The sequence below is a fragment of the Eschrichtius robustus genome, chromosome 4, assembly GCF_028021215.1.
Source record: "Eschrichtius robustus isolate mEscRob2 chromosome 4, mEscRob2.pri, whole genome shotgun sequence".
Lineage (NCBI taxonomy): Eukaryota > Metazoa > Chordata > Mammalia > Artiodactyla > Eschrichtiidae > Eschrichtius > Eschrichtius robustus.
The window spans coordinates 53168168-53292857 of NC_090827.1; the positions used below are offsets into that span (position 1 = coordinate 53168168).

The window sequence follows — 124690 nt, forward strand, 5'->3', positions numbered from 1 at the left end:
GTAATGACCTATTCACTTGTTGCATGAGACAAGTGAAGGTTTTAAGGTTTTAAGAACTGAGGTGTTCGCCAAATGTCAGGCAGTTAATAAAGCTCTGCATTGAAACAGCATCTCTCTCAGGCCTCTGCGGACTATTGGGCAGGATGTTTATTTCCCAAGGGCAACTAGCTGAGGGCTGAGTGGGGACTGGATTTAGTCTGTGCTCTGTTTCCTTTGCCAAGCTGTGAGTCCTGTTTAGGGCTATACCCCACCTCAGAAGAAAGGGCGTCCCTCTAATTTTCATAAAAGTATCATTTGGCTAATAGTAGCTCTGATCTATAATTAAATTTTCTTCCAAATTATTTCAAATTTAAATGTTTCCTAGAAAAAATTTTATTAGGAAGAAATTTTTAATTTTTATTAAAAAAAATTAGTACCTTATAACTTTTAGGTTCCTAACAATTCTTCTCACATCTTTTTCAAATGATGTTTTGTGAATGCTTAAGCAATCCAGGACATTCCCAGATTTGATGTCTTTTGCTTTAACTCCTTGAGAAATGGAGGCCCAGCTGCAGATCCAGTCCAGGGTCTCAGGGTCCAAGCCAGCTAGGAATGAGAAGGGCTGGCCCAGGACAACAGGGTGGGAGCAAAAGAAGACTTAAGTTCGCCACCACATAAGGCAGCTTTCAGTCTGACAGAAGGGACCTAGTCCAAGGAGAGCAGAACTTAATCCTAAGGAAAAGATCTTGAGTAGAAGACAAACAGGACAGAGAGAGCAGTTCAGAGACAGAGCCTGGAAAGGCTCCCTGAGACAGTGGAATTTATCCTTGTATAGGGTGCCTCCTTGTGCCTTGGATGAGTCAGGAAAAGTACGAAAGACTTCATGGACCTGTAGAGTCAATGCAAAAATGCCACTGGAAGCCAAGAGGATTCGGTGAGAGCATACACCAATGCCCTGGACTAAGTGGGACAAGACACTGCAACCAGAGCCCAGTAAGGGCCCACTGAGCAAAAGGGAAACTCACTGTGGACCAGTCACCGCTCCACTCAATGCTATGTGGATGCATATACATTTCCCCTCCCAGACACTGTCTTGGCTAGGGGAAGAGGGAAAGAGGAAAATGCTTGAAAGACAACACTTACCCAAAAGAGATTGGATTAACCCAAAAGTTGTCTCCGGTAACCTTTAATTGGAAAGTTGATGTTTGGTGATCTACCCTCATTCCACCACCCCATCTCTCCGTCAGAGGAAATGGAACTTTCAGAAAAAGAGAGAATAGTTACAGAAAAGAAGAATGCCACATTTTTTCAACCTTTGAGTGCAATTTAACCCCACTACACTGGTCCTTCTAATTCCAGAGGACATGATGTGCCCAATACCCAGGAGTCACAAAGTCGAAATATAAATTGTCAGTGTGAGTCTTTGGATGCCCTTGAGACTGGTTTTTGAAAAGATTATTCAGAGGTTACTTTTATTTTTAAAATTAATATTTAATTTACTAAAGTTGCCATCTAAAAACTTAGTTTACCTTAAGATTTTAAGTACAACTTACAATTCTTATTGTTCTTTTACAAATATAGCAAAGTTTAAAAACCACTTTGAAAGGCCTTAAATATTATTTGGTGCCATTTACAAATGTTATTAAATAAACTCCCTAAAATCTTTTAAATTACATTTATAAATTTAGTATATTTTTTCTTCATAAATATATAATCATTTGATTTAATATCAAAACTTCCCTGGGAATCTACATAATGCATACAAATCTAATAAATCCAACTTATAAAAGTTGTGATTTTTAATTTAAGAGATTTAGTAAGAACCTGACTTAAAATCAAAAATGTTAAATCAATTACTCCCTTTGACATTTTAAAATGAAATCATAAGACTGATCTCTTGTTCTAACAAGACAAATTATCTTAAACATTACAACTACTTAAAACACTAAGTTCTACATTAACACAAAAATATTAATACTATAGGTGTCAACCTCTTAAACATTTCTATTTTTAAATCTAAATCTTCCCAGAGTTGAAAGATGATTTGTACTGTATTAATTTGCTCAGGCTGCTTTAACAAAATACCACACACTGTGTGGCTTAAACAACAAAAATTTATTTTCTCACAGTTCTAGAGGCTAGAAGTCCAAGATCAAGGTGTCTGCAGGTTTGGTGTCTTCTGAGGCCTCCTTCCTGGGCTTGCAGACTGCCACCTTCTCTCTGTGTCTTCACGTGCTCTTTCCCCTGTAAGTGTGCATCCCTGGTGTTTCCTGTTTGCCCAAATTTCCTCTTATAAGGACACTAGTCATACTGGATTAGAGTCTGCCCAAATGGTCTCACTTCAACTTAATCACCTCTTTAAAGACCCTTTCTCCAATTAGTCCCATTCTGAGGTGCTGGGGGTTAGGACTTCAACATCTGAATTTGGTGGTAGGGGGTACAATACAGCCCATAACATCCACCAAAAACAATTGTGCCAACCCAAGCAATTTGGGGAGGGGGTGTCTTTTCAAGACAGTGCCTTGCCAGGATGAAGACAGGAATGAGGTGCCTGTAGCCCTTGCAGTGCAAATGGTTTACATCCCTGACTAGATCTATCTTTATCTCCCTCTGGAGGACTGCACCCCACCCAGACTGCTTGGTCAGCGTTTGTATTTCTTCCACTCTTAAGATTAATATACAGTTGACCTTTGAACAACACGGGGGTTAGAGGTGCCACGAAGTTGAAAATCTAAGTATAATTTATAGCTGGCTCTCCCTATCCCCGGTTCCTCTGTATATGCAGTTCCACATCCGTGATTCAACCAATCTCGGATTGTGTAGTGCTGTAGTATTTTCTATTGAAAATTATCTGTGTGTAAGTGGACCTTCACAATTCAAACCTGTGTTGTTCAAGGGTCAACTATAGTATCTCCTATTTAGCTCCAAAGACTGAACTAGGTAAGAATCTTGCAGTCTTTCCATAGTCTTCTTTTCTGGTATGATCACAAAACTCTTTCAGATATTAAAAGTATTTCCTTCAAACTTTTTATTGTACTAGTTTTCAAACATCCAGAAAATTTGAAACAACAATACAATAAAAACCATATAACCTCCACTTTTTGCCATATTTGTTTTTTTCTCTCTCTCCCTCTTTCTGTCTCTGTGTGTGTGTTTGGCTGCGCTTTTTGAAAATGAATGATAGAAATAATAGCACTTCACCTTCAAATATACACACTTCCTAGAAATGAAGACAGTCTCCTACATAAACACAATATTATTATCATACTTAAGAAAATTATTAATAATTCCACAATCTAACCTAATATACTGTTCATATTTGAATTTCACCAGTCCCAAGAATGTCTTTTTTTTTTGTATTAAAAATTTTTTTAATTACACTTTTCATGTTAGGAGATAAAAAAAATTTCTAATAAAAGTTCCCATCTTTTTTTAGGCATACATAATTACAATATAAATGTGACACAATTCACACCATTATTTCAACCCTATACTCACCTGGATCTAAGTATATACCCAGCTATTTTTTTTTTGTATGTCTCTTACATGCCAAGAATGTCTTTTATAACTGCTTTTTTTCAAACCAGCATCCTTTCTTGCATTTGCATTTGGTTATTATGTCTCCGTAGTTCCTCCACTTCCTCCCTCCCCCCATATAGATTCCCTAAAGAGTTCAGGTGAGTGATCTTATAGAATGTCTCAGATTCTGGGGTTTTCTGATTTTTTTCCTCATGGTCCCTTAACTTGTTTCTCTACCCCTGCATTTCCTATAAACTTCAAACTAGAGGTTAGGTCTTAAGGCTTAATTTAATTTGATCCAGGTTAAACATTTTGGGAGGAAATACTCTGTCAGTGAAGCCGTGTGCTTCGTACTGCACCTCAGCCGGAGGCTTAAGGTCAAAATGGCCCATTACTAATGATGCTAAGTTTGGTCAGCTGGTTAAGGTGGTGAGTGTCCTGTCTTTCTGTGGTAACAGTAATTTCCCCCTTTGCAATCAGTAAACAATTTGTGGGGTGATTCTTTGGCACCATGGGGATATTCCCTAAGAGACTTTCACCTAATTCATTGACGGCCATGGCCTAAATCTCTTATTACAGTGGAGTACAGAACAGTTTTTCAATTCTATAATTCTTTCTACATTATTAACTGGCATTCTTACCACCCACTTCTTTTTCTCTTTTTACTTTTTCTCTTTTCTCACCATCCTTTTTCTTTTTTTCTTTTTTTTTCTCTCTTTTTTTTTAAGTGGCACTATAGATTCATGGGTTGTTACTTGTTCAATGTGTTATAATTCATTTATTCACTATTTTCACTTTTTCACTATTCACTATTTTTGCTTAAATTGTCCAAAATTTGGCCAACAGAAATCCCTTCAAGCTGACTTTTGTGTCGTTTTGAAGTTTTCATCATTTGTTTTTAAGTTTCTTACTTTCCAGTGCACAAAGTGTTCCAGGTTCACTTTGTTCTTTCTTTGTCTCAGACATGGAATCAGCCATTTCTCAAAGCAAGCCTGCTTCTTTTTACTGAGGAGTGTTTCTTAGAAACCAAGATCTGGGTGCTAGCTAAACATATTGTTGCTGGAGTGTCATTGTTTCTAGACTCTTTCAGTGGAGAGAGGTAGGGAATATATTTTTTAATTAGTAAGTAGGTAGTGATATTTTCAATTCAAATTTAAATGTAAAGAATTTTTTTCTTTTTTTTAAAAATTTATTTTGGTTGCGTTGGGCCATTCGTTGCTCCGTGCAGGCTTTCTCTAGTTGCGGCGAGCAGGGGTTACTCTTCGTTGTGGCGCACGGGCCTCTCACTGTGGTGGCTTTTCTTGTTGCGGAGCACGGGCTCTAGGTGTGCTGGATTCAGTAGTTGTGGCACATGGGCTCAGTAGTTGTGGCTCGCGGGCTCTAGAGCACAGGCTCAGTAGTTGTGGCTCATGGGCTTAGTTGTTCCACGGCATGCGGGATCTTCCCGGACCAGGGCTCGAACCTGTGTCCCCTGCATTGGCAGGTGGATTTCTAACCACTGTGCCACCAGGGAAGTCCCCTTAACTGATTTTATTTCATGTTTATATTTGTTTTCTCTTACACTGAAAATCATGATCCTAAAAACATTAATGTATTTACTTTATTTTGTATATATGGATTAGGGTAACTATTTCCCCAGGGATATACAGTAGAAGGCTAAGGTAGGCAAAGTACACAGGAAAGGTCAGATCTTCCAGGAATGACTTTACATGGTGGTCTGCAATATGAAAACATTTTTATACTGAAGCAACTATAGATGTATTAGTGGAGTAAAATAGGAAATCCACACTTTTTTTTTTTAATCAGTCATCAATTTTATACACATCAGTGTATACATGTCAATCCCAATCGCCCAATTCAGCACGCCACTATCCCCACCCCACCGCGGTTTTCCCCCCTTGGTGTCCATACGTTTGTTCTCTACCTCTGTGTTTCAACTTCTGCCCTGCAAACCGGTTCATCTGTACCATTTTTCTAGGTTCCCCATACATGCGTTAATTTTTTTAAATATTTTTTTTAATATTTTAATATTTTCTAAATCAAGCATGCAACTGCAAAGAAATCTTGAACTTAGGGAGTTCAAAATAGGCTGCTATGGCTTATTTCCTTTAACCTCCTAGAGGTGCCTTTCTACTTCTCTGTCCTTAATGGTACACCAGTGGAAAAGTCTGAGAAGTACAGGCTTTAGAGCACATATCTGTATTTTGTCCATGAAGTACTGGTGGGAACCTTTCTTCTTCCCTTCTAGAGTGTCTGAAGGAATCACTCGTGCCCTCATGTAAGCTATTGCAGTTCTACTGACCACCACGCCCCAATTTTGAGGGGGGAGTTTGTCAAGCTATTCCAGGTTCATGTCAAATGCACTGGAGTAGACTTCCTTGGTTCATAGTTATTATTATTTGCAGAATTTCTTGGTCTTTTTTAATGTGATTGTTCAATGTGTGACTTAAGTACCATTTATCTGTTGACTTCTACAAAGCTGGTGCCCTTCAATAATGTCTGGAAAATGCCAGTCCTATTGTCCTTGTTATGCCAGGAATGGCACCTCACAGTAATATGAGCCCTCCCCATCCTGGCAACCCAGCAGACCACAGCTCCAGGGAGAGGACACATTACAGCCAGGTGCTGTCACTGGGACCCTCTGCTCCTTTAGGCAGGGAGCTTGATTGGGTTCCAAGATGAAGATGGATTTCCCTCACTTGCAATATCCTAACTGGTGCTGAGTTACCCAATAGACAAAGTATGCATTCTGACTACTACTAAAGCAGAGGCATCCAAAAAATAGTTTTGGTAAGATAATTAGATATTTCCCCCAAAGCATCAAATTTGTCACTGTAGGGAAAATCAAAACTTTGTTTTGACCACCTAATACTTATTTTATGATTTGATATAGTTTTGTTTTTTTAATAAATTTATTTATTGATTTATGTATTTTTGGCTGTGTTGGGTCTTTGTTTCTGTGCAAGGGCTTTCTCCAGTTGCGGCAAGCGGGGGCCACTCTTCATCGCGGTGCGCGGGCCTTTCACCGTCGTGGTCTCTCTTGTTGCGGAGCACAGGCTCCAGACGCGCAGGCTCAGTAGTTGTGGCTCACGGGCTTAATTGCTCCGCGGCATGTGGGATCTTCCCAGACCAGGGCTCGAACCCATGTGCCCTGCATTGGCAGGCAGATTCTCAACCACTGCGCCACCAGGGAAGCCCGATTTGGTATAGTTTTTAAATTTTTATTACATAGAAGGGGAATAAAGGAGAAATCATCTCTTCAATGCTCAAGGTCTCTGCTGGTCTTAATAGGTTTCTTGCCGTTCATGCCCTAGAACACACCAAGCATCCTTCCCTTGCTGGCCACAGCTCAGGTTAACTCTGGTGTGATCACTCTCTTGTGTTCTCTGGAACTATTAGAAAAATCACAAATTTGGGGGCATATCTACATTTCCCTTCAATGTAATCCTTCGTTGGAAATATATTTGTGGTCTATTACCTTTGATGCTACAGTGGTTAGGTACTCCTAACTCTGAGAACTAAGATCACAGTTCTCCTTAGTTCCTACCCATGGGAAAGGGAGTATGGGTAGTGGTTGAGAGCACAACTTAGGGCAAGGTTCTAAACTGGAATCTAGGGATTTGGATGAGGAAAAAAACACATGTTTATTTTCACTAACCTTAAAATAAAATTTAGCATTTCCCTCAACTATGAATCTAGACACCGTAATTCCCTGGAGGTCCAATGGTTAGGACTTTGCACTTTCACTGACGATGGCCCAGGTTTAGTCCCTGGTCAGGGATCCTGCAAGCTGTGCAGCGTGGCCAAAAAAAAAAAAAGAAAAGAAAATGAATGTAGGCAACAAAGCCCAGTAGTTTTAAAAGAACCCATGGCATTTCTACCAGGAGAAATCACAGACATTTTCATATCCAATTCAGTTGTTTGAAATATCTTGAAATATTACATCACTCATCACTACTTCAAAATTACTGAGGTTTTTGGCTTCCAATAGATCACCTGTGGTTGCAGTCTTCTTGTGCGTAGCTGCTCTTAAGCAACTATGAGCCTAGAAGTTCCATATTCTACATTGGTTGTCCAGAGATATCCATTGCTTTTCTGCTATTTCATATCGACAAAATTCTTTGTCTGTTTCTTTGAAAAGAGAAAGCTGAGAACATCTGGAAACATTTAGGACTCTTTCAAAACTTATTTCTATCATAATGGCATCAAAGTTGATCATGAATTTATGATCGTTTTCTTTTAAGTTATATTGAAGGTGTTGATCTATTGATCTTGGACAAAATACTTATTTCAAATAGAGTTGTACTTTGGGGCTTCCCTGGTGGTCCAGCGGTTAAGACTCCGTGCTTCCAGTGCAGGGGACACAGGTTGGATCCCTGGTCGGGGAAGATCCCGCATGTTGTGTGGTGTGGCTCAAAAAACAACAACAACAACAAAATAGAGCTGTACTTTAAAAGTTGGGTAATTCTGGTGTTTCTTGCAAGAAGCCTCCAGTGTTTTGCTTTGTTAAATGAGATATGGGAGCTGTCATTTCATTTGCAACAATATATTTTTGTGGAACAGTCTTCTTAATCCTTGTAATTATTAAAACAAAATGTCAAAATGGACTGAATGTCTATTATGACATGCCTATTGCCTTGTTGTTTTAAAATGTGTGTTTTATTATTATTCAGGTATTGCAAGGCCAATGGATCAGGAGAAGACTGCCATTGACAAGATAGTTGGTTATTGTATTCATCTTCTCAGCTGCTATAACAAAACACCACAGACTGGGTGGTTTAAGCAACAGAAAATTTATTTCTCACAGTCCTGGAGGGCTGAAAGTCCATGATCAAGGTGACAGCAGGGTTAGTGTCTGATGAGAGTTCTCCCCTTGAGGTGTAGACAGTCACCTTCTTACTGTGTGCACACAAGGAGAGAGAGAGAGAGAGAGAGAGAAAGAGTTCTCTGGTGCCTCTTCTTATAAGGATACTAATCCTATCCGATCGGGGCCCCACTCTTACGACCTCATTGTTTTGTTTTGTTTTTTAATTTTTTGGCCACACCACGCGGCGTGTGGGATCTTAGTTCCCCAACCAGGGATCGAACCCACATCCCCTGCATTGGAAGCGTGGAGTCTTAACCACTGGACCACCAGGGAAGTCCCTTATGACCTCATTTAACCTTACTTACTTCCTTAAGAGGCCTCATCTTCAAATACAGACACACTGGGGGTTAGGGTTTCAACATACGAATTCGGGGGGACATAAACATTCGGTCCATAACAGTTATGCTCACAGAAGAGGGATGTCACACCATGGGGGTGGGGGCTAGGGTCAAAGGGAAGCGCTGGAGTCGATCAGGAGGCAGAGTGATTGAGGGGAAAACATGGACAAGAGCCTTTTGTGGTTTCCATGGGAAGGAACAGGTGAGGCAGGATGAACAGGCTTAGGATTGGCTAGTATGAGTAAGGCTGTGAGGCATAGGGGCCATCCCCAGTTGTCTGGTACCTGGCCCTGGGGTGATTAGAGCAAGGGGGACAGTGGCCCAAAGTATGGAGCCAGACAGAGGATATGGGCTCTGGGCAGATTGGTTTGCATATGAAAGGCATGTCACATACCATCTCTAGGAACTAGGTAGCCCTGGGAGAGGCAGCCTCTCCAGGATCAGCAAAGCCTCAAGATGTCAAAGCGTCAAATACAGAAACCAGACAATGTGGTTATTACTTTAATTTGCCTAAATTTTAAACATACTTTCTCGCTGCTAAGTACCACACATATTACCCAAATTTTGTTTTATCTTAATGTGTTGATGTGTTAGTTATTTATTGCTCATAACCCAAAACTAGTGACTGAAAACAACAAACACTTAGTATTTCACAGTGTCCCTGGCCAGGAATTCTGGTGCGGCTTAGCCAGAAGGTTCTGGGTCAGAGATCAGCCTAGGCTTCAGTGCTGTTGAGGCTGGATGGGGAAGGATCTGCTTCTGAGCTCACACGTGGTTATGGGCAGGCCTCAGTTCCTTGCCACATGGGTCTCTTCACAGAGTTACCACAGGACAGGGCAGCTGGCTCCCTTCGGTGTAAGTCACCCAAGAGAGAGGGCAAGGAAGCCCCCAAGAAGCCAGTCTTTTTATAACCTAATCTCAGAAGTGACGTCCCATAATTTCTGCCATATTCTATTCATTAGAAGTGGGTCACTAGGTCCACCCCAAATCCAAGGGGAGGGGGCATGAATACCAAAGGCAGGATCATTAGGGGTCGCCCTCAAGGCTACCTACCATAATTGATAACTATATTTCAACCCAATTGCTTTTCTTTGTAATTCAATGCACTTTCTTTCCTGCATTTAAATCATTAATGCTAAGAAATGATTAATGCTAAGACCCATCCTAAGAAAGGGTCCAAAGGCTTCTCCAGCTATACATAGCATATATAAGTTGAGACCCTGCTCTAGTGCCAGACAGATAAGGGTTCAAACCCTGCCTTATCTACCAGCCATTCGGACCTTCAGCAATCGCTTCAACTTTGCAAGCACTGGTTGCTCCAACAATAAGATAAAGATAATAATAGTATGTATCATAGATGTGTTGTAGAGATTAAATAAGATCGTGCATATAAAACATCAACATTCTGCTTGAGTATCTTAAGCACCCAATAAATGATAGCTAGTATCAGTATAGAAAAGAATGTATCTGAATCTCACACATTTGCATAGTTTTCTATTTCACATCATTACAAAGCCCAAGGTCCTGTTTACTGATGGTTGTGTCCCACTCTTTCCCCCTGTTGTATACCTTAAATATCTTAAGGAACATATGTGATGAAGCCCAAAGTCTGTACCTCCTCCTGCACCAAAAAGGCCCATGTAAAATACTAAGTATTATTGTACCCAGAAGTATGAATACAAATGACATCAGCATAGGAAGCAGATGCTGGGCCAAAATTGTCCATTGGGAGGGGATGCATAACTCAGAAGCTTCTCACTGACAGAATCTCAAGCCTGATGATTTGCATTTTCAATCAGTAGAACATCGGCTATGCAGGACACGGGTAAATAGTGGAAGGAGAATTGAGGGAAGATCAGTCTTTCCAACTAGCTGTTCCTCCCTGCCATTGCGGTTCAGAAAGGAAGAGGCAGGGAAGGGATCGCAGCTACCCCGTTACCATGTAATCTGTTTGTGAAATTCTTTTAACAGAGGGAAATGGAAACCTGAGAGAGTCAGGAATGGCTTGCCCTCTACACTTGTTCGTTCCTGGGAATACGAAAACCAGGAAGATGGGATTTGAAAGAGGCAGGCCCAGCACTCTTACACATTCTGACCCGGGACCTGGATGCAGGTAAAAATTGCTGGACCGCACTAAAGAAACCTCTGTCCCAGCCAGTGTTCCTCACCTGGTGTGGCCCTGACTCACCAGCACGCACGCAGATCAAGTTACAAAGAAGGGGCATCTGTCACCACAGAGAAGTAAGCACATTAGGTGTTAGTTTTGATTTCCCAGCAATCATGAGAGGAAACCGAAAATACCTTGTTCCTCTCTACTCCCCACCCCTCCCCTGCAACCTCACTCTCATTTCCCGGGTACAGTTTTTCAAAACCATACCAGAGAATTTGATTTGAAGTATACTGATTAGCACTGGAATTAAAATTAAGCCACTCAGGCCAAGGGTACATGGGATCTCTCTGTATTATTCCTTAAAAATTGATGTGAATCGACAATTATCTCAAAATAAAAAGTGTAATTTAAAAAATGGAGCTACTCAGAATGCACCGTGACGGGAAGTAAGAAAGAAGAACCTCCGCACCTCCAAAAAAAAAAAAAAAAACCATTCTGAAAAATCACCTTTTTGTTATTTTGTTAGACGAACTTCCTCAGTCAAGCTACACCCGTATAGATGCTATTCTGTGCCAAGTGGAAGGTCATGCAACAGAAAATGACACCTGTGCCTCTCTTCTCCTTTCCCCTTACCAAACTGACAAGTTCCTCAGCGCGACTGTAAAGAATATCTCCGGTGGTATAAACAAGAACTGCTAAGAGTATTTGTCCCAGAGAGGAAGACAGGAGAGGGGCCCAGGAGAGAAAGGAAGATAAGCCTGTCAAGATAGATCCTTTCAGACTTCTGGAATTTTATATCGTGTGTACATAGTACCTAGTCCAAAGATATTATCCCCCAATCTCACACAAGCTTCGAAGGTCCAGCACAACATGAGCTGCTCTGTGAGCCTCTCGCATCCTACCAGCTTGAACTCACCATTCCCTCCTGTGCGTTTCATAGCACGATGGCTCTCAAACCTGGCTGCCAAATTAAAAACATTTGCACACCTTTTATTTCATTTTGTCTCCAGAACAACCCGGTGAGCTGGGCATCGTTGCCCCACTGCCCAGAAGAGGAAAGAAGAGTCAAAGTGCTGCAAGTTACCAACGACCCATTTGAGCTTTTGGGTTCTATAGTTCTTTGTTCTTCCTTGTGTTTGACGGTCTCCTCTGAGATCAAAACTGCATTTTGTATTCACCACCCAAATCCTAGCACAGCACCTTATACACAGGTGGTGTTCAACCACAATTTATCAGCATAGGGAAAATGAGTAGTCCAGCAGGGCTGCAGGAAGTGTCTCTTAGTCATCCAGAGCTCCACAGGTGTGCTCACGTAAGAGGTTCCCCAGATTATGAGTAAGAGTTGACCTTCCTGTGTCTCTTACTGCTTGTTTACGCTTATCAAATCACCACAGTTGCATGTTCAAAATGGGAATTCCTGGGCCCCAGATTTACTGAACAAGGATTTCTGGGGATGACACTCAGGGCTATCTATTTTTTTCAAATATATATTTCTGTGTGTGTGTGTGTTGAAATACACATAACACAAAATCCACCATCATAACCATTTTTAAGTGTGCAGTTCAGAGACACTAAATATATTCACATTGTTGTGCAGCCATCACCACCATCCATCTCTAGAGATTTTTCATCTTCCTAAACTGAAATTCTGTACCGTTAAACAATAACTCCCCATTCCCCTCTCCCCCAGCACCTAGCAACCTTCATTCTACTTTCTGTCTTTATGGAGTTGACTACATTAGATACCTCATAAAAGTAGAATCTCGCAGTATTTGTCTTTTTGTGGCTGGTTTATTTCACTTAGCATAATATCTTCAAGGTTCATCCACACTGTACCATATAGCAGGATTTCCTTCTTTTTTAAGACTGAGTAATATTTCATTTTACATACATGCCATATTTTCTTTATGCATTCACCCATCAGAGGAGATCGAGGTTGCTTCTACTTCTTGGCTATTGTAAATAGTCTACAATGAACATGGATGTGTAAATATCTCTTTGAGATCCTGTTTTCAGTTTTTTTGATATATACCCAGAAGTGGAATTGCTGAGTCATATAATAATTCTATTTTTAATTTTTTGAGGAATCTGCATACTGTTTTTCATAGTGGCTGCACCATTTTAGATTCCCATCAACAATGTGCAAGGGTTTCAATTTCTCCACATCTTTGCCAGCACTTGTTACGTTCTTTTTCTTTTCTTTTCTTCTTTTTAATTTTTAATTTATTTTTTGGTCTTTGTTGCTGCACGCGGGCTCTCTCTAGTTGCAGCAAGCGGGGGCTACTCTTCATTGTGGCGCGCAGGCTTCTCATTGTGGTGACTTCTCTTGTTGCGGAGCACGGGCTCTAGGCACGTGGGTTCGGTAGTTGCAGCACACAGGCTCAATGGTTGCAGTATGAGGGCCCTAGAGCACCAGGGCTTCAGTAGTTGTGGCGCGCGGGCTCAGTTGTTGTGGTGTGCAGGCTCAGTAATTGTGGCTCGTGGGCTCTAGAGTGCAGGCTCAGTAGTTGTGGCACATGGGCTTAGTTGCTCCATGGTATGTGGGATCTTCCTGGACCAGGGATTGAACCCATGTCCCCTGAATTGGCAGGCAGATTCTTAACCACTGTGCCACCAGGGAAGTCCCTTTTTCTTTTTTTTTTTTTTTTTTTTTTTTTTTTTTTTAGTAGCAACTATTCACTACTAAATGTGTGAGGTGATATCTCATTGTGGTTTATATTTGCATTTCCAGGATGATTAGTGATCTTGAGTATCTGTTCATATGCTTGTTGGCTATCTGTAAATCTTCTTTGGAAAAATGTCTGTTCAAGTCCTTTGCCCATTTTCAAATTGAGTATTTTGTTTTTTTGTTGTTGAGTTGTAGGAGTTCTTTATATATTCTGAATAGTACTCCCTTGTTAGATATTTATGATTTGCAAATATTTTCTCCCAATTCTGTACGTTGCCTTTTTACTCTGTTGATTGTTTCCTTTGCTGAACTGAAATTTTAAAGTTTGATGTATTTGCATTGTCTATTTTTACTTTTGTTGCCTGTGCTTTTGGCATCATATCAAGAAATCATTCCCAAATACGATATCATAATGTATGACATGTTTTCTTCTAGAATATTTATAGTTTCAGGTCTTACATTTAGGTCTTTAATCCATTTTGTGTATAGTGTAAGGTAAGGGTCCAACTTCATTCTTTTCCATGTGGATAGCCAGTTTTCTCAGCACAATTTGTTGAAGAGACTCTCCTGTCCCCATTGTAGTGTTGAAGATAGTTTGATCATATATATGAGGGTTTATTTCTAGGCTCTCTCTTCTTTTCCATTGGTCTATATGTCTGCCTTTATGCCAGTACTATATGATTTTGATTACTGTAGCTTTGTAATATGCTTTGAAATCAGAAAATATAAGGCCTACAACTTTGTTTTTCTTTCTCAAGATTGTTTTGACTATTCAGGGTGCTTTGAGATTCCATATGAATTTTAGAATGGATTTTTCTATTTCTGCAAAAAATGCCATTGGAATTTTGATGAGGACTGCATTAAGTCTGTGGGGTGCTTTGGGTAGTATTAAATTTTAACAATGTTAAGTCTTCCAGTCTTAGAACATGGGATATCTTTTTATTTACTTATGTCTTTTTAAGTATCTTTCAGCAGTGTTTTGTAGTTTACAGTGCATAAGTCTTTTGACTCCTTGGTTAAGTTTATTTCCAAGTATTTTATTATTTTTGATGCTATTTAAGTGGGATTCTATTTTTAATTTCATTTTCAGATTGTTCGTTCTTAGTGTATAGAAATGAAACTGATATTTTTGTATTAATTTTGTATCCTGCAAATTTCTTTATTAGACTTAACAGTTTTTTGGTGAAGTCTTTAGAGTTTTCTGCATATAAGATAATGTCATCTGTGAATAGAAGTATTTTATTTCTTCCTTTCCAATTTGAATGTCTTTTATTTCTTTATCTTGCTTAATTGTCTGACTAGGACATCCAGTGCTATGTTAAATAGAAGTGGTTAGAGTAGGCATTTTTGCCTTGTTCCTGATTTTAGTGGGAAAACTTTCAGTTTTTCACCATTGGGTATGATGTTAGCTATGGGCTTTCCACACATGGCCTTTATTATGTTCAGGTAATTTCCTTCTAATCCTGATTTCTTGAGTGAATGAAAGGGTATTGAGTTTAGTCAAATGCATTTTCTGTATCAGTTGAGGTGATCTTAAGAGTTTTTCCTTCATTCTGTTAATATAGTGTATTGCATTGACTGATTTTTGTATGTTGAACTACCCTTGCATTCCAGAGATAAATCCCACTTGGACAAGGTGTATAATCCTTTTAATGTGTTTGCTAGTATTTTGTTGAGGATTTTTACCTCAGTATTCATCAGGGATATTGGTCTGTAATTTTTTTCTTTTAGTGTCTTTGTCTGATTTTGGTATCAGGGTAATGCTGAACTCATAAAATGAATTTGGAAGTGTTCCTTTCTCTTTCTTTTTGGGAAGAATTTGAAAAGAATTGGTGTTAATTCTTCTTTAAATGTTTGGTTGAATTCTCCAGTGAAGCCATTTAGTCTGGGCTTTTCTTTGTTGGGAGGTTTTTGATTCCTAATTCAATCTTCTTACTAATTATAGGTCTGTTTTGGTTTTTTGTTTCTTCATGATTCAGTATTGCCAGGTTGTATGTTTCTAGAAATTTATCTGTTTCTTTTAGGTTATCCAATTTGTTAGCATATAATTGTTGAAAATAGTCTCTTATGATCCATTTTATTTCTGTGGCACCAGTTGTAATGTCTCCTCTTTCATTTCTGATTTTTGTTTGTTGAGTCTTCTCTTTTTTCTCTTAGTCTAACAACGGTTTGACAATTTTATGGATCTTAAAAAAAAAAAAACAACTCAATTTTGTTGATTTTTTTCTATTGTTTTTTTCTTTTCTCTATTTCATTTATTTTTGCTCTAATCTTTAATAATCCTTCCTTCTGATAACTTCGGGTTTCATTTGTTCTTCTTTTTCTGGTTCCTCGAGGTGTGAATTTAGGTTGTTGATTTGAGATCTTTCTTCATTTTTAAAATATAGGCATTTCCCTCTTAGTTGTGTTTTGCTACATCCCATAAGTTTTGGTATGTTATGCTTTTGTTTTCATTTGTCTCAAGATATTTCCTAATTTCCCTTGCGATTTACTCTTACCATTGGTTCAAGGGCTAACCTCCCAGTTTTATGAGAAGAAAGTTTCTGTCTAAATGAGGCTATAGATCAGGAGCAAAGCAGGGCAGGGCTCTCCTCATGCATGGCATGGACTTGGAAGGCTCAGGCACTATGATGCCTACAGTCTGGAGAAGGGTCATCAGAATCAGCTGTGGAGACCATGGAGCTTGTTAAGCATCTTGATCATTATGTCTACCTGAGATTTTGTGTGTATTTTTGGTTCTGTCCAGACAGATCTTTGGTTTGTGGTGCAGTGACTATCCCCAGAGCCCAGCACAGCTGTGTCTGTACCTAATCTTGTTCACATGCTCAGAGAGAATCAACCACAGGCAGAGAGATGGTCTGGAAAGAGGCCCATCAAACAACACACATTCTTCAGAGGTTTCCAGTGTTGAGTGGTAAATTGTCCATCTGGTCTCTTTATCACTTCCTCTACCTACCTCTTCCTTGGAGGTAGGTCCACTGCTCTCCTTTCTTCTCTTCTCTCTCTTCTCTCATTCAAAGGGAGAAAGAGAGTGAATAATATACTATGTACTTTAAATGCATTGTCTCATTGAACTCTTACTAAGTATTACTATGCCCATTTTATAGCTGAGAGAACTGAACCTCACAAAATTTAAGTAATTTGCTCAATCAGTGTTGAATAAGTAGACAGTTAGTAAGAGGAAAAGACTGGACCTCAAAATAGGTCTTTCTGGATCTAACACCCAGACCCTTCCCATAGTAGCTACCTCTCTTATTTATTCAACAGATACCTAGTATGTGCTTCCCTGTACTAGGAGCTCAGAAAGCTACAAAGAAAAACAAGATATGGTTCCTGGCATCCAAGAAAACCACTCCTAGTAGGGGAGATAGATACCAAACCTGTAATTACAACAGGTTAAAAAAAAAACAAACTGCTACAGATATGTAAATACTATGGGAGCACAAAGAAGCAGGGATTCTAGGGTATAAGTAGAGAGACATCTCACATTTAGGGAAGGATTTCACCAGGAAAAAAGGAGGAGGAAGAAGTTTGGGGAATTTTTTATTTAATAAAATGCCAGACAGTAAATATTTTAGGGTCTGCAGGCCAGATAGTCTCTGTTGCAGCTACTCAACTCTGCCACTGTAGCACAAAGCAGACACAGTCAAAATGAAAATGAATGAACATGGCTGTGTTCAGAAAAACTTAATTTACAAAAACAAGAAGGCAGCTGGATTTTGCCTAGGTACCAGACTTTGCAGAGCCCTGCAAATCAGTGATTAAAACAGGGAAGTGATCAAATCTTTGTTCTAGAAAGAACTCTCTGGGCAATGTAAAAGAAAGAGTTTATGTTCTCACTATCCTTTTCCTTGGAGTAGCTCGGGGAAATTTGCAGCATGGTAGACCTATGGGCTTTGGATTTTGTGAGATGAGGAAAGTAGGAGGTCTGGGTATTTTCACACAACTCTCTCATTCCCTTCTCACTTGCCCTCCCAGTTCCATTTCCTCCAATATATTTTTCCCTGTTCCCCTTTTGAAGGGGTGTAGAGTTGCCAGATTTAGCAAATAAAAATACAGGACACAGTTAACTTTGAACTTTAGATAAACAATAAATAATTATTTTAGTATAAGTATGTTTCATGAAATATTTGGGACATACTTGTACTAAAAAATGTATTCATTGTTTATCTGAAATTCAGACTTAACTAGGGACCCTGTATTTTATCCGGCAATGTTACTGGGACCCCTTCAGTCTGAGTTCCTAAAAAAGTTAAGGAAATATAAGAGGATAGGGATCAGGGTAACCTCATGTCTAGATTGGGTTGTGGCTGATGGGCATGTGGGCAGCAGGTGGGTGTGGGTGGGACAGTAGAGTGAGGCCTAGCAAAGTGAGTATCAAGGTAGATTGCAGCGAAATCCAGAGGCTGAAGGAAGGGGGATGCTGGTGAGAGGTTGTTGAGAGGCCTGTGAAATGTAGACTGGGCTAGGAAGTGAAGCAAGGGTAGGAGTGGTGAGTTTTATAATCCCTTCCATTTGAATAGAGCTTTACAACTTCACAAATGTTGTCTCCATTGACTCTTATAGGAAGCTTTCAGGGAGAGGGAATGAGTCATTGATCTCACTTAAAAACGAGGAAACAAAAGACTCAATATAGTTCAGGTAATTTCCCTTGGATAACCCAAGTTAATGGCCCTGCTGAGACTCAAATAAGGCCTTTGACAACACTTCACTTCCTCTGCTTTCTGAATGTTTGCTCTACAGTCAAAGAAGTTAATAACAGTAGTAAGAAGATGCCACACCAGCATCAGCAGCTAACATTTATTGAGCACTTACCTTGTGCCAGGTTCTAAGTGTTTTGTATATTTAATCACTTATTTCTCACAGTATCCTGATGAGGTAGGTATTACTATTATCACTATATAACTGGCACAGAGAGATTGAGCAACTAGTTCAAGATGATACAGAATAGAGTTCAGATACAGTCATTCCAGTTCAAGAGCCCAAGTAACTGATAAAGACCCAGTTCTCTTTAACCAACTTTAGTCAGGCTCCTCTGAGCCCTCTTCTCCACCAGGCCTCAACCTTGTCCCCATCCTATCCTTGCTGAGTCCAGTTGTAACAAGAAGCTTGCTAAGTCAATTTAGAGAGAATTCCCCACCCTTGATATCTGATCCCCCTTGCTGTCTGATCAAATTCCTCATCGCCCTGGTGCCAGTGAATTTGAGGTTCTTGATGCCTCATCACAGAAAGAATTCAGTGAGAGACAAAGTGATAGGGAAGAAGTGGATTTATTTAGAGAGAAACACAGTCCACAGACAGAGTGTGGGCCATCTCAGAAGGTGAGAGAGCCCCGAAATATGGCATGGTTAGTTTTAATGGGCTGGGTAATTTTATAGGCTAATGAGTGGGAGGATTATTCCAACTATATCTGGGATGGGGTGAAGATTTCCAGGAAATGGGCCACCACCCACTTTCTGACTTTTTATGGTCATCCTCAGAACTGTCATGGTGCTGGTGGGTGTGTCACTTAGCATGCTAATGTATTACAATGAGCATATAATGAGGCTCAATATCTACTAGAAGTTGAATCTTCCGCCATCTTGGACCCAGTTGGTTCTAACCAGTCTTTGTCATGTCCTATGGCCATGTCATTCTTTTAAAGGTTGTGCCCTGTCCCCTTCCCTCCTGCTTCACTCCCACAGATATCTCATCACCCTGGTCTGTCTTCAGCAAGAATCCTGTTAAGTCAGTTTAGCAAGAATCCCCCTACCTGTAATGTCTTCTCTTAGTATTTTTCCATTTACCTGCTGACCTCCTCAGACTGCTTGTTGGCTATAAATCCCCAGCTGTGTTTTCCGTATTAGAGTTGAGCCCCATCTCTCTTCCCTATTGTAATAGTCTTGACACCTATCACAATTGTCCTGAATAAAGTCCTCCTTACCATTTTAACAAGTGTCAGAATAAATTTTTCTTTAACATCCCTAACCATGGGGGGTATGGTGCCTTCTTAGGTCAGAGGGCTTAAGGTATGAGGAAACAGACGTGAGGAAGGAAAGCAGGAGTTGGCACAAAATGAGATAAGCTGGATGACAGAACATCTCTTTCCTCTCAGACTCCTCTGCCCTTTCACGCCTTTGTACCAACTGTTACTGAAATGGCTCCACCACTATTCCCCACACCTCCTCACCCTAAACTCGTATGCACCCTCTATCACCCTATTTAGACATCACCAGGTAGAGGTGACCTCCACTTGCCTAGGTAGTGTTTAGAACTCCTTTCGGTGAGCAGCAGACCTCTCTCTTAATGCTTGTATTAGAGGACTGCATTGCCACCATTTATAAGTCTGTCTTCCCTAACAGAATGGATAGACTTCTATGTGCAGGTGATGCCACCTTCATCCCTAAATTCAAGACTTTTGAAACAATGCCTGACTCTCAGTGGCTAACATAATGGATGCTTACTGTGAATTCCAAAAGACAGTTCCTGATCTGCAGGAAGGCTTCCATGTGATCATTTAAAAACCCAGGCTCCTTTCATCTTGTGGCCCCATCTTCCACTAGGACCTTGAAGTTCTCTGCATTCAGCTGGAAGATGAGGGAAGGGGATGAAGGTTTGCATGTGGAAGCTGGAAGTAGTACCCTTCCCTTCTGCCCACATTCCACTGGCTACAACCCAGTCACATGGCCACAACCTAACTGCAAGGGAGGCTGGGAAATTTAGTCTCACTGTGTGGCCTGGAAAAGGAAATGGGCCACAGCCAAACTGCCTGGGTTTGAATTATGGTTCTATCACTTACTAGTTGTGTGACCACAGACAAGTTGCTCAATTTTTTACAGCCACAGTTTCCTCTGTATAAATGAGACTAATACCTATCTCATGGGGTTGATATAGGGAATAAATGAGTCAATATATGTAAAGTACTTAGAGCAGTGCTCAGCATCTAGTAAATGCCATGCAAAGGTTAACTATTAACAGCATTAATATCCTCTAATCAAAATGCTCTATACCTTCCCCTCTGACCCAGAGTAAAAGCTGAACTCTTTACAGAAGAATGGCTGCGAAACCCTTAAACAATCTGTGCCCAACTAGCTGCTACTTCCCTCACTACTCAAACCACCCTGACCTCTTGCTCTTCTTCGAAAGAGCCAGGCAAGCCCACACATCAGGGCCTTTAACTTCCAGTGTCTCTGCCCAGAAGACTCTTCTCCAGGGGTTTGCATGGCTCACTCCAAAACTCCTTCAGATGTCTGCTCAAATGTACCTGCCCTGAAAAACTGCAAGCAGTCCCACTCCAATACTTCATATTCCCCTTTCCTACTTTATTGTTTTTTATATCTTCCACTGCCATCTAACATGTCATGTATTTAACTTAGTTTTCATACGTATCTTTCTTCCCTTAAGCCTTAAGCCTTAAGCTCTACGAGGGCAGGATTTTTTTCCTGTTTTTTCCACTTCTGTATCCCCAGCACCTACAATAGTGAGTGGCATCAAGTGGGTATTCAGTAACTGTTTATTCAACATATTAATAAGTTAGCAAATGAATGAATGGTGATTCTCCACTGACACTCTAACATCTCTGGTCTTATTAAATGTTTCTCACAATTGTGATGACTATGATTTCTGTACCATCAGATATACCACTAAAGGAGTTCAGAACAAGACTCCCCAAAATGTGCCACTTTGGCATGTGGATTATTTCGAGCTGAAGACAATCAAGACCCAGCAGACTCAAGAAGAACTTTTACCTCTCCCTTAACTGCTTAAAAGAATTTAGTTAGGGAACCTGCCCAGAAACAGAGCTCTTACCAGAGATAACTTTTATCTGAATGACCCAACTGCATGACAGAACAAATATCTAATGACCAAACATCTGCCTTTCTTATCATTCTATAAATCACCGCCTCCCCTTTGAAGCCCCAGGCCCCATCCCATTCCTTAGCTCAGGATGACATATAAGCCACAATTACCTGTGGCTTATATGTGGTCTCATTGTTTTTGTGCGGCTCCTGCACAAACATAACTAGATTTGTTTTCCTCCTGTTAATCTATCTTATGTCAATCTAATTAACGGGCCGGCCAAAAGAACCTAGAAGGGTAGAGGAAAATACCTCCTCCCTTACACAAATAACCCATTAATTATGTGCAACATGCAAGCTCTCTGTTTGAGGTAGATATAGAGCAACATATGAGACAAGGGAGTCCCTTATCTCCAAGGAGCTGTGGTTTGACCAGGAACTGAATTACCTGAAATTGGGACAGTCCCAGAACGTCCAGAAAGCAAGATTCTTGTAGTCTTGGACTATAATCTGTAGAAGAGTGGCAAGAATAACGTTTTTGGTGCATCTTTATAACCCAGGGGCCAGTGCAGTGACCCACTCAGCATGTTGTCTAGCATATTCTGAGCCTGGCAACATCCAATGACAGTGGTTCATACAGTATGTTAAAACGAACCTTAATTAGTTACAACCAGAATGCAAGTAACTGAAGAAACATGCTCTCCACCCCCACCCCCCGCACCACCCCTTTTTTTTTTAACGGTAGTGAATTCCTTCCAGCGTTACTGTCTTTTGCAATTGTGTCTGGAAATCACTTTCTTGTCAAGTGTTTCTATGATTGTGTCAATTTGCGGGAAGAGAGCAGTGCAGAAATCAGTTTTTCAAGATTTGCATCAAGTCAAACAGCACTTTTTTCCCCATTAAGGTGAGATGTTCTTCCCTTGCTTAAAGTAGCTCTAACAGAATAGGTGCTAATTCCTCACCCAGGGGCTAAATTTAATTTTTGCTCCAAAATGAGTGTTTTTAAACCAACATTTCACAGAGTGTGTATTGCACAGGATGTAAAAACACTGAAACCGGTTTCACTGGTCTGGGTGGGGTTGGACTTTCTACCCACAGTTCAGTTGCACCCACCTGTGCAATAACTGAATCCTCCCACAAAACAAAACAAACTTGAATTTGTCTGGCTTCAGCCAACAGCAATCAAGGGCAGGGTCCTGAAGCTTTGTTTTCCGGAAAGAAAATACTTGTCTGTGACTCCCCTCCCCACCATGATTCTCCCACCCCCTAACCCGCCCCAGCCTGGGTGAGGTTCCTGGGTTTACTCTCCCAAAGCACCCCTTTGCAATGCTTAGCCTTTGTGATTGTCTGTAATTATCTGTCTTCTCATGGTACAACATCAGCTGGGGAAGGGACTGGCTCACTTGGGTCACATTCACTACAGTATCCTGAATGCCTGGCACAGTAAGTGCTCAATAACTATGTGTATTAAAGACCAACTGACTGACAACCTTCTAGCTGTGATTCACATATGGGGAAGTCAAAAAAGCACCGCATTTAATCAGAGCACCTGAGTCCCATCTTGACTCTACCTTTTCTAGCTTTGTGACTCTGGGAAAGTCACCCAGGCTTTCTGAGCTTCCGTTTCTTCGTCTACAAAATGAGAATGATAATAATTATATCCTCCTCTGGGGCATTTCCAAGGAGCAAATGTGATTATGGACTTGTAAGTGCTTAGTAGACATTCAAAGCATATCAGCCAAATTCAGCTAAGTGGTGAACATTTCAGTGTTGATGCTATAAAAGATGGTAGAAAATGGGTAACTTAAAAATTGCACATATGGCCATCTATGTCTTTGCCATCCGAAGTCAGTTTATTTGAGATAAAAAGGACATTCATCACATATGGGAACTTGTGGAAGTGGCAGCAAACAAACACACGTTTATTATCTGCCTTCTCTTGTTCTGACTACTTGACTGCAAGCTCCTTGAAGCCAGGGAGTTCACTGAGTGCCAAGTCCTAGGTCAGGGTCAGGCCTAACTGTATTCAACACATGTTTACTGAATGAATGACTACCTGATCTAAATGATCTCTACACTTCCTCCAGCTGTTGAAGCCACCTGTTCCTTCAGGCACAAGGCGTGTGACTAATGCCCGGGAAGTAAATTTCTTTACCTATATCCAAACTCTGTCCAGCTTTTAGTGTTTATGAATCCACCCCTGAATTTTGTTTCCTCTTCACATAGAATTATACCTAATCACAAATCCTCTGGATTAGCCAAATGACACACTAATTTCTATGGATACCTACAGATTCTGATTTCCCAGGGATGTCATAAGGACACCCATCCAGGCAGAACTTCTAGGAAACTGGCCCAATAAGAAAAGTTACCATCAGAGTGGTTGCCTGGGGCTTGGGAGGAGGGGGAAGTGGTGAGTTGTTGTTTAGTGGGTATAGAGTTTCAGTTTTACAAGATGAAAACTTCTGGAGATTGGTGGCACAGAAAGTGAATATATTTCATAATACTGAACTGTGCATATAAAAATAAGTGAGTCAGTAAGTGTAATGCTATGTGTATTTTTACCACAATATTTAAAACTGTAATCACTGGAAGTCTCCACCATACACTCAAGAAAGAGGGTAAGACCCTCAAGAGACAAAGATATTGCAATCTATTTTATAACAGATTGTATATAAAGCTTAGGTGTTCTTATCACCACTGGAATTCTTACAGATATTGATACATAGAAGCACTGATCTATAGGGTCAAATGGGAATAAAATATTGAATATCATCCAAATATTTCATATCCCCAGACTGAAAACTGAGTTTAGAAAAGTGTGTCCACACTATAAAATAGTGTATAAAAGTTATTAAATGCACAAAAAACATGGACCCAAATTAACTCTGACATTTTAGAGTTTTTTCCCCAGCTTTATTGAGATATAATTGACATATAAAATTGTGTGAGGAACTTCCCTGGTGGTCCAGTGGGTAAGACTCCACACTCCCAATGCAGGGGGCCCAGGTTCCATCCCTGGTCGGGGAACTAGATCCCAAGTGCCGCAGCTAAAGAGTCCACATGCCGCAACGAAGATCCTGCCTGCCACAACTAAGACCTGGTGCAGCCAAAATAAATAAATAAATATTAAAAAACAAAACAAAACAACATTTTGTGAGTTTAAGGTGTACAACCTGTTGATTTGATACACTGACATATTGAAAAAGATTACCACCTGTAGCTAACACTTCCATCATCATACGATTACCGTTTCTTTTTTGTGGTGAAAACATTTAAGATCTAGTCTCTTAGCAACTTTCAAGTATATAATACGGTATTATTAGCAGCCCTTGGGTTTTGAACAAAAGTTTAGTAACTAGAAACTTCTCTAGCAACAACTACAGACCAGTGGGGTAGAATACACACACCTGGTTTTTGGCTGTTAATGTTATACAGCTCCATTCAAGTTACTCTGCGGAATTTGCATGCCTTTTGTCTTCTTGTTTCACAGGGCAAGGTTACTAAATGCCTAACAGAAATAGGAAGGGTTTCAACATTTACATTTCCCTTCTTTAGAAATTTTCTTTAGAAAATTATCTTTAGAGATAACTTTCATCCAACGGCTTTGCCGCTTGTCATATTTAAACAATTTTTTCAATGACAGCAACATTCTAATCATAGCAAAGTACAGTTAATCCGGGGCTTTCTTGCATTCCTCACTCAGTTTTGTTTCTTAAAGCATTCAGCATCGTTGCCTCTGCCTCTTTACAAAAAAGTTCTCTACTGCTTTGTCTCCCACTGTGGTTTTCTGTTTTTTCCTCCTCCTTCTCTAACTCTATCCTTCCTGCTGCCTTTTCTCACTTGGTTTTCTCCTCTGTTCACTCAGTGAATATTTCTGGAGGGACTGCAATGTGCCAGGCACTGTGCTCCCAACAGGGAGCAAAATGGATGTGGAGCCCGCTTTCTTGCGGTGCCCCTGAGAGCAGAGAGACAGATGTGGATCGAATCATCACAGTAAAAAATGTGGACTTGCAAATCCTGCCGCCTGTGGAACAAAAACCACATTCACAGAAAGATAGACAAGATGAAAAGGCAGAGGACTGTGTACCAGATGAAGGAACAAGATAAAGCCCCAGAAAAACAACTAAATGAAGTGGAGATAGGCAACCTTCCAGAAAAAGAATTCAGAATAATGATAGTGAAGATGATCCAGCACCTCGGAAAAAGAATGGAGGCAAAGATCGAGAAGATGCAAGAAATGTTTAACAAAGACCTAGAAGAATTAAAGAACAAACAAACAGAGATGAACAATAAAATAACTGAAATGAAAACTACACTAGAAGGAATCAATAGTAGAAAAACTAAGGCAGAAGAACGGATAAGTGACCTGGAAGACAGAATGGTGGAATACACTGCTGCAGAACATAATAAAGAAAAAAGAATGAAAAGAAATGAAGACAGCCTAAGAGACCTCTGGGACAACACTAAACACAACAACATTCGCATTATAGGGGTCCCAGAAGGAGAAGAGAGAGAGAAAGTACCCGAGAAACTATTTGAAGAGATTATAGTGAAAAACTTCCCTAACATGGGAAAGAAATAGCCACCCAAGTCCGGGAAGCACAGAGAGTCCCATACAGGAGAAACCCAAGGAGAAACACACCAAGACACATAGCAATCAAATTGGCAAAAATTAAAGACAAAGAAAAATTATTGAAAGCAGCAAGGGAAAAACGACAAATAAAATACAGGGGAAATCCCATAAGGTTAACAGCTGATTTCTCAGCAGAAACTCTACAAGCCAGAAGGGAGTGGCAAGACATACTTAAAGTGATGAAAGGGAAGAACCTACAACCAAGATTTCTCTACCCAGCAAGGATCTCATTCAGATTCGATGGAGAAATCAAAAGCTTTACAGACAAGCAAAAGCTAAGAGAATTCAGCACCACCAAACCAGCTCTGCAACAAATGCTAAAGGAACTTCTCTAAGTGGGAACCACAAGAGAAGAAAAGGACCTACAAAAACAAACCCAAAACAATTAAGAAAATGGTCATAGGAACATACATATTGATAATTACCTTAAACGTGAATGGATTAAATGCTCCAATCAAAAGACACAGTCTTGCTGAATGGATACAAAAACAAGACCCATATATATACTGTCTACAAGAGACCCACTTCAGACCTAGGGACACATAAAGACTGAAAGTGAGGGGATGGAAAAAGATAGTCCATGCAAATCAGAAGAAAGCTGGAGTAGCAACACTCATATCAGATAAAATAGACTTTAAAATAAAGAATGTAACAAGAGACAAGGAAGGACACTATGATCAAGGGATCAATCCAAGAAGAAGATATAACAATTATAAACATATACACACCCAACATAGGAGCACCTCAATACATAAGGCAACTGCTAACAGCTATAAAAGAGGAAATCGACAGTAACACAATAATAGTGGGGGACTTTAACACCTCACTTACACCAATGGAAAGATCATCCAAAATGAAAATAAATAAGGAAACAGAAGCTTTAAATGACACAATAGACCAGATAGATTTAACTGATATTTATAGGACAGTCCATCCAAAACAGCAGATTACACTTTCTTCTCCAGTGCGCACAGAACATTCTCCAGGATAGATCACATCTTGGGTCACAAATCAAGCCTCAGTAAATTTAAGAAAATTGAAACCATATCAAGCATCTTTTCTGACCACAACGCTATGAGATTAGAAATGAATTACAGGGAAAAAAACGTAAAAAACACAAACACATGGAGGCTAAACAATACGTTACTAAACAACCAAGAGATCACTGAAGAAATCAAAGAGGACATCAAAAAATACCTAGAGACAAATGACAATGAAAACACGATGATCCAAAACCTATGGGATGCAGCAAAAGCAGTTCTAAGAGGGAAGTTTATAGCTATACAAGCCTACCTCAAGAAACAAGAAAAATCTCAAGTAAACAATCTAACCTTACACTTAAAGGAACTAGAGAAAGAACAACAAACAAAACCGAAAGTTAGCAGAAGAAAAGACATCGTAAAGATCAGAGCAGAAATAAATGAAATAGAAACAAAGAAAAGAATAGCAAAGATCAATAAAACTAAAAGCTGGTTCTTTGAGAAGATAAACAAAATGGATAAACCATTAGCCAGACTTATCAGGAAAAAGAGGGAGAGGACTCAAATCAATAAAATTAGAAATGAAACAGGAGAAGTTACAACGGACACCGCAGAAATACAAAGCAGCATAAGAGACTACTATAAGCAACTCTATGCCAATAAAATGGACAACCTGGAAGAAATGGACAAATTCTTAGAAAGGTATAACCTTTCAAGACTGAACCAGGAAGAAATAGAAAATATGAACAGACCAATCACAAGTAATGAAATTGAAACTGTGATTAAAAATCTTCCAACAAACAAAAGTCCAGGACCAGATGGCTTCACAGGTGAATTTTATCAAACATTTAGAGAAGAGCTAACACCCATCCTTCTCAAACTCTTCCAAAAAATTGCAGAGGAAGGAACACTCCCAAACTCATTCTATGAGGCCACCATCACCCTGATACCAAAACCAGACAAAGATACTACAAAAAAAGAAAACTACAGACCAATGTCACTGATGAATACAGATGCAAATATCCTCAACAAAATACTAGCAAACAGAATCCAACAACACATTAAAAGGATCATACACCATGATCAAGTGGGATTTATCCCAGGGATGCAAGTATTCTTCATTATACGCAAATCAATCAATGTGATACACCATATTAACAAACCGAAGAATAAAAACCATATGATCATCTCAATAGATGCAAAAAAAGCTTTTGACAAAATTCAGCACTGATTTATGATAAAAACTCTCCAGAAAGTGGGCAAAGAGGGAAACTACCTCAACATAATAAAGGCAATATACGACAAACCCACAGCAAACGTCATTCTCAATGGTGAAAAACTGAAACCATTTCCTCTAAGATCAGGAACGAGACAAGGATGTCCACTCTCACCACTGTTATTCAACATAGTTTTGGAAGTCCTAGCATGGCAATCAGAGAAGAAAAAGAAATAAAAGGAATACAAATTGGAAAAGAAGAAGTAAAACTGTCCCTGTTTGCAGATGACATGATACTATACATAGAGAATCCTAAAGATGCCACCAGAAAACTACTAGAGCTAATCAATGAATCTGGTAAAGTTGCAGGATACAAAATTAGTGCACAGAAATCTCTTGCATTGCTATACACTAATGATGAAAAATCTGAAAGAGAAATTAAGGAAACACTCCCATTTACCATTGCAACAAAAAGAATAAAATACCTAGGAATAAACCTACCTAGGGAGACAAAAGACTTTTATGCAGAAAACTAGAAGACACTGATGAAAGAAATTAAAGATGATACCAACAGATGGAGAGATATACCATGTTCTTGGATTGGAAGAATCAATACTGTGAAAATGACTATACTACCCAAAGCAATCTACAGATTCAATGCAATCCCTATCAAATTACCAATGGCATTTTTTACAGAACTAGAACAAATCATCTTAAAATTTGTATGGAGACACAAAAGACCCCGATTAGCCAAAGCAGTCTTGAGGGGAAAAAATGGAGCTGGAGGATCAGACTCACTGACTTCAGACTATACTACAAAGCTACAGTAATCAAGGCAATATGGTACTGGTACAAAAACAGAAACATAGATCAATGGAACAAGATAGAAAACCCAGAGGTAAACCCACGCACCTATGGTCAACTAATCTATGACAAAGGAGGCAAGGATATACAATGGAGAAAAGACAGTCTCTTCAATAAGTGGTGCTGGGAAAACTGGACAGCTACATGTAAAAGAATGAAATTAGAACACTCCCTAACACCATTCACAAAAATAAACTCAAAATGGATTAGAGACCTAAATTTAAGACCAGACAGTATAAAACTCTTAGAGGAAAACATACGAAGAACACTCTTTGACATAAATCACAGCAAGATCTTTTTTAATCCACCTCCTAGAGTAATGGAAATAAAAACAAATGGGACCTAATGAAACTTCAAAGCTTTTGCACAGCAAAGGAAACCATAAACAAGACAAAAAGCCAACCCTCAGAATGGGAGAAAATATTTGCAAACGAATCAACAGACAAAGGACTATTCTCCAAAATATAAAAACAGCTCATGCAGCGCAATATTAAAAAAACAAACAACCCAATCCAAAAATGGGCAGAAGACCTAAATAGACACTTCTCCAAAGAAGACATACAGATGGCCAAGAAGCACATGAAAAGCTGCTCAACATCACTAATTATTAGAGAAATGCAAATCAAAACTACAATGAGGTATCACCTCACACCAGTTAGAATGGACATCATCAGAAAATCTACAAAGAAGAAAAGTTGCAGAGGGTGTGGAGAAAAGGGAACCCTCTGGCACTGTTGGTGGGAATGTAAATGGATACAGCCTCTATGGAGAACAGTATGGAGGTTCCTTAAAAAACTAAACATAGAATTACCATATGATCCAGCAATCCCACTACTGGGCATATACCCAGAGAAAACCGTAATTCAAAAAGACACATGAACCCCAATATTCACTGCAGCGCTATTTACAATAGCCAGGTCATGGAAGCAACCTAAATGTCCATCGACAGACGAATGGGTAAAGAAGATGTGGTACATAAATACAATGGAATATTACTCAGCCATAAAAAGGAATGAAATTGGGCCATTTGTAGAGAGGTGGATGGATCTAGAGACTGTCATACAGAGTGAAGTAAGTCAGAAATAGAAAAACAAATATCGTATATTAACACATATATGTGGAACCTAGAAAAATGGTACAGATGAACCGGTTTCCAGGGCAGAAATTGAGGCACAGATGTAGAGAACAAACGTATGGACACCAAGGGGGGAAAGCGGTGAAGGGGTGGGTGTGGTGGGATGAATTGGGAGATTGGGATTGACATGTATACACTGATGTGTATAAAATTGATGACTAATAAGAACCTGCTGTATAAAAAAATAAATAAAATTAAATCAAAAAATTTTTAAAGAAAAAAAATGTGGACTTGCAATGACAGGGGCAATGGGCCATGGGGAGATTAGGCAAGGCCACTGGGGTTGAGATCTGAAGGATGGGTAGGCGTCTGTGGACCAGGTGAAGAGGTGAGGCCATAACCCCACTGTTCAGTCTCAGGCAGCTCCATCATCACCAACATCCTTGATTTGCATGGTGCTCGCCAGTTTTCAGCCACTACCACACACCACACATACATCACGCTGATGCTCTGTGGAGGGGAGGGCAGGCATTAGTAGCTCTTAATGTAATTGAGGACACAAGGTTCAGAGCCGTTAAACGGTGTACCCAGAATTGCGTGGTCAGTAAGTAGCACCACTGGACTGACCCCAGGTCTCCAACCCTAAGTCCTGGGAATACCGTTTTCTTTTCCTTGATGACTCACTCGCATGACTGCAACAGAAAGTTCTCAGACCCACTTCTCTGGTTATACCTTCTCTTCAGATGCATGTTTCACATTAGCAGCTGGATATGTCTATGTGAGCATCCCAATAGTATCACTTAAATGAAATATTGAAAACTATTAGTCTTCTACAAAAACCAGTTTTGCTTTTAAAGTTTCTTACATTTGTTCTAATAATATTGTTGTGTCAGAATCTTGGATTCATTCTCTTTTTCTTTGCCTTGGCTTTTGGTAAGTCATCCAATCCACTGAGGGTCCCTTCACAAAGACTTGTACATCTATTTCTCCAATGTCGTCTCCATTTCCATTCCCTTTATTTTTGTCACTGTTTCTTCAGACCTATCAGGCAGCAAATGTCTGTTGTGACTACTGTGCGTAAGACACTGTCTTGCCTTCAAGGAGTTTACAATCCAAAGAGAAGATAAGACACACCTACAAACATCCAGAGATCAGAATATCACAAACATCCAAAGTGCTATATCATTATATAAATACTTAAAAAGTACTTCACGGGACTTCCCTGGCGGTCCAGCTGTTGACTCCGTGATTCTACTGCAGGAGGTGAAGTTTCGATCCCTGGTTGGGGAGCTAAGATCCCACGTGCCTCGAGGTGTGGCCAAAAAGTTTAAAAAAAAAAAAAAGTACTTCACATGTGTCAAGAACTTTTCGAGCCACAGGGATAAAAGGAATAAGACATGCTTTCTGTGCTTGAGAGGACTTACAACTGAGGAGGGAGGGAAGGACCAGCGTGTAAGCTCCATGAGGGCAGGGATTTTTGTCTACTTTGGTTCACTGCCATATCCCTAGCCTTTAGAATGTTGCTGGGCACATAGCAGGGCCTTAGGAAATATTCGGTGAAGGAATGAATGGGTGAGCTCATCTGTAACAGCCCTCTGGCTTCACTTTGCTCTTTTTCAAAGGTCCCCACTTAGAATACAAGCGTGAATTGAGGCCAGACTGGCTACTAGTTTACAAGAGCGATACATACACTCAAAATTTTCCCACCCCTCCCACAGTGACCAACTGTTCTTAACCCCACCATGTGATCCTTGATTCTTTTTTCTTTGGGGATGAGTTATTGCCCAGGGAGCTCTTTAAATCCTCATGATAATAGGTTCTCTGTGGGTTCACCCCATCAATCCACCTGAGTAAATGTTCACTGAACCCAGCTGGCTACAATCCCAAAATACCACTCCTCATCCACACCCCCATCACCTTCAGGTCACCTGAACTCTTTACCTCAAGATAAACCTTATTAATATTTTGATGCATCTCATTATATATTCATACATCTAGTATAATTTTACATAAAAGGGATCATTTCACACATTATTTTTATTGTGGATACTTCTTCTTTCTCGTCTCTCCTTTTGTCCCTTCATAGCAGCATCTTGCCCTCCATCTCCACCCCAAGTAAGTCATGTTAACAACTTCGTGTGTCTCTCCATACCTTTCTCTTACACAATTCTCTACAGATTTACATATTCATACATGGATATGGCTTTTTGTCACGACTTTACAAAACTGAAACCATATCTACTTTCTGCATCTGGCTTTTCCCACTCAAGAGTACAAGGCAAAAATCCCAGCAAGTCATCTGTTAAACTTCTACTTCATTCTTCTGAAAGGCCACATTATGTTCCATAGTGCAGATTTGTCACAGTTTATTTATTCATTCTCCTTTGGTGGACATTAATTTTGTTTCTAGCTCTTAGCCACTATGAGCAATGCTATAAAAACATCTTGGCATGTTTGTTATAGGATAGAGTCCTGGGAGGGGAATTGTTGAGTCAACAGATACGTGTATTTTATTTTTCAGAGAAGTTTTATTCAGGTAACAAAAAAATATATCATTTATTATGTGAAAGACACAGTTTTAAGCATTTCATGAATATTATCTCATTTATTAATGCTATGTTGTCTTCCAAAAAGGCTCTAACACTTCCCATTTCCACCAATAGGAAACATTTCTTATATTCCACTAGCAAGTAACAGTATGACTCCTTTTCACTTTTGCCAATCTAATGAGTGTCAGGTAATATCTTACTGTTACTTTAGTTTGCATTTCCCTGGAACTAGTGGATTTAAGCATTTTTGTGGGTCTTTGGAGTTGCTCTTCTGCATTTTGCCAATTCATATCAGTTGCAAGTTTTCTGTTGGGTTGTTGATCATTTTTCTTATCAATTCGTAAGGGCTCTTTGTATATTAAAACAAATCAATTCCTTTTCTATTGTATGCATTATTAATATTTTCAGATCTATTGTTGGCCTTGTGGACTTTGCTTATGATAGGTTTTGCTTTAAATTTTTTACAGATTTCATGCAATCAAATACGGTTAACTTTATAGCTTCTGGGCTTCTTTTGTCCATGTAGTTGTCTAGATTTTTAAGATTATATCTAAGCCTTTAATTCATCTGCAGCTTATTTTCTTATATGGCATAAGGTGGAGTCCATTTTTATTTTCTTCCAGAAAGAAGTCAGTTGTTTATTAAATGGCCCATTTGATAAACCTCTTTCCCCGGAATTAAACTACCTCTTTCCCCCAAATTAGACTACCACCTTTTCCCTATATGAATGCCTCATTGGAATCTGAGTCTATGTCCACACTGTACTGATTTGATTACGGTAGCTTTAGGTTCTGATTATCTGGTACTGTTTTCCTTTTTCATAGTTTCCTTAACCTAATATTGGACATTTATTTTCCCCAGTGAACTATATGATCATTTTAACCAATGCCAAGAAAAAAAAAAAAGCAACCTTGTTTTTATCCTAATGAAAGCTGCATGAAATCAATTTTTAAAGAATTGACTTTTTCATGATGTAAGATTTCTCATCTAAAAACATGGAAGACATTTCCAGCTATTCAGCTCTTTTTTGTGTTTTAACAAGACAGTAAGTTTTTTTCTCTATATTTTCTGTTACTTTCTTATTAGAATTATTCCTAAGTAATTTATAGTTTTTATCACTATTATATATGGAAAAATATGTTCCCATTTTTATTTTTTGCTGGCTCTTATTAGAGCAGAAAAAAACCCTTTTGATTCCTGTATATTTATCTAGCGTCTGTCCACCTTATCACATTCTCTTAAGATAATATTTGCTATTGGTTTGGGGTAAATAGTCTTTTACCTATTTAAATAATTTTCTCCTATACCTATCTACTTAAAATTTTTATTCAGATTGAATGGTTGCTGAATTTTAGCAAGTGTTGTTGGAATATCTACTGATGTGTTCTTTTTTAGTTTATCTGTGTAATAGATTATGGTGATGGATTTGGATATTGAACCACTCATGCGGTTGTGAAATAAAACTTGCTTATTTACTGTTTTTTTATTTTTTGATGTAATGAAGTCTTCTATAATCTAATATTTTATTTATAATTGTCCTCTGTAAATCATCAGTGAGATTAATCTATAATTATAATTGTAATTAATAATTGTAAGTAATCTATACTTTTTTCTTTCTTAAGTTTTGGTATTAAAATTATATTGGCTTCAAAACATGAATTTAAAAGATTTTTCTATGGCTTGGAGTAGCTAAACCTCCATTTCTAACCAGCTCCCAGGTGATGCTAATATTACCAGCCTGTGGACACACTTTGAGTAGCAAGGGTCTAAATTACTTAGCACTGGAATTATCAGACTTTAGAGGTAAATTAAAACTCAGCTGTGAGGCCATCTGGTCCTAGAGTCTTCTCATTGTTGACCTCCAAGCACCTTATCGTTGGTCCATTCATGTTTTCCCTCTCTTCTGGAGGTCTGTTTTAATAGTTTGTATTTTGCCAGAAAATCATACATTTCCTGTAGGCTTTTGTAGTCATTGCTGTAGAGTTGCCTAGAGTGAGTCTCTCAAATTTTTAAATTTCTCAGGTGCCTGTGGTTATGACTCTTTTCTCTTTCCTAACCTCTTCTATATTTTTCTCTTTTTTTCCTCTCTTCAACCTTGCACATTGTTTGTCTGTTTTATATAAATATATAGTTTATTAATCTATTCAATAAACTTTCAGAGTTATTTCCAGTAGATTTTGACTAATTTATCCTTCTTACTATTTTATTCTTTCTATTATTTTTATATAACATTAATTTCAACTTTTACCTTTATTGATTTCAATTTCCTGATTTCTTTTTCTAAATTTTTGAGATGAATATTTAGTTCCTTTACTTTTTTGGTTTTACTTTTAAATTGTGAAGGCATTTTAGAGCTCTAAATGCTCCTCTTAGTACTGTTCTCAGGGTCCTATAAATCTCAAAAGAAGTGGATTCTTTTTCATTGGTTTCCAGAGAGTTATGAGTTCCCTTTTATTTCCACTTTGATCCAAGAGTTAGCAGGGAGTTTTTCCCTTAATTTCTAACTATTTACAGTTTTTAGGTCACCTTTTATCATGTATCTATAACTTTTCATTTTTATGAAAAAAATATTTTCTTTATTTGTAGGATGGAAGAAGTCCTTATATGTACTATATCAAGTTATTTTATTATGTTATTTGGCTCATCTGAATAATGTTTTGACTAGTAACATTGTATTATTTTGTTGGTCTGAATGAGTTTTTTCCAGTTTTTTTTTTTTTCCACACAGCATGTGGAACTTCCCCAACCAGGGATAGAACCCACACCCCCTACAGTGGAAGCACGGAGTCTTAACTACTGGACCACCAGGGAAGTCCTTTCCAGTTTTATGCAGATAAAATCAACAAACAGCACTGTATAAGTTTAAGGTATACAGCATAATGAATTTTTTTTAAACTATTAATTCTGGCTAATTGTGAGAGGTATTTTGAAATCTCTCATTATAATTGCGTATTTATCAAGTTTTCCTTGCCTACATGTATTTAGCTTCTAAGTCCTTTGATGTCTACTTTATGACTGCTACATCTTCTTTATTGTTTGTCTTTTATCACTATATAAGAATGTTCTTCATACTCTAAATGCTTTTAGCCTCTGCAGTTCCATCGTATCTGATATTAATGTTACCGCTCCTGTTTTCATTCGTTTTTCACTTGTCTAGTATTTCTCTGCCGATCATTTTATTTTCACGCTTTTATTAGCACCTTGTTTCAAGTATGAATCAATACGTCCACTGAGCCACATCTTCACACTGATGTATTTCTATACTTCAAACTTTAGCATTCTAACACTGAGTTCATCATTTCCCCCCTAAAACTCTTTCTTCGTCTTTATTTTCTATCTCAATTGTGATAGAAAGCTCTTGTTCTGTTGTTTGTTCTGAACAGAGTATCCAGATATCCTTTTGCTGGACCATCCCTCCCTCGCTTCCAGCCCAGGAGCTCTGGGTGGCGTTTCCTCATGCCTACTTCAGGATGGGCATGTTACTACAGCCTTGACAATTAAACATCACCTTCTCCTAGCCTTAGGTACCCAAACAGAACTAATGCACTGCAACCGGAATCAAAAAGAGGGCGGCTGTCTTTCAGAAGAGGCACCTGAGAGCGCAGACTTGGAAACCAGACCACCTGGGCTCAGATCCTGGCTCTGTCTCTTATTTTAACTTTGAGCTAGTACTTAATCTGCCCCAGTTTTCTTACCTACCTCATTCTTGTGAAAATTGCAAGTGTCAATATATGTAAAAAGTTAGAGCAGTTGCCTATTATGTAAGAAAATATGGGTGTTCGGTTAGAATGGGCATCTTCAGAAAATCTATGAACAACAAATGCTGGAGAGGGTGCGGAGAAAAGGGAACCCTCTTGCCCTGTTGGTGGGAATGTAAATTGATACAGCCACAATGGAGAACAGTATGGAGGTTCCTTTAAAAACTAAAAATAGAACTACCATACGACCCAGCAATCCCACTACTGGGCATATACCCAGAGAAAACCATAATTCCAAAAGACACATGCACCTCAATGTTCACTGAAACACTGTTTACAATAGCCAGGTCACAGAAGCAACCTAAACGCCCGTCGACAGACGAATGGATAAAGAAGTTGTGGTACATATATACAATGGAATATTACTCAGCCATAAAAAGGAATGAAATTGGATCTTTTGTAGAGACATGGATGGATCTAGAGACTGTAATACAGAGTGAAGTAAGTCAGAAAGAGAAAAACAAATATCATATATTAACGCATATATGTGGAATCTAGAAAAATGCTACAGATGAACTGGTTTGCAGGGCAGAAATTGAGACACAGATGCAGAGAACAAACGTATGGACACCGAGGGGGGCAAGCCGCGGGGGTGGTGGGGGTGGTGGTGTGATGAATTGGGAGATTGCGATTGACATGTATACACTGATGTGTATAAAATGGACAACTAATAAAAAAAAAGTGAGAGTAAAAGGTTTTGCTAAAAATTTAAAAAAAAAAGAAAATGTGGGTGTTAACTACTGTTATTCTTTACCTATTTATTATACAGCATCTGGGAGGACAAGCCTGGAGCTGTTGGCAGCCCCTGTGCCACTATAGGGCACACAAAGTCTGAGAAGGAATGAAGTCGGCATGAAGCAGAGCAGAGCCAAGATCACTGGGCCTGATCACAGGATTGGGCCTGGGTCCCAAAGCTGGTTGTACCCAGGATTTTTCAGACGTGAGGCAATAAATCCTTTTTTTGCCTAATATTCTGTGACTGGAGTCAGAAAGAGTCAAATGATACAATGGTCAAGCAGTATGCCAAGCTAGAAACTTGAGACCCATTTCAATTTTTCCCTCTCACTGTCTACATTCCATATAGCAAGTCTGCAGATTCTATCCAATACTTCCTCAACTTCTTTTCATTATGATTCTTTTTTCCCGCATCCTTAACTCAAGGGAGGAAAAAAACAAAAAAAAAGAGCAGTATTTGCTGAGTACCTATCACGTACTTACAGACTGCTAGGACATGTTCACTTTATTTTTTAATAAATTTATTTATTTATTATTTATTTATTATTATTTTTGGCTGCACTGGGTCTTTGTTGCTGCGGGCGGGCTTTCTCTAGTTGCGGCGAGCGGGGGCTACTCTTCACTGCGGAGCACGGGCTTCTCTTTGCGGTGGCTTCTCTTGTTGCGGAGCATGGGCTCTAGGCGCATGGGCTTCGGTAATTGTGGCTCGTGGGCTCTAGAGCACAGGCTCAGTAGTTGTGGTGCACGGGCTTAGTTGCTCCGTGACATGTGGGATCTTCCCAGACCAGGGCTCGAACCCGTGTCCCCTGCATTGGCAGGTAGATTCTTAACCACTGCGCCACCAGGGAAGCCCCATGTTCACTTTTTAATCCTGACAGTAACTCTATGAGGAATTCGAAGCACAGAGATGGTGACTAACTAGTCCAAGGTCACACAGTGAGCCAGGGGTGGTGATTCCAACTCCAGAGGCCACACTTGGCACCACTATGCCATACTATCTTGATAAACATTTACTCAATGACTACCCCCAGGAGCAATATCTACAGAACTCCACCCCAGGCACTGCCCACATGACACAGGCCAGTGGCTACTTAGTCCTTTTTGAAAGCGGCAATGACCCTCTCTAAAGCAGTCTAATCAATATCAGGAGTCACACACACCCAACCTGATCACTTTTCTCAGGGAATTGGTCATCAACCACTAAATCTACCCATTCTCAGCCCCAAACTTTGTGGAGCCTGTTTGCAAAGAAAAGAGCAACACCAGCTAGGTTGTGGCCATGCCGCATCTTTCAATCATAAAAAGACAAACAAGGGGCTTCCCTGGCAGTCCAGTGTTTAAGACTTTGCCTTCCAGAGGGAGGAACACTCCCAAACTCATTCTACGAGGCCACCATCACCCTGATACCAAAACCAGACAAAGATGTCACAAAGAAAGAAAACTACAGGCCAATATCACTGATGAACATAGATGCAAAAATCCTCAACAAAATACTAGCAAACAGAATCCAACAGCACATTAAAAGGATCATACACCATGATCAAGTGGGGTTTATCCCAGGAATGCAAGGATTCTTCAATATACGCAAATCAATCAACGTGATACACCATATTAACAAACTGAAGGAGAAAAACCATATGATCATCTCAATAGATGCAGAGAAAGCTTTCGACAAAATTCAACATCCATTTATGATAAAAGCCCTGCAGAGAGTAGGCATAGAGGGAACTTTCCTCAACATAATAAAGGCCATATATGACAAACCCACAGCCAACATTGTCCTCAATGGTGAAAAACTGAAACCATTCCCACGAAGATCAGGAACAAGACAAGGTTGCCCACTCTCACCACTATTATTCAACATAGTTTTGGAAGTGTTAGCCACAGCAATCAGAGAAGACAAAGAAATAAAAGGAATCCAAATCGGAAAAGAAGAAGTAAAGCTGTCACTATTTGCAGATGACATGATACTATACATAGAGAATCCTAAAGACGCTACCAGAAAACTCCTAGAGCTAATCAATGAATTTGGTAAAGTAGCAGGATACAAAATTAATGCACAGAAATCTCTTGAGTTCCTATACACTAATGACGAAAAATCTGAAAGTGAAATTAAGAAAACACTCCCGTTTACCATTGCAACAAAAAGAATAAAATATCTAGGAATAAACCTACCTAAGGAGACAAAAGACCTGTATGCAGAAAATTATAAGACACTGATGAAAGAAATTAAAGATGATACAAATAGATGGAGAGATATACCATGTTCCTGGATTGGAAGAATCAACATTGTGAAAATGACTCTACTACCCAAAGCAATCTACAGATTCAATGCAATCCCTATCAAACTACCACTGGCATTTTTCACAGAACTAGAACAAAAAATTTCACAATTTGTATGGAAACACCAAAGACCCCGAATAGCCAAAGCAATCTTGAGAACGAAAAATGGAGCTGGGGGAATCAGGCTCCCTGACTTCAGACTATATTACAAAGCTACAGTAATCAAGACAGTTTGGTACTGGCACAAAAACAGAAATATAGATCAATGGAACAGGATAGAAAGCCCAGAGATAAACCCACGCACATATGGTCACCTTATCTTTGATAAAGGAGGCAAGCATATACAGTGGAGAAAAGACAGCCTCTTCAATAAGTGGTGCTGGGAAAATTGGACAGATATATGTAAAAGTATGAAATTAGAACACTCCCTGACACCATGCACAAAAATAAACTCAAAATGGATTAAAGACCTAAGTGTAAGGCCAGACACTATCAAACTCTTAGAGGAAAACATAGGCAAAACACTCTATGACATACATCACAGCAAGATTCTTTTTGACCCAGCTCCCAGAGAAATGGAAATAAGAACACAAATAAACAAATGGGACCTAATGAAACTTAAAAGCTTTTGCACAGCAAAGGAAACCATAAACAAGACCAAAAGACAACCCTCAGAATGGGAGAAAATATTTGCAAATGAAGCAACTGACAGAGGATTAATCTCCAAGATCTACAAGCAGCTCATGCAGCTCAATAACAAAAAAACGAACAACCCAATCCAAAAATGGGCAGAAGACCTAAATAGACATTTCTCCAAAGAAGATATACAGATTGCCAACAGACACATGAAAGAATACTCAACATCATTAATCATTAGAGAAATGCAAATCAAAACTACAATGAGATATCATCTCGCACCGATCAGAATGGCCATCATCAAAAAATCTAGAAACAATAAATGCTGGAGAGGGTGTGGAGGAAAGGGAACACTCTTGCACTGTTGGTGGGAATGTAAATTGATACAGCCACTATGGAGAACGGTATGGAGGTTCCTTAAAAAACTACAAATAGAACTACCACACGACCCAGCAATCCCACTACTGGGCATATACCCTGAGAAAACCATAGGTCAAAAAGAGTCATGTACCAAAATGTTCATTGCAGCTCTATTTACAATAGGCAGGACATGGAAGCAACCTAAATGTCCATCAATAGATGAATGGATAAAGAAGATGTGGCACATATATACAATGGAATATTACTCAGCCATAAAAAGAAATGAAATGGAGGTATTTGTAATGAGGTGGATGGAGTTAGAGTCTGTCATACAGAGTGAAGTAAGTCAGAAAGAGAAAAACAAATACTGTATGCTAACACATATATACGGAATCTAAGGAAAAAAAACAAAAAAAAAGGCCATGAAGAACCTAGTGGCAAGACGGGAATAAAGACACAGACCTACTAGAGAATGGACTTGAGGATATGGGGAGGGGGTGGGGTGAGATGTGACAGGGTGAGAGAGTGTCATGGACATATATACACTACCAAATGTAAAATAGATAGCTAGTGGGAAGCAGCCGCATAGCACAGGGAGATCAGCTCGGTGGTTTGTGACCACCTAGAGGGGTGGGATTGGGAGGGTGGGAGGGAGGGAGATGCAAGAGGGAAGAGATATGGGAACATATTGTATGTGCATAACTGATTCACTTTGTTATAAAGCAGAAGCTAACACACCATTGTAAGGCAATTATACTTCAATAAAGATGTTTTAAAAAAAAAAAAAAGACTTTGCCTTCCAATGCAGGGGGTGCAGGTCTGATCCCTGGTCAGGGAGCTAAGATCCCACGTGCCTCGTGGCCAAAAAACCAAAACATAAAACAGAAGCAATATTGTAACAAATTCAGTAAAGACTTTGAAAAAAAAAAAAGACAAACAAATGGCCTGGTGATTTTCTCAGCTGGAATTCACACACACACACACACACACACACACACACACACACACACACACACACACACGCCAGTTCATCAGTCTCCTTAAAAATATAGTTCTTGGGCTTCCCTGGTGGCGCAGTGGTTGAGAATCTGCCTGCCAATGCAGGACACACGGGTTCGAGCCCTGGTCTGGGAAGATCCGCGGAGCAACTAGGCCCGTGAGCCACAACTACTGAGCCTGCGCGTCTGGAGCCTGTGCTCCGCAACAAGAGAGGCCGCGATAGTGAGAGGCCCGCGCACCGCGATGAAGAGTGGCCCCCCGCTTGCCGCAGCTAGAGAAAGCCCTCGCGTAGAAACGAAGACCCAACACAGCCATAAATAAATAAATAAATAAATAAATAAATAAATAAATAAATAAATAAATAAATAAATAAATAAATAAATAAATAAATAAATAAATAAATAAAATATATATAGTTCTTCATGGAGTCTTTCCTGAATAATCCTATAAAACTCTTTCTGCCACCATTCCTCACATAGTCCGTTAGAATGCTTATTGCTTCTCCTACAGATGTCTCCTTTCAGTTCCTCAAATCTGCTGAGCTCACACTGGGACTCTTGCCCTCGACCGGGACACTCCTCCCACCTGTCTCCACAGAGCCAGCACCTGCTCTTCCTTGGACGTCTGCTTCAGGGAGGCCTCTCCTGCCCACCCTGCCTAAGGTAGGTCCTGCGTTCCCACCACCGCCTTATTCAGAACCTCAGCCCCTTGACGACTCTCTTCCCAATCCTTAGAACAACATGCAACTATTTTATTCACTTGTGTGTTGACATGGGGTTTGTTTGTGTTTGCATGTGTTTTCCTCATCTTTCTCCTTTATTAGAATGAAACCGAACAGGCATCTTGAGAGCAGGAAACCTGTTTGTTGCTGTTGTATCCCTAGTATCTCACATAGGCCTGATGTATAGCAAGTACTCTGTCTCTCTCTCTCTCTCTATATATATATATATGTTTGTTGAGTGAATGAATAAAAGAACCAGAGACTAGAACATAGGACCTGGGGGGGTCTGATTTCACTCCAATCACAGATCACCTGGTGGGCCCCTTTTAAAACACTTGATTGGTATAAATGGGCAGAATGGGTAAAGTCCCCAAACCCTGGATCCTTCTCCTTTTGATAGAATTCCACTGATCCCCGAATGATTCTTTTCCTATTCTTATGTAGCTGGCTTAGACCACAACTCTACAAAGACATTTTAATGTGATACCACTGGTCCCTGACTTTCTCTCATGCCTGTGTCTGGCTTGGCCTCAGCTTTAAAGTCATGTTAATGACAGAGGCCACCACCTGTCCTTCAAAGGGCTCACAGCGTCCAGCTGGGGAATGAGGCAGGTGAGATCCCCTACTGTGGAGGAGAGGGGTACCCAGCAGGCTTTGGAAGAACCTAAAAATCAGAGCCTCTTCCTGAGGAAGAGCAGGGGCGACAGGGAAGGGGACACACGACTCTACTGCATATCCTCCGTGTATCTGGGTTCTCCCGTATTACCTCGTTTAATCCTCACCATGGTCCTGTGATATGGATGTTTTCACCACCATTTTATAGTTGAGAGTTGTAGTGGGAAAATATGGGCTTTTATGTCAGATTAGCCTGCGTTCACATTTCCCCCCTTCCCAAATTAGCTGCTGTAGGGCCCTGGGGCAAGCTACTTAACTTCTCTGGGCTCAGTTTCCTTATTTTTATTATGAGGCTAGTAACAACTACAGGTGCTGTGACTATCTAATGATGAAGATAGATGACACATTCGTTGAAGTGATTTTGTGCTCAGCACATACTAGAGACTCAATATATCACAACCTTTTTTATTAAGAGATTTGCCCAAGAGTCACACAATAAGTGGCCTGGAACTTGATGACCTCTTGCTTTGTAAGATCCTAAGGATATTTTCTCTACAGGCCATATGGTTTGTCTCATTTCCCAGGTCAGGAGCTCTCCCAGGACAGGGATAGTATCACCTCTTTTTTGGTTTAGTGGCCTATATATGCAGTGGTTATAACTCACACTCCAGTCTCCTGCAATAAGATAGCATGGATTATGCTGGTAATTGGGTTTTCTACTCAGTGGTTTGTGTGAATATTGATAGACTAGGCAAATGGTCCTCTGAAATAAGTGAGCACCCAGGTATCCCTGCCCCCCTTATCCTCCACCTCGAAGAACAGCTCCCTCTGTACACACATCTAACCAGGGAGAGCATAAAACAGTTTCAGTGATGTGACTCATTCATGTTTTATGCACAAACATCGTGAAAGAAAATAAAATTTATCAGAGTCACACCAAGAAGGATGAAGGACATCTTAACCTCTGCTAAACTAACAAATTTTTAGTCAGCAACCTGGAAACAGTTGAGGTTTTTATATACAGTATTGTGTATGTATGTACCTATCTTCTGATTCATGAAGTGATTCATTCCCCCTCCCATCCCTATGCCCAATCCCTAAGAACTGCCCATTCCTGTTATGATTTTCTGTTAAAGCCACGTTTTTGCTTTCCATCCCTGCTCAGGCCCTCTGCATCCTTCCCTCTCTACGAAATTGTCCCTGCAGTGGTCTCCCTGACCACTGACAGTCTTACATTCTAGAATCCAGGCTCCACACTGGCACCAGATAGGCGGCTCCAAAATGCCACTGACCATGTCCCACTCTGCCCCACTAACCTTCAATATCTTCCCTTGTCTCCCCCGCTGCCATACAGCGCTTTAGCTTAGAACACAAGTCTCAACAACCTGACGAGAAGAAACGTCAAGGGGCTTCCCTGGTGGCGCAGTGGTTAAGAATCCACCTGCCAATGCAGGGGACACGGGTTCGAGCCCTGGTCCGGGAAGATGCCGCGGAGCAACTAAGCCTGTGCACCACAACTACTGAGCCTGCGCTCTAGAGCCCGCGGGCAGTAACTACTGAAGCCCGCGTGCCTAGAGCTCGTGCTCCGCAACAAGAGAAGCCACCACAACGAGAAGCCCTCACACCGCTCGCCGCAACTAGAGAAAACCCGTGCACAGCAACGAAGACCTAGTGCAGCCAAAAATAAATAATTTTTTTTAAATTAAGAAATGCTTTAAAAAAAAAAAAAAAGAAGGAAGGTCAATTATGTCTTTGGCATTTTTTGAGTCTTAAGACCAGCTGCCCAATGCTTACTTTTAAACGTGTTTCAAGACCCTTAAGTGCCTTAGGAAGTAGATGAATCATAGAAATCCTAAATAAATAAACAAGCCTTGGACCCTCATAAAATGTGTTGTTGCCCAATCATAAATAAATCTTGCCCTCTAAGGGGACAGTGTTGTCAGGCAAATGTCACATAAAATAAACGGAAAAAGGTAAAAATGGAGTGTCTGCTTTCTGAAACAGAGAAACAGTGACCCGCACCAGGCAGTAAAGACAGGCAGGTCATGGTTTCTTTCCTCCAATCCCACCTCCTAACTTTACACACCCGAACCACACCCCTTGCTGATTACAGCCCTATCTGCAGCAACAAAACAATGTTCCCAGATGCTTCTCCGGGCTGGTCTGAGCTGCAGTCCTCTCAAGTTAACTTGCGTGTGGTAAGTATTGTTGCAATAACTTCAGTGCTGCAAACCTCTTGTCTTTCTCTTTCGTCCTCCTTCAAAAGAAAAAAAAAATTATTCTAAAAGTAACAAATTCTGGAGCCAGTAAAATCTTACCACGGGTAACTAACACAAGGCAGAATTGAATAATAGTTATTAATCATTTGCTTCGGTGAATTTTTGTTAAAACCCACATGTCTGCAACATGTAATTGTCTTTTAAATTAAATTTGACAGTGGTGATTCATAAGAGCCTGTGTATATCATGACAGTTTCTTTAAAATGAAGGTACATTTTTTAAGAGAAAAAAATGTTCTTAGACATGAAAGAAGAAATTATCATATCATCATTAAGGCTGGTGTGTTTAAGCAGAATATTCTAAAATTCCTTCTAGAAACTTGTTTAGTTTGTAGCTGGTTTCAAGATTTGCTGTTGGAATTACTTTTGCTAGTGTGGGGCAGGGGGACACGACGTCTGCTTCAGTCATTTTGAGGTTTATTATTATTTTATTGTCCGAAGTTAATTCTAAATGTCTCTGTTTTTATATAACAAAAACAATTTTTTGAGATCATCACAATCTGGCCACTTGTCGCCTGTCCTGATTTGTATCATTGTTATTATGGGCAGTATTACCAAGGCAGATCTCAGTATTTTCACTGTTAAGGGAATGATTAGCTTTTCTCATTTGTATGATTTAAAGAAAGGAGAACAAAGAAGGTTTTTTTCTCCCTCTTACTTCCAGGTCTCTAAGGCAAACACATTTCTTAAAGATGGTGGATAAAAGGCATGTGCAGTTTGGGAGGTGGTATTTCTGACATCTAGATAGATGTATAGTCTAGAGATTTTGAAATTGTGTGTATGGGACATAACAGTTTCTGTATTCATACATTTGTTCATTCATTTATTTTTTTTAAACACTCATTATTGAACCTTTACTCTGCTCCAGGCACTGTGTTAGGATAAAAAGATGAGTGGCTAGGACCCATTGTGCTCAGACTCCAGTAGAGGTGAGGGACCCGAAAACAACTGACCTTAAAATATAACCAGGACCAGACAGGCATCTTGAGAGGCCTTAAACACACTGAAAATGTGTGGTGTGCTACATGCACACCCCTCCATATGTAAAGAAGTCTGATGTAATTGTGATGATTTCCCTCAAAGTTTTCACTATTTCATTTCATTTTATTGCCCCAACTTTATTGGTGCCTTAAGGATGTGCTTAGTTTACCTCTTGCAAAGCAATCAACCCTAAGAACAACCCCAATGCACTTGAATGCATTAGCAAAATGCAGAGGAATCCAGAAGGACTGAGCAAGCACCATTGGTTAGCCATCAGTTTTATTGAGAAATTAGCACTTAACACTACTTTCAAACTCATTTGGGTGTTATGGGGATGGGCAGGGGAGAGGGGGGATGAAAACAGAGATAAATGTATGTGCTTTTAATGGCTGCCCCTCTTAGCGCATAGATCATGCTCTGGAAAAATACATCTAGAGGCTTTGGGGAGAAAAAAATGTTTTATAATTGTTTGTATAGGCTGCTGCTTTTTTCCTGAATTAAATTTGTCAGAGTTTAAGCGTTTCATGGCCACCAGGTAATTGTATTTTCACTGAAGTTTTGAGATCCGTTTATACTGACTAGAGCACTCACAAATGGTTTTGTTATCTTCTTAGAAAGTATTGGATGGGACTGGCTCAAGTTACGGATTACAGACACCACCCAAATTCACCATTCTGTAACTTCTGACCTTTGATTTTATGGCTAAGGACCAGCACTATCTTAACCCTCTTTACTTCCATCACCAGTACAAGTTGTTGGCATTGGGTGGAATGGGGGGGTCTTCCACCCCATCCCTCGCAAATAGTACAAAATCTAAAATTATTTAACAAAGTTGACTGTTTACCAAAAAAGTTTTCTAAAAAAATCAACTAAGTCCCTTCAAGATGTTTGTGCTGAAGTGGATGCAGCTATTAGCTGTCTTTTACCAGGTAAGTGATCTTCAACCCCATGATTCAAAGAACAGATGATTCCAATTCAAAACTGAGTTACAGCAAGATTTAAAATACAGTCCTGTACATCATAGGTCTTCTAGTTCTTTTAGCCAAGATATTAAATCTGAGACAATTGCAGGATTGCTATACTGCTATGACCAGATACTAGATATGCCAGGCATGGGTAGAGCCAAGCTCTCTGCAAGTCCAGGAGCTGGTGATACCCTCTTCTCTTTTTGGGATTCCCCCCTGCTGAGCTCCTATTGGAGACAAAGGGTTCTAAGAAAGATGTGAAGAGAGAAACAGAATAAAGGCAAGATATGAGTCTGGGGAGATAAATAATTGCCTAAGTGAGGAATATGATTTTAGTTGAGAGTTTTCATAGTTGCATATGAATTGAGACTTCAAAGGTAACTCCAAGATTCATTCACTCAACCAATAATATTTCAACCTTTAATTCTGCAAACAGAAATAAACTGTGGGATGAGCTGGAAGAACTCAAATTAAACTCTTTCTTGGAAAGTCTCTTTCTGCTCCTTTACACCAACTCAAGAGTCATGGTAGAGGTCTTAACTAATTAGATAATAATTCTGAGCTAGAGCACAATGATTGGATCCCACTTCTGAAAGAGATAAATGCTTGCTCCCCAGTTATAACAGAAAGGGAAGCAGCCTTCTCTTCACTGTAGGATAAATGGTTTCATTGCCACATTTGGTATGTTCATTAAAATGTGTTCCTGCACACAAAAAATTTTTTGTTAGATTAAATGGAAGGATATAATCACAGATGTCAATAGTGGTTAACTTTGTATGGTGGATTTAATAGAAATTTTTTTCTTTTGACACTTTTGTGATTTTTAGAAATGTCTTCATTGATCATATTAGTTGAGCTAAGTTTTTAAAATTATACACGTTTGGGGTGAAAATTAAGTGGGAGGGGAAATTTGAAATTAGAGGGGAAATGTGTGTTTTATTTTTGTGTAAAAGACTTAAACTCCATGGGCTTCCCTGGTGGTACAGTGGTTAGGAGTCCCCCTGCCAACGTAGGGGACACGGGTTCGAGCCCTGGTCTGGGAAGATCCCACATGCCGCGGAGTGGCTGAGCCCATGTGCTGCAACTACTGAAGCCCGCGAGCCTAGAGCCCGAGCTCCGCAACATGAGAAGCCACTGCAATGAGAAGTCCATGCGCCACAACAAAGAGTGGCCCCCACTTGCCACAACTAGAGAAAGCCCGCACGCAGCAACAAAGACCCAACGCAGGCAAAAATAAATAATAAATAAATAAATAAATTTATTAAAAAGAAGAAAAAAGGCTTAAGCTCCACTACTTCAATACTCAAATCATCATTTTGGATAGACTTCCTTTAATAATTATAATAATTTAATTCTCAACCCTCCCTGAACCTTGGAATCACCTGGGAAGCATTAAAAATATCAGTTCCAAGGCCAGACCAATGGGCCAGAATCAGGATGGAGCCAAGTGGTTGGTATTTTTAACAGGTCAACTCATTACATAATCTAAGGTTCCATATTATAATTTTTCTGTCTTCATAGCATTGACCAGGAAGTTACATTACTTAGAATTAGACTCCACGGGCATTTTACTGCTTTCTTCTATTGTCAGAATGGGTGGGTTTTGGTAACATCTGATATAAAAGTTTTCCAGCTCTAGGGAGTAGAACTTGGGACTTTGATCAGTCATACAGTCAGATATGATTCACTGGTGCGTGCACAAGATGTACTGCTTAACAGAACACCATCAGCTTGTTTTAAATGGGCATTTAAATACCGGGTTACCCTGTGTCAGCCAAGTCTCCTTTCTAAGCGTCCCCACTGGTCACTTGCTAAAGCAGTTTTAGAATGGGTTTCTGAGAAAAACACAGACTTTTCTGCAGCCATGCCTTTGGCTTATCTCCGTGTTGAATTAGGATGGCCATTAGCTCACCTCCATGCTACACTAGGATGGCCTTTTATTCAGGTACATGTCCTGGTTGCATCTTTTAATTTTTATAACAATGCATTTGCCTTATACAGCTTTCCTTCTGTGTACCTGTTGCTATGTATAATAAGCAACCCTAGTTGGGAATCTGAACTCAGGTTCTTGCCAGAGGCTCTAATTAAGCCTCACTTCTGCCCAAATCTTATCAAGCCCCAGCTGGTGAAAATACTATTCACGGAAGTTTATAAAAGAATATACATCCATGTGTTTCACTGAACAATCTAAAAAATCTGATTTTTAATCTTGAATCATCCCAGATTATCAGAGGGGTAAATACTTAGATGGGATCATTTTAGCTTCTCGGTGATTGCTTTCAGTCATTCTACCCTAGCATTGTGCTGTAACCCTATATTAGGGTATAGGTTTGGGAAAGTCATTGTTCTGTTTATTTTAGAGATACTGATAAAGGCTTTAGCCACTGCATGTCACAAATAATCTCCTTTTTGAGGAGCTTGATGAGAAATTTCTCTAGGTCTCAATCTGTTTTCATTTTATGGACATGATCAATCTCCTAAATGTTTATGCTCCCTCTTTGCTTTGCCTGGTAGTGATCTCAGAGGGACAGCAGTCAGCCCTCCCTCCAGAAGAGAGATCTTAGTCCCCTGCGAGGAATTGAACCTGGGTAGCCTGGACGGAAACCAGGAATCCTAACCGCTAGACCACCAGGGGCTAGAGGCTAGAAGCAAGGTGGCCCTAGCTCTTTCCCCTGTTTGAAAGCAAGAATGTTTCAAGGAGGCAAAAACTGTAAAAAACAGGTACAAAGTTTATTATTAGAGACACAGCGTAACATGTGGCAGAGCACACAGAGAAACAGTTTACTTATTTAAGTCAGAAGCAAGGCAGAAATACATACCCAGAGAGAAAGGGTATGGGTATCCTCTCTAACGAGGAGGAGCGCAGTAAGTCAGAAGCTACAGAAATACACACCCAGGGAGCAGTGCAGGCGTCCTGAACGAGGAGCGTAGTGAAGAGGTGATTTAACTCCCTTCTATAAGACAGTCCTTCCCGGTCTTTGTTTACATTTGGCCAATTATCTTGCTTCTTTGTTCACACCTGACTGGTCCTAGGATGCTCCCCAACATGTGTGTGCAAATTTTTGCTAAGATGGATCCCACTGCAGAGGCCTGTGGGTGCATGTCCACACTTTTTATCGGGTGGTGCCACCTACCTTTTTGACCCCCAAGGAGCCTTCCTGCGCATGTGCAGAAAGGGAAGTTTTCCTGACCTCAGGAGTGGTCATCTTATCTCTTTGCTTCAGCAGAGCTCAGCTTCTGCCACTAGCTTTGTCCTTAGAGTGTCTGGGAGAGAACAAAGCTTCAATTTTACTCCACGTGACAGACACCAGCTGTCCAGCCCAGGGGCCCATCTATCTCCTACCTCAGTAGGAATCTCAGAGTCTAATTTGCAGCCCATGTTGAACACTGTACAGGAAACTGAGAGCAAGCACCAAATTTACTCCAGGTTTTATTTTCCCTGATTTCTTCATTTTTGTATCTTGTTATGTATGTAAGCTTGTAAACTGCTCAAATCTTTTTAAAAAACAGGACAAGAGTATGAATCAGAATTTCTCAGCCTTGATACTATTGGGCCAAATAGTTCCTTGTTGGTGGGAATGGGGGACAGGGGGGAGGAGGAGGGAGGGGAGGCGTCCTTGGCCTCTACCTACTACGTGCCAATAGCAGTTGTCCCCCCACCCCGAGTTGTGACAACCAAAATGTCACCAGGCATTACCAAATGCCCCCTGTGGGCAAAATCACCCCTGATTGAAACTCACTGGTTTAAATGAATAAATAATCTGATATTGAACATGTAGGGGAGGAAACGTTTTCCTCCACCCTCTTAGGATCCCTGGCTGGGTCTGAAAATTAAAGTAAGACAGTTTGACAGAAGAAATGCATACAAATTTTATTAAATTTTTACATATGTACATGGGGACTTTCGTAAGAGAATTAAAGACCCAAAGAAGTGACCAGAGGGGAAACTTTCATACTTTTAGACAAAGAAACAGTAAACTTGTGAAGAATTGACAAGACAAGGGGGTTTGCTCTAGGGGTACTAAATGGTGAAAAAGTAACAAGGTTTGTTTACTCTTTTTTTTTTTTTTAAAGATTTATTTATTATTTATTTATTTATCTTCGGCTGTGTCGGGTCTTAGTTTCGGCAAGCGGGAACTTCATTGAGGCACGCGGGATCTTTCGTTGTGGTATGTGGGCTTCTCTCTAGTTGTGGCGTGCAGGTTCCAGGGCGTGTGGGCTCCGTAGTTGTGGCGCGCAGGCTTAGTTGCCCCACGGCATGTGGGATCCTAGTTCCCTAACCAGGGATGGAACCCGCGTCCCCTACATTGTAAGGCAGATTCTTTACCACTGGACCACCAGGGAAGTCCCAAGGTTTGTTTATTCTTGACCCTAAATTCCATCTCTGGTGATAAGGTGTCTGCCTCCCTTCTGGTACAGGGAGGTTACCTTTCACATGAGACACTTATCTCCTGCTTTCAGGGAAGACAGGTGAAGGGAGAGACCTTCCTGCTTTTGCCATTTTCTCAAACTCCTTCAGCTTAAGATATTCAATATGCCAAGATGCCACATTTTAGGGTAGCTGGTCCTGAACCCCATCAAGCACTTAGTAGTTTCTAGGCTATGTGGAGGCCACTGTCTTTGGGAAAAACCAAGATCACTGAAGCCCAGTGACCACCCTCAGAAAAGCCAAAAAAAAAGGGAAAGAAAACTTAAGTTCTCAGAATGCACATAATTACAGATATCTCATATCCGAAGTTACTATAACTCCCTGTAGCTTTCGTAATGACTGTGGAAAGGAGGAAGCGAAGAGAAGTTACTATAACTTCCTGTAGCTTTCTCAATGACTGTGGGAAGGAGGAAGTGAAGATACTATCATTGTCATTTACAGAAAAGGCACGGAGATAGCCAAGTATTGATGCTATGGTTAGAGCCCAGTATCCTGACCCAAGTCCAGTGGGCTCTTCACCACACCACCAAAGGGTTAAGCAAGTTCAAAGAAGGGAGAGAGGCAAAGCCAACTTGGAGGATTTGGAATGGCTTCATGGAGGAGGTGGCATTTGAGATGAGATGTTGACAGGTCGATGGGGAAAGTGGAGGCAAGAATTCACAGCCGGAACAGCACAGATGGAAAGTTTGCAGAGCAGTGAGGAATCTGACTGGATATGGGAAGGACATGGTCAGGGAAGGACTGGGAAAACAGGGTCGGTCAAGTTGTGAAGAGCTTCTGAGGGCAGGCTTACAGGGTGCGGGTGTGCAAAGGCAGTCTTTCCCTAGAACCGTGTGTGCCCGACACCCCTTAACAAATTATAAGATCAAAGTAGAGAAGAAGCTTAATGAATTAGGTCCCCAGAGAGATTAGTGATGGTAGAATGACAGTGGGAGCACATGTATCATGTGCTCCTTATCCCCTACCCTCTCCCCAAATTGCACACTTTGGTGAGCCAAGTCCCCTTCACTTTCTTGATGAAAGGAGGGTTACTGGACTCTCCTGGTGTCCGAAAAGTTCCCAGTCTTGCACTGTCAAAAATACAAGAGGGCTCCTCATTTAAGCATTATCAGGCATGAGCACCATTTTAACCATGAGGGAAAATGGTTTTGAGTGGCATTTTTTTAAATAAAAGTAATTTAGTTTCCATTAGAAAATGCCATACCTTCAATTATGCATAATCTTTTAAAATTTCCTTATAACTGAGAGTTTTCATTGTTTTGATTAAAATTTCAGAAATGACATAATCGGTGGTACATTACACAGAATCCTATTGGCATACAGACAATACCGAATTCTGTATGAGATCCAGATAATTGGCTCCAGGTGCAGACTCAGACCCAGGGACTAAAAAGGCAGGCCTGCTGTGGAGTGTCTGGGTGCTGGAGAAGATCAAGAAAGGGGATTCCTTGATACGTGCAGGATCTGAATGTTTCTGGGGGACAAGGCTGCAGGGGGATGGAAGCCAGATACAGATGAGTGACTAATCTTCTTTCTTTACTCGCAGTCTATAGAAAAGAAGGGACCATCTCCTTAGCTGTGGCCTACATGGGGGCTTTCCTAGGTTGGGCAGGAAGCCCTCCTCCCACCCCCCAGTGGGTGACCAGAGGCTTTTTGTTTATAGAAATGATTTAGTTTAAATTAGGAAATGCCATACCTTCAACTCTACGAAATCATCTTTTAATTTCCTGATAACTGAAAGTTTGTATTGTTTTGGCTAAAATTTCAGAAATAACATTGTAGGGGAAGAAAAATAATTTTCCCTCTACCCTTTTATGTCCTCGGCCCCTGTAACAAAAGATAAAGAAGAGAAAAGCAGAAGTTTATTAACACGTGCATCTCATATACATGGGAGATATCCAGGGAAAACTGTTAACTCTCAGAGGTGTCTTAGAATTCAGGCTTAGGGACTTCCCTGGTGGTCCAGTGGGTAGGACTCCAAGCTCCCAATGCAGGGGGCCCAGGTTAGATCCCTGGCTGGGGAACTAGATCCCATATGCCGCAACGAAGACCAGGTGCAGCCTAAATAAATAAATAAATAAATAAGAATTCAGGCTTAAATACCATCTTCAGCTAAAGGCAAAAGAGAGAAGGTGGGGATAAGCCATTTATGGGGAGGTGGCTGGGTAAACAAGGGTAAGGTTTGTTATGCAGAAAATAACTCCATTGAAGGGTTTCTTGTAATTTAGAGTCATCCTTCTTTTCTTGGTAGGAGAGGGAGACACCCTTACAAATGGATGTTTCCTTTATAAGTATAAATTAGCCACCTTAAAGGGTGACTTCTACTCTGTTTTCCAGTCTTCTCCTGTGTCTGCTGTTTCTTAAAATAATCAGCTCAAAATAACCGTTATCCTAACGAGGCATATTTGCGGATGGCATTTTCTGGTTTACAACATAACTGGTCTAGTGTGACGCAGAGGCTGCAGAATTCTGCTTGAGACACACAGGAGCTGGAGGGATGGAGTGGGTCGTTCCCTGCTCCAGATGCAGACTCAGACCTGGGAGTAGAAGACAGGCCTGCTGCGGCATGTAGATGCTGCAGAAGCTCAAAATGATCAAAAGCAGGCCTTTCTCAGTTGACTTTATTTTACTTTCTTGTCCCAGAAGTGGATTGCATATAACCCATGGAATTATCTGGTAGGAAGCTGAAAGCCAGAAGGAGGTGGACAGAGGAGAAAGGAGGGGATGGAAATCGAGGGAATGAAGAGCCCTGGGAAGCCCAAGTGAGTGATAGGCAGTGGTCTCTCCCGATGCCATCAGGATAGCTCAGACTGGCTGAGAGAAATAGAGCCCAAGCAGGACCCGGGCTAGTCAATGAAACTCCTTCCACAAGACAGAAGACTTGGTAGAATGGAAGAGCTCTGACTTTGGCTTTAGCTCGTCTGGCTTTGAACCAGCCTGAGTTGCTTAACTTCTCCTGGTATCAGATATCAAAATAGAAGGCAAGATTGTTATAAGGCTAGAATCCAACAGCCTTAAGATTGCCAAACATGGAAACTGGCAATAGCAACTGCTCAAGAAATTTCAGTTTTCCTTCCTCTATCCATGAATGAACAATTGTGTTTTCCCAAAGGAAATGCTCTTAAAAGAATTTAGATAGAAATCAAATAAATCACTGCCGCCATTAGTGTGCTTTGGAACCCTATGGGGAAGGGGGTGGAGAGAAGGGCAACCTTGGAAAGCCCGCTGTTTTTGCTTCCTCCCCCTCTTCCCATTCCTGGAAACGCAGGGAGCAGTAACTGCCCCACGTTGGTATTACCATATACCAAAATCATTCCCCCAACGCTCCAGATAAAATACAGGATGCCCAGTTAAATTTGAATTTCAAATAAAGAATGAATAATTTTTCAGTATATCTCAAATAATGCTTGGGACATAATTATTCAAATTTAACTGAATATCCTGTGTTTTTTCCCTAAATGCAGCAACTCTATTTAATCATTTAACCATAATTTCTGTTTTTCTCAATTTTAAACCTAGGTGCCTGCTTCCCAGATTCTTTAGCAATCTATGAGTAAAAAAGATAGTGGAATTAGCAGGTATTGGCTAGGATGTGGAGCAACTGGAACTCTCATACATTACTGATGGGAGTGTAAATTGGTACCACCACTCTGGAATACTGTTTGGCACTATCTATGAACCCTAGGACCCAGCAATTCCACTCCTAGATATAGACACAACAGAGATACATACATAGTTCACCTAAAGTTATGTACAAGAACGTACATAATGTATGTACTGTACTATTGATAATAGTCCAGACTGGAGATAATACAATGGTAGCACAGATAAATAAATTGTGGTATATCTATACAATGGAATATTATACAGCAACGAGAATGAATGAACACATTCATTCTTGCGGCACACAACATGGTTGAATCTCACAATCATAATTTTGAGCAAAAGACGCCAGGAATAGAAGAATAAATAGTGTATATAATTCAATAAATATGTCTCAAACACAGGCAAAATGATTCTCTGGTGTTAGAAGACAGGGTAGAGGTTGCCTCTGGGTGGAGGGTTAGACGCCCTTTGAGAGTAAGGAGGGCTTCTGGGGTTCTGTAAGTTTCTAGTTCTTGAATCAGGTTGTGGTTACAAGAATTGTTCACTTGGTGAAAATTCATCAATCATGTTTACAATTTCTATACTGTATATATAGTTCATTTCAATTAAAAGTTTATTTAAAGAAGAAAAGAACAATAGAACTGGGGAGATTAAACTGTCAACAGAGGAACCATAAGTAGAAGGAAGAGAGAAGAGGCAAGTTTGGGGGCAGTGGGGTACCCGGCAGGACTTGCCACACAGAAGAGGCATTTCAGGCAGGAAGTGAACAAATCTTTGGGGGCACGGGGTTCCTGTCCTGATCCCTGAGTTCCAGCACTTGCACTTTGAACATTTTTTGAACTCAAAAGCGTTGTGTAAGGTTTCATTCCTCACCAGGACAGTTCGTCGGGCCTACTGCAGACACGACATCTGTATCTGCTAGGAAACTACACTAGATAGTCTTCAGAATCCCTCCCGATGCCCCTGTTTCATGATGTTGGAAATGTTCTCTAAATCACAGTTTCTCACCTCAGCCCAGTTCACATTTGGTGATGGAAAATTCTTTTCTAAAAAAAAAAAAAAAAAACCCTGTGCTTTTCAGGATGTTTAGAAATATCTTTGGCCTCTACCCCCTAGGTAGTCCTCACCCCCAGTTGTAACAACCCAAAATGTCTCCAGACATTGCCAAATGTCCCCTGGGAGTTGAAGTAATCTCTGGTTGAGAACCAGTTCTCTACAAATGTATTGTGAACCCTTGGGCAAGCTTTTATTGACTGGTTTCAAGATATTAAAAATACATACACACGTACATACGTACGTACGGACATAAAAAGAAAGCGGTTAGTCACAAGCTGTCTAGCTTCCGGTAGTCCCAAAAATTTGCATGAGAAGGGACATTCTAGGAGAAGGCTTACCTTTTATTCCTGAACAAGGCTTGCTCATTTCTGCTGGCCAAGATTTATAGTCCCTGATTGGTAGAGTTCAATGGAAAGAAGAATAAAGGCTTTGGAGCTCCGTAGAACTGAGTTCAAATCCCAGCCCTGCCACTTTGTCACTCTGAACATGTGGCTATTTTCTGTTTCTTTCCCTTTCTTCTGTAGCCTTGTGGGAGAACTACCCACATCTTACAATTCCTAGGGGTGTAAAGGAGGTATGGGGTGGGAGGAGTATTGTGTTTCCCTCCAGAGCCAAGTACTACTCTCTTTCATTTAATTAACATTCATGAAGTACTTACCCTCTGCCAAGAATCACTCAAAGGACTTTTCAAATTTTAACTCATTTAATCCTCGTGACAACTTTGTAAGTTGGATACTGTTAATATCCCATTTCACAGATGAGGAAACTGAGGCACAGAGAGGTGAAGTAACTCGCCCAAGGCCATGTAGCTAGTCACTGGGAGAGCTGGAGCTTAGGGCCAGAGTCCATGACCTAACCACTCGATCGTGCTCTCCACTTTCTCATCTTTCGGTTCCTGTAACATTTCCTGCGAGGTGCTCGCCATATCTTTTCCCTGGAGAGACTAAGAAGAGGATGTGGGACCAACACTAAGTCTTTGAGACAAGCCTTATTTTCTCTTCTACAAAGAGGTTGGCCCTGGCGATCATGATCTTTCCTTGGCCTTGGCACTTGACCACTTTGCCTCAGTTTTCTTGTCTGCATTAAAAAGGGTCTTATCATCCTTAATTCCCTGAGTGCTCTGGAGTGCAGTGAATATTAAATAGAGACCAATGTTAAGTAGAGATCAAACATGAAAAGCACAGCACTCTATACGTGTGTAAGCCATTGTGATATTGGCAACATATCACGTGCAGATTTTTTCCATCAACTTTCACTGGCACCTGTCTCCCATGTATATGGCGATTTGCAGATTTCAAAATGTCTTCACATACGTGATCTTATTTGAGCCTCCCCAATACTAGCAGTGACTACAATTCAAGCCTTCTGATTCCTAAGGCATTGATCGTCCTATCATCACAGTGTCGTTAGCCTCGGGGTGCTGGGCTCCCAGGCGCTTTTCCGTACCATTAAATCAGGCATAGACCCTGCTACTTGGCAACATTTAGTTTAAAACAGACACAGTGGTGCATATGTCAGGTCATTGACACACAGGAAACACGGTGTTTCATAGACATAGTCTGATCACATTAATACGACAACTCAAAGAAGAAAGTCACATTATACTCGTTTTAAAGATGTTAAAACTGAGGCTCAGAGAAGTTAGTTTATTTGTCCAAGGACACACAGAGGGTGGAAAATGTCTGCTGCAGGTGTGGGAAGGAGACCTTGAGGTACAGCCGTGCATTTCTATCCCTACACTCCGACCCTGCTTCCTGCTCCCAAAAGCTAATGTCTTTACTGTTCTTCATGCATTCCACCCTCTTTCTTTCCCCTGTGCATTTCCTCACATTATTTCCCCTGCCTAGAATGTCTACTATCTATGCCTAGACAAGAATCCCATGCCCTCCAATCAGCCTTCTCCAACTTCACCAAAACGAATGATAATTCTACTTCTGTTACTTTGGAAAAAAAACAAAAAACACAAAACTTGTTCCCAGATCGCATGTTTGGACTTCTCCAGCTCAGGACCCTGAGTCAGATGCTTCTCTTATACCTCCCACGGGGTCAAAGAGGTTCACAGAACGGACTTGTTTTGATTGAAATTAAATACCACCACTTCCTCTGTGAATTATACTTGTCCATCCGGTGCTTTGCAAGTGTCTCTGCAGTTTTAGGTCTTTAATTTCACTACTAGAGATTCCCACCTCATGAGTTCTCTTCTTAGTTTCTCCTCCTTATTCAAAGTTCTGATACCCCCCTCTGGTTTTGTAACTATACCCAATACCAAAATGAAGCCAGGCTTGCTGGATAAAAAGACTTTGAATGAATTATCCTTTTCTCTTCTTGTCCCCTTTTGATTTGGTTCTCAGAGGAATCATTAGTCTGGGAAAGGAGTCAAACAAATATGATTTAGAGTTAAAGCAGTCAGATTAGGCAATAATACAGCTGGTCCCCTTCACCACTCTTACTTTTTATTAACCCCTCTCCCTTAAGAAGCACTTGGGTACTTATTGAACATACAGATTCCTCAATCCCTTTCCAGACCTATTAGATTAAATCCAAATTTCTAGGGATGTATCATTCTTAAAAACCCCCTCAAGTGATTCTTACACTAAAGTTTAAAACAATAAAAGGAAAATTGGTCAGTTATAAGCAAGTTTTGTATTGTATTTAAATAAGTCATATCACAAATGTTAGCTAACATTATGACAGTGGTTTCCTAAGACAGAATATCTATAAACAAACCAGTTGACAATAACTGCTATGGAGAATAGTTTAATTCATAAAGACTCCGCTATAATGAGAAACACAAAACACGTCTATACAAAAACTGAAAAGTTTGTGTCTTACCCCAGCACAAATTTACATTCAACCTATTAGACAAGGGAATACTATCCATTCTGATGACTTCTAACCACCACCTCTCTGCTAATTCATTCTTTCAACAATATTCTGCTGCATATCTGCTGTGTGTCAGGCACTGCTGTAAGACTGCCTGGTCAGCCCTTTATTACTTTAGCTTGTCAGTTAATAGTCCGCACCACCACATAGCAATATATTTTCCTGCATTATCAGCAAAGGCATTGTTGCCCTCTCAGTTAGTCAGAAAGGAGAAAGACCTTCTAATTCTAGTTAAATATTTATACTTATTAAATGTTTGCAGTTTCAAACATGATTCTTAGTGTGATTTGACCATAATTATATAGCCTTCTCAATCTGGGTGGTTTTCTCTTTGTGTCATAAAGCAAGTTCTTGATAATAAATATTTGAGGCACCTTTCTAAGGCAGTTCAAAGTGCTCTGGCATTTGTTATTCCACGAACTTCCACTTCATGGGGAGTTGGCTGTTGGTGGGAATCAACTGATAACAGTCAGGGATCTCAGAGTAGACAAATGAGTCAGGAAGAAATGCAGAGCAAGGTGAAGAGCTTAGAAGGCTGATTAGGAAGGACTGAGGAAGAGTGATATGACATATACACAGTGGTCTCCAGAACTGGCTGTATCAGAATCACCTCTTAAAATTTTTACACACCCAGGGTCCACCCCAGGCTGCTGAATCAGAATCAAGTATCTGTATTTTTAACCAAGCACTAGGGATTGGGAAGCCTTGTGGTAGAACCTTTGACTGGGGCCTTTCCTGACAACATAGCGGAGGAATATTGAAGGAGCAAAAGCAAAGAGATAATACGGGTGGGGGGATGCCCTGTAACTAGTCAAGGGAAGTGTTGAAAGTGACCAGGGACCAAGACTACGGAGCTCAGCATTATGGTTAGATTCGAAATAAGAAAGGAGAAATTTTTAACATTAGTCATTAGTGAAATCATTTTAGTGAATCATTTTAGTGAAATCATTTTAGTGAAGACATTTTCCCTCTTGAGAGTTCTGACGGGGTAGCAGCTCACAAGACTGAACTTGATCGCTGGATGAAATATGAGAAGTATACGCACCACTTTGTTTGAGGGACACTTACTTCCTACTGGTTTTGCAACCACTGGGTTTTTCTGTGGGACTTGAAGCCTCTTTTTTCAGAGATACCCTCACAAAGGGAAATTAATCTTTTTCCAAGTAAACTTTAGCTATCAGGACACCACTAATAATTAAGCAGTTAATGCTGACATTAGCTAGAAGCATCTGTTTTAATAATAATTTTATGCAGAAGTAAAGAACTTTATCTCACAGACTTCTCTTACAGAGCAACTAAGACAATGTCTTAGTTACAAAGTTAATGGAATAGCTTTGTAAAAATTGATTATAATTACTATTAAATAGAAACACTTCAAATGCAAAATAGACATGGTTCAGGATGGTTGTCTTGAAAATTGCTGATGAAAAGAGAGATTGGTGAAAGGAGAAAAAGGAAAAAAACAAAACAAAACACACAACCAGACAACCTGAGAATGGAATCCTCATCCCCTCTCCTTTATGTTGTTTTTCTTTCCTTTATGTTTTTAATTCTCAAATATTGGCAATAGTCTGGAAATTTTATGCTAAGTTAGCTGAATGTGAATGACCCGAAGCCAGAGGGATGCAATGACATGTCTTCTGAATTGGTATCTACATTATATCCAATACAGTTAGGTGTTGAATACTGTTTTGGTTTTGTTTTCACAGGCAGTACCTTCTTGAACTTAGTCTTAAAAATGAATCCAGTTGTTTTGCAGCCAACATATGGCGCAGGAGGTGTGACAGTTAGTGACTGGCAAACCGGCGTGTTTGACTGCTGTGAGGACATGGGGATTTGTAAGTGCACAGCGTTGTTGCTTTCTCCTGGGCTACAGTCGTGCAGTTGCTGACATCACAAAAGTTGTTTGCTTATCCTCTCAAGGGATCCATGTTTTATTCTAGAACTCAGAGGTCACAAGGTGGAACCACTGGGCAGATTTTGCCACAGGATGTGTTTTGTTTGCCCTGTATATAATGACCCCTCTCGCTGTATTAATTTTCAAATAGTAGGAACCATACAAAAATCAGAACCCACATAAAAATCTAACTTTCCAATCTAGATTTCCAGCTTCTCTTAAAAATTTAGAAAATCTGAAAAGGGGATCCCTCATTCTCAACTGGCAGAAGTCAGTTGCTACCAAGTATTAGCTAAACCCATTCAAAGGGACCATCACTCTACAGTTTGCCATATTTATGTCCACCATCCACTATTGGCTATTTTGTGGGTTTTTTCCAACTAATTTACTCATTCATTTTTACTTGCCTGGGCTTGAGTTTGTGATTCTTGTCCAGATCAATCACCTCTTTTTATATTTTTCACCTCTTTAGTATCCCTGTGTTCTTGATGTGTTTCTCCAGTCTTCTCTCTACCTCTTCCTTTCCATACAGTGGTGAGTCTGTGTTTCTGGTTTTCAGTATTCTTGTAACTCTTGTGGCTGTTCCATTTCAGGAAGCTTTCAGGTTTTTAGCTTTCCTGACGTTTAATTCCTTCACACTACCCAACACACTTTTGTGTAAGACAATTTCCTTGTTTCAGAGTCTATTGCCGAAAGAGTTGCAGACATTCTCTGTGTGGCTGGTCTTTCCACTGTCTTGAAAAACAGCCTCTTTTTTTTGTATATGATGGAAGTTCCAAGTTCAGTGGAGATAGCCTTTTGCTTAACGCCATCAATCAAAAAACAAGACCTTTCTTATCTCATGTAGGGTACAGCCATATCAAAACTCTACCCTAGAACTTTTCAAAATAGACTTGTACTCAGCATGTTTGTGAACAGTTTCCTGTTTGTTGCTATTTTCTTAGGCCCTTTTTTGTCTTATACAGACTCTTTAAAGTGAAATTTCAGTATGCTTTTTAAGCTTTTGATGCCAATACCCCTTAACTTTTACTTGCTTCAATCCTCATAACAATAATAGGCCTCTATTCTTTGCCAGAACAACCATCTAGAATCTGTTTCCTACTGCTTTTCTCGTTTTTCCAATTATTTCTTCACTCAATGTTTTCTGACCCTAAACACCCTCCCACAGTTTTCAGAGGGTTTCTCAGACCTCCTGACGCCACAAACTTCCTATTCAAGGATGATCCAAATGTAAACAAGGGTAGGCAAGAAATAATTTGGACGTGCTCAGATCGGCAAGGCAGGAGATTTTGCAATTATATCTGACCTGGCATATGACAAGTCAATTTTCCCCACCTCCAGGAGTGTAGGGTCCAGAAGCAAGACATAAAGAGCCAGGGGACCCCAGTGTTTTCTCTGAATGTCCATTAAGGCCATTTCCTGAGTGAGCATCTTTTTGAAAGCGGTGTGATTAAGTCAAACTCACGATGACCCTGACTGATTCCTCTGTGTGATTTCACCCTGCCCTCAGGCCTCTGTGGGACTTTCTTTCCCCTGTGCCTTTCGTGTCAGATTGCCTCTGACATGAACGAATGCTGCCTGTGTGGAGCAAGTGTCGCCATGAGGACCATGTATCGGACCCGATACAGCATCTCGGTGAGTCACCCATGTCCACTGTGAAATAGTAACCCAGACAGGACAGCCCGAGGGCCTTCCTTCAGTCTGACTGGATGTCCATGATTGCCTTCCTCACCATCATGACTTGACCCTAGTCTTTTCTCCACTACCAACCTAAATTTTTTAAGTGATTTACAGAGACCATGTGGCTATCTATCCTTTGGAATATATTCATAATAAAATCTTTTATTGATCCAATAGATATGTCTCTGAAAAAGTTGCTGGCAGTGAGCAGGTGAGGGATGGAGGTCAGCACAGAGTCCTTAATCTCTCCTGGCTTTACTCAGAGTCAGACAGAGGACCCTGCAGGGTGGGTGACAGTTGCTTAGAAAGCCTTGGGTAAAAAAAGGGTGTGTGATAGCTCCCCTCAGAGCTGGCACATTGGTGAGACAGTTACGTCACTGGTAACTCATATACCAGTGTTCATTCATTCAAAAGGGATTATTGAGCGTCTAGAACGTAGTTAGGTCGTAAGCTGAAGTTCACTCATTCAACAGGGATTTACTGAGTACATAGAACATGCAAAGAACTATTACAGGTGTTAAAGACACATCAGTGAATAAAGGAAATCAAAATCGCTGTCTTCATGGAGCTTACCTTCTTTTTTGTTTTTGAGATTTTTATTTAACATAATTTCAGACTTGCAAAAATGGTACAAAGACTTCCTGAATATGCTTCACCCAGATTCCCCAAATATTAAAAATTTGCCACATTTGCTTTATTTTTTCTCTTTCCTCTATCTATCTATGTATCTATTCTATTTTTTTCTGAATCATTTGAGAGCAAGTTCTAAACGTGATACCCTGTTATCTCTATTTCAGTGTGTATTTCTGAAAAACAAGGACATTCTCTTACATTACCACAGTGCAATTACCAAAACCAGGAATTTAACATTGATACAGTACTATTAGGTAATTTATGGATATTATTTAAGCTTCACCAATTATCCCAATAATTTTCTTTAGATGAAAAGAAAATCAATCTAGAAGCAAACATTGTATTCAGTTGTCATGCCTCTTTAGTCTTCTACAATATGGAAGAGTTTCTCAGTCTTTGTCTTTTTTTTTTTTTTTTAATGAATACAGATCAGTTATTTTGTAGACTATCCCTCAGTTTGGCTTGTCAAATGTTTCCTTATGATTAGACTTAGGTTACACACTTTTGGCAGAAACTCCACAGAAGCGATGTTAAGTTTGCTTTGCATCACATCAGGAAGCACGTGACATCAATTTATCTCATTATGCGTGATGTTAACTTTGATTCCTTGGTTAAGATAGCATCTGTCAAGATTCTCCACCACAAAGTTGCTATTTTCCCCCTTTATAATGGATAAGGACTTTTTAGAGAGATGTAAATACCCTGTTCCTCATCAAACCTTCACCCATCGAAGATTCTTGCCCGCATCAATTACTACTATGATGGTTATCAATGGTAGAGCTCAGACACTAATGGAAGAAGATAGCTGCACTATAACTAAGTAAGAGTATAATCTATAGGATGGCGATAAGTGCAACAGAGAAAAATAAAGCAAGGAAGAGGAATAGCGTGTTGAAAGGTTCTAATTTTGAATAGAGTTATCAGGAAAGAGCTCAGTAAGAAAGTAAAGACCTAAAAGGATGAGAGGATGGCTCATCTGGGGAAAGTCCAGGCAGAGGAAATAGCTAGAGCCAAGGTCCTGAAGTAGAGCTTACCTGGAATGTTCCAGACACAGCAAGCAGCCAGAGAGGCAGAAATAGTTTGGGGGGGTGGGGGGAGGGAGACGGGAGCGTGGAGAGATAATACAAGAAGATGACATCAGAGCATTAGCAAGAATTAGACATTCTAGGGCCTTGCAGACCATTATAAGAACTTTAGCTTTTATTCTAAGTGAGCTGGAAAGCCATTAAAATTCTTTTGAACAAAGAAGTGACAGGACGGCTTTGTGTTCCTGAAAACTTAGCCTCTGCCCCGCTCATTGTGACCGAGAACAAGTTACTCATCTTACTAAGCTTTGGCTCCCTCACTGATAAAATGGTAAGAATGATACCTCCCCCCCAAGGTGGCATAGTAAGAGTCACATGAGATCATGCATGGAAAGGACTTAGCACAGGGCCTGGCAGGTAACTTTGTTCTTAGCTCAGCTGTTTTCTCCGGGCGGGCTGCATTCCTCCTGTGGGCTTGCTCAGCTGCCTGTCTCTCAGCACTCCCTGCAGCTCTCACTTATGCCACTCATTTATGCCAGCATAACTTAACACAGGGGTTCTTAACTTTGTGACTGTCCCATAAACTTCCCAAAACTGTACGCTAAGTGTTGGGTGTATGTAGCTGTGTACATGGGTGTGAGGGTGAGACTCTCAAAGTGGCCCGACCATAGTGGCGTAGAGGAAGGGGTGCTTAGCTGGATTCTGGAGATAAAGGTTCTGGGAACAGCTCAGAAAATAGCTAACTTCTGGACTCTCTGAGAAGTCATCTGTCAGCATCAATTTTCTCATCTGTCGTGAGAAAGTTGTGCAAGATGATTTCTAAGGTCACTTCTAGGGTCTGGGATTCTATGCTATAATAAGTTTCCTTGGTATACATTAAATAAGTGTATTTGTAGACAATGTATCTCTCTTCTTCCTCCTTAGAACAGACTTCAGAAATGGCTAGTAAATCCTAGGACTGATTTATATAATTTATATAAATAATAATATTATATTTTATATTATATTATATATATTATATTATTATATAATAATATAATAATATAATTTATATAATTCAGGTTCTTTGCTTTGTTTCCCCTTTGCATCTATGCAAACTTTTGCATCTATGCAAACTGCTCCAATACAGCCTCTCTGACCTGACCCTGGACACAGAGGCAGGACACAGTCAAGACAGCATCCCTTTGGCTAGGGCCACAACCTCTGCAGCAGAGGAGAAAGAAAAAAAACAACCACTGATTGAACGCCTAGGTGCTGGGATACTACCTTAACATATATGTGCTCATTTACTACTTACAAACTCTTTATGGTGCAGGGACTGTTATCTCCACTTTATAGACATGAAAACCAGGACTGAGAAAGGCTTAAGGTCACAGAACATGTAAATGCTGAAATTCGGGCTCAAGTTTATTCTGACTTGGAGTCAGGTCTGGTTTTTCCCACTTGACCATCTTGTCTTCCCAAATCCAAGTGTATTCAGCCATGTACCACAATTCATTCGTTTATTTGCTCAACGATTCTGTAAATAGTGCTCATAACAAGACTTCTTTTTTTAACGGCTTCCAAAAAAATGAAGCACCCGTCCCCTTTCCCAAACAGAGTGATGAATGCAAAATCTTTGCTTCTGGCACCCATTTCCCAAGAAGCTGTTCTGGTCAAGGCGTTTATGTCCCTTATCAACTTCAGCATGGTATAAACCTGCAGTTCATTTCCTCTCATTTGAAAAAGGAATGTTTTTTCTTTTCTATATTCTCTCTATCTGTATTATGAAACAGACTTAGAATTAGGGTGTGTTTTCTAAAGGTTTCCCTAGGTCTCTCAGCAAATAATAGTGGGACTTTTTCGCCCTAAAAACTTCCTGAGGTAAAAGACAGGCACAGACATGCTGGAACAGAAAAGTGGTTACATCCTTGTTGAATATTTTCTTCTTTGTAGCATATAATATGTATTCAGCAAGTGTTGGTTTAATGAAGGTTTAAAAGATAAAAAGAATAAAAATAAACAATGAACTAAAGAATGAAAAAAACAAGTACTTTGAGGAAGGGTTAGAGGATTTGGATGCTTTATCAGGGAAAAAGAGAAGGCCAAGAGACTGAATTGTCTTCAAGCTGAATATCCATTCCTCCATCTGATGAAGGTCACAACATTAGAAGATTTCTAACATTGTTATCTAGTTGTCCACTCTTTGTCCCACATGCTTTCTCTGTTAGATGAACATCAAAATCACTGTAGCAAAGAAAAAAAATTTTATGAAAAATAAATCACTTATAATCTCACCATTTAGGAGCTCCCAACCCTTATATACTATAGATCTCTCTCTCTCTTTCCTGCTCTCTCTCTCTCTGTTTCTCTCTGTCTCTGCTCACACTGTAAATTGGGAGTTGTATTAAATTCAACATTTTAAAGAATAAGTGCGCTCCAAAAATGGAGTTCAAAATTATTTCAATCAGTCAAGACACACAGTCATAGAATCTGGTTTTCAGACTAGGACCCTCAGATCACTCAGTGCCGACTACACAGAGCAGGAGTCCCTTCAAGGGCATCTCTACCCAAGGGTCATTAAGACCCAACTAGACCTACCATGAAGAGGGCCCTCAAAACTTTGCAAAGGGCTTCCCTGGTGGTGCAGTGGCTAAGAATCCGCCTGCCAATGCAGGGGATACGGGTTTGAGCCCTGGTCCGGGAAGATCCCACATGCTGCGGAGCAACTGAGCCCGTGCGCCACAGCTACTGAGCCTGCGCTCTAGAGCCCGCGAGCCACAACTACTGAAGCCCGCGCTCCGCAGCAAGAGAAGCCACCGCAGTGAGAAACCCATGCACCGCAACGGAGAGTAGCCCCTGCTTGCCTCATCTAGAGAAAGCCCGCGCACAGCAACAAAGACCCAATGCAGCCAAAAATAAATATAATAAATAAATAAATTTATTTTAAAAAAAACTTTGCAAAGCAGCCCATTCTACGAATGAATAGTGGCTTTTCCAGACACTATTCATTATCTTCTTTCTTCTTTCCCCCATAATTTATATATCCCTCCCTCACTATGGACTTCCTCCCTTGCAGAATAGCATGAGGGATGTCAATGGAAATGGCTAGAGGGATACAAGGTGAGGCCTCATCTGGCACTATACTCACAACCAATTGGAAAAATTGGTGCATTACACAACTGGCTTTAAAGGGAACAATTCCACGTTAATAAAAATAATAAATAAACCAAAGTTTTCTTAAAAAGGAGCAAAAAAAGAGACAACAGATGATAGAGAACTGGGGCTATAATTGTAATCTGCAGATCATTTGAAATGGTATGTTATTATGAAAAAGGCACTGGCTTGAGAAGAGTAAGACCAATCACTGCTACCAATTTATGTGATCTTAGCAAGTCAGTTAACTTCACTTGGTCATCAGAAAAATAGGGATAACGTCACAGAATTCTCATGATAAACAAGTGACATAAAATGTATGTTTTAAAGAGGTATGAAAAGTTAAACAAATGCAAGGAATTGTATGATTGTATTTATAGGCTACATGTTGATCCGTTTGTTTGTTTTTTAACAGGGGTCTATTTGTAATGATTTCCTGTGGCTGGCATGTTTCCCTAATTGCACCCTTTGTCAACTCAAGCGAGATATTGAAAAAAGAAAAGCAATGAATGCTTTGTAAAAGATGCTTGGTAAGTTGGTGGGAATTCTATGATTTGTGAGTATCAAAACAAATTCTCAAAGACATCTTTGATTTCTTTGGTACTCTGTCTCACAGATACATGAGATATCCCTTACCAAATGGGGGGTAAATGACTTTCAATGGCCAGCCTACACCAATCAGTTGGGAGTCAGCTTCCCAGAGCCTGGATAGGGAGGGCTAACCCTGACTGGATGGGAAAGAATTCTGTGATTTGTTAGGATGTCTGCCACAGGTGGAGTGGCCGTGTGATGTAACAAATAAACATACCACATCTCTTCCATACCTATCTTAACTACATCATGATTTAAGGTAGTAGAGATACGTGTACGACAGAACATTCATTTCCCTAAGCCTGGATCACAGGTCCACTGCTGCCAACAGTAACCCATTGAGATGTTACACTAAGTGTGACTGGGTAACATATCTAGTTATATGTTCTTGTCAACTCCACAATATTGAAATAATAATTCATTCTCCAAAGTGGTAGAAAGCTACCTTAGTCTCTATAAATTAAGTGTGGACAATTCACTCAGTTATCCAAAATGCCCAAAGCTCCTGTTTAGGAAGAAGATCACTGACTTTTTGGTGGCAGTATGGTCAAAGTTGGGCAGCTACTCATTTACCTAGTTCCCTAAGCTCTCCTGGTCACATTTTTAATCCTCTCAGTTCTTCATATATTTTTCTCAGGCCAGAGGGCAAAGGCTTACTCAGTCTTGCCTTTCCATCACTTACTGCCAATCCCATTGAATTTGTTATCAAAGTTTTATCTTCACCTGGAAATAGCTACTGTCTACAAAGTCTTATCTCCCAAAGTCTTATCTCTCAACCGCTGCGCCACCCGGGAAGCCCCTAGTACCATTTTAGTATCCTAGTATTTGTCTTCTGATTGCTTTCTTCAATGTGCTTTACTCATTTACAAGCAGAGTCAAGATGGTGAGTTTTCTTATTCTTTTTCCTCCTTGTACCCTACCTCCTGAGAATTGGCTGTTGTTTATCTTCCCTAGCATTGATGTTTCTTTAAAGCCCTTTGTTACCAATGTGGCTCAGAATTTTGCCAAAGTAGCCCTAGTCTCGTACTTAGAATGTGGCAGTTTACTGGTCTAGTCATCCAGTTAATGAAAAAAATTGTTTTGGGGTCTCTGCCTTTAGGAGTCTCTTACCTTAGCATGTTTGATGAGTCATTGCCATTTGATAAGAGAGGTTAGCCCTGGCAATCTACAGAGCATTCTGTTGGTTTACCCAACCACCTAGCAATGGTGTCTGATGCATAGCAGACACTTAATAACTAATGTGGATGAATAAATAAATGCAACTTTCAAGCAAGGAAGCATAATGAGGCTCCAACCTAGAAGACTCATCTGAATCTTAAGTAGTGATTGTGACTCTTCCAAATAGGTTGTACTGAACCACGGGCCATTATTTGATATAGATTTTAAATATGCAGCAATTTGGCAGTAGGGTAGCAGTGGAATGAAAGTTTTGATACTTGGAGCAAGATAATGTAAAGATGGAATTGATAAGTCCTAATTCATTCATCGATTTAGTCTTTCTTTCCTTTTCTTCTTCTGATTTCTACAGGTCCAATTCACATAGTAGTGAAAGAAAATGCTGGAATGAAATACTGCATCTATTCAGTGCTATCTCACCTCAAGTCTTAGAAATTAATTCAGCTAATCATATGGTTTCAAATGGCTTCAAAACATTTTTAATTTTTGGTTTATTTTGAAAGAAATATATTTCCACTGCTGTTCTCTAAGATGAATGCCATTAAAAAATGAATTTCCTCAACAATTCTTGTGTCTTCAAATACTGCTTCATGGAAAATTACAATATGCTTCTTTTAAAAATGAGCCCAAGCTTGTCAAAATGTCAAAGTTGAATGATGGGTTCGTAGAGACTCTTCATTCTACTTTTCTACCTTTACGTAAGTTTGAAAATGTCCAGAATAAGAAGTTTTTTTAAATGTTGTCAAGTAAAAGCCTTCTGTTATTTTGGATTTTCCCTGCACTGGGAGACTAGGTGTTACCCTGCACGGCCCTTCACCCCAGGAAAGTGTGGTTTCCTCCCTCAGGGAGCCTGAATGTCTTTTGGCACGTCTTCACAGCCCCATAAAGTAAATCTACTCCAGGAGTTAATTGCCTAGCAATGCAGAGTTTACTGTAGATTTTATACACAAAGGGAGGATTTCTGTCATAAGCCATGTAGCAAACCACTTAATTAACATTCCCATCGCCCATCTCTGTCCTCCCCAAAGTCATCCCCTGCAGCAAGCCAGCCACAGGGGCTCCACATACCTTTATTTTTCCTTTTTTTTCTAGGTTAACTTGGCATTTTATTTCATTTTTTTAATTGAGATATAATTGACGTATAATATTGCACTCGTTTTAGGTGTACAACGTAATGATTTGATATATGTATATATTGCAAAATGACCACCACAATAATTCTAGTTCACATCCATCACCGCACAGTTACAAGATTTTTTCTTCTTGTGATGAGAATTTTTAAGATTTACTCTCGGGCTTCCCTGGTGGCGCAGTGGTTGAGAGTCTGCCTGCCAATGCAGGGGACACGGGTTCGAGCCCTGGTCTGGGAAGATCCCACATGCCGCGGAGCGACTAGGCCCGTGAGCCACAACTACTGAGCCTGCGCATCTGGAGCCTGTGCTCCGCAACAAGAGAGGCCGCGATAGTGAGAGGCCCGCGCACGGCGATGAAGAGTGGCCCCCGCTTGCCACAACTAGAGAAAGCCCTCGCACAGAAACGAAGACCCAACACAGCCAAAAATAAATAAATAAAATAAAGAATTATTTAAAAAAAAAAAAAAAAAGATTTACTCTCTCGGCAACTTTCAAATATGCAAGACAGAAAATTTAAATGGCATTACAAGGTCACCAATGTATACAGAATGGCAGTGCTGAGTCTAGAAAGCAGGTCCTATTTCATTGTTCATAACAGTACACAGAAGTGTTTTTTATTTATTTATTGTCTTACAAAAATTAACCCTGGGGTTTAGGATTCCAAGGATTGCTATTATAAATTTATAAAATATCCTGTCTGTTGCCTTCCTAGCAGTCTTCATTTTTTCTATTTTTTGGTTTGTTTAACACCTGCATTGATGGTAACTGATAAGCAGCATGAAAGCGGGGGACAGATCATATTTGTTCTAATTTCCTTTTTACTCCCCCAGCACATGGAAAATACTGTGGTTAAGAGGTCAGTAGATTAGTTTCAAAAGTATAAAAGGTGGCAAGAATAGTAATCAGATAAGACATTTGTGCAAAATGAAACTATTTGGAGGTATTTTTTCTAGTCATTTTCTTTATGAAACTATGTGATAATGTTGTGCATACCATTTTCTAAATTGCTTGTTTTGTTTTATGGCTTAGCCACAAATTATGAATGACTTCCCATATTAATAAATATCAAAAAATATGCACTACAGTGCTATTAACTATAGTCACCATGCTGTACATTATATCCCCATGACTTATTCACTAGAAGCTTGTACCTTATGACCACCTTCATTTTTGCCCACCTCCCACTGCTGGCAACCACCAATCTGTTCTCTGTATCTATGAGTTTGGGTGTTTTTGGTTTGGTTTGGTTTGGTTTTTTTAGATTCCACATATAAGTGAGATCACATGGTATTTGTCTTTCTGTCTGACTTGTTTCACTAAAGCATAATGCCTTCAAGTTCCATCCATGTTGTTGCAAATGGCAGGACTTCCTTCTTTTTATGACTGAACAATATTCCAACAATATTCCAATATATATCACATTTTCTTTACCCATTCATCTGTCAGTGGACACTTAGGTTGTTTCCATGTCCTGGCAATTATAAATAATGCTACAATGAACAGTGGGGTGCAGCCCACATACCTTTCTTATGAAGAGCAATTTAGTTCCATCTCAGCCTTCTGGTCCTAGGAACCATAGCCCCAAAGATGCAGGATGGGTGTAGAATTCTGCTATTAAGCAAAATAATGTGCTTTCCATGTAGCTTACTTTCAAGTTACTTAAAAGTGATGATAAATAAAAAGGTTTTTACAAAATCTTTGATGAGGATGAGAACAGTTCTCATTAGCTTCATTCTCCCACTCTTGATATTACGCTTTATCCTGTACCTTCCAAATGCCTAAGGCTCCCTCATACCAGGCCACTTCCCTTAATTAAATCAAAACCTCCTTAAATGCTACTGCATGCTAGAGGTAAATTGCTAGAGCCAAGAAGCAACCTCAGAGGAGGTTGAGGTTGGGGCTGGGGGAGAAGACATGTAGGAGATTGACAAATTGACAAAGCAAAAGACAGCACAAAAGAATTCATCTCACTTTTCCAGGGTATGTAATAATTATCCATACATTCTTCCTGCCATGGATGCTATATCAGAGTTAGCTGCTGCTGCTTAGCGGCTTAAACAACAACAGCCATTTCTTCTACTCAAGAGTCTCTAATTTGGGCAGGATACTCTGTCTCTGCTCATGCAGTGTGAACTGGGAGAGCTCACCCCCGGGCTGGAAGATAGTTGGAGGTGCCTCTTGGCCATGGGTTCAGCCAGGGCTTGAGCCTAAGGGCCTGGGCTCCTCTCTACATTAGCCACACCACAGGCTGCTTGGACTGCCTCACAGTATGGTTGCTGGGAGTCCAGGGCAAGCATCTCAAGAGAACGATATGGAAGTGAGTAACATTTTTATGATCCAGCTTCAGAAGTCACATAGCTTCATTTCTTCCGAACTCTCTTGGTTGAGGCAGTGGCAAAGGTCCACCCAGTTTCAAGAGGGAGGGGACACAGACACTGACTCAGTGGAGCGTGGCAAGGCGCTTGAGGAACATAAGAGACAAGGGCTATTGTTGCAGCCATCTTTGGAAAATAGAATCTGCCACAGATGCCGTGAGGCGCTCTGTGTTTTGCCTTGTGGGGGGTCAGAACTGTAGTCCATCTGTTCTCAATAAAGCTCCTCCTGGAGGATTGCAGCAGATTGATGAGTTGCTGCAGCTATCTGCTTCTCACCCCTCTAGACCTGACTGATGAAGATATACTTTTTTTTTTTTTTAAATATTTATTTATTTGGCTGCGCCGGGTCTTAGCTGTGGCGTGCGGGATCTAGTTCCCCAACCAGGGATTGAACCCGGGCCCCCTGCGTTGGGAGCACGGATTCTTAACCACTGGACCACCAGGGAAGTCCCTGAAGATATACTTTTAAAACATCTGATGATTCGTTCAAACTAAGGAACTACTCTTTTCCCCCTAAAACTGAAAACAAAATTATTTCTCCCAGAACAAAAGAAGAATCTTCCCCACGAATTTGCAATTTTCACTGACAGCAAAGATACAAATTTCTGGCAGCTAAAAGATAGCCATTTTTTAAGGTTTCCAGCTTTCAAAAGCATGTAGGTCTAAACTTTGAGAGGCACAATCAAGAAAAGCTAAACACCAATGAATTTAACTGAAGGATATCAAGAAAGGGAAGAAATTCAGGGTAATTTATTTTCCAGCTTGAGCAGCCAGGTGGAGGAGAGAGCCACTAAGCAAAATGGGGAAGACTGGAGTGGGATGGGAGAAGAGGTTTCAAGAACATTGAAAGCTCTTTTGGGACTTGTTAAGTTTGAGGGGTATAAGGCATCCAAGGGAACGAGTCAAGACAGAGATGTCAAGAGTTTCAGTCAAAGGAGAGACCCAGGGTAGAAATACAAATTTTAGATTCGATGGCACTAAACTGGTGCTTGAATCCATGGCAATGAATGAGACGAGCAAGGAAGAACAGAGAGAGGAGAAGAGGGTTGAGGGCCAGGGCTGAAGAACTCTAAGATTTGGACATTAGTTAGAAAAAGGGAAGGTTAGCAAAACTCAGAAGGAGCAGTTTGTGTGAAGGGAGAGTGAAACCAAGGAATAGAGGAGAGTGTTTCGAAAATGAGAGACCAAATAATATGCAGACACTTGAATTGGGCCACTCAAATGGAGGAGCTTTTTTGGAGAGGGTCTCTCGTTTGCAGGGCTGTGGGGAGGGACAGCAAATGATTTCTCCTGTGGATGGCTATGAAAGGGTAACTATCTTGGGGAAATTCAACTGTTGGATCATGCCTTTCCACATTTGGAGGGTGATAAAGGCTAGAATAACAAATGGGGCAGGGGGAGGGAGTGGGGGGGGACAAGGAGAGGGCTGGACACAAGGCAACTTCCCTTGGGTCCCTCTGAGCCCCAAAATGAACTCAGCTTTATTTCTGTGGCTCACTAACAGTCAAGTCCCAAGGGTTCACTCTATTAATAATCACTTGCAGGAAACTGATTGCTTAGTTATCTGCATTGCTTTAGAAATAAATTATCATTCCGGCATTCTATAGGAAATGGCTGTCATCTCATCCTTGGGTCATTTTGTTTAAGACATGCTGACTTGCATTGCTTTCTCACAGTTTCAGCCAAGAATGTCAGTTCATGGCAGGACGGGAGGTGGGAGATGGAAGGAAGCAGGCTCTGTCCACCCTTCCCGGCAGTGTAATCAGTAATCTCACAAACATGCTGGCATATGAGACTGGAAACCCTTTTCCCAGATCCTTTTCCAGACAGGATCATGTCTTCTTCATTTCTTTACCCTCCTCAGAGCTTAGCAGATAGCTTTGCACATAGGAAGCACTCCACAAATAGTTCATTCAATAAGTATTTACTGAGTGCCTACTATGTGCCTCTCTGTGCCTCAGTTTATGAACTTATTAAATGGGGATAATATTAGAACCTACCTCACAGGGCTGATGTAAAGATACAATGAATAATATATATAAAGTGTTTAGAAGAGTACTTAACACACAGTAAGCGCCCAAGAAAAGTAAATTACCTTTGTTATCATTCTTGTCATTTGCCAAGCATTATGTGAAGCTCTGGGGACAAAGCAGTTAAAAAAAAAAAAAAAAAAAAGACTATTTCAAGGAGCTTAAATTCAAAAGCTGTTGTAGAATGAATAAATAACATATACCAACAATTTCTGTAAAGGAATGTTTCCCTTTGTACTTTCTCTAGATCTCTCTACTCACTCCCGCATCTCTACTAATTAGAAACAAAACAAAAACAAAGAAGCAGAAATTTCTTACGAGACTCCCGCATGAGCAATTTCCTTGGAGTGGAAGCTTTTGCTTGGGGAGCTCGGGCACGGGCCAGCCATACTATGAAATTGGAGGGAGCGCCCGGCTCTAGGAGCACCCACAGTGATGGCCTCGGCTCAGCCAATGTCCCCCGAGTGTGCTCTGTGCACAGCCCGGCCCGAGACACGAGGATGGACACCGGGGCGTGGCATCCGCCCTCAGGAGCTCAGAGGGGAGCCCAGCCTGGTCATCCCTGCCTCGGCTAAGCTGCCTGCACTGCCAGAATTCACACGTTTTCTAACATAGGATGAAGTTGCGTTGCCTGTAGTCAACTTGCATGAAGACTGCAGAAATACTGATTCCCAAACCCCACCCTGCATGAAAATACTCCAGGGAGGGGAGGCGGCCTGGGCAGGCAGGGGAGGGGAGGAGGGAGTGGGTGGGAATCTGAACTTCTAACACAATTACTGGTGACTCCAAGACACACTAAAGTTTGAATATTGTGCTTACTGGGTTTCGCGGAAGCTGGACTCTGCTGTTTACCTGTAGGCTCATATTACCTGTAGGCTTTAACAGCTCGGGTTTACTCCAATTTCTGAGCTCTCAAGACTTGTATGAATTACATGAGTGTTAGTTATGTTTATACCAACTACTCTGCTTTTGGCTTTTCAAAGCATCTTACTAGATGACAGTTTTTAAATGTCACTTCATTCATCAACATCCAAATAAAAGTACTGTGCTTTAATTTTTTGCAAATGATAAACATGAATATGTTCACCATCATTCCAATTTCTCACATCTCTCTACAAAAAGAAAAAAATCCTCATAAATAGCTTTGTGCATTGTATTAGTTACCTGTTCATACATAACAAATTTCCCTATACTTCGTGGCTTAAAACAACAATGATCATGTATTGTACCTTGTGTTTTCTGTGAGTCAGGAATTCAGGCAGAATCAATGGGAACAGCTTGCCTTTGCTCCATCATACCTAATCCTCAGTTCAAAGCCTCAAAGGCCAGGATTTGGGACCATCTGAAGTCCATTCTTTCACATGTCTGGTGGTTGATGCTGCCTTATTGGCTGAGGGCCTTGCTGGGACTGTTGGCCAAAGCACCCACATGTGGCCTCTCCATATAGCTTGGTCTTCATCAAAATACGGTGGTGGGTTCCAAGGACAAGCATGGAGGGTGGGGAGATCCTTTGTATGACTGAGCTAAGAAGTCACATGGCATCACTTCCATTGCTGCTCCATTGGTCGGCAGTCACAGGCTTCCACTCAGATTCAAAGAGAGGGAACACACACCCCTACGTGTGAGAATATCAGTCACACAGTCACACTGTAAGAAGAGTGTGTGGGGTGGGATAAGCATGAGGAGGGCCATCTTTGAAAAACGCAATCTGCTATATTGCATGTAATTGGTAATAGGAACTTGTGATAAGATACTCCCAGCACATGTTGATAAACTTATCCTTGAACACTGACACATAATTAATGAGGTTAGTGATTTAGAAATATACGGCTGAGACTAACTTGGATCCCACCTAGGTTAAGACCCTTCCAGGGTGATATCAGAGCATATTCGCACTTACCACATGGAACTGAAATTGCCCTGCTGTCTGTCTCCCCTGAGAGAGTGACCTGTAGTCAGGGATTGTGTCTTGTTCACTTCTGGATTCCCAGTGCTCTGTGATGCCCAGCTATGTGCCTTGTGCTGTTCACCCCACCAGTTCTGGGTGACCCAAGAAGCTGACCAAGCACATGCCCAGGGACCCAGCGAAACAGGGACACAGAGCGAGAGACAAGAGAAAGAACAAGACGCTTCTAATCATTTATCTAAGATTAAATGTTTTTTGTCAATTAAAATTAAAATTTTTTAATTAAAAATGCATTTGAAATTCAGCACATATAAATGATATGTCATTTCAAATAATAAACATTTATTTTGAACTAGAAATTATAGGACAGGGAAACCATGATCTTTTCAGGGCTCAAGAGCTTGCAAGAGGGACTCCCCTGGTGGCGCAGTAGTTGAGAGTCCGCCTGCCAATGCAGGGGACACAGGTTCGAGCCCTGTCTGGGAAGATCCCACATGCCACGGAGCAACTAAGCCCGTGCGCCCCAACTACTGAGCCTGCGCTCTAGAGCCCGCGAGCCACAACTACTGAAGCCCGTGTGCCTAGAGCCCGCGCTCCTCAACAAGAGAAGCCACCACAATGAGAAGCCCACACACCGCAACGAGGAATAGCCCCTGCTCGCTGCTCTAGAGAAAGCCTGAGCGCAGCAACGAAGACCCAACACAGCCAAAAATAAATTAATTAATTTTTTTAAAAAAGAAAAAAGCTTGCACAATTCCACCTGCGACTCTTTTTCTGCTGTGGACTCTTCACCATGGTGCGGTTACCTCCACACCTGTCCATCCCCACAGGTGAGATCCTGTGGAGGGGATGCCGTTCTCAATACTGCTCCAGCCCTTTATTCTCTTCTACCATCACAGACACAGCATTATGGGTGTATTCTGCTTTTCTAAAATATCGGTAGCTACTACAAGGAATTACAATGGACAAGAAGAAAAAAAGAAATGATTAAAACGTGTATATAAAACCTATAAAACAAAGCATATAAAATACTTTGAAAGAAAAAGTATAGGTTGTGCATATTTGGGTTTACTTTGTATGTTAGATTTCGTTGGAAACAAAAGTCTTCAAGATAAATTGATAAAACGAAAACAAAAAACAAGGCCAAGAGGAGCGTACACTTATTGTATACAAGAAAAAAACAATATCAAGATGGACATCCTTGTAGTACACCTACTATCCCTGTAGGATACAAAAGAAACTGGCATCAGTGAACATCTTCATACGAGGGGACAGTGTAACTGGGGGACCAGAGAGGAAAGGAGACTTACTTTTCACGATGCACTCTTTTATAGTTTTGAATTTTGCACCATTTACCTATATTATCCTTTCCAAGTAAATGACACGATATTTAGAAAGAAAAATAATGAAAGCGGTCAGTAAATAATAGTAGAAGAGAAATCAAATTCATTTAACCAGTAGAACCAAACAAGCAAGGCTTTGTCAGCGAGAAAACAGTGCCTGGGTCAACAAGACGCAGAGGAAATACTGGACAGTTTCACTTTCTTGAGATGAGAGGCAAGACGGAAGGCCTGGGGTTGGGGGCGGGGAATTTAGGAGGAATCTGCGCAGAGGTCATACAATGAAACCACATGAGGGAGGTGGTCTAGTGGGGGGATGTATTAACAGAAAGGAATACACAGTACGGAGACCTGACTGGCATGATCAAGGTCTGGGAAAGCTTCTCAAGGAAACTGACAATTGAGTTGAGATCTAGAGGATGATTAGGAATCAACTAGCCAAGAGGGACAGGAAGGGCAGTGCAGGCAGTGAGTGAAAAGAGTAGGTGCAAAGGCACTGTGGGGGGGAGAGCACAGACTCAATTCACCCCAAGTGCCCACACACATGGCTACCCACTGCCACCAGTTTATCCTGATTTAGCAGTCAAGATGTTCAACCCTCCCTCTCTCCAGGAGAAACCCTCCTCCATAGAGCTAAACTGTGGTGGGGAGGTAGTGCCAGTCTGTGTATCAGGGGGAAGGCATTTGATATAAATTGCATGGAGCCTGGGATTTCCTCTATTTGTTCACTGGTATATCTAGTATTATTACCTCCATTAGAAACTAAAGCACAGGTAAGAGAATCCCCCTGTCTGTCCAAGATTACACAGTCAGTGAGTACAGGGTATTTTGGGGTGCTCATTCAGGTATGCAGGTATGGTTTCATCCAGGCTCTGGCTCCAATTCCCTTGGCTCTACTCAATCCTCCCCCATTGGTATTCTCTCTGCACCTCAGAAAAACTGATGGAGAAGCTTTGTGCTAAAGAGCCAACAAACGAGCATTTAAATAACATCCCTGGAGACTTATAGTTAAAACCAAGAGACTGGGGACTTCCCCGGTGAAGCAGGGGATAAGACTCCGCGCTCCCAATGCAGGGAGCCCGGTTTCAATCCCTGGTCAGGGAACTAGATCCCACATGCGTGCTGCAACTAAGAGTTCACATGCCACAACTAAGGAGCCCACGTGCCACAACTAAGGAGCCCACCTGCCACAACTAAGACCTGGTGCAACCAAATAAATAAATATTAAAAAAAAAAAGAAAAAAGAAACATTAGTTAATTAATTTAAAAAAAATAAAAAATAAAACCAAGAGACTGGGAAGAGGGTCATCAGCAGAAAGGAGAGAGTTCAGTGAATTTCTAGATGTAAACTAGGTGGAGAAATGGTAGCGGAAGAAAAACTAGAGGAAGTTATATTCTAGAATACTTATAGAGGAGGCTAAAAAGTAGTGGGAGATGCTCTTTGCTGTAAAATCCCGGAGACTGTTTCAGAAATACTGAAAACAATGGAAGATGGAATAAGACATGCACTGGCATCGGAAGCAACAGCTGAATGAAATAACATGAGATTTTCCTAGCACTGAAGGATATGAGTCTTTGCAGTGAAAGGAGCCAGCACAATGAAAAGGGGACAATCTACAACTAGATATCTTATTGTAAAATTTCAGAAACACAAGCATAAAAAAGAAAATTCTAAAAGCTTCCAAAAACATATTGCTTACAAAGGAATAAGAATGAGATTGACTTCTCCTCAGTCACATCAGATAGTAGAAGAACATGGAGCAATGCCTTCAAAGTTCCAAAGGAAATTTGTAGACAAGAGTGCACATAACATACAAAAACGGCTTCAAAATAATAATAAATGGACACCCAGGAACCCTCCACTCCACTGAAGACACTTAATATCACCAGTACCTGTGATATACTTGAGGTCCGCACCCTGAACCTGCCCCCTCTTCCCCCACCTTGATTTCCATTATAGTTTCACCACATACGCATGTCTTGATGACCAATATAATTTTGGTTTGGAAATATGTATTGTAAAACATATATTCATTATGTGAAATTTCTATGAATATCTTCCTACCACGTGTATTCTTCTGACTTGCTTTTTTTCCATGCGTTTTTGAGCTCACCCATGTGGGTAGAGACCACTGAGGTCCATGCACTTTCACTGCATTATAATATTATTTGTCTCATAGTAATACAGTGACACTAGCTTGCTTTTGGCTAGTTGCCTGGTAGTCTTTTATCTATCCCTTGACTTTTAAAGTTTCTGTATATTATGTTCCTGCAAATCTTGATTAGAATGTGTGGCTAGATCTATTTCTTTATTTTAAAAATCTGATCTGAGAACTTTGTGTTTTAACTGAGGTATTTAAAGTGAGTACTACATCTGGGGGGGAAAATCTGCCATCTTATTTTCTGCTTTCTATTTCTCTTTTTCTATCTCTCTCTTTTCCCTCTTCTTTCTTGCCTTCTTTTGGCTTGAGTCTCCCCTTCCACCTCATTCCTCCTTCCCATAGGGGAATTTATTTTAAACATAGAATTATAAGTCTAGTTGAACTACGAAGTGTGAGGGAAGAATAAAAAAATTTTTTCAGGCATGCAAAGACTCAAAAAATGCACTTCCCATACTTCCTGTCTTAGGAAGTCACATTCAATGCAGTTGAGCTAAATGAGAGAGTGAACCATGAAAAAGGATGACTTAGAATCTGAAAAATCCTGGGGAGAAATAAAGAAAAGATTCGGGTGGATAGAAACCCAGCAGGTTTAGAGAACAACTAGCCCAAACTGGGCAAGAAGATACAGGTTTTTAGGAAGGAGCAATCCAGGGAAAACAGAATTCCCAAGATTTGAAACTGGCATCGAGAAGATGATTAAAGCACGTAATAAGTGAATAGAAACTTCAGAGAAAAAAAAAAAAATCCTGACTCTTCAGTTAACTAACTCTGTGACCTTCTGCTTGTTGCTTTTCTGCCTGGCAGTTTCATCACTCATAAAATAAGGTTAATAAGAGTCCTTCATCATAGGGCTGTCATGAAGACTAAGTTAATAATTGCAGAGTGATTAGAAAAGTGCCCAGCAACTAGTAAGGGTGTGTTAAATGGATAAAGAAAAATGAAGTTTGGCTCTGCCTTTAAAAATAATCACAGAGTCACAATAATATTCATATTGATTTTTTAAAAAACGAATTAGATTCAACGATTGGGCAATGTACACGTTTCTTAATTATGGGTAGAGAACAGGATGTGAGTTTTATCAACTTCAAAAACACAAAAGTAAAAACAAAGAGGTCACCTGAGGGCAGTGGGATGCCAGTGACACACAGCTCAGTTCCTGGGTTCCTACTGAGCCATCACACAGGGACCAAGGGACACACTGGGTCAGTTGTGCCCTCCTCTTCAGCGTGCTTCTCCCAAGTGCCAGGCAAGCCTGTGATAAAAGAAATTTCCACATATTGAGATATAGGGAAGTCATTCTGGCTTATGCATGAGTTAACTTGAATTTTATGCTAACTAAAATAGCCTGTTTGTGACCTATCAAACATACATTGTACATCTGCTTTAATTACTATAGAAAAGGGCACACTGACCAGTAGTAAAGAATGTCCAAGTGAAGAATAAAGATGAAATGCCTCTCTTCCTGGGACACGAACCCTGGTACTCCTTTGAGGATAAGACTCCCTTCCCAGGTGCCAAGGCCATGCTGACTTGTGCTGATCTATGTGTTTTGTTTTGTTTTTTCTATACGTGCTGATCTATGTGTGTTTTTGTTTTTGTTTGTTTTTGAAACCTTGAAGATATGTATCCTCAACTTGTTGAATGTTCTTTGTTCTGACAAGACGTAAAACTGTGCTGGAAACCGTGCTTCTCCGGAGCAGCTTTTCAGAGTAATCTGGGAAGCTGGCTTCCAGGCTAATCCTTAGTTTGGCTCAAATAAAACTCTTCTGTTATCAGAGATTGTTTATTGATTATTTTCGTTAACACTGTGCCACCACAGGCTGAATCTCTGCAGTTTCCGCTCCAGCCTGTCAAGATAAGTCCCATCATTTCATATGATTTTGTCTATCCTGAGGCAGGCACCCGCTCCCTATTTCAGACAAGGCCAGCCTGCAATAAAAAAGAACAAAGATGAGACAGAAAGAGATCGCAACCCTATTCAAGTCCCTGGTTCCAGTCATCTTGAAGGGCTGTTTATATCCCTGCCCTCAGGCTCTTGCTTCTTATTTTCATGTTTTGTTTGGGAAAAAGGGGCAGGTAAGTGGGTTCTGTTACTTGCAGCCTACACACAGCCTCTCCCTAATGGAAGTTACTACATTTCATGAAGGAAGCTGGGCCTGTCTACAAGTCTGTAGCCACTGAGTATGGAGACAGGGTCCCTCCAGGAAATGGAGAATCTTCCATCTAGCTACAGAAGGACAGGAACTTAATCTGCAGTTAGGATTCCCACAATAAGATATAGGGAAACAAATGTCACAACTTCTTCCATAGCACCTCCTCATTATCATAAAACTGTGTTCTCAGTTGCAACCTTCTGGAAATGTATTTCCACCAGATATAAACTGACGAGTTGCTGGCATGAGCTGGGGGTGAATGAGCATCTAAGCACAGAAATAGATTTCCACAGAAATTCGTCTTGCAATATTGATCTTCTCCTTTACCAAGCGTGTTGTAAATCATCTGGTCTCTATTTGTTCGTTTTCCTTCCCTGGGAGAGAATGTTTGGATAGAGACGTAACTACATGAGCCGGACCCTTTCTCTGTGCTGCACTTACTGTATAAGCCAGCTCCCCCCCCGCCCCCCCCCCCCCCATTTAGAGGTAACAGGCTCTTAGTCTTCTCTCCACAGGAAGGTTAATGACTTGTATACGTTAACTAAAAAACAAGAGCTCATAAACCAAAACGAGCTTTGGCATCCGTCCTTTTTCAGACAGGATATGACTTCTTCTGCAGAGCTGCCAAGATTTCTAACAACGTTTGTAACAATGGGCCCAGAGGACAAGCAAAGGAAATCAAGATTCATTTACACGTGACCTGATAAAAGCCTGAGAAATAGAAATGTTTTGCCCTCATTTGCATCTGGGGATGCTCAAATTTTCTACGAAAATTTTTATATCACGGCCAGTTTTCTGGCTCGAAGAATATTAATTATAATTTCACAAGAAACTGGCCCTCTATTCGATATGAATGATAGCTCCAGTTATTCCAGATGCTGATTAGAGAATGGCATTGAACACAGAGCTTAGCTCCAGCTGTTTCCTTTTAAAGAATAAAAAGGATTTCTAACTCACGGCTTTTTAAAATTTGACATATGATTCACATACCATAAAATTCACCCTTTTAAAGCACAATTCAGTGGGTTTTGGTATATTCACAAAGTTGTGCAAAGCTGGGGCTGTGGGTTGGGTCTCAGTTCCTCTCCACATAAGTACAAAATAGATAAAGGAAGATAAACCAGAAACTAAAGAGACAGGGGATGGTTAGGAAAGGGGGGTGAGGGGATGGTAACAGGACAGCAGAGATGAAGAGGGAGTGACCTTTTTCTGAATAGATCTTACATTACCACACCAAAGGGGACAGGAAAGAAAAGAAGTAACCTAAGTAACTTTGGAAAACAGTGTTTTGACTTGATCCTGTAAAGCTAAAAAAGCAAAAAGAACTGTACACAACACTGTAGTCTAGTTGGTAAATTGGCTTCTCACAGAGGTGTCGGTTAGCAATTCTGAAAGCATCATGTGTACATAAAAGGGTTGGATTGAACAAATAAGTAAATATATTGTAGATAATGAAAGCTAAGTTTTTCACTGCCTGAAAAAGAACTTAAAATAAGGCAAGGAGGAAAGCTAGAATTAAACCTCGTGGAACTGGATTAGAATTAGAGGTATCAGTGTGAAGTCACAGTTTTGATTGATAATGATGGGCGTATGCACGCATATCCATATATGTACATGCATACACATTCATTCATGTGTATAAGTAAATATACATATATCACCTCTCTTTACTGAAGGAGCCTAAAAGCAATGAGAATCCAACAGCACCCAGATCTTTTCTAAATACCGTTCTCCAATGAAAAGACCCAGGGCTCCTTGGAGAAGAGGTTAATTCCACATAGGTACTCTTCAAACATGTCAAAGTCATGTAAAGCAAGAAAAACCTGGGGCACTTCTCCAGATCGGAGGAGACTAAAGAGAGAGATGACAGCTAAATGCAGGGTGGAATCCTGGATTGGATCCTTGAACAGAGAATGGAAAAACTATTAAGATTCAAATAGTTTTGTCTGTGGTTGAGTTAATGTTCTTGTACCAATGTTAATTTTCAATTTTTGATCATCTTACTATGGCTATATGAGATGTTAATTTTTTTTTTTTTTTGTCTTAGATGTATTTTTTTTTTAATTTATTTATTTATTTTTGGCTGCGTTGGGTCTTCGTTTCTGTGCGAGGGCTTTCTCTAGTTGCGGCGAGCAGGGGCCACTCTTCATCGCGGTGCGCGGGCCTCTCACTATCGTGGCCTCTCTTGTTGCGCAGCACAGGCTCCAGACGCGCAGGCTCAGTAGTTGTGGCTCACAGGCCCAGTTGCTCCGCGGCATGTGGGATCTTCCCAGACCAGGGCTCGAACCCGTGTCCCCTGCATTGGCAGGCGGATTCTCAACCACTGCACCGCCAGGGAAGCCCATGAGATGTTAATTTTAAAGGAAGCTAGGTGAAGGGCGTATGAGAACTCTTCTATTTTTGCAACTTTTCTGTTAAGTCAAAAATTGTTTCAAAATTTTAAAAAAGGTTTACTTCACATAGAATTCACTGTCCTTGAGTGTTCTTCTCCCATTGCCCCCAGCGTAGCTCAAAGGGATAGACTGTGTAGCTAAGCTCTTTTATCCCTTACCCTGGGTAGCATAGCAGGCTAAACACAGACTTGACATGATTTGACCCTTTCTTTCCTGTATTCTTTCAGGCCTGGGACCAGGGTGAGGTAAAACAAAAAGCCTATGGGCACAGAATTTAAGAAGACACTCACTCTTAGTGAAATTTCTGGGCCAAAGGATAAGTCTATTTTTTGATTCTGCTACGTATGTATATAGCCAATACTGCCTGCCAAAAAGAGAGTACCAATTTATAATGCCACCAAAAATCAATGAGTCTATCATCCATTTCGCAAAACCTTGTCAATACTGGATGTCACCTGGGTGGGAGGTGTGCGGTGGGGGGGAATCATTGTTTCAGATTATAGTTGGTATCTCAACAGTCTTTCAGTGATATCAGCTAACGTACATCGAACATTATAATGGACTAAGCCTGACTTCCCTGGCGGTCCAGTGGCTAAGGCTCCACGCTTCCACTGCAGGGGGCTCGGGTTCGATCTCTGGTCAGGGAATAAGATCCCACGTGCTGTGCGGCGTGACCAAAAAAAAAATTTTTTTAATTTAAAAATAATAATAAAATAAAGCAGACTAAGCCTTATCAATGACACCCAATGACTTTGGTAGGTAAACCTTATTTTTCTAATTTTAGAGGTAAGGAAACCGAAGTTTAGACTTTTTAGTTGACTTTCCAAGTCCACACAGCTAACAGGATTTTATCCCCTGTCAGCTCAGCTACAAACTATGGCACTTTTTACTACATCACGCCCAATCTCTTTACACCATTTCTTTTACATTTGAATTTCTTCCTTTTGAAATACCTGTTCATAACATTTTGATTTCTGATTCCGTAATTTGAGCCTTTCAGAAATGAAAGTGGCCAGCCTTCTCACTCCCTCTGAGGTTGTGAGGAACGGCAGATGTTTCCCACTAGAGCGAGGCTAGCGTCAAACTGTAGGGTGAGAATGCAAGGCAGGATGTGGTGCAGACCTCCAAAGACACAGATTAGAGTCCCTTTTCAGCCAGTTCCTAGCTGCCAACTTCTAGCCACTTAGCATTGCTGTGACTCAGTTTCCTTGCCAGTTAAATGGGGATGATAATCATACCTACCCCACAGACTTGTGAGGAGAATTCAATAAATTAATACATGAAAAGCATTTAGTACAGTGCCTAACACTTAGTAGGCATTTATTTAACCAATGCCAGGGAGAACAAAGGCGTCCAAAGAGGCAGAAGAAAAAAAGAAAAGTGTCTGATTAGGTATGGAATTCCAGATAGCCTGTTTTCTCCTTAACCCTACCTACAAGCTCCCCAATTTAAAAACGGCAATAAATACACACTAAATCTTATTTATTGTATTAAAGGGAAAAAGTAAAATTTAAAAATTGGTAAGCTCTGCCAGACATGTAAAACCAGTCAAATTATATAATGAATCAAATCCTTTCCCCCCCCCTAAAAAGATACATGAGTGTACTTACCACAATGTAGGAGAAGGAACACAATTCTGGGGGCAAGAAATGCTTTCGTTTTCAAAATCACAGAACATACCTTGAACACTCCTCTGCCCAGATTGCACTGGCCAATGAAAAACCACTCATTATGTACTTTGTACTGCATACTGCGATGGAAACACACTTCTCTCTTTCCTGTACCTCTCACTTCTAGTGAGATTCTCTCTCAAGCCACAAGATACAGCCTGCCCAGACCTATTTCTTAACTGTAAGTACTTTGAAATGAAGCACTTCTTTAAAAGCTTATCTTAGCCCTGGGGGGGGGGGGAAAGTATTTGATTTTCTTGTTATTATTTCTAACATGCAATATTTTGAGGTTCAGCCGAAAGACCAATGTTCTCTTATCTAATTGCTTTAAATTTAGTTAAGTTAGTCAAATTCAACATGTGCCAGGCATGTGTGAGATGCCATGCTTTTCATAAGGTAGTCTTGAATCGTCATCAACTACTGCTTTCAGCAGGATATATATATTAGGCATTGTGTTTATAACTTGATCATTAATTTCACTCTTTATTTCATACATAGGCATGTTTACTTGTGCTAGTCTAATTTCTTTGTCTTTTGAAACTATTTTGCTTGATTTTTTTTCCATTAGAAAAAGAAGACGGGATTTTATAGATTTAGCTAATGAATCATGAGAACCCTTGAATTTTTGGTATGACAGTAAGAAAAACAGACTAGAAGGCTTCAAACTTAAATTCTGGTGCTTTATTTATATGTATAAAGAAAGAGACCCTTCTCACCTCACATTTGTTAACTTCTGAGATGAGAAATTAGGAAATGGAAATGTTTCAATCAAAGCAAAAAAAAAATTAAAGTTTAACATTGATAAACACTAGAAAGAAGAGGAAAATCTAAGCGATATATTGATTAATATTAATGTAATTAATGTAGTAGATTAATACTAATTAATATTAATAAGATAGGGGCTGTCCTTCTCAAGAGTGAGGTTTTCCAGGGCAGGGGAGACAGGTATAAGGTTAGTTGTAACTAAAACTAATGGATGAAATTAGGGTGTTTAAAATGTGGGCCAAATCCTGCAAGCTTTCTGGGCATTGAGGGCATTCCACAAAAGGGGTCTTCTAAAGAAAGGGGTCTCAGTCTCTCTTCAAAGCTTGTCCACCAAGATTCCCATTTCAATTCCTCCTGCCTCCATTCTTCCTTTCTCCGGAGTGGCCCCCACCAACTTTTTTCATCACCTGTCTGCTCTGTGGCATCAAAGACAACATGAAACGAAACAGCTGTGTGGTCCCTCAGTGATGGGCAGAGCTACCGGCTGTGGAGAGGAAACTACAGACTCTCCTGAACCCCTACCATATCTAACACAAGCGCTACACACGTTGGGTGCCCAGTAATGTTTGCTAACGTGGGTTGGATCTGCAGTTATTCTTAACAGAAGAGAAATAAAAACGCCCAGGGCCGTGGGTTACAAAGTGTCCTCTGTAAGGGCACTGATGCTGGAATCTCCTGAGATGCCAGGCCTCTGCATGGGCAGGCGGCCCAGGGGTGAGTGGGGCTAGTTCCTGTGCTCCTCGGGAAAGCTGGAGGCCCTGGCATGGCTACACCTGCCTGGAGAAGGGGATGGTATTTTTCTAATTCTCACCAAGCTGCATCCATGCAGAGGGCCACATTTCTCTACATGACAGCACCCTATGCCATAGGGGCAGCAGCCCTGAGGGTGCTCGGTACAGATTCCTGGACCCCAGCCCATCCCACCTAAATCACAATCTCGGAGGATAGTGCCCAGGAATCTACATCGTAAACAAACTCTCCAAAGTGGCTTTTACGCGCACAGTAAGCGTTGAAGACCACTGAACGGAGGAGACAAGCTTGTAGACAAGGTCCCAGAAATTCTTGGAAACATTACTGGACACTAAAGTGATTTCAGGGAAGTTGTCTTTTGTTATCTTCCCCTCAACTCCTGCTGTCGATCTTTTACCTTGAATGGTTAAGGTTAAAGACTATTGGGTATTTAATGGCTGAAGCAAAGAGACTTGCAACCGTTTAGGATATTTTGAGTTCGTTTTTATTTTACATTTTATTGCAACCTAAAGGATCCCTAGAATTGTGAAATGATATTTAAACCACAGAGCTGCACAGGAGTAAGTGTGCTTGTTTTCTCTTCTGTTTGATAGCTATCAGGGAGCTCTTTCTGGAGTAAGAAATCTCATGTGAGAAGTTACAAGACCTCTTTCAGAATAAGCCACATTGGTCAAAAAGAAGTCTGGGGCACTGGTTCCTAGTGCTGTTGTTCTGGGCTGGGCCGGATAGAGTAGCCTTCCCCTCTGCTGTAGGTAACCTTCACTAGAGATGAACCTTGAAACCTCCTGGGGCCCCCAATCTCTGCTCAGTTCTCCGTGCTAAAGTCCACAGAAACACCTGGGGCGCCCGGTTTTCCGTATTCAAAAAAGGAAGTCAAAAGTAGTGAAAGAAACAGAAACCGAGAGCTTTTGACTTTGGGGCTAAAGACTGTCGAGGCCACTACACTGAGAAAGTAAACTGTGGTACAAACTAACTGGCAGTCGGCACATGGATATTTATTTCCGACGAAGCTGCCGGCTGCAAAATGTGCAGTTTACCATTGATTGCACTTCAAAGGCACTCAGAGAATGCTCCAGTCTCTGCTTTAAGGGCTAACAGCGGCCAATCTGAATACACAGATATATAAAGTATATACTGAGTGAGGACAGTTAGGAAAAAGAAAGGATGGTTAGATAATTGCAGGCAAGTTTTTATTTTGAAATCTTCAGATCATTCTATTCAAAATCACAGCATAGACTTCTTAAAAAATAAGCAAGTTAAATGAACATGTTTTTCCTGAGAGAGATCATGGGAAGGGTATAAGTTCATTCATTCAACAAGTAGTTACTGAATGTCAACTTGTGCCAGGCACTGGCCAGGGGCTAAGGAGAAAAAACTTCAGACAGCTATAGGATAATCAGCACAACCCTTTACTTTTTTTTTTTTTTTTTTTTTTTAGTCACTGCATTTGCTTTTTGTTTCCAAAGTGGGTATTTCTTGTGTTGATTATAAAAGGAATAAATGCTAATTGTAAAAAATTTTTTCAGACAATGCACAGAATTATAAAGATAAAAGTTAAAAATATCTACCAGCCAATCACCTAGTGATAACCACCGAACATTTTGTATAGCCTTTCCTGTTTTTTTCTGATATTTGATTATTAAAAAGAAATACAAACGAAAGTTTGAATTTCCTTTTTTTAAAGCATTTCCTGCAACACCTCTTCTTCCCAGGTCCCAAGTATGGGAAGCTATCACCCAAAACTATGGTTTCTGTCATGTGAGTACTGGGGTTTGGGATATAGGATGTCTGGCGGTCTAAAGGAGTTCTAGGGAGAACTGCCACTGCTTAAGTGGTTTTCAGGGCTGAGCACTAGCCTGTGTCTGATGTGCACCGGCTCCAGCGGGCATCATGCACTAAGACCGCGGTGGCGGGCGTGTTAATGGGCACCTACTGTGTGCCAGGCCCTGCGCTAAGCTTTTGCGTTACCTCAGAGAACACAGCCCACAAAAATTCCCTGCCCTTGTAGAGCTTACGCCCAGGACTGGGAGCTTCCTTTTCCCAAAACCAAGGTGATTACTGTAAAAAGCGTGAGCAACAGAAATGGCACAATTGCAGTTTCTTTATTTCCTTTTTCATGAATCCACAGAACGAGTGTGTTTAGAAAGCTGTGGATGCTTCTTACTAAACCGAAAAACAGGCATGTGCACTAGAAGTAGAATCTGGGGACCACCTAAGAGGTGTTAAAATCAGCGGGGCCAGGGGCAGGGGGTAGGTGATGATAGTTTCTTTCTGTCTTACTTCCTGATCAGAAGTGAGCTGACCAGCCCACTCATCTGATGAAAACTTTACAAAATGTATTACAAATGCCTGGTGAGACGGAGCGGCCGCGGCTGGCGGAGCGGCAGGGTGCCGGGCAGCGGCGCCCCGACCCTGTCCCAGACCCCGGGCTCCCTCGCGCCTGTCCGGCCAATCTCGGCTCCCACCAAATCCGGCAGGTCCAGCCGCGTACGGCGACAGGGACCAGCCCAGGTCCCAGCCTCGCGGATCCCCCCCCCCCCCCCCGCGTCCGCGAGATGCAGCCGCCTGGAGCTGGCCGCGCCCTGACTGCGGCCAACCCTGCCCGCGGGCTCCGCGCTGCCTGCCCGGAGGGATTCGGGGGCAAAAAGTCAGGTCCCAGCAGAGGCGACGGCCGGGTCCACAACTCACGTACTGGGAGGCCGAACGTGGGTGCCTGGCGGAGAACACCTTCTGCGCCGCCACGCTGCGCGCACTCACCATCCTGAGGGGCGAGAGGTCACGGCGTTGAGAAGCCCACCCCACCCTCCGGCCCGCGCTGCTGAAGCCCCCGGCCCTGCTCCTGCCGAGGCCACACCTCCCGCGTGCACCGGAAACGGGGAGCGAGTGGGCTCTCCGCCCCAAAGGGAAAAGCGGAGGCTGCCGATGGGCCCGTGTGGTTTGATAACTTGGTTCAGCCTGACACCGGCGCGCCCCGCCACCGGCCGACTGTCCTACCCTTGTCCCTTCTCCCTGCGAGGGAGCCAGAGCACAGCCAGAGGCAAGTTCGCTTCGTTCCACCACCTGATGATCCTACCCTTCAAGATAGACTCCTGCCTACAAAGACCCCCACAGATAACGCAGGCCCCGAATGATCGCCCCCCCGCCACCTTCCCTCCTCCCCACCATTTTTGTTCACTTACTAAACCTTCTATCGCAGTGTTTTCTGTGAGATCCACAGTGGTTAGCCTCTCTCTTTTCTTGTAAAAGAGCAGTAAAAAGCCATTATGGCGCGTTAAAAAATAAATAAAGCAAAAACCAAAATAAAAAACCACTTTAATGCATATAAAAGGACAAACCTAATAAATTTTAAATAAGCTTCAGCTATTCTGAATGCATTTTATGGTGTTTTATACGAAAAAGAGAAATTCTTTAGAATGGTTCCTAAGAATTATAAGGCGGAAATGCAACCACAGTTCAAAAATCTTCTTATGGCTATGTTTACATTATATACTACTTGGATTTGGGAATATACGTTTTACAGTTTTTGTAACAGATTGCTTTTCTGTTTTTCACTCTAAGTCCTATGGGGGCTCTCCTCTTCCCATATTCTCTTATGTTTTGTTTTCTTATTTTTTAGAAATAATTTCAGATTTATGAAAAATGTTGGAACAATAACACACAAAAAGACAAACAATAACAAACGTTGGCCACGATGATGGAACCCGCAAACAAAATGCAGCAGTTTTGGAAAACAATGTGAAGCAGTTCGAAATGCTAAACATGGCCTTGGTGGTATAGTGGTGAGCATAGCTGCCTTCCAAAATGCTAAACATAAAGTTAGTATTTTGACCCAGCAATTCCACTTCTAGATAGACACCCAAGAGGAATGAAAACAAATGTCCGCACAAAAACCTGTGTGGTACGCAGATAGTAAATAGGAGCGTTATTCATAATAACAAAAAAGTAGAAGCAATCTAAATGACCATCAGCTGATCAATGGACAAACACAGGGGGCTCCCCTGGTGGCGCAGTGGTTGAGAATCTGCCTGCTAATGCAGGGGACACGGATTCGAGCCCTGGTCTGGGAAGATCCCACATGCCGCGGAGCAAATGGGCCCGTGAGCCACAACTACTGAGCCTGCGCGTCTGGAGCCTGTGCTCCGCAACAAGAGAGGCCGCGATAGTGAGAGGCCCGCGCACCGCGATGAAGAGTGGCCCCCGCTTGCTGCAACTAGAGAAAGCCCTCACACAGAAACGAAGACCCAACACAGCCAAAAATAAATAAATAAATAAATAAATAAATATTAAAAAAAAAAAAAATGGACAAACACAAAATGGTATATCCACACAATGGAATATTATTCACCAGTAAAAAAAAAAAAAAAGTACTAATACATGCTGTGATAAGGATGAACCTTGAAAACATTATGCTAACTAAAGGAAGTCAGTTACAAAAAAAAAAAACATATTCTCTTATTCCATTTATATGAAGTGACTAGAATAAGCAAACCAATAGAAACAAAAAGGAGATTAGAGATTGTTTGGACGTAGGGGAGGCGAGAGGAAGTGGGGAGTGACTGTTAATGGACATGGGTTTTCTTTAGGGGATGTGTGCTAAAATATTTCAAAATTAGATTACGGTGATGGTTATGCAAGTATGAATATACTAAAGTCACTGAACTGTATCCATTTTAAACAATTGAATTTTATTGTATGTAAAATATATCTCAATAAGATATTTTTTAAAATAACAGGGACTTTCCTGGCAGTCCAGTGGTTAGGACTCCATGTTTCCATTGCAGGGGGTGCGGGTTCAATCCCTGGTCGGGGAACTAAGATCCCACATGCACACAGCACAGCCTAAAAAATACAAAAATAAAAAAGTAATACACAGAGTCCCCATACACCCCTCACTGGCTTCCCTGGTTAATGTTTTACATAACAATAGTACACATACTGAAACCAGGGAATTAATATTGGCAAACTGCTATCACCTAATTAATCTACAGATCTTATCCAAATGTTACCAATTGTCCCACTATTGTCCTAAGGAAGAGAAAAGCAGCTCTTGCCATCGTGGAGCTGGCCCAGTGCTGTGAGCTAGGCTTTGGTGTTGCAGCAAGCTGGTCTGGCACTCACACCAGGTCTTATTTTTTTTTTTTTTTGAGATATAATTGACATATAACATTATGTTAGTTTCAGGTGTACAACATAATGATTTGATATTTGTATATACTGTGAAATGATCACCACAGTAAATCTAGTTAACATGCATCACCACACAGTTACAAAATTTTTTCCTGAGATGAGAACTTTTAAGATTTATTCTCTTAGCAACTTTTAAATACACAATACAGTGTTATTAACTATAGTCACCATGCTGTACATTACAGCCCCAGGACTTATTTATTTTACGACTGCAAGTTTGTACCTTTAGACCACCTTCACCCATTTCTCCCACGCCCTACCCCTCACCTCTAACAACCACCAATCTGTTCTCCGTATCCATGAGTTTGGTTTGTTTGCTTGTTTTAGAGTCCACGTATAAGTGAGATCATACTGTATTTGTCTTTCTGTGTCTGACTTATTTCACTTAGCGTAATGCCTTTAAGGTCCATCCATATTGTCCTCCCCACTGGGTCTTAATGTTCCCCTCTAGCACATGAACAATTTCACAGAGCATCAACATCAGATAAGACCGTGATGGATCAAATAAAAACACTAACACTCCGTAATCATATTTGAACACAGATGAACTTTAAACATTATCCAAGCCATAAATACCAAACATTTCCCTTTCCTGACTAATATGAGTGATTGCTGTTTCTTTACCTGTTGCAGGGTTAGGCTTGCTCTAGTCACCTTCACTCCCATAGATAAGATTTATTAATATACCCAGTCATAGCATTGTCTCCACTTTCTGGAGCACCTCAGTATGTCCCATTACTGATAATATCAACTTTGGTCACTTGACTAAGATAGCGTCTGCCAGATTTATCCACTAGAGAGTTGCTGTTTTTCTCTTTGTAATTAATAAGTAGCCTGTGGGGTGACACTTTGAGATGTGTAAATATGTTGTTTCTCATCATACTTTCAAAGTCTAATTTTAGCATCCATCTGTGAGTCTTGCCTATAACAATTATTACTGTAGTGTTTGCCAAATGGTGATCTTGTATTTCCATCACTCCCTCTATATTCCTTAATGGGAATTCTCCCTCATTTTATTTATTATTATTATTATTATTATTATTATTATTATTATTATTATTATTATTATTATTTTGGCCGTGCCGTGTAGCCTGCAGGACCTTAGTTCCCTGAGCAGGGGTCGAACCTTGCCTCCTGCAGTGGAAACGTGGAGTCTTAACCTCTGGGGACCACCTTCTCCCTCAGAGTAAATAAAATTTACTCTTTTATTTATATCAGTAGAGAGTTATGGATAGTTTAGTCTACGAATTATAATCGGATATTAACATTGTTTGGTTACACAAATTGTCCCAGATTTAGCCATTGGAAGAGCCATCAAGTTGGTTCTGAGGTCCTATCTCTAATCCATATTTGCACCCTTTTTTACTATTTGGTACACAAGATGTTCCAGGCTTATCTTGTACTTCCCTTTCCCAGCCCTGGAATCATCCATTTCTCTAATGAACTCAGGCTCTTTTTTTAATTGGAAAATGGTATTTAGAAACCAAGATTTGGGCACAAGGTGTGTTCATTGATAGTGGGTTGTTGTTGCTTCTAGGTCCTCTCAATGGAGAGGGCTAGGAAATATTTATGTATTCATACATATATCCACATTTCTATATCTCTCTGTGTGTATGGGTGTGTGTGTGTGTGTGTGTGTGTGTGTGTACTGTAAAGTTGTTGTTTGTTGCCTCAGTGGCTTCCTAAGTGCTTGTTTTGAACTTTTACCAAGTTATTGCCCACTTCTAAGTACCCATCCCCAATACATGTGTTCATAAGCCTTATAATGACTTCCCCATCTTACCCTTTTCCTACTTTCCATGTTGACCCAGTTACATTTAAATTACCCAGTGAGAATGCTTCCTGCACGCCACAAGCTACCCCACTCATGACCCTCAATAAAGGCATTCGCCCATGGGTCCTGGCTCTGCTCTCTTGATGCCTGCTGTTACCAAACTTCAGGCTTTTAAGGGACTTTGCATGGCCCTCTGGGCATGTCATGCCTCCCCCTTTAGGACCTGTGAGTAGAATAAATTCTTTAATTTCATATGCTTGTCTGAATGGGATTTCTGTAGCTGTGTCGGAGTGACCCTTAAAGACCCCACAAAGGAGTCTTACCCCCTCATTTACAACTCGTGTGTGTGTGTGTGTGTGTGTGTGTGTAAATAACCATGAGTTCATACCACTGATTCCAATCCAACAGGACTCATACTAGCTGTCCTCCTTTCCTTATTTGTAATTTCTTCCTCTGACAGGGAAACATCTCAATCTCATTATCCACAGTGTATTGTTCAAGCCATATATATAGATAGATAGATAGATTTCAGAATTGCTAATTCATACACATGTGAAAACCAAGTTTAGTAACTAGAGTATAATCTTTATGTCAGTTATTTTCTACTAGCTTCATGTTATATAGTCAAAACACTTTCCAAGGTTCTTTAGGTTACTTTTTTCTTCCTCGGTGTGGTTATAATATTAATTGTAATACAGTCAGGTCTATTTGTTACTGTTTCGACTGCATTTTGGGGTCCTGCCACATTCTGGTTGATTTTGACTGTCCGTTTAATGCATTGACTTGATATGTGAAATATTAGCATGGTTGGGAGAGTCAGAGCCATATGACAAAGGTACACTTAGAGAAGTGTTGCCCCCAGCCCTGCTACTCCATTTCCATTCTCTCATTCTTTCCACCTCATTCATCCTGAACATAACAAGTTTCATTTGTGTCTGGTTTATTCTTCCTGTATTTCTTATTGCACAATTGAACAGATACATGTGTGTTTTCTTATTTCCCTTTATTTCTTACATGAAGGATATCATACCAAAAACATCCTTTTGTACGTGTTTTTTTCCCGCTTATATATATCTTGGAAGTTACTTCACGTCAGTTTATAGAGCTCGCCCTCATTCTTTTTTTGATAGCTTGCGTAACGCTCCGCCGTGTGGGTGTACCATAGTTTAGTCAACCTGTCTCCCATACAGTGCTTACAGTTATTTTGCAAAAACAAACAATGCTGCCAGGAATAACCTCATGCATATGTGTTTTTGCATTTTGGGAGGTATATCTTCAGGATGAATTTCTAGATATGGGATTGCTTGGGCAAATGGTAAGCGTAAGTGTAGTTTTGCTAAGTATTGCCAAAGTTCCTTCCAGAAAGGTTGCACCAGTTTGCATTCTCACTGGAAACATATGAGTACCTGTTCCTCCACAGCCTTGCCAAAAGAATGTGTTGCATACTCTTTAATTTTTGCCACCTGACAAGTGTTTAATTTGCATTTCTTTAATATTGAGTGAGTTTGAACATCTTTTTTAATATACTTAAGGTCATTTTCATGTCTTCTTTTGTGAATTATCTGTTCCTGCCTTGTCATTTTGTCAACCTTGGGGCTTTTAAATTTCTCTCATTTTAAAGATTTTTTTTTTTTTAATACTTAATGTCAGATTTTGTCCTCTCTTTGTGTACCTATAATCATTTTATTAAAACTTAGAAAAATATATGTTTGCAGACCACACTCACTAATGGGAAGGGAAATACCTAGAGCCATTTTCTGATAGTGATAAAGTTCAACAGACAGAAACCTTTAAAAAAAAGTTTTAAAGCTTCTTCCTTCTTTCTAAAAAAAAAATAAAAATAAACTCGTTTAATACTCATCCAGAAACACTGTGTCCTTCACATGAGGCTGTTTGCTAGGACTCAGGGGACCATTTATAATGATAGACCTGGTTAATTTACAATTAGCTATGATGAAGCCTGGGCAGATTTAGACATGTTTGAACCATTGTTGATACGCTTTCAATTGTGTGGAAAAACATCCAGGATGTTGCCTTGTTTCATATACTGCTCTCTCTTTTTGTCCATGGGAACTACCAAACTAGCCAGGCATTACTGAGCAATGCAATCTATAAAGAAACCCAGTTAATTCAAGAAATAGAAAAAGTGTAAAGTAATATGCAACAATGGAGGTAATTTGCTTGTCTTTGACACTGCCCTATGAGGGAAATAATACAAGAAAGCATTAGTATAATCACATTGCCTGAGTATCTCGAAGCACTGTATTTTCAATTTTAGTGTTTTTCTTTTGTCCTGAATTCTGAAGTGGAAATGTATTACATCTCAGTGTCTAGCACACTGTGAGTGAGTCAAACATATAACAAGTACTTAATTCAAGAAGACAAGGAAAAGTACCTTCTATTAGACTAACATTGAGGTTGGTGCTAAAGGAATAAATATGAAAAGAGAGTTCCAGTTCTCAAGGAAATCACAACAAACCGATGAAAATGCCACCCTGTAATAAGTGCTGTGATGGAGCAGGGCTCTAAAGCTAAGGGGCAAAGGGAGGGACAGGGATTGTGGAGTGAGCCAGAGAAGGATTTGAATTTCATAATTTGCTTAAACTCTCTGAGCCTCCATTTCCTCATCAACTCAATAAAGATAATAATTCCTACTTAGCAGGGCTGTTGTAACATTAAGTGGACAGTGTGAGTCTAGCACAGTGCCTGATATAAGGTAGAATCTCAATGAATATTAGCTGATATTATTGCCAATAGATATTTGTGGAACTCATCAAAAGAAATTTCCTTGCTGCATTTTTGTACATTTTAGCCACTCTCCCTGATACTAATCTGATTTTTTTCATTGTTCATTAAATTCATCCCTAGACTTTATCTCATAGAAGGTACTTTTCATTGTCTTCTTGAATTAAGTACTTACTATATGCTTGACTCACTCACAGTGTGCTAGACACTGAGATGTAATACATTTCCACTTCAGAATACAGGGCAAAAGAAAATACTCTCAATAAGCACAGAAGGTGGATAGGTCAGAAACCATTTCCATTTTTACAGATTAGTAGGAGGAAATTTAAATGACTAGTTAAATAACTATGTTGATCAATGACTCGTCCAAGATCACACGGTTTAAGAAACCGGAATTTGAGCAAAGATATTCTCACTTCAAATCAATGTTGCATGACCCCACACTGCCTCTCATGATGGAGAGAAATTAGGACTAACCTAACAAAGGGTACTTCCTAATAAACTTTGCTGGGGCACACCATCAGGGCTTGCCCCTAACACGTACCAAGGGTCTGTCAGCACTGATAGTCGGCACTGTCAGAGGGATACAGGCTCCAGGTAAATTTGAAGTGAAGGACCAACTTGGATGCAGGAAGATTGGAGAGGACTACTGTGATATTGTGGTTTTTAGTAAGAAATACATATTTGGTCTTCATTCCTGTTCTTGGCACAGAGCTCCTAAAATCTTTGGAATTTCTTACATGGTAAGAGCGATAAAGGTGTCTTGTTATTCAAAACAAGCCCCTCCCAACTACAGAGGAGTTTATGCTAATGAAGTGACTTTTTGGAAAGCCCTTGAGGGTGCTGGTTGCCAGGGGAACCAATCTTTGATTAGAGGGTTGGAACTTTTAGCCCCAGCTCTCAGACTTCCAGGGGAGGGGAGAGGGGTTTGGAGACTGAGTTCAATCACCAATGGCCAATGATTTAATCAATCATGCCTATGTAATCAAGGTTCCATAAGAACCCAAAAGGACAGGGTCCAGGGAAACCTAAGGAAGGGGTCATGGGAACCTCTGATCTAGCTGGTCAGAAGCACAGGTGACAACCTGGTCTTACAACTGGCATCTGAAGTAGGGGAGGGAGGGCAGTCTTGTGGGACTGAGCCCTTAACACGTGGAATCTGACACCGTCTCCTGTAGACAGTGTCAGAATTGAGCTAAATTGTAGGACACTGTATGGGCAGGCTCCCCAAGATGTCTGTTCTCTTGTTCTCTGTACATTCTCTGCTCAACCAGTCCCTGCTTCACCTACATTCTATTCAGATGACTGACCTTCCCTAATCAGTAAATGCCTACGTACTTGCCCCTGGCCCCAGCTAGTGATTGTTCTAAGCTTTAGATCAGAATATCTCCCCTGTGATAGCTTATCAAAGGGGTGGTGGGAGGCTGTGCTCCTCTGCTGGTTTCCCTGGTAACCAGTGAGCCAACCTGATGTCAATCCCCCCTATAACTGGTAACCTCCCCCTCCCCCCATCCCCTGCCCTGGGAGCGAAGACTGGTGGGCTGTCACTCCAGGACCTTGCTTCAGACATGTAAGATCCCCCTATCCATTAAACCATTGATGTTTCTGTCACTGACTCTGGGCTCCTTCTTCGGTCTCTGGACAAGCACAGGGCTTGCAGGCCTGCAGCGTGCAACCCAATGGACCCCCAGCTGGTGTTGCAGAATTGCTTGGTGTGGAAAAAAGCTACCACACATTTGGTGATCACAAGTGACAGACAGTGTTCTGTGAGTAGACAGAAAACAGGGGAGTTTTTCCTTTACAACTGCTCATGAGAAACAAGTCCACAACAAAAGGGAACATAAAAGAGGGGCAAGAGGAGAAAGTGTGCGAGCGCACGAAAGCTTAGGATGGTGCAATTTTACAGAAGTCTGTTCCCGTAATTCGCTACTCCTTTTGTCAACTGAAAAAAAATGCACAACGTGAGCGTTGTGAGTTAAGTTTTATTTGGAGCCAAATGAGGACTATAGCCTGGGAGACAGCGTCTCAGATAGCTCTGAGGGACTGCTGCGAAGAGGTCGGAGGGGAGGTCAGTAATACATGGTTTTAGTGAAGGGGGTACGTGCCATCAAGCACACATTTTGGCAGAAGGTTGCTGCTGGTCACGAGGACCAGATGCCTCCGTTAATGATTTTAGTGCTTTTCTAGGTATAAGAAGATGTAAGACATGCAACTCATAAAATCTTCTAAAAAATATCTTAACTCTCTGAAGGCCTGTTCTGCCAGTGTTCCCAGAGCACGCAGTGCCGCATTCCTGATCTCCAGCCTGAACTCCTTTCAGGGTGTGTTGGAGGTCAGCGACTGCAGTGGCCGGTGGCTTCGTTCTTGTAGAACCAAACAGCGCGCAACAATTTTTAGTTGGCGTGGTCATTATCACGGGTTCCCTCATTTGTTTCCCTGTCTTGTGTGGAGACCAGGCACCTGTTTAAAACAGTTCTTACAACCATGTTACGTTCCCTAACGCCAAGAGAAGAATCTGTACGTTTTACCGGTTCAGCGAATCCCTTCCCCCAGGGGCCTCTGCAGAAATTCTGTTCTTCAAAGATCAACAAGTCACTTGGTCTAAATTGCCTCACTTGCCCGTGAAGCAGAGTGCCTCAAAACAGGCTTCCAAGAGCAACCTCCAGGCTACTTACACCAAGTTTTTCCTTTCAGACCACAGCCACGTAAGACCCTGCATCGAAAATGCAAGCTCCATCTCCGGTGGTCATTGTAGCTCAGCCTGGAAGTGGTCCGGTTCCTCAAACCTCTAACTGGCAGACGGGCATGTGTGACTGCTTCAGCGATTGTGGCGTCTGTAAGTGCTGGGGAAAGTGCCCCCGTAACTGATGCGGAGGTGAATTACCAAAGACCAAATCCTTCCCTCATTCCTCCCTTATTGTGTAGTAAACGTTCCCCACTGATGCCAAAGTACCCTGTGTGTCAGGCAATGCTTTGTTAACAGAAAAAGCCTGTACGGGATTGTAAATTAATTCTTCTCCACCCTTCGAAGAATAGTTTTACTTCTAAAATAAGTTCTGGAGTTAAGATAATAGGAAAAAAGCAGATGACTCTAACAATGAACAGACTTGGCCTAATGACTATAAATAGACCATACATCATATGAAAAGACACATTTCAAGTTTTACTTGATTTAAAAAAAAAAAAAGACTGCTCTTGTTACACATAAACTCATTATTTTATAGTTACACTGTGCCCAGTAAACAAGGGATAATTTTCATCCATGGTTTCAGCATGAGCTCAGAGAAGAATTATTTTATTTGTACATTTAACTTTGTTATACACCTAAGAATAAAGAATTCTACAGGCAATTAACTTCTCATTGGGTAAAATATCTCTGACCCTCCTTGTTTTTTGTTTTGTTTCTTTTATGAGAGCTCTCTAAGTAAACTTGGGAGAGAGAAAGTTTGTGAGAAGATGGGCGTGTCAGAGAGGTCAAATGCTTAGTTCTCAACACCAAGCAGGAAACAAACAAACCTGCCTATATAACAAATTTTGCTCTGAGGTTTTTGTGTTTCCCGCCCCCCCCACCCCCCCACCCCCCCCCCCCCCCCCCGGCCTCTTTGAAGTCTACACAGTGTTCTGAGACAGGAAAGGAAACCTTGTTAACCTTTAACTTATCAGTGGAATTGAAATTTGAAATTGAGTTAATAATTACATTGAAAAACATAAAGGGGGGCTTCTCTGGTGACGCAGTGGTTAGGGACCCGCCTGCCACTGCAAGGGACACAGGTTCAAACCCTGGTCCGGGAAGATCCCACATGCTGCAGAGCAACTAAGCCAGTTGCCACAACTACTGAGGCTGTACTCTAGAGCCTGCAAGCCACAACTGCTGAAGCCTGGGTGCCTAGAGCCTGTGCTCCGCAACAAAAGAAGCCACCGCAATGAGAAGGCCCGCACCACAACGAAGAGTAGCCACTGCCTTCTACAAGTAGAGAAAGCCCAAGCGAAGCAATGCAGACCAAACGCAACCAAAAATAAAGATAAATAAATAAATAATTTTTTTAAAGTAGATTGTAAAATAATATTTAAAGTAATATTAAATATTAAAAATAATATTTTTTTAAAAAAAGCACAGAGGGAAAGAATTACCTAGGAAATGGAACAGTTGGGTTTATTGATTTGCTCTCATTGTCCTACTGGATGACCTGGGGTGATGACTTACACTTCTCAGGACATTAGTTCAACATCTGCATATCATAGTGATAATGAAACCACAATAATAAAACCTTCTAAAGATGAACATTCTAATCCCCTAAACCCTAGTATTGTTACTCGAATAAGTGAATTACAAGTCCTAATATGAGCTTAATATCTTCATATAGAATTTCTTAATTGTAGATCTGACCAAATCATTCTCCCTTCTTAAAATATTTCAGAGCTTCCTCATGACTTCCATGACCCATTCTGAGCACTCGTACTTCCTCGTTATCCAGTCTCCAACCCGCCTTGGGTCCAGCTTCATCCCCATCCCATCCCTGGCTCCAGCCATGTTGAATGAAAACCAGCCATTGTCGAGACATACCATGTTATCTAAAGAGGCTCTTTTCCCTTTCCTCTACCTATAAAATTCCTAATCATCCTTCAATATTCAGATCAAGCGACATTTCCTTCCCAGAGCACTGGAGGCCCCATTTGTGTGAGTGACTCCTTGGCATCTTGAGTAGGTTTCTGTTGGAGAACTTTTCATATTATCTAACTTCCCTTCTAGACTTCAGACAGAGGCATTGTCAGTACTGAGGATAATCTCTGGAACATGGCTAGGTTTCAGTGAATCATTCAATACATGGATGAAGGCAGTACTACAAAAAGAATACAGACTTTCCAAGGTGTGGTTATTCCGGAAATGATTGGGTGGGGAGAAGGGAGAAGCTGACGCGATGCTGAGCAAAAGCAGTGAAGATGGACTTGGCAGCAGGATGTGTGACAAAGGCCCCAGGATTTGGACCGCCATTCATGAAAGCACACTAACTTTCAACTGTGGTGGGGGCAGAGTGGAGTAATTTGTACCTCTGATTTCATGTGTCCAGGTCTCTGTGGCATATTTTGCTTCACGTGTCTTGCATGTCAAGTTGCATCTGATATGAATGAATGCTGTCTGTGTGGAACAAGTGTTGCAATGAGGACCCTCTACAGGACTCGATACGGCATCCCGGTGAGTCTCTTACAATACTGTATCATTCAAGCATGCGCCCACGTTCAAAATAATTGTTATAAACATGGAGACAATTTGATGGTACCCATCATCTGAATTTGATTGGTAGGAGTTTCCTAGCATCTGCAACCTTGTATTCCATTACTGTAGCAATAGATCCTCTGGTTATGGGACCTCCTTCTACGTTTCTGTGAAAACCTTAGAAAATAAACAACTCTCATATTTGCAGTGTATGTCATACAGTGGAAGAGGATTGTTCAGAGCCTACTATGCCACAGGTACATTACGTATGTTACATCATTTAATCATTACACCATCCCCGTAAAGTAAGTAGGCCCACCAGGCAGAATTCCTTCTTACTCAGGGGAAGTCGTTCTTTCTCTATTAAGGCCTTCAACTAATTAGATGAGGCCCACCCACATTATGGAGGGTTACTCTAAGTCTACTGATTTAAATGTTAATCTCATCTGAAATATTATCTTCACAGAAACATCTAGAATAGTGTTTGATCCAATATCTGGGTACTATGACCTGGCCAAGTTGACACATAAAATTAACCATCACCAGGAATATCAATAAATAGGCAGAATATTTTAGGAACTTATTTTATTCCATTGAAATTATTTTATTTTTTCATTTGAAGATATTTCTTACTTTTTTAATTATACAAAATAATACATATATAGGTAATTTTATGACAAATTCAAACACAGAGGTATATAAAATAAAAGGTGAAAATCTCTACTCAGTGATAAATTCTATTAGTAATTTGGTGGTCTCCTTCCTCAGGTTTTTTTTTCCTATGCCTATAATGCATATACATATAGATTAGATGTACCTATAGCTATAGATTTAGACATATAGGGTCTGGGATTTGCAGGGCTCTTTTATCGCTTTTTTTTTTTTTAAATGAGTTCATACTATATTGTAACCTGTTTTTTTCCACTTAATATATGGTAGACCCCCTTTATGTCTGTAATACAGATTCTTTTTAATGTCTGCATAGTATTCCATCACAGAGATAATATACTTAATCACTTCTTTATTGATGAAAGGTTAAGTGATATTGCAGTTTAAATAGTTGTACGTATATGATTTTGTACATGCACTGGTATTTTTGTAGGATGGTGTACTAGATTAGATTGACAGATCACAGGATATGCACATTCAAAATTTGAAAAATACTGTCAAGTATCCCTTCAAAAAGATTATATCAATTTATAATTTATTAATATTATAAGTGTGCCAATATAATATTTTTTTCATGTTGCCTGTCAGAGAGGCAAAAATGATATTTCCTTGTTGTTTTAGTTAAATTTTTATTAGACAGATCAAGCAACTTTTTGAAAATTTATTGTCCTTTTGCATTTCTTCTATAAATTATCTGTACATATACTTTGTTCATTGTTTTATTGAGTTGTCTTTTCTAATTGATTTGTAGGAGCTCTTTATTTATTACGCTATGACTATTTAACATGAAAGTTATCAACTTTTTTAAAGGCTTAGTACATAATCAATTTTTTTAAATCCTCATTAGGAGTTTGAAAAATGAATAACAGACTGAAACTAAAACTTTAGTTGGTTTTGACAAAATTTGGAAGATTGGAAGGAAGAGGAAGAAACAAAGATATTCTAAAGGCTTTGTCTGGCATTGATAGATAAATACACATTTTTTTATAAAAAGAACATTACAGAGGTATAACTGACTTACAATAAACTGCATATATTTAAAATGTACAATTTGATAAGTTTAGACATATGTATATACCTGTGAAACCTCACAGTCAAAATAGTGAACATATTCATCACCCCCCAAATTTACTCGCATCCCTTTGTAATCTTTCCTTCTTTCCCCTCCCCTCTTCCCCAAGTAACCACCAATATGCTTTCTGTCACTATAGATTAGTTTTCATTTTCTACCATTTTATGTAATAGAACTGTACAGTGTGTAGCTTCTTTCATTCAGTTTAATTATTTTGGGATTCTTCAAATTGTTGTGTTGTGTAAACTTACAATGTGTTAAGAGGGTAGATCTGATGTTAAGTATATATTTTTAACCCAAACAATAAAATTAGAAAAAAAAGAAAATATTTGAATGGCAAATAAGCACATAAGAAGATGTTCAACATCATCAGTCATTAGAGAAATGCAAATTAAAACCACAATGAGATACCACTACACACCTATTGGGTTAGCTAAAATTAATCAGCCTAAACCACTCCAAGTGTGAGCGGATATGAAGGAACTGAAACTCTCATGCACTGCTGATTGGAATGTAAAATACAGTTTCTTAAAAAGTTAAATATACACCTACTTTTTGGCCCAGCCATTCTGCTCCTAGATATTTACCCTGCAAAAATATATAACCATACCAAGACTTGTACACAAATGTTCAGAGCAGTGTTGCTTGTAATAGCCAAAAACTAAAAACCACCCAAATGTCCCACAGCAGGTGAATGGATAAACAAATTGTGACCTATCCATATAATAGAATACTACTCAGCAATAAAAAGGAATGAACTATTGATACCCACAGCAACGTAGATGAATCTCAAGATAAATATAATGTTAATAGCCAGGACATGGAAGCAACCTAAGTGTCCATCAACTGATGAATGGATAAAGAAGATGTGGCACATATATACAATAGTATATTACTCAGCCATAAAAAGAAGCAAAATTGAGTTATTTGTAGTGAGATGGATGGACCTAGAGTCTGTCATACAGAGTGAAGTAAGTCAGAAAGAGAAAAACAAATACCATATGCTAACATATATATATGGAATCTTAAAAAAAAGAAAAGAAATGGTTCTGAAGAACCTAGGGGTAGGACAGGAATAAAGACACAAATGTAGAGAATGGACTTGACACAGGAAGGAGGAAGGGTAAGCTGGGACAAAGTGATAGAGTGGCATGGACATATATACACTACCAAATGTAAAATAGATAGCTAGTGGGAAGCAGCCACAGAGCACAGGGAGATCAGCTCGGTGCTTTGTGACCACCTAGAGGAGTGGGATAGGGAGGGTGGGAGAGAGACGGAGGGAGGAGATATGGGGATACATGTATATGTATAGCTGATTCACTTTGTTATAAAGCAGAAACTAACACAACATTGTAAAGCAATTATACTCCAATAAAGATGTTAAAAAAAATTTTTTTAAATATATAATGTTAAGTTGTGGGTAAAAATTTAAGGGTCATTGCTAATAGAAATTAGTTGAGGAATATCTAAAACTACTAAAGGGAACAAAAGGAACCAGGAAAGGTCTATTCAGCCAAAAAAAGAAAAGAAGGAAAAAATACCATTCAATGAATACCAAAAGTAAAATAATTTGGCTATCTCATGGGTGGGAGTGATTTAGATTCCTCAGCTGTGCTAAAATGTCTTTACCTTTTATTATTTCTTCTGGTGTGTTTGTGGTGAGTCTTTGAGAGTCTGACCTCTTACACGATAGGTGAATAGCTGTCCCACTTATCTCACCCCTCTTCTCTTCTGGGGCCCCAAAGCCCACATTAGGGTCATCTGTTAAACTGCTCTGCAGGCAGTGTTCCAGGCAAGGCCACAGCTGGCAGCTCTGGGCTGGCCCAGCTGCTCAAGCTGGCATCAGTTAACCACTCATCTTTCATCCCCCAGCTGGTTCTTCCTCCTTTCTGAACCGAGGGGTTTTGGTTTGGGGTTTATCTAATACCGTGCCTCTGACTATGTTAGGTTTCATGTTCCTTAGCTCTGTTTTACTTTCTCCATCAATGTAATCCCATCTGCTTCATTTTTTTTTCCAAAAATTGCTCATGATTTCTGGCTCACTAAATCCCCCCAGCCCTGTTTTCTAGTACAGCTTTCATTTTAATTAACAAAGCTCTGCAAGCACATAGTTTTTTAAATTATCTAATTTATAAGGTTTGTTAAGGAAAATAGTAGTCCCCAAACTTCTCTCCCCTACCTCCTCTTTCCCAAGGCTGATCTTTGGGTGTTTACCTCCGTATCTCCAAATGGTAGACTTGTATTGCTACTTTTTGACTTTTCAGTTTGGGGCATTTCTCTGGACTTCCTACTGTGGAAGATGAGAATTTAGTTCTGTTTTCTCCCCCTTCCCCACCATGGACATGCACCCTACCCCTACCCCACTCCTTCCAGTATAGTTATATATAATTTTGGTTAAATCCATATTTAGTATGTATATTATGATAGCTCTGCTTGCTCTTCAGAGCTAAGTTGAATCGTGTAGTGAACTATGATTGCCTTTTCTACTAAACTTTGTTTTTCCTACTATTAATAATGCTTGGCTTTTTCATTAGGAGTTTTTCATTTACTTAAGAGTAGTGCAGTCCCAAACTCTTTCCCAGTTTTCTAAATCTCTTCCCCAAACATTCAATACATCAGACATTCTATCATTTTCATCTCCTTGATGAAATCACTCCCTGACCCGCTACCCTTTGAACTAGATTCTTTTCACTCCTGGTGCTCTGCTTTTGCCCTGAGATCTCCTTGCCACGACTGGAGATTCCATTAACCGCTCCCCCATGTTAGTCTCTGGTTTCTTATACCTTTCTTGGTTTGCTCTTTCATTTTGGTGGCGGCATCCTCTAGTAGCTTCCTGAGAAAGGGAGCGGGTAGAGGAGAAAAGAGATTTTACTTCCTGAAACTCCTTATTTTACCCTCATATTGATAGTTTGGTTAGATAACTTCTATTTTCAATATCACAAAGTATAGGAAAACATTTAATGTCATAAAAAGAGACAGGAGCTATATAGAGAAATCAACTGACATTTTCCTGAATGTATCCATCCAAACTCCGAATTCAAAGGATCAATGCCTTCTGCTTCTCTTCAAAATGTCTTAAAAATTCACAAGTCTTAATTCCCAAATAGGTGGATTTTACATTTCTGTTTCTTTTGTATTTTCAAACAGGGATCCATTTGTGATGACTATATGGTGACACTTTGTTGTCCTCTGTGTTCTCTTTGCCAAATCAAGAGAGACATCAACAGAAGGAGAGCCATGCGTACTTTCTAAAAAAACAATGGTAAGTCTTAAAATCTATGAATGTTGAGAAATATTATCAAGGGCTTTGTAAACTAAGCATTATTTTGAATAATAATTCAATAATAACAATTATTTAAGTCTCTCAAATGTTATCTTAGTATAAAGATTGACTTTGATATCTTCAAATGAAGAAAGCTTGTTTGGGCTGCCATAACAAAATAACATAGCTTAAACAGGTTAAACAACAGGAATTTATTTCTCATAGTTCTGAATGCTGGGAAGTCCAAGATCAGGTATGAGCCAGTTCAGTTCCTTGGTGAGGATGTTCTTCCTAGCTTGCAGTTGGCCACCTTTTTGCTGTGTCCTCAAATATTGGAGAGAAACAGAGAGTTTTGGCCTTTCTTCTTATGAGGACAGTATTCCCATCATGGGGCCCTCACCTTCATGATCTCATCTAAACCTAATTACTTCCCAAAGGCTTCACCTCCTAATACCATCACACTGGGGGTTAGGGTTTCAACATATGAGTCTTGTGGCCGGGGGGACACAAACATTCAGTTCACAAAAATAACTCTATATTTTGAAACTTTATTTTAGCAAATAAAGGGATGGTGACTTCTCTAGACTTCTCAGAATTCTGGTGGTCTATTAATGAAGCACCACTTGCAAAATACAAGAGTGTGGTGAGATACAAAAGAAGTGGAAAGCACTTTCCCTGCTAATACAAACAAATTGATGAAAGAAACTGGTAAATAATTATAAAGTAGTAGAGCAAATGAAAATTACGTTATGTAATATTTGGATTAATTGTGGCATAATGCATCTATCAATAATGAGGTGAGGTTAAACAGGAAAGAGAAGGTGAACTTTGAAAGAGGTGGAATGGAATACAGAATATTTGGAAATGTTCTGTAGAATGTCATCATCTGAAATTCAATCAAGTCATTTCCAACTCATTTTTCCAAGATTCTCAGAATTAGCTATTGAGGATATAGTAAAGTAGAAATCAACATGATTTTGTCAGTCTTCTATAGAATGTGTCTTGAGTATGGGAAGAAAACATTAATTTTCCCATTCTTTGCAAAAATCCCACTTCCTTTCTCAAGTGAATGAGAATTCTGTATACGTTAACAAACATAACTCTTGGAAGATATGTTTTCAAATATTCATGCATTTAGCAAATAATGTCTCAAGTACCTAGTACCATGCAGGACACTGTTAGGGACTATGGGGAATGAAGGGAAATAAGCTGGTCCTCTTCCCCTTAGAGACTTTATACTCAAAAAGAAGGCATTAGAAAAGCCCTCAAATAAAATGCAAACTTTGACTAATGCCTTTAGATGAAGTGCTATTTTATTCTCGGAGGAAGGAAAGATGATATCCTGTGAGAAGTGTAAATGAAAGTTTCTTGAAAGAAGTGGTTTTAATTCTAAAGAGGAAGTGAGCATCAGGGTCACAAGAGGAAATAGATGGCACTCAAACTGTGATAATACAAGGATTTAATGAAGACCATTTACACAGGTGTGGGTGGGAGGTACAGGGAAATGACAGGGGATTGTGCAACAACAGCTGAACTGTTACCATCCCTAGGCCTCGGGAGGAGGGGAGGGAGCAGTTACCTGCATCCCAAAGGAGAAAGCTGTGTGACGGCTGCCCTGAGAGGACCTGAGCAGCCTGGGGCAACCCCTCAGGAAGGAAACAAGGGGAGAACTACCCTGACCTCATTTTCTGATGTCCTTCTGGGCTTCCCATTGGTTGAACCCACCAGGAAGACAGAGAGAAGGACAGTATTGCTGGGGTCCACAGGTCAGCCTCTCAGAACACAGGGCAGGGCAGACAATGGTAGAAATGGATTGGATGGGGCAAACGGAAGATTTCTGACGCAAGATGAATAGAAATGGGTGTTTCTTCTCATCAGCAACATTAGTGAAACTATAGAGGCAAAAAAAGGAAAAAACATCTTTATGAGCTTAGGTTCAACTTGGCAGGAACATATGGTATAAGTAAGAAAATAATGAGAAATGAAAGATTTTAAAAACTAATTTGGGGCCTTGGCATGCAATGTAGTGAATACTGGGCTAATGATTTGGCCTTTTATTTGGTGAGCACTAGGGAGTTATTGCAGGCTATAAAGGAGTAACATATGTAGACTTATACTTTAGAAAAATTAACCTGGTAATGGCATGTGGCACAGACTGGAGAGGAGAGGTCAGAAGCAAAGATTTGGCCTTACACTATTTCAACACTGTTTATCTAAATAAACGCATGAGACAGTTTGGATAAAATATCTACCCACACATATATAATAATAAATCCTGGCATTTGAGCTTTTTTTTAACCTCAAGGAAATTATCTCACTGATATTTTGAGCTGGTTTGACATAACATATCTTGGTGGTCCCGACTCCTGCTCATCAACTTGGACCCTACATTATTCATTGACAATAAAACTTTTCAGATATACAAATATCTGAAATGGGAGAATAAAGAGATAAAGATAAAAGAATAATGTGATTTACGTTAAAAACAGATTGAGACAAAGGGATACAAGAATGAACTGAAAAAGTTCCCAGTAGCCAAAACTGGAACAATTTGAGCAACAAAATAAGGTAGTATTGGATTATAACCCAAAGCATAAAATAAATATCTGAGTATCAGTCCATACTGATATGTATGTAATGGCAATATTATTCATTACTGTGACCAACCTATATGTAAGAATAAGTTTTCTTCAAAAATACACTAATGCAGGGACTTCCCTGGTGGTTCAGTGATTAGGACTCTGCTTCCAGTGCAGGGGGTGCAGGTTCGATCGCTGGTTGGGGAACTAAGATCCCACATGCCGTGCAGCGCTAAACAAACAAACAGATCAGTGCAGGAGACCTTCAAGATGGAGGGGGAGTAAGATGTGGAGATCACCTTCCTCCCCACAAATACATCAAAAATACATCTACATGTGGAACAACTCCTACAGAACACCTACTGAATGCTGGCAGAAGACCTCAGACTCCCCAAAAGGCAAGAAACTCCCCACGTACCTGGGTAGGGCAAAAGAAAAAAGAAAAAACAGAGACAAAAGAATAGAGATGGGACCTGCACCTCTGGGAGGGATCTGTGAAGGAGGAAAAGTTTCCACACACTAGGAAGCCCCTTTACTGGCAGAGATGGGGGGTGGGTAGCTGGGGGGAAGCTTCAGAGCCACGGAGGAGAGCGCAGCAGCAGGGGTGCGGAGGGCAAAGCGGAGAGATTCCCGCACAGAGGATCGGTGCCGACCAGCACTCACCAGCCCGAGAGGCTTGTCTGCTCACCCGCCAGGGCGGGCGGGGGCTGGGAGCTGAGGCTCGGGCTTCGGTCGGATCGCAGGGAGAGGACTGGTGTTGGCTGCGTGAACACAGTCTGAAGGGGGCTAGTGCGCCACAACTAGCTGGGAAGGAGTCTAGGAAAATGTCTGGACCTGCCAGAGAGGCAAGAGACCTTTGTTTTGGGGTGCGCAAGGAGCGGGGATTCCTTCCCAGTGTGCCCACAGAAGGCAGAGCACTGCCTAAGCAAGCTCCAGAGACGGGCATGAGCCACGGCTATCAGCTCGGACCACAGAACGGGCCTGAACTGCTAACACTGCTGCTGCCGCCACCAAGAAGCCTGTGTGCGAGCACAGGTCACTATCCACACCCTCCCTGGGAGCCTGTGCAGCCCGCCACTGCCAGGGTCCCATGATCCAGGGACAACTTCCCCGGGAGAATACACAGCGTGCCTCAGGCTGCTGCAGCATCACACTGGCCTCTGCCGCCTCAGGCTCACCCCACACCCCAATTATGACTACTGTACCCCTCCCTCCCCCTGGCCTTAGAGAGCAAGAGAGCCCTAATCAGCCGCTGCTTTAACCCCCAGCTCTCTGGCAGGGAACAGACTCCTGAGGGTGGCCTACTCACAGAGTCGGGGCCAAAACCAAAGCTGAACCCCAGAAGCTGTGTGAAAGAATAAGAGAAAGGGAAATTTCTCTGTGCAGCCTCAGGAGAAGCAGATTAAATCCCCACAATCAACCTGATAAACACTGCATCTGAAGAATACCTAAATGGACAACGAATGTTCCCAAATTTGAGGCGGTGGACTTTGGGAACAACTGTACACTTGGGGTTTGCTTCCTGCATCTAATTTTTTTCTGGTTTTATGTTTATCTTAGTTTAGTATTTAGTGCTTATTATCATTGGTGGATTTGTTTGTTGGGGTTTGGTTGCTCTCTTCCTTTTTTTTTTTTATATATATATATATATTTTTTTTTCCCCCTTTTCTCTTTCTTGTGAGTGTGTATGTGTATGCCTCTTTGTGTGATTTTGTCTGTATAGGTTTCCTTTTACCATTTGTCCTAGGGCTCTGTCTGTTCGTTTTTTATTTTTGTTTTTTTCTCTCTTCCTTTTCTTCTAAGCTGTATGGCTGTCAGGATCTTGGTGCTCCGGCCGGTCTCAGGCCTGAGCCTCCAAGGTGGGAGGGCCAAGTCCAGGACATTGGACCACGAGAAACCTCCCGGCCCCACATAATATCAATTGGTGAGAGCTCTCCCAGAGATCTTCATCTCAACACTAAGACACAGCTCCACCCAATGGCCAGCAAGCTCCAGTGCTGAACACCCCATGCCAAACAACTAGCAAGATGGGAACACAACCCTACCCATCAACAGAGAGGCTGGCTAAAGTCATACTAATTTCACAAACACTCCAAAACACACCACCAGACGTGGCCCTGCCTGCCAAAAGGACAAGATACAGCCCCACCTTATTTTTGATAAAGGAGGCAAGAATATACAATGGAGAAAAGACAGCCTCTTCAATAAGTGGTTCTGGGAAAACTGGATAGCTACATGTAAAAGAATGAAATTAGAACACTCCCTAACACCGTATACAAAAATAAATTCAAAATGGATTAAAGACCTAAATGTAAGGCCAGACACTATTAAAATCTTACAGAAAAACATAGGCAGAACACTCTATGACATAAATCACAGCAAGATCCTTTTTGACCCACCTCCTAGAGAAATGGAAATAAAAACAAAAATAAACAAATGGGACCTAATGAAACTTAAAAGCTTTTGCACAGCAAAGGAAACCGTAAACAAGACGAAAAGACAGCACTCAGAATGGGAGAAAATATTTGCAAACGAAGCAACTGACAAAGGATTAACCTCCAAAATATACAAGCCGCTCATGCAGCTCAATATCAAAAAAACAAATAACCCAATCCAAAAATGGGCAGAAGACTTAAATAGACATTTCTCCAAAGAAGATACACAGATTGCCAACAAACACGTGAAAGGATGCTCAATATCACTAATCATTAGAGAAATGCAAATCAAAACCACAGTGAGGTATCACCTTACACTGGTCAGAATGGCCATCATCAAAAAAATCTACAAACAATAAATGCAGGAGAGGGTGTGGAGAAATGGGAACCCTCTTGTACTGCTGGTGGGAACGTAAATTGATACAGCCAATATGGAGAACAGTATGGAGGTTCCTCAGAAAACTAAAAATAGAACTACCATAAGACCCAGCAATCCCACTACTGGACATATACCCTGAGAAAACCATAATTCAAAAAGAGGCATGGGGCTTCCCTGGTGGCGCAGTGGTTAAGAATCCGCCTGCCAATGCAGGAGACAGAGGTTTGAGCCTTGGTCCGGGAAGATCCCACATGCCTCAGAACAGCAAAGCCCATGCGCCACAACTACTGAGCCTTTGCTCTAGAGCCCGTGCGCCACAACTACTGAGGCCCGCGCGCCTAGAGCCCATGCTCCACAACAAGAGGAGCCACCACAGTGAGAAGCCTGCGCACCGCAATGAAGAGTAGCCCCTGCTCGCCGCACCTAGTGAGAGCCCACGCACAGCAGCGAAGACCCAACACAGCCTATAAATTAATTAATTAATTAATTAATTAATTAATTAATTAATTTTAAAAAAAGAGTCATGTACCACAGTGTTCACTGCAGCACTATTTATAATAGCCAGGACACGAAAGCAACCTAAACGTCCATCAACAGATGAATGGATAAAGAAGATGTGGCACAAGTATACAATGGAATATTACTTGACCATAAAAAGAAACGAACTTGAGTTATTTGTAGTGAGGTGGATGGACCTTGAGTCTGTCATACAGAGTGAAGTAAGTAAGAAAGAGAAAAACAAATACAATATGCTAACACATATATATGGAATCTAAAAAATAAAAAGGTTCTGATGAACCTAGGTACAGGACAGGAATAAAGATGCAGAGGTAGAGAATGGACTTGAGGACATGGGGAGGGGGAAGGGTAAGCTGGGACGAAATGAGAGAGTAGCACTGACATATATACACTACCAAATGTAAAATAGATAGCTAGTGGGAAGCAGCTGCATAGCACAGGGAGATCAGCTCGGTGCTTTGTGACCACCTAGAGGGGTGGGATAGGGAGGGTGGGAGGGAGATGCAAGAGTGAGGGGAGGAGGAGGAACCAAGATGGCGGAGTAGAAGGACGTGCTCTCACTCTCTCTTGCGAGAACACCAGAATCACAACTAGCTGCTGGACAATCATCGACAGGAAGACACTGGAACTCACCAAAAAAGATACCCCACATCCAAAGACAAAGGAGAAGCCACAATGAGACGGTAGGAGGGGCGCAATCAGAGTAAAATCAAATCCCATAACTGCTGGGTGGGTGACTCACAGACTGGAGAACACTTATACCACAGAAGTCCACCCACTGGATTGAAGGTTCTGAGCCCCACGTCAGGCTTCCCAAGCTGGGGGTCCGGCAACGGGAGGAGGAATTCATAGAGAATCAGACTTTGAAGCCTAGTGGGAATTGATTGCAGGATTTCGACAGGACTGGGGGAAACAGAGACCCCACTCTTGGAGGGCGCACACAAAATAGTGTGTGCATTGGGACCCAGGGGAAGGAGCAGTGACACCGGGGGAGACTGAACCAGACCTACCTGCTAGTGTTGGAAGGTCTCCTGCAGAGAGGGGGGTGACTCTGTTTCACTGTGGGGACAAGGACACTGGCAGCAGAAGTTCTGGGAAGTACTCCTTGGCGTGAGCCCTCCCAGAGTCTGTTATTAGCCCCATCAAAGAGCCCAGGTAGGCTCCAGTGTTGGGTTGCCTCAGGCAAAAAAACCAACAGGGAGGGAACCCAGCCCCACCCATCAACTGTCAAGTGGATTAAAGTTTTACTGAGCTCTGACCACCACAGCAACAATCAGCTCTACCCACCACCAGAGCCTCCCATCAAGCCTCTTAGATAGCCTCAACCACCAGAGGGCAGACAGCAGAAGCAAGAAAATCTATAGTCCTGCAACTTGTGGAACAAAAACCACATTCACAGAAAGATAGACAAGATGAAAAGGCATAGGGTTATATACCAGATGAAGGAACAAGAAAAAAACCCAGAAAAACAACTAAATGAAGTGGAGATAGGCAACCTTCCAGAAAAAGTATTCAGAATAATGATAGTGAAGATGATCCCGGACCTCGGAATAAGAATGGAGGCAAAGATCGAGAAGATGCAAGAAATGTTTAACAAAGACCTAGAAGAATTAAAGAACAAACAAACAGAGATGACCAATACAATAACTGAAATTAAAACTACACTAGAAGGAATCAATAGCAGAATAACTGAGGCAGAAGAACGGATAAGTGACCTGGAAGGCACAATGGTGGAATTCACTGCTGCAGAACAGACTAAAGAAAAAAGAATGAAAAGAAATGAAGACAGCCTAAGAGACCTCTAGGACAACATTAAACACAACAACATTCGCATTATAGGGGTCCCAGAAGGAGAAGAAGGAGAGGAAGGACCAGAGAAAATATTTGAAGAGATTATAGTCGAAAATTTCTGTAACATGGGAAAGGAAATAGCCACACACGCCCAGGAAGCGCAGCGAGTCCCATACAGGATAAACCCGAGGAGAAACACACCAAGACACATAGTAATCAAATTGGCGAAAATTAAAGACAAAGAAAAATTATTGAAAGCAGCAAGGGAAAAACGACAAATAACATACAAGGGAACTCCCATAAGGTTAACAGCTGCTTTCTCAGCAGAAACTCTACAAGCCAGAAGGGAGTGGCATGATATACTTAAAGTGATGAAAGGGAAGAACCTACAACCAAGATTACTCTACCCGGCAAGGATCTCATTCAGATTTGATGGAGAAATCAAAAGCTTTACAGACAAGCAAAAGCTAAGAGAATTCAGCACCACCAAACCAGCTCTACAACAAATGCTAAAGGAACTTCTCTAAGTGGGAAACACAAGAGAAGAAAACGACCTACAAAAACAAACCCAAAACAATTAAGAAAATGGTCATAGGAACATACATATCGATAATTACCTTAAACGTGAACGGATTAAATGCTCCAACCAAAAGACACAGGCTTGCTGAATGGATACAAAAACAAGACCCATATATATACTGTCTACAAGAGACCCACTTTAGACCTAGGGACACATACAGACTGAAAGTGAGGGGATGGAAAAAGATATTCCATGCAAATGGAAATCAAAAGAAAGCTGGAGTAGCTATACTCATATCAGATAAAATAGACTTTAAAATAAAGAATGTTACAAGAGACAAGGAAGGACACTACATAATGATCAAGGGATCAATCCAAGAAGAAGATATAACAATTACAAATCTTTATGCACCCAACATAGGAGCACCTCAATACATAAGGCAACTGCTAACAGCTGTAAAGAGGAAATCGACAGTAACACAATAATAGTGGGGGACTTTAACACCTCACTTACACCAATGGACAGATCATCCAAAATGAAAATAAATAAGGAAACAGAAGCTTTAAATGACACAATAGACCAGATAGATTTAATTGATATTTATAGGACATTCCATCCAGAAACAGCAGATTACGCTTTCTTCTCCAGTGCGCACAGAACATTCTCCAGGATAGATCACATCTTGGGTCACAAATCAAGCCTCAGTAAATTTAAGAAAATTGAAATCATATCAAGCATCTTTTCTGACCACAACGCTATGAGATTAGAAATCAATTACAGGGGGAAAAACACAAACACATGGAGGCTAAACAATACATTACTAAATAACCAAGAGATCACTGAGGAAATCAAAGAGGAAATCAGAAAAAACCTAGAGACAAATGACAATGAAAACACGACGATCCAAAACCTATGGGATGCAGCAAAAGCAGTTCTAAAAGGGAAGTTTATAGCTATACAAGCCTACCTCAAGAAACAAGAAAAATCTCAAGTAAACAATCTAACCTTACACCTAAAGGAACTAGAGAAAGAAGAACAAACAAAACCCAAAGTTAGCAGAAGGAAAGAAATCATAAATATCAGAGTGGAAATAAATGAAACAGAAACAAGGAAAACAATAGCAAAGATCAATAAAACTAAAAGCTGGTTCTTTGAGAAGATAAACAAAATTGATAAGCCATTAGCCAGACTCATCAAGAAAAAGAGGGAGAGGACTCAAATCAATAAAAGTAGAAATGAAAAAGGAGAAGTTACAACAGACACCACAGAAATACAAAGCGTCCTAAGAGACTACTACAAGCAACTCTATGCCAATAAAATGGACAACCTGGAAGAAATGGACAAATTCTTAGAAAGGTATAACCTTCCAAGACTGAACCAGGAAGAAACAGAAAATATGAACAGACCAATCACAAGTCATGAAATTGAAACTGTGATTAAAAATCTTCCAACAAACAGAAGTCCAGGACCAGATGGCTTCACAGGTGAATTCTATCAAACATTGAGAGAAGAGCTAACACCCATCCTTCTCAAACTCTTCCAAAAAATTGCAGAGGAAGGAACACTCCCAAACTCATTCTATGAGGCCACCATCACCCTGATACCAAAACCAGACAAAGATACTACAAAAAAAGAAAATTACAGACCAATATCACTGATGAATATAGATGCAAAAATCCTCAACAAAATACTAGCAAACAGAATCCAACAACACATTAAAAGGATCATACACCACGATCAAGTGGGATTTATCCCAGGGATGCAAGGATTCTTCAATATACGCAAATCAATCAATGTGATTGATACACCATATTAACAAATTGAAGAAGAAAAACCATATGATCATCTCAATAGATGTAGAAAAAGCTTTTGACAAAATTCAATACCCATTTATGATAAAAGCTCCCCAGAAAGTGGGCATAGAGGGAACCTACCTCAACATAATAAAGGCCATATACGACAAACCCACAGCAAACATCATTCTCAATGGTGAAAAACTGGAAACATTTCCTCTAAGATCAGGAACGAGACAAGGATGTCCACTCCCACCACGATTATTCAACATAGTTTTGGAAGTCCTAGCCACAGCAATCAGAGAAGAAAAAGAAATAAAAGGAATACAAATTAGAAAAGAAGAAGTAAAACTGTCACTGTTTGCAGATGACATGATATTATACATAGAGAATCCTAAAGATGCCACCAGAAAACTACTAGAGCTAATCAATGAATTTGGTGAAGTTGCAGGATGCAAAATTAATGTAGAAAAATCTCTTGCATTCCTATACACTAATGATGAAAAATCTGAAAGAGAAATTATGGAAACACTCCCATTTACCGTTGCAACAAAAAGAATAAAATACCTAGGAATAAACCTACCTAGGGAGACAAAAGATCTGTATGCAGAAAACTATAAGACACTGATGAAAGAAATTAAAGATGATACCAACAGATGGAGAGATATACCATGTTCTTGGATTGGAAGAATCAATATTGTGAAAATGACTATACTACCCAAAGCAATCTACAGATTCAATGCAATCCCTATCAAATTACCAATGGCATTTTTTTACAGAACTAGAACAAATCATCTTAAAATTTGTATGGAGACACAAAAGACCCCGAATAGCCAAAGCAGACTTGAGGGAAAAAAACGGAGCTGGAGGAATCAGACTCCCTGACTTCAGACTATACTACAAAGCTACAGTAATCAAGACAATATGGTACTGGCACAAAAACAGAAACATAGATCAATGGAACAAGATAGAAAGCCCAGAGATAAACCCACGCACCTATGGTCAACTAATCTGACAAAGGAAGCAAGGATATACAATGGAGAAAAGACAGTCTCTTCAATAAGTGGTGCTGGGAAAACTGGGCAGCTACATGTAAAAGAATGAAATTAGAACACTCCCTAACACCATACACAAAAATAAACTCAAAATGGATTAGAGACCTAAATGTAAGACCGGACACTATAAAACTCTTAGAGGAAAACATAGGAAGAACACTCTTTGACATAGATCACAGCAAGATCTTTTTTGATCCACCTCCTAGAGTAATGGAAATAAAAACAAAAATAAACAAATGGGACCTAATGAAACGTCAAAGCTTTTGCACAGCAAAGGAAACCATAAACAAGACAAAAAGACAACCCTCAGAATGGGAGAAAATATTTGCAAACAAATCAACGGACAAAGGATTAATCTCCAAAATATATAAACAGATCATTCAGCTCAATATTAAAGAAACAAACAACCCAATCCAAAAATGGGCAGAAGACCTAAACAGACATTTCTCCAAAGAAGACATACAGATGGCCAAGAAGCACATGAAAAGCTGCTCAACATCACTAATTGTTAGAGAAATGCAAATCAAAACTACAATGAGGTATCACCTCACACCAGTTAGAATGGGCATCATCAGAAAATCTACAAACAACAAATGCTGGAGAGGGTGTGGAGAAAAGGGAACCCTCTTGCACTGTTGGTGGGAATGTAAATTGATACAGCCATTATGGAGAACAATATGGAGGTTCCTTAAAAAACTAAAAATAGATTTACCATATGATCCAGCAATCCCACTACTGGGCGTATACCCAGAGAAAACCATAATTCAGAAAGACACATGCACCACAATGTTCATTGCAGCACTCTTTACAATAGCCGGGTCATGAAAGCAACCTAAATGCCCATGGACAGACGAATGGATAAAGAAGTTGTGGTACATATATACAATGGAATATTACTCAGCCATAAAAAGGAACGAAATTGAGTCATTTGTTGAGACGTGGATGGATCTAGAGACTGTCATACAGAGTGAAGTAAGTCAGAAAGAGAAAAACAAATATCGTGTATTAATACATGTATGTGGAACCTAGAAAAATGGTACAGATGAACCGGTTTGCAGGGCAGAAGTTGAGACACAGATGTAGAGAACGGACATATGGACACCAAGGGGGGAAAACTGCGGTGGGGTGGGGATGGTGGTGTGCTGAATTGGGCGATTGGGATTGACATGTATACACTGATGTGTATAAAATTGATGACTAATAAGAACCTGCAGTATAAAAAAACAAACAAACAAAACAACTAATACTAAACTTTCATTGGGTTGTTTGTATGGAAATATGTTCATATAAATGTTTCAGACATTAAAAAAAAAAGAGGGAGGGGATATGGGGATATATGTATACATATAACTGATTTACTTTGTTATACAGCAGAAACTAACACAACATTGTAAAGCAATTATACTCCAATAAAAATGTTAAAAACAAACAAGGAAGGGAGAATAGACAAATCTCCCAGAAATACAGTATTTTAAATAATTTATGTAGGTACACCTACCCCAAGGAGATAGAGTATAATTAACCACCCCTTAAGTGTGGGTTTGCATAGCAACTTTCTTTCAAAATGTATAGTATGAGGGCTTCCCTGGTGGTGCAGTGGTTGAGAATCTGCCTGCCAATGCAGGGGACACGGGTTCAGGCCCTGGTCTGGGAAGATCCCACATGCCGCGGAGCAACTGGGCCCGTGAGCCACTACTACTGAGCTTGCGCGTCTGGAGCCTGTGCTCCGCAACAAGAGAGGCCACGATAGTGAGAGGCCCGCGCACCGCGATGAAGAGTGGCCCCCGCTTGCCGCAACTAGAGAAAGCCCTAGCACAGAAACGAAGACCCAACATAGCAATCAATCAATCAATAAAATAAATAAATCTTTTTTAAAAAATGTATAGTATGAAAAGGAGGGATAAAACTAAGTTCACAGTGGAAAAACCTGACAAAACTACCTCAGCCAGTTAATATCAAAGTTAACATCATCAGTGGTGTCCTGTTGATAGCATGTACCCCTAAAATGATGTGATGAGATTGGCACCTTACCTCTAGGGTTTTCCTCTCATAACCCCACAACTCCAGTCTAACCTTGAGAAAAACATTAGACAAACAAAAATTGAGGCCCATTGTACAAAATACAAAAATTGAGGCAGATTCTCCTCAAAACTGTCAAGACCATCAAAGACAAGGAATGTTTGAGAAACTATTGCAGTTTAGAGGAGCCTAAGGAAACATGATGACTAAAGGTAATACACCATCTAGATAGGATCTTGGAACAGCAAAGGAACATTAGGTAAAAACTGAGGAATCTAAATAAAGGATAGGCTTTGATTAATAATCTATCAACACTGGCTCGTGGTCGCAAACCTACCACAGTAAGATGTTAACCAATAAGGGAACTGGTGCAGGGTATATGGGAACTCTCTGTACTATCTTTGCAACTTTTCTGTAAATCTAAAATGATTCTAAAATTAAACCTTTATTAAAAATAAAAAAGTAGATTGAGAAAATTTAACCCTATTTTTTGTCTGTCCCTTATAGGTGAAGAGCTCTTTTTTTTCTTTCCTTTCTTCTGTGGTCTCTCTCCTGACCTCGTGAAGAGCTCTTACTGAAGCAACGAAAATCAGCTCCACACCTCTTCAGCTTGAGTGCTTCTCCACTTTTTGCAACTGAAATATGATTGTTATGTTTAATCACAATCAATGGGGTAAAAAAAATTGAACTTTGATTTATTTTAAAGGAATGTTGTCCCTTAGTTTTTGCTAAATGGTCCAGCTTAGTTTCTCCTTGCTATTAAATTTTCTGGCTTATAAATTTTGTATTACATTTAAAATATAAACCAAATAAAAGATTTTACTAACATGATTCTTTATGCTTCTTTCCTCTCAATAAAATGTCCTTACGTCATTAGTCAACTTCAAGGGTCAATCTCATAATTTGGTTCTCGTAGTTTGGTTTCCTAACAGGAGATTTCGGTCCACAGCTACTCAGCTCTCTTTCCTCTAAGAAGTTTAAGAGATAGAGAAAACGGCTACAGACAACTATTCTAAGACCTTTATGGTACATTTAGCCAACACTTTTGCTCCTTTTCACAGTATCTATAAGCATTATCAATGCTGACAAAGCAACAATACACTATGCTCTGCTTCCCAACTGCATACCTGATGGTTTCATTGTTGTGTTATTGATTTTCTTTCTCTTTTGGATATGAAGTATCAGAGCAAGTAATAAAAATTCAATTATCAATTCAATATGATTCAATTTTGGTTAAATATTGATGGATAAATGTGTGAAGAAACTATCTTTTTCACATTTCTCATCCTGTTTGATCCTCTGCAACATTGTACCCTGATGAAAATCTCACTTCCTAATTTCCTTTCGTTCTCCTCCTACACTTCTGAGTCCATTTCATTTGTTGGAGTGGGGAGTTGGGGGAGGCAAAACTATCTACTATAAGTAGATATTTCACTATAAGTATACTGTGAAATGTCAGTGAGATAAAATGTAAAAGCACCTGGAACTTAAGAGGCATTCAACAAACTTGAGTGTTTTGCCCTTCTTTACTGGCCTTATAGATGTAGGTGCTTTGCAAGGTTCTTTCCTGGGTCCACTCCTTTTACAACTCATGTTCTTCTTAGAGTCCTCTACTCCCGTGTCTTCAGACGCCTCCTATACACCAAGGAGGACTGTATTCCTAGTTTCTCCCTTACTATTGATCTTCAGAATGTCTCTTCAGCTGCCTACTAAACAAGTCCATCTGGATGTGCCCTACCCCTTCTCTACACAACAGGTCAAAAGATATTACCACTCAGTTGTTTAAGGTGAGGGAGAAATCTAGATATCAGTGAAACCTGAACTGTCTCAGCATACCATTCTCCCTTCTCCTCACATCTAATCCAACACCAACTTCTGTCATTTAAACTCCACTTAATACCCCCAGTGGATGATCTAGTTTGTTTGTTGCTGTATCTGTGGTGCCTAGAACAATGCCTGACACCTAGTAGATACATACTGAAATCATTTATTGAATGAATTAATCTGTCCTCTCTTCTTTGTCTGCACTGCCATGGATGTAGTCCAAGCCCTAATTATGTCTTTGGAGACTCACATTCGTAGCTCCTGAACAAGTTTCTCTGCCTCTAGTAACCCCAGCTCCCATTGCCTTCTCTCCAATCCATCCTATACACAGCTTGCCATGAGTAAACTGTAAACATCCTAAAAAAATTTCCCTGGTGCTCCACAATATAACCTCAATCTAACTCGTTAGCCTATTCTCCCACTATTTTTTCACTCTACAAATTCCCTATTTTCCCTACGTTCAACACACATACTTTTTTCAAATTTCAAATTCCAGCTTTTCATTGTTATATATATAGGAAAGAAACTGACTTTTGTATATTAACCTTGTATCCAGCAACTTTGCTATAACTGCTTATTATTTGCTGGAAATGTTTTTTTTTTGATTCCTTGGGATTTTCTACATAATCATGTCAACTTTGAATATAGCTTTATTTCTTCCTTCCCAGTCTGAATTTAAAGTTTAATTTCCTTTTCTGGAGTTATTGCATTACCTAGGACTTCCAGTACAAAGTTTAATAGGAGTGGTGAGGGAATTCCCAGTGTTTAGGACTCTGCACTTTCACTGCCAAGGGTGTGGGTCGGGGAATTAAGATCCGGAAAGCCATGAGGCATGGCCAAAAAAAAAAGTGTGGTGAGAGCAAACAACTTCACCTTGTTCCTGATCTTAGGGGGAAAGAATCTAGCAATCTAGTTTCTCACCATTATGATGTTAGCTATAGGTTTTTTGTACATGTTCCTTATTAAATTGAGGAAGTTCCCCCTGTATTCCTAGTTTGCTGAAAGTTTTTATCATGAGTAGGTGTTGGATTTTGTAAAATGCTTTTTCTGTACCTATTGATGTGATCAAATGATTTCTCTTCTTTAGCTTGTAGATGTGATGGATTACATTAACTGATTTTTGAATGTTGAGCCAATTTACACACCTGGAATAAATCCCACTTGGTCATGGTGTATAATTCTTTTCCTGTACTGCTGGATTTGATTCACTAATATTTTGTTAAGAATTTTTGCATCTATGTTCATGATAGATATGGGACTGCAGTTTTCCTTTCTTGTAATGTCTTTATCTGCTTTTGGTGGAAGGGTGATGCTTGCCTCATAGAATGGATTAAGATGTGTTCTCTGCTTCTATTTTCCGAAAGAGATTATAGAGAGTTGGTGTGATTTCTTCCTTATATGTTTGATAGAATTCACCAGTAAACCCATCTGGGCCTGGTGCTTTCTGTCATGGAAGGTTATTAATTATTGATTAAAATTTTTTAATAGATATGGGCCTATTTAGATTATTTCTTCTTGTGAGACTTTTGGTAGATTATGTCTCTCAAAGGAATTGGTCCATTTCATCTAGGTTATCAAATCTGTCAGCACAGAGTTGTTCATATTATTCCTTAATTATCCTTCTATTCTTCATAGGATCTGTAGTGATGGCCCCCTTCATTCCTGATATTAGTAATTGTCTTCTCTTTTTATCTTAGTCTGGCTAGAGTTATCAATTCTACTGATCTTGTCAAGGAACCAGACTTTGGTTTCATTGATTTTCCTTATCAGCTTCTTGTTTTCAAGTTTCACTGATTTACACTCTATTATAATTTTTATTATTTCTTCCCTTATGCTTACTTTGGATTTAATTTGCTTTTTTTCCAGTTTCCTAATGTGGAAGCTTAAATTATTGACCTTAGATCTTTATTCTTTCCTAAGATATGCACTGCTTTCACTGCAATCCACAAATTTTGATAAGTTGTATTTTCATTTTCATTTAGTTCAAAATATTTTTAAATTTCTCTTGAGATTTCTTCTTTAATCCATATGTTATTTAGAAGTATGTTGTTTATTTTTTATTTATTTATTTATTGGCTGCATCAGGTCTTAGTTGCAGCATGTGGGATCTTCGTTGCGGTATGGAGGATCTTTCGTTGTGGTACGAGGGCT

The 124690-nt window shown here is 40.4% G+C and overlaps 2 protein-coding genes and 2 long non-coding RNA genes across 4 annotated transcripts; 2 read left to right on the forward strand and 2 right to left on the reverse strand.

Annotated features, from left to right (window-relative positions):
- Positions 1-41953: 41953 nt before the first annotated feature.
- On the forward strand, positions 41954-69563 carry LOC137764077 (placenta-specific gene 8 protein-like). The gene is made up of 6 exons (XM_068542728.1): positions 41954-42012; positions 44800-44884; positions 60594-60722; positions 62292-62416; positions 67670-67784; positions 69374-69563. Exons 3-5 carry the CDS (start codon positions 60623-60625, stop codon positions 67772-67774), a joined length of 330 nt encoding a protein of 109 aa, XP_068398829.1. The 5' UTR covers positions 41954-42012; positions 44800-44884; positions 60594-60622; the 3' UTR covers positions 67775-67784; positions 69374-69563.
- Positions 65603-76065, reverse strand: LOC137764079 (uncharacterized). The gene is made up of 2 exons (XR_011073907.1): positions 75789-76065; positions 65603-66345 (listed from the first exon to the last, which is right to left on the reverse strand). It is a non-coding gene; the product is annotated as an uncharacterized lncRNA (long non-coding RNA).
- Positions 76066-76842: 777 nt separating this feature from the next.
- Positions 76843-86353, reverse strand: LOC137764078 (uncharacterized). Its single transcript, XR_011073906.1, has 4 exons — positions 86124-86353; positions 81380-81896; positions 81085-81219; positions 76843-77411 (listed from the first exon to the last, which is right to left on the reverse strand). It is a non-coding gene; the product is annotated as an uncharacterized lncRNA (long non-coding RNA).
- Positions 86202-121541, forward strand: LOC137764076 (placenta-specific gene 8 protein). Its single transcript, XM_068542727.1, has 5 exons — positions 86202-86364; positions 100099-100240; positions 102474-102598; positions 107511-107625; positions 121223-121541. The coding sequence occupies exons 2-4, from the start codon at positions 100129-100131 to the stop codon at positions 107613-107615; spliced, it is 342 nt and encodes a 113-aa protein (XP_068398828.1). The 5' UTR covers positions 86202-86364; positions 100099-100128; the 3' UTR covers positions 107616-107625; positions 121223-121541.
- Positions 121542-124690: the final 3149 nt, after the last annotated feature.

Coding starts and splice junctions, on each gene's coding strand:
- LOC137764077 (XM_068542728.1), top strand. CDS start 60,623: ATGAATCCAGTTGTTTTGCAGCCAACATATGGCGCAGGAGGTGTGACA. Junction 60,723..62,291: donor CTGTGAGGACATGGGGATTT/GTAAGTGCACAG, acceptor CCCTGCCCTCAG/GCCTCTGTGGGACTTTCTTT. Junction 62,417..67,669: donor GGACCCGATACAGCATCTCG/GTGAGTCACCCA, acceptor GTTTTTTAACAG/GGGTCTATTTGTAATGATTT.
- LOC137764076 (XM_068542727.1), top strand. CDS start 100,129: ATGCAAGCTCCATCTCCGGTGGTCATTGTAGCTCAGCCTGGAAGTGGT. Junction 100,241..102,473: donor CTTCAGCGATTGTGGCGTCT/GTAAGTGCTGGG, acceptor TCATGTGTCCAG/GTCTCTGTGGCATATTTTGC. Junction 102,599..107,510: donor GGACTCGATACGGCATCCCG/GTGAGTCTCTTA, acceptor ATTTTCAAACAG/GGATCCATTTGTGATGACTA.